This window comes from Rhinolophus hipposideros (assembly GCF_964194185.1).
Source record: "Rhinolophus hipposideros genome assembly, chromosome: 9".
Taxonomy (NCBI): Eukaryota; Metazoa; Chordata; class Mammalia; order Chiroptera; family Rhinolophidae; genus Rhinolophus; species Rhinolophus hipposideros.
The window spans coordinates 32,069,885-32,214,063 of record NC_138055.1 but is presented as its reverse complement, the minus strand read 5'-3'; positions in this window follow the sequence as shown (position 1 = coordinate 32,214,063).

The window sequence follows — 144,179 nt, the reverse complement described above, 5'->3', positions numbered from 1 at the left end:
AGAACCAGCTTTTTGTCACATTAATTTTTTCTATTGTCTTTTTGTTCTCTATTTCATTTAGTTCTGCTCTGATTTTTGTTATTTCCTTTCTTCTGCTGACCTTGGGTTTCGCTTGTTCTTCTTTTTCTAGTTTTTTAAGGTTTAACATGAGGTTGTTTATTTGGGATTTTTCTTGTTTCTTGAGATAGGCCTGTAATGATATAAATTTCCCTCTTAAAACTGCTTTCGCGGCATCCCAAAAATTTTGGTAGGATGTATTTTCATTGTCATTTGTTTCTATGTATCTTTTGAGCTCTCCTCTAATTTCTTCTTTGACCCAGTCCTTCTTTAAAAGTATGTTGTTTAATCTCCATGTATTTGTGTTTTTTCCTGCTTTCTTTTTGCAGTTGATATCCAATTTCAAAGCTTTGTGATCAGAGAATATGCTTGGTATGATTTCAATCTTCTTAAATTTGCTGAGGCTGATTTTATGTCCCAATATATGGTCTATCCTTGAGAATGTTCCATGTACACTAGAAAAGAATGTATAGTCTGATGTTTTAGGATGAAGTGCTCTATATATGTCAATGATGTCCATTTCATCTAATGTGTCATTTAGGGCTGCGATTTCGTTATTTATCTTCTGTTTGGAGGATCTATCCATAGCTGTCAATGATGTATTTAAGTCCCCTAGTATAATTGTGTTTTGGTCAATTTCTCCCTTTAGTTCTGTTAGTAGTTGCTTGGTATATTTCGGTGCTCCCTGATTGGGGGCATATATATTGATGACTGTTATGTCTTCTTGTTGTATAGTCCCCTTTACCATTATGAAATGTCCATCTTTGTCTCTTGTTATCTTTTTCACCCTGAAGTCTGTTTCATCGGAAATCATTATGGCTACACCTGATTTTTTCTGGGTACCATTTGCTTGAAGTGTCAATTTCCACCCTTTCACTTTGAGTCTATGCTTGTCCTTGTAGCTGAGATGTGTCTCTTGTAGGCAGCATATGGTTGGGTTTAGTTTTTTGATCCAATCTGCTACTCTGTGTCTCTTTATTGGTGAGTTCAGTCCATTTACATTTAGGGTGATTATTGATATGTGAGGATTTCCTGTCATTCTGTCTTTAGTTTTCTGGTAAGGCTGTGTCTCCATTGTTTCTTTGCCTTTTTGTTGTTGTCTGTTATTTCTGTGTGGTAGTATTCTATGATGTTTCCCTCTGTTTCTTCTTTTATTACAGTATATATTTCAGATTTGGATGTTTTTTGAGTGGTTACCCTTGAGTTTATGTAAAAGAAAGTTTGATATTTAGAGTATTCCAGTTTCTTCAGTCCGCTTACTTTCTCTATTCCCATATTCCAGTTCAGGCCTTTACGCTCCCCCTTTTTATGTTTTGGTTGCCACAAGTTGTCCCTGTTGATGGTGGTCTAATAGCCTCCTTTAGTATTTCTTGTAGTGCAGGTCGTGTATTAGAAAATTCCCTCAGCTTCTGGATGTCTGGAAAGGTCTTTATTCCTCCTTCATATCTAAAGGAGATCTTTGCTGGATATATTATTCTTGGCTCATGATTTCTCTCTTTCAATAGTTTGAATATTTGGTTCCATTCCCTCCTAGCTTGTAGAGTTTCTGCTGAAAAATCTGATGATAATCTAATGGGCTTTCCTTTGTAAGTTACCGTCTTCTTTTCCCTGGCTGCCTTGAGGATTCTTTCTTTATCATTGATTTTAGACAGCTTCAGTACAATGTGCCTTGGTGAAGGCCTGTTGGGATTGAGGTAATTAGGTGTTCTATTTGCTTCTTGGATTCGAGGATCCAGTTCTGTCCACAAGTTTGGGAAGTTCTCATCGACGATTTGTTTGAATATATTCTCTGTTCCCTTCCCTCTTTCTTCTCCTTCTGGTATGCCCATTATTCTTATATTGCTCTTTCTGATGGAGTCAGAAAGTTCTTGTAGAGTTCTTTCATTTCTTTTAAGTCTCAAGTCTCTTTCTTCTTCCCTCTGTGTAAATTCCAGGTTCCTATCTTCGATGTCACTGATTCTTTCCTCCATCTGGTCAACTCTACTACCTAAGCTGGATATTTTATTGTTAATTTCTTCTATTGAGTTCTTAATCTCCAGAAATTCTATTTGGTTCTTTTTCAAGATTTCAATCTCTTTTGTAAAATGCTCATGGTGTTCTTTGATTGTGTTTCTGAGTTCATTAAACTGCCTTTCTGTGTTTTCTTGCATCTCGTTCAGTTTTTTCAGAATTGCGATCTTGAATTCTCTGTCATTTAAATCACAAAGGTCCATATCTCTAAGTTCCTTTTCTGGAGACTTTTCACTTTCTTTCTGAGCTATCTTGTTGCCTTGGTTATTCATGGCAATCACTGATTTACTATTTCTCTTCCTAGACATCTACAGGAGTGTCTTCTGCAACAGGTTGATAGGTATGCGAAGAGCTTTTGGAGTTCCAAAGCTCTTTCTGCACCAGATTCAGAGCCCGTTTGTTTCAGCAGTTCTGTTTACTCCTGCAGGGATCCGCCCAGATAGGTGGGGCCAGGGGCGGGGTGAGTTGTGAGAGGTGGCCCAGAGCAATGGCGGCGACCACCACCACAGCCAGTCCTGCTTCCACAGCTCCCTCCCCTTTGCCGGAACTAGTTGAGCTGCGAATCTGTGTCTGCGGTCCACAGTTCTCAGAGCAGCAAATATTCTGTCCTTTGATCCGACACTGCTACTTTATCGCTTCTAGCACGGGGCAGGTGGGGGCGGGGCGAGCTCTGGGAGGGTAGGGAGGGGGCGGCTAGTCTCCGTGCCTAAGGCTTCCGTTCTCCGCTCGGCAGTGAGGGCTTAAACCACCGATTTCAGCCCTCTTCCCTCAGTCTTTGCTCCGAGGTCTGCCGTGAGCGAGCGTTGGGTTCAGCGGTTTTGTATGCTGCCCCCTCAGCCCTGCGGGCCGTGAGCGGAGCCCTAGCAGTCCGAGTCCTTCCCTCTCCCGCAGCGGCGGTAGTTCCGGGAGCAGCGGGCTCCGAGCACTGAGCTAGGTCTGTGTCCTGCGCCCGCCTGCGGCTCTGTCTCCGCACTTCTCCTCTCCCTCCTCCCCCGCTCGCGCGATTCACCCACCTGGAGGTGAATTCAGTAGTCGGCCTCTTCGTCTTGCCTGTCTGCTGTGCAAGGAGTCCTTTGTGGAGTTATTGTTGTCCGATTCGTTGTAAATTCCAGGGGAGCGTTACAGAGGCTCACCTCACGCCGCCATTTTTTTCAGTCTCCGCTTCTTTGTATCTTAAACCATACATCAATCATAATTATAATAAAACTATCCCACCTCCTATAATGTTACTATGAGAATTAGATGGGTATACATGTAAAGTGCTTCGTAAATTGTAACTTGCTGTACAAATGTTGTTTCTTTAAAATTACGAGCTCTTTCATGATAAGAACTATATCTTATTTATTTCTGAGCTCTAATATCCCATCTCCTCACCATAGTAGTAGGCAAGCAATGTGTGTTTATTAATAAAGTTTTAAGGAAGGATGGGGAAGGGAAGAACAAAACCTTGTCTTACGCTCTTGAACGTTATTTGACTATTTACATTTTTAAAACATTTATTAAAATTTCAGGTCTGAGTGTCAAAACTACTTTCTGTCTACAGAATCAAAGGGTAATAAAAAGTAAAAAAAACCCTGCTGCTTATTTTACACTGAGGTTGGAAGATCTATCCAGGAGTGGTAGAGAGAAGTCCCAATCAACAAGTCCTACTCAGCCTGAGGTCAGCTTTCCCCTCATGTAGAAATGGAACTGAGAAAACCCAGTGTGCAGTTTAAGTAGCAAGCTGATGTAAAGGTTTTGTTTTTTAAATAGTGTTTTTTTTCTGCATATAAAATAAAAACTGTTTATTGTAGAAAGTTTCGACTATATACAAAAGAAAAAAAATTAAAATTTCCCAGAATCTGAACATCTTTAGAGGTAGTAATTTTTTTTAACGTTTTGATGATTGTCTTTCAGTGGGCTTTTTTCATTGTAAAAATGAATGCGTGCACAAATTTGGCATCATTATATATACTATTTTGTAACCCTTAGTCTCAATAAGACTGAAGTTTCTTTTATGAAAAGATGTTTAATAGTGCCCCGACAATTAAATTAAATCAATAATATTAATTGCTAAGATGTACTGAACACTTGCTGTGTACTAAAGCTAGACATATTCTAAATACATATATAATCCTGACAATACCTCACCGTGGTTATTTTAACATGAGGAAACTGGGGCTTAGAAAATTTAACTTTGTCAGTGTCAAACAGGTAATATGTGACTTGAACCCAGGTTTTTATCACTCCAAATACCAAGAATTTAGTCAGTATCAACTACTGGATCATATACAGAAACAATACAGTTTATTTAACCAATTTTGTGTTCTTGGTCATTTAGGTGATTTTTGTTGACTGCTAATTTGATGATGTGATAAAATATGCTATGATTATCATGTTTATAGGAAAATTTATATACACAGGAGGATCATTTCTTTACATTAAATTGCTAGAAGTAAAATTGCTCAGTCAAAGGAACTGCACAATTTTAAGAAGACTTTTTTTATATTTATTGCCAAATAGCCCTCTAGAAATATTGCAACAATTTACAGTATCTAGTTTCCTAAAACCTCCTCGGCACTAAGACTAGATATTGTTTTTTCCTTCAGCTTTGGCATAAATTTTTCAAGTTGTGCCCCGGGAAGTAGTAATTCGATAGTGTTGCGGGAATAAAAGATTGTCCTTTTTGAAAATTGGGCAGACTAGATCTTGATACATCTCCATGGTATTGTATCTGAGAAATTAAATCAAGAAACAGTTTGGTGAGGACTGGAGCCGTAGAATCAGAATAGACTTTGAAAATTTACCTTAGCAAAAGTATTCCCCCCCACTTAATCATTTAATTTAAGACTTTGGAGCAAAATGGAAACTAAGAGGAAGATTTACTTTGCCTTGGCCCAAGGAGAATTTTAATGGCGAAGCATCTTCTTTGTGATACATTACATTATATACATGTACACAAACTTGATAGAAAAAGTGATTTTTCTACATCATTTTCAGTTCTGTGAATTATGGTGCTATTGTTTGCTTTTAACAAAACTTCTTCTGTCTCCAAACTTTTTTAGATACCATGTTTCCCTGAAAATAAGACCTAACCAGAAAATAAGCCCTGGCATAATTTTTCAGGATGACATCCCCTGAACATAAGCTCTAATGTGTCTTTTGGAGCAAAAATTAATATAAGACCCAGTCTTATATTCGGGGAAACACAGTATTTGAGATCAAAGGATAGAAGAACCGATGCTGGATAAAAATCAGAAGGAGGTAAAGGATGACGAAGTCAAGTAGGATGATGAACTGAGAGTCTCATAACCTAGGTTTTTGCCCTTGCTCCTTAATCCTTTAGGCAAGATTCTTAATGTCTTTAGGCTATATTGTCTACTTATAAAAGAGGTTTTGACCAAATTAGTGGTTTTCATACTGTTGTAGGCATTCTAAGAACATTTGATGAAAATGTCACTTTTAAAAGGCATTTTTTGACTATTAAAAACTTCAGTTGGTACAAACTAAGGGTGTTAAATATTCAATTTTAGCATATTTGAGACCATCCATACACCATCATATCAACCTCTTTTTTTGTGTTAACTCTGGAATAAAACTTCCTGTGTTTATATTTGATTGCCTTATAAAAGTGTCATTGAACATAGTTCTTGAAAATTCTTCAAATTTCCTGCAAATTCAGGCCCAGGTCCTCTCCTAGGAAGCTATATAAGTGAATACAGAGGCTGCCACCAAAGGAATGACAAGCCGGACCCATACACATTTGCCTGGCCTCCTTCCACTCACCACTTAATCATCAGTGGTATTGTCCTAAGTGACTTTCTACCTTTTTTCTCGAGAATATATATGGCAGCATATTTAAATGCTTATTTTTCATTTCAGATGCTTGTTATCTTTTCTTTGTGATAAAGTTGTTACATTTTGGAAGCTTTGTGATATATATATGTGTATACATTTTATATATAAATGTATACACATTTATATACATATTTACATATACATATAAATGCATGCACATATATATATATAAAATGTACACACATCTTAAGAAAGGAAAAACTATTAAAATTATAATCCTAAATATGTGCCGATAACAAAAAATGAATACAAGACATGTTTGACATCTGCAATTACAAGAGGTGCTCAAAGTGGTTACCATCAGTGTAATTTTAATAGTTTTTTCCTTTCTTAAAATGTGTATACATTTTTTGGCACCCTCTGCATGTATATATGTATGTATATATATGTTACATATACATATTATATGTAGTATATATGTATATGTGTGTGTATATATACACACACACACATGGACACAAACACACATACGTATTTTAGGTGAAGTGGAATACTTACCCCTGCAACTAGAAATAGATTACTGGTTAAAAGCAAGACATTTAAAAAGCAAATGTGCAGATGGAAATGATAATATTGATCGGGCGCACAGTTTTAGGACAGACACGCTGTATTGATTAGGAACAGAATAAAACAAGTCATTCTATAAACCACTAAATGCATCCTCAAATTTTATCACCCAAACTGACAGCAGTATGCAAATGAAAGCAATATGCAAAAACATACTCTTTAAAGTCACTATGATACAAGTTCATATTTGTTGAGCAATTTAGGGTCTCAGTGAATGCAGCTACAGAGTAAAGTGTCAGTAAAGAAATGAAAACTTAACACACTAGTTTTTAACCATTATTTATCATTGGGATTTGATTTTGTGGTAATAAAATGTGATATAAATATTGAAATTTTGCAAGATACTTTTATGTTCTATGACAAGTTACCACATCATTTTGAAATAAAGTTTTGTGAATGTGAAAATAAGAATCCTAGATTATGTCATCATTACTGTGAACTCCTCTCATCAAAAGATGGAATATATTTTCCTACTCCTTGAAGCTGAGCTTGCCTCCTTTTTGCTCTGACTACTAAAATGTTGCTGAAGTTATACTGTTCAGAGGCTAAACCTTCAAATCCTTGGAGCTCTTGCCTTTCCCTCTGGAAGTGATCATGCTATCATGTAAAGAAGACTAGCTACCGAATGAAGAGAAACGATGCAGAAAGACGGCTTAGTTAACAGCCAGCACCAAGGCCCAAGATCTACTCAAATTTGTATGAGTTAGACCATCTTAGACCTTCTGGCCCAGGCAAGTCACCTAATCAACGCATTGGCAGAAATGAACCCAGGCAAGACTAGAGGACTTGTAAAGAATAATAAGTTATCTTTTTAAGTGACTGATGTTTGTAGTGGATTGTTACACAGCAGCAGATAACTGATACAACATTGTAACAAGTATGGGAGCAGATCAGTAACTATCTGATAACACATTCTAGAGAGTATTTAAGAATGTATATTGAGCTTGTATTAGTTAAGTAGCTGAGATTATACGAATTCTTTATGATTCAACTGATGATGTTGCAAATACTGAGGATATCTCATTTTTGCTTAATTTATGGTATGTTCTGGTATGCAAATACAAAGATCTAATACTTAAGCACATCATTCGTAGAAGTCAGAAAGAAATATGGGTTAAAATCAGTTTTTCAAATAGTACTAATGTAGGAATGTCTTCAATGTAAGAGCAGTGGTAGGGGAAAAAAGCATCATAGAATTGGTGGCTCAAAGAAAAGTTGTTGCCAAAATTTACTTAATTAGTCATCATATAAGATAAGCACTAGGTATTAAGAAGATTCTAGCATCTTTGCATACATGATAGATAAAGCCATACTTATCTCAATTTTATTAAAGCTTAAATATTTGATTGCAGGATTTTCGGGATTATTTGTAATGATATGGGTTGTAAACTCTAGAACCTAAAAAGTTCATATTTGTTTAGCAATTCAAGATCCCAGCAAATTATAGCTATAAATTAAAGTGTCAGTAAAGAAATGAACAGTTCAGACTCAACATACAAAATAACATAAATCTGATTATTTTGAGAATTTAAGGAAATATCTGACAACATGGTTTTTCAGGTCTTTGGGATTTTAAAAAGGACACCATTAAACATGTCATAATTTAACAATATATGTTTGGAAATTATTTTTCCACCAAACAATGACATTCTTAAGAATCTATTCTTTGATTTTCTCCACACTGAACATTTACCAATTAAGAAGTGTTTGAAGATATTGTTACTTATTAAATATTGAAATGATGCTTTTCTTTCAAATGTCTTGAGTGGATTCCCTGAATATGGTAGCTTGTCTCTATGGGGGCAACCATCAATTCCTTCAATTTCTTGTATGCACATGCCATTCCATTCCTCTATTGAGAGGTAGAGTCCATTCCTCACTCCCCTTGAAGCTGGGCAAGATTGTTAGATCAATAGAATGTTTTGGAAACAATGTTCTGAACGTCTAAAGCTAAGTCGTAAGAACACTTGCAGCTTCTGGAAAGGCCTCTTGGAATGCTCACTCTTGGGGTCCTGAGCTGCTATGCAATAAATTTGACTGTCTTATTGCAATGACCATAAGGAGAGGCCATTGCAATGACCATATGGAGAGAGGAACACGACCAGTTGAGCCCACCTACCAGTTGTGTCCACCAAAGCATCAGATTTGTAAGTAAATTCATTTTGGTCACTCCAGACAAGCTCATGGTTCAGCGGAGTGCATTGAAGAATGCCTCCAGTTAATGCCATATGGAACAGAAGAATCAACCATCCAAATTCTGCCTGAATTCTGGACTTAAGAAATTGTGATTTTTAAAAATCACTACGTTTTATGGTTGTTTTTTAACATTGCAACAGATAATGAGAGCACTGAAGAATAATCTGAGATAACAAGATAAACTATTAGAAAGTTACTACCACCATCACCTGTTTAACTTGTGAATCAGGCAACAGAAATGGAGAAGAAAAGACAGAAATAAACCAGGTGTCATGTCTAATTTAAGACTAAAACTAATACCCATAACCTCCAATTTTTAATATCTTTGCATTCATAAAATAAATTTACTGTTTTCGCTGTTTTTTTTTTTATAATCAATGCATATTATAAATTTTAGTTAAAAATAAAATTTTGTTACTGTCACAACACTTTTGTCCCTTAAGGTCTCTAATAATATTCTACTTGGAATATTCTATCTGGGAAATCATTTCTGAACTTAAAAATGTTTGAAAAGCCACTGGACAAATATTCTTAGTGTCTTCTTCTAGTTCTAATATTTATAAAATGTGTCACAGTGGGCTTGGCGGATTTTAAGTGGATTTTGATTTGAGCCACATCTCTCTGTGTCAGGAGTATCAAAAATTTTCTTTTTGGTGTTTAGACAGGATATTTTTCTTAAAAAAGAAAACAAAGCCTCTTAAAAAATAACAGTTCCTAATAGTGGTGAAATCACTTCCATTTTATATGTTTACAGAGGTGTTATAAATCTCAGTCCACAGATCAAAGTTATGTAAGAAATGTACCCTTATTTTTCAAAAACTCAATTGAATTTCTGTTTGAAAACCCATTCCTACATCACTTAACTATGGTTAATGTGGTCAGTTTCCTTATGCTTCCATTTCCCTTTTGCTTGGGTTGCATTTAAGACCTCTAAGCCTTCAGGGCTGGAAAGGACATTTGATCACACATGCAGCGCTGAGGTACGCATTGCCCCATCCTGTCCATGTACCTCATCATGTATTCTTTATTTCTGTCTGAATGAGGCCTTCAGGTCTGGAGAGGATCTTGGCTACATTCACTCCATTTTAGGACTCTTGTGCATCACATTGCTGCTCTCATGTCATTCTGGGATTTGTAAAGCTAGGTGGAGACTGTTAACACCCTCCTTTATCAATTTTTAGGGGTCTGCTCAGAAAATAGAGTTCAAGTCTTGTTTGCTCTAAGATCCCACAAACTCATCTGAGAGTTTTGCTGTCTCAAAGAGCTTGGTTCTAGGAAAAGAGCACTGGGTCCCCAAAAAGTCTTGTGATAATCAGGAACCTAGGTGAAGGGCTCTCACTCTTTATGTTTTCTCCTAAATTGTTCCTATGTCATGAGTCCTTACTAGTTTACGGACGTTCCCCACCTGTCTTGGTTCATGGTGTCTTTAGTGTGTCAATAATTTTCTTCTAAACAAACAAATATATAAATGATAAGCAACCAAAAAAACCCAAAACACTAAAAACCTAATGGATTCATTTATTAAATAGATTCAAACAACTTTACAGTAGTACTTTGTGCACTGACAGCTCAAAAATTTAATTAGGCCACAACTATCCTGTATATTCACTGTGCTGCTTAGGGAACTGTAGGCATAGGCTGCTGAAACACAAAATCCAGGAAGATGTCCTCTTTCTCTGAGGTTACATGCTTTCCTATGCACAGGAGCTCAGAAAAGCCTACCTGTTTGGGAGCAGTGAGTGGTGGGCTTCTGGCAGGGGAATAGAACATACTGGAAAGCATACACAATAAAAACAAATGAGTTCAGTCAGAAAATCAGAACCATTATAAGTATTATTGGAATAAGGGATTTATTATAGTAAACGGAAGGAGCTTGGTGAAGGGAAGGTTTGGAACGGAGGAGTGAGAAGAGTAGTTTCTAAACAATCTGTTGTGACGAGTCAAAGACGGCAGGAAAACCCAAGAAGCCACACAGATAACAAAGCATGAGCTTATGGAGAGGTGTGTGGAAAACTTAGACCCGTGGTTCCACAGCCAAGTGTTTGGAACCTCTGTTAGTAAAGCTGGACCCTAGAGGAAAATTATGTGCAGTGACAGTGGTAAGGGAGAACTAGAAGGAGAGTTGAACAAATGGAGAAGAATTTTATTTAGAAAGATTAAGAGAGGACAGTCTTTTCAGACACCTAAGCAAATAGCTCCAAAAAAAGAAGAAAAGAAAACCCCCAAAAACTCACATTGAATTCTGGGGGCTAGAAAGATTTACAGACTGAATAACAAAACTAAGAATGCTCTTTTGAGAAGGATTACCTGTCTTGCAATAATTTGCACCTCTTTTGCTGTCATTGCCTATAGTGAAGTAGTTATTAATATCCTCAACAAGAATGATTGTCATGTCAGTTACTAAGAACGAGGGAAATCAGGAATAAATGGTGTGAGGAGATTACTGTTTCCAAGTTTGTAAATACAGGCAGAAATCTTTAAACACTCTGGTGGTCATAGTGAAGGCAGTTGGTTATCCTACTGCCACATTTCCAGACAAACTGGATTTATGTGTTCTATTTGAAGCTGTCAAAATTGTAAAAGCCAATGAGCATAGAAAGAACTTGCCATTCCATATAACTCAATTCTCACCTTAATTACATGGGGTATATTATGTATAGTATAAATATGAATTCATCTCTTTAAGTCACTTTACTGGTACAAAAAGATTGGTAATCTGGAGAGCTAATGCTATCATGAACTGTAATGATGATTTCAGAGTCTGCAGAAGATGTGCATTAGTCAACTAATGCTAGATGACAAACACTCATAAAATCTGGTGGCATAAAGCAACAAGCATTTATTTTGTGTTTACCCATTTGTGTGTCAGCTGGAGTTCAGCTGCTGCAAGCTCTGGCTAAGAGTTGGGCTTAGGTCTTCTCCATAAATATTCATTCTGGAGCCTGGGTCAGAGGGGTAATGGCTGTTCAGCAGAAATTTTTCGCATGGCATTGATTGCGAGACTGCAAGCCTAATTACATAGGCACAGTTCAAGTCTTTGCTCATGTCACGTATGTATGGTGACATATTTATTGGTCAAAGCAAATCACATGGCCAAATCCAACATCAAGGTGATACGGAAGTATATTTCTCCCATGGAAAGGGGAAGAGCGAATATTTTCTTAGCAATAATCTAATCTACCATAAGACGCTTTATTAGTTTCTGCTATCCCTAAAATTTTAAATTAAGTTTAAATTCAATTTTAAGTGATAAAAAATACCCTGGATAATAGTAGCTTAAACAATATAGAATTTTATTTTCTACGTATAAATGAAGTCCATAGAAAAGCAACCTAAAGTGGTATGGTATCCCCATAATCTGCAGGAACCCAGTGCTTTCTCCCTAGCTCTATTCCTATTTCTAGGCCACTTCCTGATCCAAGATGGCTGATCAAGCTTCAGCCATTAAGTCCATTTTCCAGACAGCAAGATGGAGAACAGGGTGAAAAAAGTTACATTCCCTCTCTTCCCAGAGGTTGGACACAATTCTTTTACTTACATCTTATTGACCAGAAATTATTTGCATAATTATGCTACCAAGGGAAGATAAAAATTTACATTTTATTCTTGGAAATCTCCAGGTGGCCATGTTTCCTGTGAAAAATGATGGGTTTTATGATGTTAATATACGTTTAGGGATGAACAGCTGTTAATATAAACAACTGGCGCTCTTTGCCACAAAATTTCAAAGAAACTGCCTTCTCAGCATTACCTAACCTTTAAATGAGATACTTAATTCCTTCTTCCAAGTTCTTACAATAAAAATATAATTGTTAATAAAGACACTATAGATATCATCGTTTAAATTAAATTTCTGAATTTTTAGTTATAGCTGGCAAGCTGCCAAAAGAAAAAGGGAGAAGGAATGAAGTTTCTGCCTTGTAAGTTTATTCTCAATAGAGGTATCTGTGTCTACCACCTTCCAGGTAGACTCTGAAAATAAATTCCATGGGCAGCCGGATGGCTCAGTTGGTTAGAGCACAAGCTCTTAACAACAAGGTTGTCAGTTCAATTCCCACATGGGATGGTGGGCTATGCCCCCTGCAACTAAGAGTGAAAATGGTCATTGAACTTGGAGCTGAACTGCACCCTCCACAACTAGATTGAAGGACAATGACTTGGAGATGGTAGGCCCTGGAGAAATACATTGTTCCCCAATATTCCACAATTAGAAACAAACGAACAAATATTTAATAAATAAATAAATAAATAAATTCCAGGGAGAACTATATTTTATATTTTTTACTGTTTCATGTTAATTCCAGTACATGGTTCTTGAGAAATTTCACAAAACACATTTCCTGTTATGAATAAATAAATTGAATTAGCCCACAGACATTGATGGATTGCTGCTCCTTTTGTCATGATTGTTAGCGTGTAATGAAGGTTATCCAAGATCTGTTCCCAATATATCTTTCTAGGGCTATCTCACACACCTTTTTGTCACGTATCTTTATAAAATTTATGACATGTTGCAAAATGTCAAGTATTATACACGACTTTCTCAAATAAAGTAGATCAGTTGTGCCTCCCAAATGTATCCTAGATCTTACATTTTTGCCAATGCTTGAGCCATCTCAATAGAGTGACCCCCGTCATGCCCACTTTAACCTTATCCATCCAAGACTTAAAACAAAAATTAACATTCTTAAAAAAGCTTCTCTAGAATACCACAATCACAAGTGACTTCTCTCTAAATCTAATATAACTGTATATGATAGTCTTCTTTTTTAATTCACAATTAATATTTGTCAAACATCTACTATGTGTCACTGTGCTAGGTTTCATTCATGGCACTTATAGTTTAGTGTGGGACATTAATATATATATTTCATATAATATATATGTGTATACATACATACATATATATATATATATATATATATATATATACCATAATCTACCTCACATTATACTTCTATTGTTCATTCTGTTAATCTTGCTTTCAGTGCTTAGAAGCACTGTAAATAATAATTGAAAAACTGTCTTATCATTGTATATCCCTTTGATGCCTAATGCTATGCCTTGCATTGTTGTGTATTCAGCAAAACACTGGATGAGTGAATATTCTTTGTTTTTCATTTATTGCCTTTCCTCTTACCCTAGGGAAGCAATTGAAAAGAAGTATGTTACCATTAAGTTAACTGCTATAGAAGAATTCATTTAAAATCGAAGCACGCAGTTTAAAACACGTACATGTATCTTCATTACCAGAGTGGTGAGGATGGAGAAGAATTTACAAGATGAAAATACCGCACTTGCCATATTAGAAATGCAAAGTGTCCGAATATAAGATTATGTGAGTTTCAGGAGACTAAGTATAATATCATGTATCCAGTGTCCAGACTTGCAAAAACCACATAGATAAAAGCAAACTCTACCTAATCTGCGTCTTCCTTCTGTGATTAAAAGACAGAAAGAGCAAACCATAAAATGATATTCAGGCATTTCTGGAAATATTTACATCCTGCCACAATCACTATATAATATGTTTGCTGGCTCAGAAGCCTTTTCCTTGTTTCTTATTTATTCAGGCTTCAGATCTGTAGAAAGGATCATAATTAGGAACCTGGTCATTTTTTTCTCCAGCTTAGATTCAATTAACCATATGTTGCAGGAAGCACACACAGTAGCTGTCAAACTTCAGCAATTACCAAAGGGAAAACCAGGTTGTGGGGTCAAAACTGTGGACTTATGAAAAGCTCTTGAAGCACAGGTGGCTCTTAATTATAGAAGATTAATCAAAATTTTATCTGGTCATTCATCAGTCATCTCATGGACCAGTTCTGGAAATAGCCTCTCGTACATGTGGGACAAAAGTGTGGAGCTTTTGGGGCAAAGGTATCAGAAAATGAGCAAATATGCAATTCTGTTTACATTCCTCCATTCTTCATCTCCACAATGAAGAAAAATCAATAGGCTTATAGAATATGGCAATTGTATTTTTAAATGAAGGCTCTCAAGAAGGTTGTTTTTTAAAACTCACAAGGGCTGATTCCAAACAAGTGATTTACTACTTGTGGAACTCTTTATGCTTAATTAGGGCTGTGCAAGGTCAACCCTGCATTGGGAAAACCCTACCATGGAAGGTCACCATTAAATTAATTTTACTTGGAAAAGGTGGAATTGAATTTAAATATTTGAAATTCAAAGCTGTGTTAGTTCAGAACTTTTCTTTTGTTACACACTGATTTGTTAGAGAAAGGGGGTTGGAAGTCCTAGGGGTAGATAACATTTTAAAAAATTGTTAAAAGAAAATGAATATTGAAACATGGTTCTTGAAGAAAAATCACATAATTAGGTAGGCTTTGTGAGGAAATCCACTGCTTTAAAAAAAAATGCACACACGCGCACACACACACACAAATCCTATCAGTTCTTTGGCTTACTTACCCATTCATGCTTTCTCCAAAACAGAAGGAACTGACTTATAATACAGACATACTCTATTTAAAATAATATTTATTCAGCAGCAGGCATGACTCCCAGGCTTATGTCTTCCTAGAAAAGGCCTATTATAAATCCCAGTAATATTCCCATGAGTTCTACATAGAGTTTTTCTTCATGGTGGGCTGGAGTATTTTATCCACTATAATTTAAACGTCTCAAATTATGTCACTGCAAGTCATTTTTTTGGGGAGTTTGCTCTAGTTTGCTCTTACTAAAATACCTTTAGTAAGAGATTTCGCTAGTATTTAACCTGGAATTTTATGATTCTATTTTTTCTGCCATAGAAATATGTCCCTTCCCCCTCGCCTTGACCTCTGAACTTCATTCCAGGAGTCACTGTGCTCTAGCATGAAAAAGGTGGCTGTCTTTTCTTCATAGAATCAGTGCCTTTTTAGCTCAATTGTACTAAGCACAGGAAAACTCCTGTTTGATTTCTTCTGCTCTAAGTTTGTGTCCTTGTCTGTAGATACTAATTTTGAGATTTTGGTCAAGGAAAACTTGAGGTTTTGTTGGGGGAGGGTGAAGGCCAGTGAAAGGGATTTTTAAATGTAAATTTTTGTTTTCTTATATCAAATAGAGATCTTTTTTTTTTAACACTGAGAAGTTAAATTTTAATCTGGTGGAATGGAAATTCAGTAAATGAATGAAACTACAAAAATATAGGTGTGAAACCTTTAAAATATATTCTCTTTGAGGTAAAACAATAATAATAATAAAAATATTGGGAAGGCATATTGCTAAAAAGTCAGGGCCTAGATTTCTGATTGCTTTAAGAACTTCTACCAAAATGCCTTAGCTTTAAGCACTTACTGATCTTAACCGGAAGTTTCTACCCTTTGCCCACCTTTCCCTATATTCCCCTGTCCCTGGCAACCACCAATCTATTTTCTGTTTCTATGAGTTTGGTTTCTTTAGAGTCCAGATGTAATTGAGATCATATAGTATTTGTTTTTATCTGACTTATTTTACTTAGTATAATGCCCTCAAGTTTCATGCATATTTATGGAAATGGCAGGATTTCCTTCTTTTTTATAGCTGAGTAATATATATGTACATATAATATATACTATATAATGTACATATATATTTTATATCTTCTTATCCATTCATCTGTTGGACAGAGACTTATGTGTTTTTATATCTTGGCATTTGTGAATAATGCTGCGATGAAACTGAGGGTGCAAGTATTAATATCTCTTTGAGACAGTGATTTTATTTCCTTCAGGTATATACTCAGAAGTGGAATTGCTGGATCATATAGTAGTTCCATTTATAATATTTTTGAGGAACACCCATATTGTTTTCCATGGTGTCTATGCCATGGTGTCTATGTCTAATTTACATTTCCCCTTTGGAATTTTTATTAATACACACATATATCATCTGTGAATAATGAAAGTTTTATTTCTTATTTCTTCATTTCCAGTGTTTTACTCCTTCTCTTTTTTTTTTTCTTTTTCTTTTTCTGTAGTAGCTGTGTTCCCTTTCTGCACTGGCTGGGACTTTCAATTCAATTTTGAATGGGTGTAGTGATAACAGACATATTTGTCTATTTTCAAGTCTCAGTAGGAAAACTTTCATCATTTCATCACCAAGCTTAATGTTTTCTGTACATTTCCTGTTGATACTTTTTTTCAAATAATTTTCTTTTCTTCCTAGTTTTCCAAGAATTTTTATTATGAATAGATGGTGAATTTTATTCTGATATATTCTCCATTTATTAAGATGGTCTTACCATTTTTCTCTCTTATACTTTTACTTTCAAGGTGAAAAATTATATTGATTTTTATATGTTAAACCACTCTTGCATTCCTGGAATAAACCCAATTTTTTAATGTTTTTTAAAATTTGATTTGTTAATGTTTTATTTAGGATTTTTCAATTTGTGTTCTGAGTGATATTGGCTTGAAATTTTTCTTTCTCATAATGTTTTATTATGTTTTGGTATCAAGGTTATGAAGCTCCATAAAAATGATGGGAAATAGTCCCTCGTTTACTGTTCTGTAGAAAAGTCTGTTTAAATGTTTGGTAGAATTCAGCAGCAAAGCCATCTGGGCCTGTCATTTTTCTCTGTGGGAATAAATTAAATTGAGAATCTAGTTTCTTTAATAGTTATAAAATAATTTTGATTTTCTATTCTTGTATTAGTTGTGATAAATTATGTTTTTGTCCATGTCATCTGCGTATTAAAGATCATTGGCATGAATTTTTTAATAATATCCTCAAGATAATTTTAATGTCTGTATGAACTAATGCAAGAGTCAGGAAACCATAGCTCTCAGGCCAAATTTGGCTCAGGGCTTATTTTTGTTTGGACCCATGAGCTACAAGTATTTTTTATATTTTAAAGGGATGATAAAAACAAAACAACAACAACAACAACACACATACAAGAATATTTGACAGAAACCTTAATTCCTGCTCTTACCTTAATATTTCCTTCATTTTTACTTTTTTGGTTTTATTTCCTATTCTCAGCTATCTTCTTGAGAGGCCAATTTTTGCAAGTATTCTATGTATATTGGAAACGTTTACGTTTATTATTTGAATCTTCTATATCTTTACTGATTTCTTGTCTCCTTATTTTATCAATTAGTGAAAGTTGTATTGAGATCTTTTTGTTTTATTGTGGATTTGAATACTTCTTGTAATTCTGACATGGTTTTGCTCTATATATTTTGAGGTTATATTATTACATGCATAAAAATTTAGAATTGTTACGTCATTCTGGTGACTGAATCTTTTATCATCATTAATTGGAATGAAGTACCTTCACTGGAGCACTAAACAAACATAAATAAGAATAATACCATTTAACTATATTGTGAGGTCCATTTAGAGAAAAGGAAAAGGAGGCTGTAAAAATAGAAGGGAACATCAAACAATTGGATATAATTAACATCTATAGACTACTTCATCTAGCAAAAAAATACATTCTTCACAAGCTCCCATGGACCATCACCAAGATCGACCACATTCTGGGCCATAAAACAAACCTTAAATAATTTAAAGAATATAAATCATACAATGTCTGCTCTCCGACCACAGTGGAATTAAACTAGAAGTTAGTAACAGAAAAGTAAGCAGAAAATCATCAAATATGTGGAGGTTAAGCAACACACTTCTAAAGAACACATAGGTCAAGGAAGAAATCTCAAGAAAAATTTAAAAGCATTTTGAACTAAAAAATGAAAATACAACGTCTCAAAATTTTGTGAAACAGTAAAAAACACTGCTTAGAAAGAAATTTATAGCATTGAATGCATATATTAAGAAAGAAGAATGATATGAATCAATCCTTGAAGCTTCTATTTTGGGTAACCAGAAAAAGATAAGCAAATTAAAAGTAAGTGGGAGAGGAGAGATTAGAGCAGAAATCAATGAAATTGAAAATAGGAAATCAATGAGAAAAAAATCAATTAAACCAAAGCTGCTTCTTTGAAAAGATCAATAAAATCAATAAGCCTATAGTCAAGCTAACCAAGAAAAAAGAGAGAACACAAATTGCTAATATTAAAAATGAAAGAGGAGATATTAATACAGACCTTACAAACATTCCAAGGATAATAAAAAAATACTATGAACAACTCTATACCCACAAATTTGATTACTTGGATTAAATAGATCAATTTCTTGAAAGAGGACAATTTGCCAAAACTCAAACAAGAATAAATAGACAATTCAAATAAGTCTGTATCTACTAAAACAATGGAATCAATAATTAATAACGTTTCAAACAGTAAGCACCAGTTCAATATGGGTTCACTGGTAAATTCTAGCAAATATTTAAGGAAGAGTTTATTTCAATTCTTTACAAAGTCTTCCAGAAGATATAAGCAGAGAGTATTTTCTGACTAATTTTATGAGGACAGCATTACCCAATTACCAAAACCAGACCAAGACATTACAAGAAAAGAAAACTATAGTATCTGCCATAAACATAAATGTAAAAATCCACAACAAAATATTAGCAAATCGAATTCAACAATGTACAAAAAGAATTATACACCATGATCAAGTGTGATTTATCCCATGTATGTAAGGCTCAGTCAAAATTCAAAACCCAATTAATGTAATCCATTACATCAACAGGCTGAATTAGAAAAAATGTATGATCTTATCACTAGGTGTAGAAAAAGCATTTGACAAAATCCAACATCCATTCATAGTAAAAATTCTCTGCAAACTAGAAATAGAAGGGAACTTTACAAAGAATATCTACAAAAACTTACAGCTGACACCTTATTTAATAATGAGAAACTTGAAGCCTTTCCAGTAAAATCAGGTACAAGGCAAGTATGTCCCCTCTCACCGTTCCTTTTCAATATTTTACTGGAAGTTTTAGTTAATGCAACAGTTCAAGAAAAGGAAATAAAAGGTATACACACTGGGAAGAAGGAAATAAAACTGTCTTTGCTCACAGATGACATGATCATCTATATAGAAAATCTGAATCACAAAAAGACTCCTGAACCTAATAAGTGATTATATAGTGTTGCAGGATAAAAGGTTAATATACACAAAAGTCGATTGTTTTCCTATATGTCAGCAATCAATAAATGGAATTTGAAATTAAAAACACAATACCATATATATTAACACCCCCAAAATAAAATAGGCATAAAGTAACGAAATATGTACAAGATCTACGAAGAAAACCACAAAATTCCGATGAATGAAATCTAAGAACTAAAGAAATGAAGTATTCCATGATCATGGATAGGAAGACTCAATATTGCCAAGATGTCAGTTCTTCCCAACTTGATCTAGAGATTCAATGCAGTCCCAAACAACATCCCAGCAAGTTATTTTGTAGATATCAACAAACTGATTCTAAAGTTTATATGCAGAGACAAAAGACCCAACATAATATTGAAGGAGAAGAACAAAGCCAGAAGAGTGACACTATCTGATTTGAAGACTTGCTTTAAAGCTACAGTGTGGTATTGGTGAGAGAATATACAAAAAGATCAATGGAGCAGAATAGAGAGCCCAGAAATAGACCCACATAAATATAGTCAACTGATCTTTGATAAAGGAGCAAAGACAATACAATGAGACAAAGATAGTCTTTTAAACAAATGGTGCTGGATCAACTGGACAGCTACATGCAAAAACAAAACAATTTAGACACAGATCTTACATCTTTCACAATAATTAACTCAAAATGGATCATAGACCTAAATGTAAAATGCAAAACTATAAAACTCCTAGAAGATGACATAGGAGAAAACCTAGATGACCTTGTGGATGCAATGCCTTTTTAGATACAACACCACAGGCATTATTCATGAAAGAAATAATTGAAAAGCTGGACTTTATCAAAATTAAAAACTTCTTCTCTATGAAGGACACTGTTAAGAGAATGAGAAGACAGATCACAGACTGGGAGAAAATACTTACAAGGCACATATCTGAAAAAGGACTGTCACTCGAAATATACAAAGAACTCTTAAAATTCAATAATAAGAAAATGAACACCCAGATTTAAAAATAGGCAAAAGGCCTAAACAGAAACATCACAAAGAAGGTGTTCAGATAGCAAGGAAGCATATGACAAGATGCTCCATATCGTGTTACTAGGAAAATGCAAATTAAAATGACAGAGGTACAATTAAGCACCTATTAGAATGGCCAAATTCCAAAATACCTACAACACCAAATGCTGGTGACAATGTGGAGCAACAGGGATTTTCATTCATTGCTAGTAGGAATGAAAAATAAGACAACCAATTTGGAAAACAGTTTGGTGGTTTCTTATAAAACTAAGCAACCCCTTACCATACGATCCATCAATCATGCTCCCTGGTATTTACCCAAAGGAGTGGGAAAGAAATATAAGTCCACATAAAACCTGCACATGGATGTTTATAGCAGCTTTGTTCATAATTGCCAAAACTTGGAAGCAACCAAGATGTCTTTCAGTAAGTGAACAGATAAATGAACTTTGGTCTACCCAGACGATGGAATTTTATTCTGCACTAAAAAGAAAAGAGCTATCATGCCATGAAAAGACATGGAGGAAACTTAAACACATATTACTAAATGAAAGAAGTCAGTCTGAAAATGCTACATCTTGTATGTTTCCGATGGAGACTGCCTCTATAAGAGGCAAATCTATGGATTCAATAAAAAGATCAATGTTTACCCGGGATTGAGGGAAGTGAAAATACTCTGTGTAATACCGTAATGAAGGATACATGACACTATACATTTGTCTAAACCCTTAGAATATACAACACCATGAGTGAAAGCTAATGTGAACTATGGACTTTGGGTGCTTATGATGTGTCAGTGTAGGTTTATCAATTGTGCCAAATGTACAACTGTGGTGGGGATGTTGATAAAGGAGGAGGCTGTGCATATGCAGGAGTACATGGGAAATCTCTGTACCTTCTCTTCAATATTTCTGTGAATATAAACTACTCTAAAAGAAAGGCTAAAAGAAAGGCTTAACTAAAAAAAAATAGGCACTTTATTTTGGTTTGCTTTAATCATCAGAAGTAGGTTTTGTATTTAAGCCATTCACAGAATTTTGAATCCAGGTTTGTTTATTTTTTTTAACCTAAATTCAAGCTGGTTGTAATCATAAGCAATAAGACTTTGATTTGTCTTTAGATATCTTTTTATACCTTTACCCAAAATAAATTATCTTAATCATTTAATTTTAAACATTCAGTTTTAGTAATTATTCTACCATCTCATTTCACTTTTCTCAAGAAACAAGGGAAGTGGATATTTTTAAACAAAAATAATTATCCTTACGTAAAAATACTCATGCTAGTTTTCCTTCTTTTTCTTCTAAACAATCACTTTTGAAATGAAAATAACTGATGGAAAAACAAAGTGAAAATCTTGCATCAGAACTGACTCAGTGCCAGAGCTATGTACATTCTAATTTTTACGTTAAAGAATGGCTGTAGTGTGATTCTGGTTTGGTGGGTTAACATAACAAGACCCATTCAGCTGTGCCAGAGTTGTGGGGTGACTTGCTGAATAACCTTAGGGTAAGCCAGCTAAAGGAGGGTATGATGGGAAGGGCAGCAGGGGAGGTGCCCTGAAGGCTTTATACGGTACACAGATGCTCACCTAATGGATAGAAAGCTGCTCTGAACTCTCACCTAACAGCCACCAAATCCACAACAACAATATCTGCAGTGATTTGTCTCAATGACAACATTTTTATTTCTCTTAATGGGACCCCCATCTTCCCAGCCTTCCATCACTTGGTACTAAGGGTTTAGAAAAAGGCAGCTTCCAGCTGGGATGGGATGCTGGTGTCCTTATCTGACAGACGAGATACCTATTATATGACCAATTCTATTCCCTTACGTGTAGTGAGGCCACAGATAAATGCTTTATCTGTTTCTGCTTTCTTTTCTGTATCTGTAATCTGAAGATAATCGAGTTATACCTCCTTCTTACACACTTTAGTGACACACTTGTGAAGATAAATTAAGGCCGAATTGCAATGTATCTGCGAAGTTTCAAGAGCTCTGGGAATAAAGGCTATGTATAAATAAAAACGTATTATGAATGCCTGAATATTAATAAAGTCTTTTATATTTTACCCTCCTGACACTCTAGAAAGTCATAACTGCTGAATATCAAACAGATCTTTTCCCCCTCCCCACCCAAACACACTTTCCAAACTGTCTAAGTTAATTCCTAGGAAATAACCATAAAGAGGATAAAATTTGTCTCTATGCTCCCAGGTTCCCCTTTTCCTTCTCAGGATGATGCATCTATGCCACCATTGCAATTGAGTCCAGGGTTTTCATGGACTTTCTACAGCCATTAAAATACCCTTTCAGCCAAGGATTTCATAAATGTTTCCATTGAGGTAAAAATGACGGACAGACCTAATGTGTTATCGTTCAGTACCTTTTAAATTTTAAAATAGTTCAGTTTTTAGCCAAATGATTTAATCTAAAAGGGGATTTTCAGATTTCAATTTGAGTACCAGGAGGAAGGTTTTTTTTTTTTTGTTTTTTTTTTTTTTTCCCTTTCTAATGGTGGTATGGGTGAGGAACGAAGGGAAATAGCAAGTTGGAGCTGTTGAAATCTTACTGCATAGATACAGGTATTAGAAAATAATCACAGTACTGAACACCTTATATATTGTCAATCATATTTATATAATATCAAATGCAACCCTAATTGAGATAGATAGTATTTGCTTCATTTTATACATGAAGAGTAGAGTAGTCCCCCCTTATCCAGGACCCCTAGTGGATTGCTGAAAGCACAGCTAGTACAGAACCCTACATATACCATGTTTTTTCACATACATACATATCTATGATAAAGTTTAATTTATAAGTTAGGCACAGTTAGAGATTAAAATCAATAACTAATAATAAATAGAACAATTATAACAATATACTATAATAAAAGTGATGTGAATGTGGTCTTTCTCTCTTTCAAAAGATCTTCTTGCACTGTATTTACCCACCTTTTCACTTAAAGGAAGCACTTTACAGCTTCCCTTTGGCATATCCAAATTGCCAGGATCACTACTCTTGCACTCGGAGGCCATTATTCAGTAAAATAAGGGTTACTTGAACATAAGCACTGTGATATCATCACAGTCGATCTGATAACCAAGATGGCTACTAAGTGACTAACCAGTGTAGAGCGTATACAGCATGGAGACTCTGACAAATGGTTAAATCACATCCTGCCTGGGATGATGCAGAAGGACAGTGTGAGATTTCATCACCTTACTAAGACTGCCCACAATTTAAAGCTTATAAATTGTTTATGTCTGGAATTTTCCATTTAACATTTTTGGACCTTGGTTGATGGTGGGTAACTGAAACCTCATATAGGGAAACTGTGGATGAGGGGGCCTACTGTACTGAAGTGTGAAGAGATTAACTCTGAGGCCACAGAATTAGAAAAGAGCTGAGCTGAGCTCAGATTGGAACTCAAGTTTGCTTGACTCCAAAGTGCTTTGCTTTAACAAAACATATTTATGTAGAACTGCCTCTATGATTAGCTTTAGACTCATTTCCTTTTGTTTCATTCTTGCACACATCTTTTGATGCTAACAGGTTTCCATGTCCCTGACTCTCTAATTCTTGTAACTAAAATAAATATGCATATATTCAGCATGTTCTTCAGAAATAATTATGTTATGGTAAAATGTCATCAATAGATATTTGGTATCTTCCAAATGCTTTTCAGTATTTCACCAAATTTACTGATGAATGTGTTTTCATTAAAAATCAGAAAAAATTAATGCTGCAATAATACACTTATGTATAACTCAGTCTGAGGGCCTTTTCTCTATTAGTAATTTCCTTGACATGTGTTCTGCATTTATCCTGAATCTCTCTTCCATAGGAGTGTATTTTTTATTTTTGTTCTCTTGTTCCTTCCTCAGTCAGTTCTCCAGTTATTTTTTGCTTGCTCTTCTTTCTCCTTAACATGTATGTTTTCTGGAGCTCTTATATAAGAATTCTGTTATGTTTTTCTTTTCCAATACTCCTTATGTATTTGCAATCTTTATGTTGGCTTTTATTTTTTTCCAACATGAACCTTGATTCAGGCATCCATTTCCCCCCTTGTTTTTCTGTATTCTTATTTTTGTCTCTCACACACATCTATACACATGTACCACATTCGGTTCAATCTCTGTTTTGCCCACAGTATGGCATAAATTAATGTCACAGTGTTCACAAACTTTGAGGGCTTTTTCCTATAATTTCTAAGAAGTTAAAGTGATAGAAGCATATATCAAAGGTAAATTCCTAATAAAATTGGTGATACATTGTGAAATTTATCAGTAAAATTAATAACTATAATTTTGCTTTGTGAGTGTACAATTTTATTTTCTTATTTATTTATTTATTTATTTATTTATTAGTTTCAGGTGTACAAGACAAGGTAATACTTAGACTTTCATCATTTATATCCCTCACACTGTGGGCCCCCCCAATTTTATTTTCTTATGTGATCTTCTGTCATCCATAGGCTTTTCTGTAGTTATTCACAGTTATTCACTCACTAGCATTTCTTGACTCAGCTCCCTGTCAACAAAAGTATTAATTGGGACCATTGATGATATGTCCTCTTGTCACATCCAGTCCTTCTACATCCAGTCATTCTGCCATTACTCTGATCATTTGGTCTTTTATTCAGTGTTCTCCCTAGCCTAGAGAAACTTAAAATTTTTTCAGGCTTCACAATATGTCAAGTTTAAAACCCCTGGTTTTATCTATTAGTATTCTTCTCACTAACTCTGTCCTAAAGAGGAGGGACAATCTCTCACATCAATAACTATTCCTTTTTCTTTTAGAAATTGCCTCCCAATTTTCCCAGAACATCTTGGAAGCATTTAAAAAAAAATATGTTTCTTTATAAGTTGTGGTCTATATCTCCATGTAGCAGAGAAAAACTCTATTGAATTTTCCTTTCACATGTACTTCCATTAAAATCAGAAATAGTTTGCAAATTATCTTGGGAGGATTCACTTTTATCTCCAGGGTATTCTATCAATTACTCTAATTATGATTAATGGAAACTGATTGCTGCTACTTTTTTTAAAAAAGGAATTTATTTCAGACTATGGGAGCAGGCATGGGGATAGATATGGTGCTTGTGTATGTAGGGATAGTAGGCTAGGAGGCCAGGCTTGGGAATAAAGAGGAGCAAAGAGAGCTTTAGACAACCAGGAATTAGAAAAGAGAGCAATTATCCCATGGCAAAAGATGCCATGGGACAAAGACAAAAAAGGTCAGCACACCTTTTTTGCTGGCACTGAAATAAAATAATCTCTACAATGTTTTCTTCATTTTTGCATCATTCACAAGATTCATAGTCCCAGGAGAGAGAACTTGGTTGGCTGAGATTGTCACAATTCTGACCCGTGGATCTACTAGAAAAAGGACCTGGGTCCCTTGACCTCCAAAGACAGACAATTCTGGGACCCTTGGCCTCCAAAGACAGACAATTCTACCATAATCACATACAAGGAAGAAGAGTAGTTTCACAAAAGAAAACCTGGGGGAGGTGAATGGATTGGGCAGACAATAAGGACCAGAATTATCCAGAAAGGAACAAGTATTTTTGGATTGAGCTGCTGATCAGTTGAAATGTCATAGGGAAGTAGAGAATAAAGACAACGTTATGAATCAGTCAAACAATATCCATACCATACTTAGTTGTCACAGAAAATAACTCTGAATAACATATACCTAAATGTAGGCAATAAGAATTTATAATAATTTACACAAACAAGTAATTTCCAAGTAGGCATAAAAGATGGTTTCTATTTCTTTCATTATATGCAGGGCTGCTGTTGAAATGTTGTGGAAAAGGAGGAGAGAAGAGAAGGAATAAATTTGAATGGAGGATAAAGACAAGAGCTGCTACACAGAAAACAGATATGGTGTGTCAGCATTCTACATATGTAATCTGCAGGTCAAGTTATTTGTAGAACCTTGGAATTGATTTTAAGCCCTTTAGGGAAGTGGCTTCCTTTTTTTCTATTTAACTTCCTTCCTCCACTCTAACAGGTAGAGTTTTCTGCATAATGGATCAAGCATTTGAACAGGCAAAGAAGCCAGATATTTTTACGATCCACTTTTCTCTTCAGCAATTGCTCTCCCTGTTTTATACATGCTGCTCATGGGTTTCAGGAGTAATAAAGATTCATTTTTCAGGAGGGAGCATCACAATTAAAAGAACTGCAAAACCATTCAGCATCCGTCATTCTTCTTGTAATTAGCAAAGAACAGGCTGAGGGCAAGATAAAGTGTATATATTTCTGACATCCTTTTGTGATTTCCTCTTTTTGCAGATGACAAGGAAGATTGGGCTGTTTTTTGTCTAATTTGACAAGCTGAATATTGTCAGGCAGATGTCTTCATTAAGTCTGTGTAGGAAGAGGGAAGAACATCAGAGGGAAGAAATAGGGAGCTTTCCTTCTGGTACTTTGGGCAGGGGTCATATATCTTGCAGGGTCATCTATGAATACAAGAGAAGTTTCTAGTATTTTGTGTGAAATGGTAATTTTTTTTTTAGGATTAAAGTCACATGTGGCAAACATTTATTCGGTTCTGACACTCCATTTTAAAGTCTTGGAGTGTGCGGTATTATGACCCACTTCAGGAAGCAATATCTAACAGTTGAGACAGTCTTTTGTGTTTAGGTATTTAGGTCCTAAAATATAGCAGAGAGGTATATGGCAGTTAGGTGAGGTTAATCAAAGGTGGGGAAGGCTGAAAATGAGCTGGAATAACACCCCCATCTACAGCAAGGCTTGATAAAAAAGGTACCTACCAGGTGAATCATTTCTGTCAGCAGTATCTATTTAATATCAATCTTGTCCATGTCAAGTTAAAGAAATAACCACCCAAATGTGAGTCCTTTTGCCATTTAGTATTTCTCATTTCCCTTCCTCTTTCTCCACTTCCGATTGGAAGATAAAATAGTCTTTCCTCTACAATTTCTTTGATTTGCTTCTTTTATATTCCTAAAAGCTTGTCGAATACCCTTTCTCAGGACTTATTCTTATGTTTGATTCATTGGTTCTTTTCAAGTTATTTCACATCCTTCACATTGATCATATTATTGTTTTTTGTTTAAATAGCAAAGAATCTCAGGCACTCCTGAGGCAGCTTTCTTTCTGTAAGCAATTAAGTTACCTCAGCAGGATGGGGTGAAAACGGTGTCACAGCACAAGAAGCTTATATTATGCTAGTTAAGTACTGGGAATGACCAGTAGTACACAATCAAAGACTGTAGACTAAACAACAGTGGTAGCTACTTTGGACGCATTTTTGCTCTATTAATTCAACAATACATTGTGATAACTACCATACATTCCTAACAATAAACTGTGGATGATTAAATTATGCCTCTCAATCATGATGATAATGTAGAAGGACACTGTAAGAGCAGCAGCTAAAAAATGCCCTGTACTATCTGAGTAACCGAAGAATCGGGGTTAAGAAAATAGTGCTGCTGGGAAGAGCCAGTTTCTTTTTTCTTTCTTCATTTCTTCTACTTTTAAAAAGTGCTGTTTCCTTCCAAAACCACTAGGGAAATGCCTACTATACCTTTTTAGCACTAGATCTGATCTTTCCCCTCCCCAGGTAGTACAAATATTGAGAAATGAAGTAAAGAAATAGCATGACACTTTGGATGTTATAATCAGAGAGTATTATCACATTTGAAATTAAATGGACCAGTAGGGGTAGAGACTAGGGAGGGAAGAAATGGACAATGAGAAGTCACTTTAAAGCAAAGCACATAAAAATTCAGAACAAAGTAAATTTAGTATAAAGGTTCTCATTTAAAATTACTTCTAATATATCAGAAAACCTTTACCAATTTACAGATGTCAAACAAAAGATTAAAGATAATGCAATTACAATATTAATACACCCAATCAATAAAAATATATTGAATGCCTATGTGACAGGTACTGTTCTAGTTGCTAGAAAGTAAAGCAGTGAACAGAGCCAATTCCTTGTTCTTCCAGAGCTTATATTCCAGTGGTGGTGAGAACATAGAGACAGTAACTAAATAAGTGCACATACAATATATTGGATGGTGAGGAGTACTATAAAGAAAAATAAGTCAGGAAGATTGAGAGGAATGGTTGTAGTGGTTAGGGGCAAACTATTTACATGGGATTATCCAAGAGAATTCTCAATGAAAAGATGGAATTTGAGCAGAGACCTGAAAGAAGTAAGGGAGTTGTCTATGTGAATATGTGGGAAAAGAGTGTCCAGAGAAAAAAAGTGCAACATTTCTGAGGAATGAGTGTACTTGGTGTGTGTGAAGAAAAACAAGGAGATCATGTGGCTGGACCTTCGTAATAAGAAGGAAAGTGGTAGGAGATCAAGTCAGGTAGATAGGTAGGTGAGTGGGTGAACAGGTCAGATTATTTAAGTACTCATAAGGGACTTAAAAGCTTTAAAAGATCATCTGTCTACTATTCTGAGAATTCTGGGGCTAGGACAGAGAAGTAGAGAGACCATTTAAGGGGTGTCTTAGTCAGTTCAAGATGCTGTAACAAAGTTTAGACTGAGTAGCTTATAAACAACAGAAACTTATTTCTCATAGTTTGGGAGCCTGGAAGTCTCAGGGGACCAGCATGTTCAGGTTCTGGTGGAGTTCTCTTCCAGGTTGCAAGGTGCTGACTGTCTCTCTGTGTCCTCAAATTGCAGAAAGACAGAGAGAGAGAGCTTTCTGGGATCCCTTTTATAAGACTACTAACCCCATGGAAGAGGATTCCAGCCTCATGGCCTAATTACCTCCCAAAGGCCCTGCCTCCAAGTACCAACCCATTGGAGGTTAGGATTTCAACATATGAATTTTGGGGGGATATAAATATTTAGTCCATTCCAGGGGGGTATTATAATAACTAAAGCTAGAAATGATGTGACTTGGACTACATTTTCTTGGAAGTGGATGGCTGTTACAAATGACACTTCTATGAACACTCATGTACAAGTCTTTGTATGGACACATGCTTATATTTCTCTTGGATAAATACCTGGGAGAGGAATGGCTGAGTCACACGGTAAGTGCACATTTAACATTTAAAAAAATGGCCAACATGGTTGGTCCATTTTGCATTTCCAACAGTAGTGTATGAGTCCTCCAGTGGCTCCACATTCTTGCTAACACTTTTTACAGTCTTTAATTTTCGCCTTGGTAATAGATATCTACTGATGTCTCATTGTGGTTTTAATTGGCATTTCCTGAATAACTTTAGTGAGTGTCTTTTCATGTGTTTATTTGTCATCCATAGTTCTTTTTTATGGAAGTTTCGGTTCAAATCATTTGCCTTTTTTAAATAATCAGATGGTTTTTCTTACTGTTGAGTTTTGAGAGTTCTTTATATAATCTGGATGCAACTCTTTTATCAAGTATGTGATTTGTAAATATTTCCTTCTAGTGTGTTGCGTGTCCTTTTATTCTCTTAACAATATCTTTTGAGGAGCTGAAGTTCTTCATTTGAAAAGAAAAAATAAAAAGAGAAGGAATACAAAAAATTGGGGACCAGTATTCAATCCAGGATTACATGTTGCTCTTAGTTGTCACATCTCTTCCATCTTATTTAATCTGGAAAAGATCTTCAGTCTGCTTTTGTTTTTCATAACTTTGACATATTAGAAGAGTACAGGTCAGTTACTTTTGTAGAGTATTTCTCATTTTGGGTTTGTCTGATGTTTCCTCCTGATTAATTTGAAGTTATGCATTTTGGGCAGCACTACCACAAAGTGATATTGTGTACTTCTCAATGCACTGTATCATAAGACACATTATTTTGATTTGTATTACTACTGATGATGTTAACTTTGATCACTTGGTTAAAGGCTGCTCCACTGTAAAGTTTTTACTTTTTTCTCTTAATCAAAAAGTATTTTTTCTCTATATTCGTGTGAATTTGTAGATTCTTATTTTTTTAATGGATTTTGATCTGTTAATACTTGTATAACTATTCTTTGCTGAAATTATGCCAAATTTGGCCAGATAAGAACATTTCCAAATAGGTTCCTGTTGTTGTTGTTGTTGCTATTGTTTATTTGTTTGACATTTTTGAACCGCTTTCTTATGGTGGCACAAAATTTTCGAGGTTTCTGTTATACAAGGTTCCTTGTACTTTCTCTGTTCCAAGCTGACATCAGCCATTTCTCTAAGGAAATTTGGTTCCTTCTAGTAGAAAATATATTTAGATATCCAAATTTAGGCGTTAGTTGTTCTCACTGCTATTGGGAAAGAGTGATTACCTCTTGGCTTTCTCCACAGACAATGCTAAGAAATATGTATGCACACACACACATACATATGCACAGACATACACATAAATCTGTTATCTTTTTTAAACCTGTTTTATAATATGCTAAATATTATATATTCAATATTTACTTACACTTTTTACTCTTTAGAATGAAGGTATAGTGTTAAAAATCTGTTTTCAAAAGTTACTTGAAGAACACTTCCTACCATCCCTCCCTCCCCCACCACAAATGTGTTTAATGTTGCTCTTTTGGAATAAAATAAGATTAATTTGTTTTAGTTTGTATTTACTTTTAGGAATAAAATATATTCACTATTATTTTATGAATCTTAAAACATTAATATGGTTCAAAAGTCAAAGTACTGAAACGATACACTTAGAGAAGTATTAATCCTCCCAACTTTTTCTATCTTGTTTCTATCTCAGAATGATTTTTTAAAAGTTTAAATCTGACAGTGCTCCCTCTTGTCTAAAACACTTTTTATCACTTATTGTCTAATATCCTAGAAAGTTTTGCATAATGTAGTCTCTGCAGAATTCCTAGCTTTATCCTGTGATACTCCTTGCTTACTGTGCTCCAATTACACAAACTTTTTCTTAGGTCCTTTGAGTGATTATGCACTTAGCTTTCTGAAGACCTTCTTATATACTATGCTTTCTACCTGCAATGCTAGTTTCCACTTTTTGACCTTGTTTATAATTCTTCAAACTCCAGAACAAAGTCAAATGCCATTTCCTCAGGGAAGTCTTCACTCTCCTCAAACCCATGACCACAAAAACCAAGTTTACAATAACTGAAATGAAGACCACATTAGAGGGACTCAACAGTAGATAGGTGAAGCAGAGGATTAAATCAGTGATTTAGAAGATAAGGTAGCAGAAAACACCCAATCAGAACAGGACAAAGAAAAAATAATCCAACATAAAATGAAGATAGTTTAAGGAGCATCTGGGACAACATCAAGCATACCAACATTTGAATCACAGGAGTACCAGAAGGAGAAGAAAAAGAGTAAGGAATTGAAAACCTATTTGAAGAAATAATGACTGAAAACTTCCCTAACCTGGTGAAGAAAATAGAAATACAGGCCCGGGCAGCACAGAGAGTCCCAAACAAGATAAACCCAAACAGGCCCACACTAAGATACATCATAATTTAAATGCCAAAGATTAAAGACAAAGAGAGAATCTTAAAAGCAGCAAGAGAAAAGCAGTTAGTTACCTTCAAGGGAGCTCCCATAAGACTGTCAGCTGATTTTTCAACAGAAACTTTGCAGACCAGAAGGGATTGGCACAAAATATTCAACATAATAAAAAGCAAGAACCTACAACCAAGATTATTCTACCCAGCAAAGCTATCATTTAGAATTGAAGGACAGATAAAGGGCTTCCCAGACAAGAAAAAGCTAAAGGAGTTCATCACTACCAAACCACAAAGAATCTTAGAGAGACTTCTTTAGATGGAAAAAAAAAAAGATCAAAAATATGAATAACAAAATGGCAACAACTACATATCTATCAACAATTATGTTAAATGGATTAAATGCTCCAATCAAAAGGTAGGGTGACTGGATGGATAAGAAAATAAGACCCTTACATATGCTACCTACAAGACACTCACTTCAGATTGAAAGACTCACACAAACTGAATGTAAAGAAATGGGAAAAAGATATTTCATGAAAATGGAAACAACAAAAAGCTGTGATAGCAATACTTATACCAGACAAAATAGACTTTAATGCAAAGACAAAGAAGAGACAAAGAAGGACCCACTTCTCGGTAATCCTACTTCTGGAATTCATTCGAAGAAACCCAAAACGCTTCTTTAATAGGATGAGTGTATCCATATGTTCATTGCAGCATTGTTTATAATGGCCAAGATTTGGAGGCAGTCCATTGATGGATGAATGGCTAAAGAGTAGGTGGTACATTTATACAATGGAATATTGCTCGGCCCTGGAAGGGAATGGGTTCTTGAAATCTGCAGCAGCATGGATGAACCTGGAGGTATTGTGCTGAGTGGAATGTCAGACAGAAAAAGACAGAAGCAGTATGATTTCCCTTATATGTGGAATCTAAAGAACAAAATAAACAAACAAACAAAATAGAAACAAAGTAATAGATACAGAGTACATTTTGATGGTTTCCAGATGGGAGGGTGTTGGGGGATGGGTGAAAAAGAGGAAGGGATTAAGAAGTACAAATTGGCTGCTACAAAGTAGTCATTGGGATGTAAAGTAACACACAGGGAATACAGTCAATAATCTAGTAATAACTATGTATAGTGCCAGGTAGGTACTAGACTAGTCAGCCGGATCACTTCTTAAATTATATAAATGTCTAACCACTGTGCTGTACACCTGAAATTAATATAAAATATTGAATATCTAAATAAATAAATAAATAAGCAAAGTGTAAAAATAATTAAAAAATAAAAGCCTGGAAACAAAAGAAAAAAAAAACACCCAGAATACTCTGGTGTATTTCAAATTGCTCCTTTTCTCCCTGCTGGAAGCATGAAGGGACTTTTCTCTGATATTCACTGTGAAGAATAGGTAGAACTCCTGGAGGAAAAACTCACAAAAGTGTGTCCCACCCACTCCCCAAGCCCCATTAATGGGTTCCCTGGAATTTGTAACTCTCAGACTTGTCCGCACTGAGACTACAGGAATTTGTCAATTATAGCTCAACATTTCTTCTGGTTCCTGTGGAGGTTTGTGGTTGTGGGTATCTGCTTTGTTAAACTGTGATTCTTTGTATCTGCCTGTTGTTTCTCCAATTTTTGGAATAGCAGTTTGCTCTGTGACCTAATTTCTCCGACAGATCTAAGAAGAATTGATTTTTGTTTAGCTTTTTATTTGTTGTCAGGACAGAGCAGCGACTTCTGAGCTGCTTACGTGTTAGAAGTCAGGAGTCTAACCATCCTGTTTTGAAAGATCAATGAGATTAGATGCTGAAGCAACTTTATTGTGAAGCTAATGTAGCTTACATTTCAATGCCCTTATTTTCATGGCTCCTTCCAAGACCCTGGGTATGGCGATAGCAATGTGTTCACATAATTGTACGATTTCGTAAAATTTGTGAACTTTTATAAATGCTTGGTTAAGACTCCTGTCTCCACTTAAACTTTCTTTTACCCTTCCTCTGATGTCAGGCATTTTAAAGATGCAGTAAATGACTAGGAGACTTCTGCTGCCCACCTGACATTGTGACATAAAGGTGTAAGGTCAGAAGTAATATTGTGATATGAAATGTGTTCTATAGTACAAGACACTGAAGTATGTGGACAGTGGAAAAGGAAAGAGATTAAAAAATAAGAAGCCAGAGGTAGTCTGTGGGAAATACTTCTAACCACCAGAAGTGTAGAACGGTAAGCAGAGCATCTACTTCTCATTATTACCTAAACAAAATGGTTGTTTTCTTCTGTCGGGAATACTTAATATGTAATGCATTGTAGATAAATGCACCACAGTTTTTCCTTTTTTGGATGACAATCACACAAAATAAAATTCATCCAATATTTCCTGTGCTTATAGGTCCTAAACTTTAGGAATATTACAAACAGTGAATAAGTCTCTTGACATACTGCATATAGCATTCTAATATGTCAGATGACTTCTTAGATTACCTGGTATATCTTATCCTTAGGAAGTTGAGCAGTTCCAGATGAAACAGTATACAAAATTGCCAAAAATGCAGATACAGACTGAAAAAATAAGTGTTCTAATGACAAAATACCTACATATATTCATCAACTTAGTTAATGTATATAACAGTAACTTGATTACATAATTATGTAGCAACAACTTAAAGGTGTATTTTAATTCCTTTTGCGCTACAATTGATTTTGTATACTTTTCAGAGAAGCTCCCCCAAAATTGAAAAAGTTTCTTAGAGAGGTTTGTCAGGCAATTAATTAAAATATTGTTGTTTTTCTGAATTGTGTGATGCTTAGTGTATCCATTTTTAAATTGTAATTTTTTGTGATTTATTTTCTTTCCAAACATACATTCACTTGTATTTCTAATTTTGTATTTGTAATTTTGTGTTATTTTTCTTAAAAAGTGCCTCTTTAAATTGAAAAACTTCACGCCCCACAAATCTTGATATTCTTTTGGTTAGATAAACTAAAAATGTTTCCATCCAATGAAAGTCAGAAAAACAGGTGTTTTTCTGTTAATCATAATGATAATTATACACACATACACATATTGCCTTTCCTCATCTATGTTCTCTAATATTTATGAGATAACCATTCAGCTTTCATTTATGTTGTATATGTTTGAGTGATAAATTCACAGAAAGTGGGCCAATGGAGAAATTTTGATCCCTCAACCCTTTAGAGATGGGTCTTCTTTTTTTTGGCAAAGGCAGGCAGCATCCAGTGAAAGACGAATCAGAGGTTTGAGCCAGTCAGAATAAGAGAGGGAGATGAGGCTAGATGAAGGACTAAATTTTCAAAAAATGTGAACATGGCTAGAATCCTATTATTGGTATTGGTATTAAAAATATGACTAGAGGGCAGCTGGTTGGCTCAGTTGGTTGAAGCGCATTGCTCATAACACTCAGGTCACCGGTTCCATTTCCACATGTGCCAGTGAGCTGAGCTCTCCACAACTAGATTGAAAACAACCCCACAACTAGATTGAAAACAACAATGACTTGACTTGGAGCTGAGCTGCACCCTGTACAACTAGATTGGAAAAAACAAAACAAAAAACAATGACTTGACTTGGAGCTGATGGGTCCTGGAAAAACACACTGTTCCCCAATATTCCCCAATAAAAATATTTTAAAAAGTATGGCTAGAACAGGTATATGAAAAGATGCTCAATGTCACTAATCATCAGAGATATGCAAATAAAAACTACAATGAGATACACTTTACTCCTGTCAGAATGGCCATCATCAATAAATCAATAAACAGTAAGTGTTGGTGAGGATGTGGAGAAAAGAGAACCCTTGTGTACTGTTGGTGATATTGTAGATTGGTGCAGCCACTATGGAAAACAGTATGGAATTTCCTCAAAAATATTAAAAATAAAACTACCTTATGACCCACAATTTCACTCCTGGGTATTTATCCAAAGAAATGCAAAACACTATTTTGACAAAATATATGCACCCCTATGTTACTACAGCGTTATTCACAACAGCCAAGAGTGGAAACAACCGAAATGCCCATGAATAAATGGTTGGATAACCAACCATTAAAAGAAAAAGATAAAGAAATAGTGTACATTTACACAATGGAGTATTACTCTACCATAAAAAAGAAATCTTACCATTTGCAGAGGATATTATGCTAAGTGAAATAAGTCGGGCTGAGAAAGACAAATACCATATGATCTCACTTATATGTGGAATCTAAAGACCAGAATAAATGAGCAAACAAAACAGAAATAGACTCATAGACACAGAGAACAAATTGAGGGTTGCTAGATGGGAGGGGGTTTAGGGGATGGATGAGAAAGACGAAGGGATTAGGAAGTACAAATTGGTAGTCACAAAATAGTCACAGGGATATGAAATACAATATGGGGATTATAATCAATAATGTTGCAAAGACTATGTAGGGTGTCAGATGGGTACTGGACTTATCGGGGGGGGGGGAATCACTTCATGGATTATATAAATGCCTAACCACTGTACTATACACCTGAAACTAATACAAAATCACATTGAATATCATATATATGTATGTATATATATATATATTGGCATGGGCTGTATAGCACAGCATAGGGAATATAGTCCATGGTGTTGTAATAGCTATGTACAATGTCAGAGAGGTAGTAGACTTGGGGAGGGAGGCTGTCACTTTGTGAGGGGTGTATTTCATCATTATGTTGTTTTGTACACCTGGAACTAATAATAAAAAAGAAAAACAATATATGGCTAGAAGATATCAAATGACTAAGAACAACGTACTGAAAACAAAATTAAAGAAAGTCACTGAGCTGGACTCTGAGAAATTATGAGAAGCAAAATCTAAGCACTTATGTAAATAAAACAAAACAAAACAAACAAAAAAGCCTCAAAGGAAATAAAAGGAGTAGAAAACAAAAGATGAACTGAATGGAGGGTGCATTGTTAGGTAGGAAGCTCTCTTGGAAATTATTTGAAAAGAACAATCGATTCCCTCCTGACCAATTTCAATATGAGAAGTCAAGGCCTCTGGTAGTTGTTTTTGTCTAGCCTCAGATTTTGGTCTTCGTTCTGCTCTGCTCACATATCTAGTGAGCAGAAATAACATTGTTCTTCCATAATTCCCACAGAGGCTTTGCCATTAGATCTCTTTGAAGCTCCTACTCGCCTTTCCTTTTGGGGCTTATTTCTGCTCAGGTGGAGCTCAGAGTTGCAATTTCCAGCTGTCAGCTTAAGTGTCTGAAGCTCTTTGATGTTTTCATCATTGCAGAAAAATTACACTAATCTACAGGTTATAAAATATGTGCTGCAAGAGTTAATGGGAGAAAGGATAAAAAAAATCCCAAATTTGTGGACAGGGTAAAAAATGGTAAAGCAGACAAGTTGATAGTATGATTGGGAACTCCAAAACAGCATAAAAAGCTATTGAATCAAAACACCTGAAGCTTCATCATTCATTATTGTCTTTTTACTATCCCTTTTATCTTTAAAAGATAACAATATTTTTTAGCAATTTTAACACCAATAGGGTTAATAATAAAATGTAAAACTAGTACGTTAAAATTGAAAATTCTGAGCTATGTTAAGAAAATAAAGGGTATTTTAGTAAAATATTCCAAAGTCTCTGCATGACATGTTACAGCTCACCACTGGAGAGCTGTAATAATATGACCCAATCTGCTGAGTGTCACGTGATACTTGTTTTGAAAATGTTTTGCATTTATTAGATGAAGGGCATGTTTAACACTTCAGATTACAATAACATGGATTTAGGTTTCAGCTTCTTTAATTCACATACATCTCACAACTTGGCAGAAACATTTTTCACCCAGGCTGCATTGGTTCTGGTCACAAGGGGAATTCAATTTTTAGAAACAGGTGTTTAAAAAAGAACCACAAATAGAGATTTAAAAAGATGTCATCTTGAAGCTTATCAATGTTTTTCAGATTTCAGCCTTAGGAAATGAGATGCTAGTAAATTTCTACGGAAGATGCTATCTCGTCTGGACTGGAAACGAAAAAACAAAACAAAAAAAGAAATGTATCCTAGAAAACTTAGGCAAAACTTTTTCTCTATATCTTTTCTTTCAGGGGTAAAGAAAGTGTAAGTGTAACCCAGGGAGTCTGGTCCTGCTCCCCGCACAAGAACGCAGGATATGGTGAGGCCAAAAAGGAACACCAACGGAGCCATGAATAGGGGGTTCACACCACTATATTCTCGCTGGTGGCTGGGTTGGAGACATGGGAAGCAGGCTCCACACGATGCACAATTTGCAGTCCACTTCTCTGCCAACCAACCAACCAACCCCCATTTGCTAGCTGCAATCCACTTTTCTGCCAGCAAACCAACCAACCAACCCCCTAGCACAGCCATGGCAATTATATTAGTGGCTAATGGCTAACCGGTAACAGTTGCTGATGGCCATCTAACCACAGTGGATGGCCATCTGATTACAGCTGATGGCCATCTAATAATAGAGCCAGCACCTTTCCATGTGAGGCCGAGAGCCTGGAAACTACTCTCTGGGACTCTGTCCCCACAGTAACTTTAGAGGATTATTTGCTGTATCCTGGTAGGATTATTGTGGGGACAAAGCCAGGAGTGCAGTTTCCAGGCTCTCGGCCTCACGTGGAAAGGTGCTGGCTCAGGTAGTAAATGGCCATCAACTGTGATTGGATGGCCATCAGCTGTAGCTAGTTGGCCGTCAGCTGTAACCAGTGAACCATTGGTCACTAACATAACTGCTGTGGCTATGCTAGCAGCAAATGGGGACTAACAAGAAGATGGTGGCTGGCAAGTGCGGATTGCAGTTAGCATGGCAGAGTGTGGGTTGCGGATTGCAGAGAAGTGGATGACAGGTTGCGGATAGTGTGGCTCCTGCTTCCTGTGTCTCCAGCCCAGCCACCAAGAATATAGTGGTATGACTCCCCTACCTATGGCTCCGTGGGTGTTCCTTTATGGCCTCACCATATCCTGCATTCTTATGTGGGGAACGGGAGCTGAGGTACTGCATGCCACACTGCATGACAATTATATTTAGTATATTGATTTAAATTTTGTTCATTTGCTTAAAGACCTCTTTCTAAAGAAAGAAAGAAAGAAAAAAAAACAACAACCCTGAATACCCAGAAATGCTTTTTAAATCTAACAGCACACCTGCTGCAGATTAAATGCCAGTAGCTCCTTGACTCATAATACTTCTTTTCACATCCCAGTATCTCTCTTCACTAAGGCGTTTCATTTTTACTACAGGAAATCCAGAGAAACATGGGAATAAGACGTGCAGGCCAGTTAAAAGCAAACAAACCTAAACAATTAAACATTTTTTAGAAAAAATTTGAGCTTGCAAAGCTTACGATACTTACCATAAAACACGGTCCTGATTCTTTTGATAACCATGTGAATCAGTGCCTCAACAGCACTGGAACTTCTGGAATTATTAGAAAAAAAAAATCTTACTTTGCTATCTCGTAAGAATAAGAAATAAGAAACCTCCCTTTTTCTAAAGGGTAGATCTAGATAGTACCTCACCACGGTAAGTTATTTATTGTAGTTTATTTTTATATTAATAATTCTGGCAGCCTCATCATAGGGGCACTGATGGAGAAGGGAGGGGAGGGACCAAGTGAGGACCTTAACCTAGGACAGAGCTCAAACCAGTGAAGGAATCAACAGCTGAGGTAGAAGCAGCTGGTAGAAAAGAGCTCTATTTGGGAAGGCAGTGATATCCTAAGAGGCCAATCCAATGTGTGGTAACCTGTAGAATTTAGGGACTGGTGAAACTAGGCAGAAATCAGAGGAAGGTTTTAGGAAAAGGCAAAGGAGGGAGGGAAAACAAGCCCCAACAACCCTGAAATGGTAGCTGGCACATGGTCCGGGCTAACACAGCGGCAGTAGGGGAGGCTGTGGCTTAGTGGCATGGGACACACAAGACACAGGACATCAAACTTAGCAGCAAGATTTTAGGCTCTGCTGCTTGGTGTCCAAGTCTAGTTCTATATGCAGTCTGCTCTGATTAGGAGTATCCCTGGAAGTCAAGTTGTTGGTGTCAGTTTGCAACTGAGAAATCTGGTGAACTTTTAAGTACACATATGTAGGCTCCCTAAATCCATTTATGTCCCATTCCAATATATTTTTCACAAAGAAGTCCAGAAGTATTTAAAAATATATTTAATAATTTTACCCTCTATTTAAATTTTATGCCTGGTGTTCCTTTTTGGCTTTAGGCTAAAACCAAACCTAAATGTGGCCTACAAATCTATGTGAGTGCACTTTCCTAATTCAGCTAGCCATTCTCCCTGTTGGTTTCTGCCCTCCAGTCACAGTTAAAAGCATATCCAGCTGTTCTGTGCCCATATTCCTACTTTACACTGCTCTACCTGAATTATCTTCCCCATTTATTTGCAGAAGCAGCAGCTTGTCCTTGAACTTGTAAGCCTAAAGTCACTTTCTCATTGAAGCAGGGACTAGGTGAGCTCCCCGTTCTAGAATCTCATGTAGTGTTTTTTCATCTTCAAAGCAGTTATCACAATAGTGATCAAATAGTTGTGTGCAATTAGTTGTCTAATATTTGTTTCCCTTGCTGACTGAAAGACTAAGACGATTCCATGCTGCGTTCCACTGTGCCTACCTATCATAAGACCCTTTGCAAAGTATGTGCTTATTAAATAGTTATGATTGGGCACATGAAATAAAGGTTGAGCATTTCATCGTCATGTCTTAAATCACAACAAAATCAGTAGTCTATTGTGCCTGCTTATATGGCCAGTCTACTCTAAGGTAGGTCCTAGTAAAGCATCATGTCGCATAATATGCCAAACAGTATAGCATAACAAAAACAACAAATTGAGAGAGTTCCTGTCAAGTTGGCAGAGTAGGTAAATACTGTGCATATATCCTCTCATGACCACATCAAAATTACAACTCAATTACAAAACAACCATCATTGAAAACACCTGAAATCTTGTTGAACCAAAGCCCTACAACTAAAGACATAGAGAAGAAGCCAACTCGAGGTTGGTAGGAGGGGTAGAGATGCAGAATGGTGTCACGCAGGGGACCCTGCTCGCTGCTCCAAGTGTCGTGTGGGGCGTCCTGCGGGGTCTCTGCTCCTGATCCCCAAATAAGAACGCAGGACATGGTAAGGCCAAAAAGGAACACCCACGGAGCCATAGATAGGGGAGTCAAACCAATATATTCTCGCTTTCGGCTGGGCTGGAGACACAGGAAGCAGGATCTACATAATCTGCCTAATAGCAGTCCGTGCTTGCCAGCCACCATCTTCTTGCTAGCCCCCATTTCTTTCTGCTAGCGTAGCCACAACCATTATATTAGTGGCCAATGGCTTACGGGTTACAGCTGACGGCCAACTAGCCACAGCTGCTGGCCATCTGATCACAGTTGATGGCCATTTACTACCCAAGCCAGCACCTTTCTATTGTGAGGCCGAGAGCCTGGAAACTGTTTTTTGGGGCTTTGTCCCCACAAATGGGTCGTCCCACACCTGCGTGTGACCATTAAAGATTGGGAGGGATGTCTCCACTGTGGAGGTCCCCACTCCTAGGAGTGAGGGGTCTCAGCCCCTCCCCAGCCCAGGGGAAAAACGTCCCCTAATTTCTGGTTGTGATAACCAGCAGAGGTTGTGCCTGAGTGAGACAGCAGGCTGCTGCAAACCCAGGTACTCCTCTTAAAAGGACCATGCATGGACTTACTCACTGATGGGATCACTGAACTCTAGCACTGGCGCAGAAGGTGAAAAGAAGTTAGGGACATATGGTGGGGAACTGAGTTGTCTGACTTTGAGACAGGGGCTGAAAGAGCAGCTTTCTTCCAGAAGAAGGAGTTGGCACAGGCCATAGTTTCTTTTTGAGCCCTCCTTCTTTCCAGTGTGCAGACGCAGGTGGCCATTATATCTGAGTCTCCATCAAGCTGGCTAATGCTGTTTGTTGTTTGCCATGCCCTGATAATTCAAGACCCCGCCCTGTCCAAATTTCAGGCACACCCAAGCCACTTACAGTGTTTTTTTTCATACAAACCAGCTGCCTTGGCTCATGCAGAGGACTTTCCTAGGGTCTCTTAAATGTTCTCAAAACCCACACAAGTAGTATCTGGCTTGAGCATATCCTCTACCTCTGGCTGAGCAGCCCTAAACCTGACGCTAGCAGCAGCTGACCTTGGTTCACTGTCTGGCCTCTTGAGGTACTTCCAAGGATGACACAGGTGGTGGCCATCTGCAGATTGCTTTGTAGCTTCTTCCTGGTAACCCAGGGTGGGGCATGGGCTGTGGCTGAACTTGACAGTGAGTTCCCTCCCAGGAGGCCCTGGGGCTGGTGCCCCCAGTGGCCAGCTTCAAAATGAGCTAAGCATCACCCAGCCACCTCCAAGGATGCCACACCCAAGGGACAGATTGGGCAGGCACTAGAGCTCTGCTGAGGCAGATACTGCTCTGTAGGGTCAGCCCCTGCCCCACAACTCCTCCACTCGTCATGACCAGTCCTCACAATGAATGAGCCTAAGGATCAAACCCTCCCATTGATGTGTAAATAGCAACCAAGTCTCTCAACTACAAGAGGAGGGCACACACAACACACACAAGGAACACATTTGGAGCGCATGGCTCAGGAACCAGGAAGACTGCACCACCGAGCCTCATAGCACACCTAATATTTAAGGCCACTCTACTGAGAATAGGAGACAGAGCAGCCCTACCTAATACATAGAAACACACACAGGGAGGCAGCCAAAATAGGGAGACAAAGAAAAGAACAGAACAAAGCTCCATAAAAAAACTAAACAAAACGGAAACAAGTAACCTACCAAATGCAGAGTTCCAAACACTAGTTATAAGGATGCTCAATGATCTCAGGGAGAACTTCAACAAAAAGACAGGAAACATAAAAATGGAGATAGAAAACATGAAAAAGAACCAGTCACAAATAAAGAATACAATAACGGAAATGAAACACATTAGAAGGAATCAACAGTAGATTAAATGAAGCAGAGGACCAAATCAGCAATTTAGAAGATAAGGTAACAGAGGGTGACTGGTTAGCTCAGTTGGTTGGAGCATGGTGCTAGTAGCACCAAGATTGCCAGTTCAATCCCTTCATGGGCCATTGTGAGCTGTACCCTCCTTTAAATAAATAAATAAATAAATAAATAAATAAACAAATAAATAAATGGTAGCAGAAAACACCCAATCAGAACAGGAATAAAAAAAGAATCCCCCAAATTGAAGATAGTTTAAGGGGCCTCTGGGACAACAAACACACCAACATTCCCGTTATAGGGGTACCAGAAGGAGAAGAGAGAGAGCAAGGTATTGAACCTATTTGAAGAAAGAATGACTGAAAACTTCCATAACCTGGTGAAGAAAATAGACATATAAGCCCAAGCAGCACAGAGAGTCCCAAACAAGATGAACCCAAATAGGCCCACACCAAGATATACCATAATTTAAATGCCAAAGAGAGAATCTTAAAAGCAGCAAGAGAAAAGCAGTTAATGACCTTCAAGGGAGCCCCCATAAGACTGTCAGCTGATTTCTCAACAGAAATTTTGCAAGCCAGAGAGGACTGGCACAGAATATTCGACGTGATGAAAAGTAAGGACCTATAAGCAAGGACCCTGCAATGCAAACTATCATTTATAATCAAAGGACAGATAAAGAGCTTCCCAGACAAGAAAAAGCTAAAGGAGTTTATCACCACCAAACCATATTACAAGGAATCTTAGAGGAATTTCTTTAAGACGAAAAAAATAAAAGATAAAAAATATGAATAATAAAATGGCAATAACTACATATCTATCAACCATTACTTTAAATGGATTAATTGCACCAATCAAAAGGTAGAGTGGCTGAATGGATAAGAAAACAAGACCCTTACATATGCTACCTACAAAAGACTCACTTCAGATTAAAAGTCACACACAGACTGAAAGTAAAAGATGGAAAAGATATGAAAATGGAAAGAAACAAACAAACAAAAACTTCGACAGCAATACTTACACCAAACAAAATAGACTTTAAAACAAAGGCTATAACAAGAGACAAATACTTCTGGGTATTTATCAAAGAAACCCAAAATGCTACTTCAAGGGGATATGCTCATTCATAAGTTCATTGCAGCATTTACAATAGGCAAGATATGAAGACAATCTGGGTGTCCCTGAATAGATGAATGGATATAGAAGAGGTGGTACATATATACTGTGGAATATTACTCAGCTGTAAAAGAGAATGAAATCTTGCCCTCTGCAACAATATGGATGGACCTAGAGAATATTGTGCTGAATATATGTCAGACAATGAACTATAAATGTCATATACTTTCACTTATAAATGGAATCTAAAGAACAAAATAAACAAAGAAATGAAACAGAAACAAACTCATAGATACAGAGAACATTTTGATGCTTGCCAAATGGGAGGGGGGTTGAGGAAAGTCAAAAAGGGGAAGGGATTAAAAATTACAAATTGATAGTTACAAAATAGTCATGGGGATGTAAAATAGTCATGGGGATGTAAATATAGGAAATATAATCAACAATATAGTAATAACTATGTATAGTGCCAGGTGGATATTAGTCAGGGGGATCACTTCATAAATTATATATGTGTGTAACCACTATGCTGTACGCCTGAAACTAATATGTAATAATATTGACTGTTAACTCTAATTGAAAAATTAAAAAAATGGGGTGAAAAATAAAGAAAAATAACAGGTTCAAAGTTCCAGATATAAAGCAAATAAGTCTTGGGGATGTAATATACAGCACAGGAGAAACTGTCAATAAGAATGTGATAGCATGGTATGGTGTCATATGGTTGCTGGACTTATCATGGTGATCACTTCTTTAGCATAGGGAATGTAATTAATAATATGGTAATAACTATGTGTAGTGCCAGGTGGATACTGTTGAATAATTATGATGTACACCTGAAACTAATATAATATTGTATGCTAGCTATATTTTAATAAAAATCTTTTTTTAAAAAATGAACCATATCTATGGCTTACTTTATTCACTACTAAATCTATTTTTCAAAATTTCCTATTTTAGAATTGGAAAAAATATTACCTATAGACTATTAAAGAGAGAGAGAGAGAAAAAAAGAGACAACAAAATACCACATCAATCTTCTGGAACTGATAAGTCAAATGAACACTCTATCTTAGTGACTTTTTCTATCTTCATCCATGAGCCTCTAAGTTTAATGCAGTTTTTCACAAAGTCACATCAATAAACCTTATTACCTTCAACAACCTAGGAGGTTTGGAATGTTACGATAGGCCCTTGTCTTACCTTCCTGTGGTAACACATTGGAGTTAAAGTGAAGCAAATGATATTACATCAATCCACCAATGGAAGAGTAAAGTGTATGCAGGGTTTCCTGACTGCTCTGCCCAAACACTGTCAAAACCTGGTAAGTGTAGTAGGAGTTGAAAATGGCTGTCCATTCAATTTCTAAAATGTCTCTTGAATCTGTTCCCTCTTCTTAAATCTGTTCATACTCCTACTACCTATCACTACCTCAAATTGGACCCTTTGTGATTCCTCCCCAAGCTATTTTCACAGTCTAACTAATGGATTTCCTGCCTTTTATGTCTCCTTTCTCTAATCTTTCCTCCCACCCTGCAGCCAGAATTAACTTTTTGAAATGTAAATATGGTCATTTAACTTCCCCAATTAAAGATCTTTTATGGCTTTCATTTACTTATATGAGCAATTTTAAAATTTATAAGTAACAGCTGAGTCCTACTTTTAAATTAAAAATATGAAAGAGATGTATAAAAGAAATAAAGTGTGGTGGGGTAAGGTGGAGGGGGATAGTAGTTTGGCCTTTTGACCCATCCTGTGCTCCCATTAGAACCTGTAGACCCATTAGATGACCTGGTTGACTTCCTAAAGGCCAGTCTTTTCAGAAAAGCATTCATGAGTCTTCAAAAATCTATCTTTTACCTTTCTAGCATAACACTTTGCTAGCCCACTCATATACCTTCTAGCCCCTAAACTTGTCATCATTCTCCAACACTCCATGCTTTTTCTTTCATTTTTGCCTTAGCATATTATTTTAGTGCTGTGTAGAAAGTCATTCTCTGCTGGTGAAAATAGGACCCAGTTTGAATGCCATCTCTTCTGGAAGGCTTATTACTCTCCCCCCAACCAGAGCTGGGCTCTCTCCATCTCCCAATATTGGCTCTGTACTTAATCCCTTCACAGCACTTAACATAATGTACTATCTGTCTCCTTACTCCATGTCAGAAACTATTTTATTCATTTTGGTGAAAATATGGCTTTCTTAACACAGTGTCTGGTTTATAATTATGTGTTTGCTGAATGCAAAATGGTTCTATCTGCTTCTCTCAGGAAGTAAAATTCCTAGGGGTGCAATATAGACAGAATCCTTGTGTTCCCACCCCCATCCCATATTCACATGTTAAGGTACTAATCCCCAGTGTGATGATATTTGGAAATGGGGCTTTGGGAGTTAATTAAATCATGGGTCTTTTGGAGGTAATTAGGTCATGATGGTGGAGCCCTCATGAATGGGATTAGTGCCCTTGTAAAAAGAGACATAAGAGAGATGATCTCTCTTTCTGCCATGTGAAGGTACAGTGTGAAAAGGTGGCTGTCTACATACCAGAAAGCGCCTCTCGCCAGATGCTGAATCTGATGGCATCTTGCTCTTGGACTTCCCAGCTTCCAGAACTGTGAAAAATAAATGTTTGTTGTTTAAGTCACCAAGTCTATAGTATTTGTCATAGAAGCCATACTGACTGAGACACATAGCTGCATACTTAAGATGCTGCTTTTCTTTTGTCCTTACTTTGAATAGACATTTCAGCAAGACATAAATATCCTTCTTATGGCCTTTGGAACAGACTTTGGATCACTAAGAAGACTGTAGGGGTACCATGGGGTCACACCTGAAGAGCTACTGGAGGAGAAAATGTAACAGAAGTGTCAAACCTTAAAATACAAGGTTTTGGAGAGAAAAATTGAGAGACCTAGACTTGTTTTTCCTCATGTGATATATAGTGATTGGATTTCTCAAAATCCAAAACCTAGATGTTCAAGAAAGGAAAAATTTTAGATTGTTTTCTAAATTCCAATTTATTATCTATTTAGAGACCCTATTCTTCATGATAGCAGTAACCATTTTAGTCAATTCCTAGCAAATTCAATCACTTCAAGTAGCCTCATGGCTCCAGAGGAGGAAGTATCTGAGCCTTGGTCAGTAGTTGTTCACATTGACATTGGCTGAGGTCATTATGTAGTCACATGTTCCTACTAATCTCTAGTTCCTACTAATCCAAGCTTTCTTATGCTGCAGCATTCTTTTGTCATGACTACAGAGTTCCTTCAAGGGTCTTCACTGTGTCAACTAACTACCTTTTGTAGGGGTTTTTGTAAATCTAAACCAGTTTGTTCTTGTACAACTTGATTTTCGTAAATGATAGCAACCACCACAAAATTGACTTACTCTCTATAAATCATGCCACAAACACAGACCTTATTACCAAAACATTTATTAGTGAGCAGACTCAAAAACATTTATGCAAACTTCATTAAGATTGATGAAGTCTCAGCTCTCTGTTCTTTTGGAGTGTTCCTTCTACCTCTTTACATGAAGTGTTTACTTGAAGCAGATGCAACAATATCCAGAGGCAGAATCCTGTGCCCTTAGAGTTGGCATCAGGCAACCAGAAGAACTCTGACTTACTGGTTGGTCACAGGTTCATTTGTAAGTCAAGTGTCAGGCATTATCCTTAAGTGTGCAGGTTATAGATAGGTCTCAATGGATTTTCAAATTCTGTTAATTAAACAGCATATCTTGAATAATTTTCACAATGAGACCCCATTTCCCACATTCATTATACAGTTGACCCTTGATCAACACAGGGTTTAGGGGTGCTGACTCTTGATGCAGTTGAAAATCTGTGTATAACTTTGACTCCTCCAGAACTTAATAGTCTACTGTCCTCAACAACATCAACAGTCAATGAACACATTTTTTATGTTATATGTATTATATACTGTATTCTTACAATACAGTAAGCTGGAGAAGAGAAAATGTTGTTAAGGAAACATAAGCATTGTTTGTTTTTTTCACATTGTTGTAAATCTCCAAAAATTTTTCCAATATGTTTGTTGAAAAAAAAACTATATATAAGTGGACCCACACAGTTCACTGCCTTGAAAAGGCAGTGATTATAAAGAACCTTGAAACATCTTAATGCCTAAGTATGGAAAACATACATAGAGGAAAAATAATTTTAAGAAACTCGATAGTAAGTATCTGGCACATAGTAGAACCTCACTAAATATTTTTTTGAATGATTGAATAGATGCAAGGATCATACCAAAAAAAAATGCTCATGTTGGTGGATATTAAAACACAGCCAAAGGCACGGCAACTTTATGCATACTAGAAACTTCTAAATGAGAAAGTTTGCTTCTGTAGAAATGATCATAGAAAGAACACTCTGCCAAAATCTGATAGTAGAATTAGAATGCTACTCCAGTGACTACCCTCATCTGTCCCAGAGTCTCAGGGTCTGAGGCATTCTGATGGGGAGAGAAAACTGCTTTGGAGACCAGGGGAAAACCCTAAAAACGGCTTTTGTCCTGCTTTGAGTGACAGAAAACAGAGGAAGGCAGAAATTGCCTATCAGGAGAAATTTAGAAACATTTATTAAATTTTGACTCCTATTTTGGAGTAAATTTATTTTTTATTTTTTATCAAGCTAATAAAGAAGTAATTCAAAAGGTCAAATAATTTAATAAGGCTTATAACAACTACAAAAGTGTCCTCTCTTACCGCCAAGGGGCAACCAATTTTAACTCTTCTTTTATTTTTATTAGTTTCAGGTACACAAGACAAAGTAATACTTAGATGTTTATCATTTATATCCGTCAAACTGTGTGAATCCTCCTCCCCCCATCCACTATCCCTCTGACATCGCACAGAGCCATTACATTTCCACTGTCTCTATTCCTAATGCTGTACTCCACTTCTTGTAAGTATACACACACACACACACACACACACACACACACACACACACACAGACATACACACACATACATATAAAATTATAGCTGGCATTCATTATTGTTCAGCTTCAGGTGTACAGTGCAGTGATCAGGCATCTACATCATCACTGAGGTGGTCTCCCGAATGGGACACGTGTCCATCGGATACCATACAAAATCTTTACAACATTATTGATTACATTCCCCAAATTAATTTTCAGAACCCCGTGGCCATCTTGTGGTTACCGACTGTTTTCTAATCCCCTCACCTCACTCCTTATCCCCACGCCCCACTCCGCTCATCTAGCAACCCTCACTTTGTCCTCTATGTCTCCAAAACTGTTTCTGATTAGTTCATTCACTCATTCTTTTCTTTAGATTCCGCATATAAGTGAAATCGTTTGGTATTTGTCTTCCTTTGTCTGACTTATTTCACTTAACATAATGTTCTCTAGGTCTATCCATGTTGTTGCAAATGGTAAGATTTCTTTCTTCTTTGTGGCTAAGTAATACTCCATTGTATAAATGTACCACAGTTTCTTAATCCAGTCATCTACCGATGGGTATTTCGGTTGTTTCCATGTCTTGGCTATTGTGTATAGTGCTGCAATAAACATAGGAGTGTATAAAGATTTTTGAATTGGACTTTTGGATTTCTCCAGATAGATACCTAGGAGTGGAATTGCTGGATCATAGCGTAGTTCCATTTTCAGATTTTTGAGATACCTCCATACTGTTTTCCATAGTGGTTGCACCAATCTGCAATCCCACCAACAGTGGACAAGGGTTCCCTTTTCTCCACATCCGCACCAGCACTTGTTGTTTGTTGATTTATTGATGATAGCCATTTTGACTGGGGTGAGGTGCTATCTCATTGTCGTTTTTATTTGCATTCTCTGATGGTTAGTGAGATCGAGCATTTCTTCATATGTCTGTTTGCCATCTGTATATCCTTTATAGAAAAATGTTTCTTCATGTCCTCTGCCCATTTTTTAATTGGGTTATTTGTTTTTTTGGAGTTGAGTTGAGTGAGTTTTTTTATAAATTTGTGATATTAACCCCTTATCAGATATATCATTGGCAAATATCTTTTCCCATTCAGTAGGATCCCTTTTTGTTTTATTGATGGTTTTCTTTGCTGTGAAAAAACTTTTTAGTTTGATGTAATCCCACATGTTTATTTTTTCTCTTACTTCCCTTGCGCGAGGGGATATATCAGTAAAAATCTTACTCCGGGTAATGTCTGTGAAGTTTCTTCCTATATATTCTTCTAGGAATTTTATGGTTTCAGATCTTACATTTAAGTCTTTAAGCCATTTTGTATTTATTTTTGTATATGGTGTAAGGAAGTGGTCCAGCTTCATTTTTTTCCATGTGTCTGTCCAGGTTTCCCAGCACCATTTATTGAATAGACTGTCTTTACCCCACCGTACATTCTTGCTTCCATTGTTGTAGATTAAATGGCCATATAGGCATGGATTTATTTCTGGACTCTCTATTCTGTTCCACTGATCTACGTGTCTGTTTTCATTCCAGTACCATGCTGTTTTGATTACTGTAGCCTTGTAGTATAATTTGATGTCAGGTATCGTTATATCTCCCACTTTGTTCTTATTTCTCAAGATTGCTGAGGCTATCCGGGGTCTTTTATGGTTCCATATAAATTTTAGGATTATATGTTTTATTTCTGTGAAAAACGTTGTTGGTAGTTTAATAGGAATTACGTTGAATATATATATTGCCTTAGGCAGTATGGATATTTTAACTATATTGATTCTTCCTATCCATGAACATGGTATGTGTTTCCATCTATTTGTATCCTCTTTCATTTCTTTCTTCAGTGTTTTATAATTTTCTGAGTACAGATCTTTTACTTCTTTGGTTAAATTTATTCCCAGGTATTTTATAGTCTTTGGAGCAATTGTAAATGGGATTGTTTTTTAAATTTCTCCTTCTGATGTTTTATTATTGGTATATACAAATGCAACTGATTTCTGAATATTAATTTTTGTATCCTGCTACTTTACTAAATTTGTTTATCAGTTCTAATAGTTTTTTGGTGGAGTCTTTAGGGTTCTCTCTATATAGTATCATGTTATCTGCATATAATGACAATTTTACTTCCTCTTATGGGAGTCTTATGGGAGTTCCCTTTTATGTAACCCTGTGTCTTTCTCTTGCTGCTTTTAGGATTCGCTCTTTGTCTTTAACCTTTGCCATTTTAACTATAATGTGTCTTGGTGTGGGCATGTTTGGGTTTATCCTGGTTGGAACTCTCTGCACTTCCTGGGCTTGTATGTTGGTTTCCTTCATCAGGTTAGGGAAGTTTTCAGACATTATTACTTCAAATATGTTCTCAATCCCTTGCTTCCTCTCTTCACCTTCTGGTATTCCTATGATGCACATGTTGTTGCACTTGATGTTATCATGGAGGTCTCTTAAACCATCTTTATTGTTTTTTATTCTTTTTTCTTTCTGTTGTTCTGTTTGGGTAATCTCTGCTAACTTGTCTTCTAAGTCGCTGATTTGATCCTCTGCTTCATCTAACCTGCTGTTAATTCCTTCAAGTGAGTTCTTTATTTCAGTAATTGTGTTCTTTAGTTCTAACTGGTTGTTCACTATGATTTCTACATCCTTCTTTATGTTGTCTCTAAGCTCCTTCAACATTCTTATCATCAGTGTTCTGAACTCTGTCTCTGATAGGTTGGTTACCTCTGTTTCATTTGGTTCCATTTCTGGAGGTTTCTTCTGTTCTTTTATTTGGGACATGTTTCTTTGTTTCCCCATTCCGGCTGACTCTCTGTGTTTGCTTCGATGTATTAGGTAGATCCCCTAGAGTTCTTAGTTCTTGCTTGGTTATCTTATGTAGTATGTGTCCTTTGTATTTGACTTGCACTACTTCATTCTTCTTCTCTGAGTGTGCTCCAAAGGTGACTCTTGTGTTGTGTATATTGTCCTGTTAAAGAAGATCTTTAATTGCTTTTCGCTTGTGAGTAGGTGGGGTTAACTCCTAGGCTGACTAGTTGTGAGACTTGGCTCTGCCCACCGCAGGGTGCAGGGTGTTCTGTTGAGTGAGAGTTGACCACTTAAATGTGGTTTGGCCTCTATGGGCTCTTGTGCCTGTAGAGAATTCCCTCTGGGTGTGTCACTTGTAGGTCAAAGCCGGTAGTACTCTGGTTTTGTCTGGAGTTGGCCTCTGGGTGTGCTGAATCTTGTGCCTCTTAAGCTGGGCCCTGGTAGGGCAATTTCAAAACAAAGCAAATCACCAAGCACTTTTAAGTGTGTTGTTGGAGAGTGGGTAGGCATTCCAGGATGTAGGAACAAAGCCTCGTGAACAAAGCCAAGCAGGCCAAGCATTTATTAATACAAAATATAGTCCCAAAATGCAGTACATAAGTGCAGGAAGAAAGTGACTGCACCAATTTTAATTCTTTTAGCTTCTCTCTCTATTTGCTGTGTTTCAAGTGCCAACAGCTCAGAACAATGGATACAAGTAGTCTCCCTTACCCTTGGTTTCACTTTGTGGGGTTTTGCTTTTCGTGGTTTCTGCTTCAGTAGGTCTGGGGTAAGGTGCTAGAATTTGCATTTCTAAACAAGTGTCAAGTGATGTTGATGTTGGTTTGGGAACCACTTTCTCCAGTAGCTTCCTGAGAAAGAGCAGTTAAGAGATAAAACTTGTGAGATTTTGCTCTTCTCACAATGTGTTTATTCTGTTATCACACCTGATTGATAATTTGAATGGGTGAGAATTCTGAGTTGAAAGTCGTTTTTTTTTTTCATAATTTTGACTGCATTGTAGCTTCCAGAGTCATCGAATAGCCAAGATCATTTTTGTTCCTGATCACTTTGTATGTTAGCTGCTTTGTCTTAGGAACTTTTTATTCCTAATATTCTGAAGTTTTTCTATAATAGGCCTTGCTATGCGAATGTGTGTTTTATTGGGCTGGGTGTTCACTGGGCTCCTAAACCCCTCTGACCTGAAAACTCACCTCCTTCAGTTCCGGGAACTTTTCTTGGTGTTTGCTCTAATTTCCTCTTACCCATTTTCTCTGTTCTCTCATTCTGGAACTTCCATCTCTTGAATGTTGAACTTTCTTGCTGATTTTCTTTTTCTCAACTTCATTTTAAATTTTTTGCTTATTGGTCGCTTCACTTCCTTTCGGACAACTTCAAGCTTTTCTTCCAACACTTTCACGGACATTTTGATTTCTGCCACATTTTAATCCAAAGAGTGCTTCTTCTTTAAGTATTCTCTTTAAAAAGCATTCTATTCTTACTTAGGATATAACAGTTTCTCCTCTCTACCTGAGGATACCATAATTTTGTTTATAACATTTTCTTTCACGTCTTGTGTTGTATGTCATCTACTTTCCATTTTTCCTGTTTTGGCCTCTACTTTCATATTAAAAGCCTTCATCATGCCCAATGAACCTTGACTATCTTTTAAAATTGAGTGGTAAGGAACTAAAAAGCTGATTGAATGCTCTGTCTGCACTGGAGGGGCTTGTCAAATGCTGGCTTCACTGTTGGATGACAAGGATGAAACCTGCCTCTTTCAATGGGGAATGTCTAGCTGTCAGCCCCTGTGGGTGTTTTTTTCACCTTGGGTTAGGAGTATCTCTAGAGAGTGATGCTCTTATCTCTTTCTTGAGGTTTATAATCAAGTCTGCCACATTTTGGGAACAAATGGGAAAAGACACTGAGGATTTTGCCATTCAGACTGGAGATTTCTCACTTAATTCTAGTTTTCATTATGGCACACATGGCCTGCCCCAACTCTGCCTATTGTCCTCAAGTCTATATTCCCTTTCACTCAGTTTTTCCAAAGAAAAACCCTCCAGTCTTCTGCTGGGGTTTGTGACAGGTAGGCACCTAGCTACAGGAAACTGGGGAGTTGATTTCGAGATTTTAATTAATTTTTATGTCAGACTTTCAAGAAATCGTCCTGCTTTCTGCCCCCATTTAAACATATCCCCTTTCCTTTCCAGGTAACTGTTTCTCTAATTGCTGAGCCCTTTTGGGATTTGTGAGAGAATTTATTTACTTGATTTCCTGTTTTCCTTTATCATTTAGCTGTCTACTTCCAGTTCTCAAAATTTTGTTGCTGTTTCTCTCTGTTGTTGTTTCTTATGTAGCCTTGTTAATTTGTATTTATACGTTTTGTTTGTGTTGGAATAGAGGCAAAGAAGTATGTCTAGGTTACCAGATTTAACCAAGAGCTAAGTAAATGCATTTCTTCAAAATAAATTGAGAAATATTTGTATCCTCACACATGAAATCTGATCAATGAACTATCTTTTGTAACTGTAATGGTTCTTAGAGTTGATGATGTAATTTATAATAAGAAAAAAAATGTGAATGGTAAATATAGGCTCTAAGAGGCAGAAGAAACTTGGTATGGAGAAAGAAAAGATACTAAAAGTGAAATATATCCTTGATTGTTACTGGTCATTTAATTGGTTGATTTTTTTTTTCTACACCACCTAGTTGTTCAAACTAAAAACTTTGATTTTATCCTTGCACTGCTCTCTTTTTCATCTTTGTATTCAATTTCATCCTAAATTTTAATTGTTTTTCTCTGTCTCCATTGCCCTGAGCTTACTCCAGACCCTATGCCACCTCACACATACCCTATATAGCCTCTGTATACACTAATAACCTCTGTGATGGTTAAATTTTTTTATATCAACTTGGCTGGGCCTCAGGGTACCCAAAAGCTTGGTCAAACATAATTTTCTGGATAATTTCGGGTGCGGGGATTGGAGGGGAGGGGAGTTGGATGAGATTAACATTTAAATGAGAGGATTTTGAGTAAAGCAGATTGTCCTCCATAATGTAGATGGGCCTCACCCAATCAGTTGAAGGCCCAAATAGAACAAAAAGACGGGCAAAGGAGTCTGAGCAAAAGACAATTCAGCAGACTGCCTTTAGATAGCAGATGCAACACTGAATGACTGGTTCTACAGCAGATCATGTTCAGATTAGAACTTCATCACTGGTTCTCCTGGTTCTCCAGCCTGTCAGTCTACCTGGCAGATTTTAGATTTGCCATGCTCCATAATTCCATGAGTCGATCCCTTATAATATGTCTTTTTATATATATGTATACACATCCTATTGGTTCTGTCTTTCTGGAGAACCCTGATAATAAGGCTTCCTTCCTTATTTTAATTTCACCCATATTCGTATCCATTCTCCAAACTGCAACACACAGTTGTCTTCTAAAACTCAAATAGGATAATTTCACTTCCCTGTTTAAAAGACCTTCAGTATCTTCCTTGTAGTTTTCAAGCTACCTTTTCAAGTTTATCATCAGGCCCTCAATGCTGAAAGTTTCCTGAACACACTGTGATTTTTACTTCTCTATCCTTTTGCATGTATGGTTTCTTTTGGGAATGTCCTTCTTCCTCTTTTCCACCTGGAAAACTGGTCTTCTTTTAAGACTCAACTTGTATGTCATTCATGTGAAGTGTTTGTCATGCAGGGTCTCTGGTCCCACTCCTGCTCTCAGCTGGTGGACACAGAATATGGCGAGGCCAACAAAGAACAACAACAGACCCATAGATAGGGGAGTCATACCACTATATTCTCGATGAGGGCTGGTCAAGACACAAAAGCAGACATCCACCAGTACCTCAACAGGGGGTCTTCCTATACCCCAGTCTTGCTGGTGGCTGGGCAAGACACAGGAAGTAGGATCCATACAATCCGCCATCCACGCTTGCTAACTGCACTTGCTAGCCGCAATCTGCCATCTGCTTCTCTGCCAACCAACCAACCGCTTGCTAACTGAAATCTGTGCTAGCCATGGCAGTTATATCAGTGGCCAATGGCTAACTGGTTACAGCTGATGGCCACCCAGCCACAGTGGATGGCCATCTGATTAGAGCTGATGGCCACCAAATAACTGAGCCAGCATCTTTCCTTGTGAGGCGGAGAGCCTGGAAATTGCTCTCTGGGACTCTGTCCTCACAGTGTTACTAATTATTTTCCTTTCTTTTTCCAACAAAATAAAGGGCTTCTTTTTTCTAGCCACACAAAGCCTCTACCACAGTATATATGGAAAGAAATGTAACCAAGAGTGATCATACTGCATTGGGATTATTTGTTTATATTTCTCTTTTGTATTAAATTCCAAGACTCTTCAAGGGAGCCTAGTACATGGTAATGCCATGAATATTTATTTAATTGATATTACTAGAATTGTACCTGAAATTCCTTCAGCATTTCTTATTTCAGCTGGAAGGTAAGTGAAAAAAGGTGAAGTGAATTCATTGCAACTGAACTTTAATTTTAGGTCTGCATATCACAGCTTTCATGGCAAAAGGATAAGACTTATAGCTTTTGGTATAATTTTTTTCCCTCTCTGTTCTCCCCCATTCATTAGATCCTGTCATTTTTCTCTTTGACTCCTGATTTAATATTCTAATTGTTTTAATGTTTTCATAGTTTCCATTGTGTGGATGCCTCAACCTTTTCATGGAAATTGATAAAATATAAATAATAAATAACCTAAGCCCAATAGCATACCGCTTATTTTCCCAAGAGACTTTACTTGTAAAACATTAATTGACTTTTTTTGTGAGACTTTAAATATTGTTAGAAAAATAAAGGACAAGAAAAATATTTAAAATAAAGGGGATGTAAATGAACTACTACCTCCTTTTGTCTTTCCCGGATCCTCTCTCTCCCCATGAGGAGACACATTCTAATGTAGAACCGGAAGTTAGAAGAAATATAATGCAAGTGCTTTCTTGAAGTTATTCCTCAATTGGCACCAGGTTTTCATAGTGAGATCCAAATTGATCTCCATCTTCAGGACTCTGAAGGTATTGATGCCTTTTTCATCCCACAGCCCTGGGCAATGGACTTTTCCCTGCTGTCTCCATTATCAGCAGCAGTGGGTGTGCGGATTGGGAGCTTGCGGTCTACCCCTTTTATCAGATTCTGATACTCAGCAGTCAGGAGAGTTTTCTTCAAGCTCATTGGAAGTTTACCTTTTAGAATATTCTTCCTGATCCTGCAAACTTTCTAGCTTCTTTGTTGACTTCCCTGATATTTGTAATTTTTTTTTCTGTCAGTTGACATTTTTTTCAAATCCAGTTAAGTTTTCAGCCTTTTATTATTTAGTTCTTAGGGTAACAGCTGTGCAAACTAGGCTTTTTCTTTGTTGCTAGTAGCAAAGCCTGAAAAAGGGAGAGAAGCTGTCAACTAGTTTATTAAGGAAGATCCTTCTTTGTTTATTTAAGAGAACCACTCCGTTTCTTTCAATGCTTGATTTTTTTTCCCCTCTTAAAATTCTTCTCTGGTTATTGGATTCAGTGAGCTTTAGAATTCTTTAATCCCACCATCTTCCTCTAAATTTCTTCAAAACTTTGTTATGAGTGATAGGTCACTTAAGGAACTGGGGTAGAGCACCTCCACAGAGTAATTCTGGTCTCTAGGGATTCTAAAACCTTTCTTTTTTTTTTTATTTTTTTAAAAAAAGTTTATTGAGGTGACAATTGTTAGTAAAGTTGCACAGAGTTCAGGGGTATAATTCTGTAATACATCATCTATGTATCACATTGTGTATTCCCCTAAGACCTGTTTTTTTGTTTATTTTATTTTCTTTTGCTAATAGATATGTGAGATAAAGCTTTTCTGTTAAGATAAGGCTGAATGGAAGCAATACAAAGCACATAACAGCAAAGTAGCAGTAACAAAGGAGATTTATTTTTATAGTTTCCAGAAAAACAAAATCAAAGCTTCCAAAAAAATATTGGAATCTGTTATTTTACATCTGTTGTGGTCAGAGTTGATAGCAACCAGGTTCTCGCCTTAACTGGTGTGTACGATATCTCTATTCAGAATCATCCCAAGAAACAATGAAAAGCGGATTCATGGCTGGAAGAATAATAATCAAAGGAAACTTGACATTTAGTATCTTTGTGATCAATTATTACTCTAAAATAAAACATGCCTTAAAAATTTTGGTTCAAGTTTTGTGTTCTTCCCCACCTGCCTCTAACATTCCTAGTAAGGAGCTGCTGGTATCATTTCACAAACTGCTTCTCTTGGTAACAGTTTTTACCTGTGAGCTGAACTTTAAGTCCTTTTTTTAGAGAAAGAAAGGCAATCAACTTAATGCAACACCTTGTACATGGTAATTTTATTGGCTGTAAGTGAAGTTGGTAAATAGTCTCAGGTTCTTTTTATTGTTATGAACTGTAGATGCTGAGAAAAAAATGTTTTGGTTGGAACTCTGTAAATCTTTTTTCTCCTGCTCAAAGAGAGACTCAGTTGGCGGAGAAACAAGCCCTGAAGATGGCTCCATGCAGAGGCTAAGCCAGAGATCAAGGTACAGAAAAAATACACAAAGTGATGGAGGTGGCAGTGATGAAGGAGGGAATATTCTGGAAGGTCAAGTGTAAGGATGCAGCTGTTTTCTACACAGGTGTCTAGCTCTCTTCTATCTCATTCTTTTAAAAAAGAAGAAAGAGAAAGAAAAGTTTATACATCAGATAAAAAATTCATGCATATTATAAAAATTTGCTAGTTTTGCTAGAATCAGACCAGTGTCATCCAGTAGTAAAAAAACTTTTCCTTTCATGCAAGTAAAGTAAAATAATTATTACCATCTAATGGGTATTTACTACATGCCGGGTACAATGTTAGCGACACTGTGTGCATTATTGAACTTTAATCTTCATCATTAGTATTAGTTGCCTTTTAGAGAGGAAAAAATGATCTCAGTGAAGTTAGGAAACTTATCCATTGGGATGCAGCTGAGCATGCACACCCCTTGGATTGAAGCACCCCTTTATATGTATTCAACAATTGAGCAATAAATCTGTCCTCACTTCATTTGAGAACCAGTTGTTTAAGAAAGCAGGCATTTTAAAGTAAGGGATACATGTAATTCTTGTTATTGGCAAACCATTCTTTCAATTTAATCATTGTTTATTGAGTGTTTATTATGCCATACTCTGTTAAAACAGGTGCTGGGGATATAGTAAACAGGAGCAGAATAGGCTGTCCCAAAATGTGCCACTTTGGCATAAGACCTATTTTGAGCTGAAAACAATCAAGGCCCCAAAGACTCAGGAAGAGCTTTTCATTTCCCCCTAATTGCCTAAAAGAATTTAGATAGAGGACCTCGTTCAGGAAGAGAACTACCATCAGAGATAATGACAAAGAGTATGGGTTAGGTATGTGGGCTGTGGGGAGCTCGGCAAGGCCTGTTTGTTCCAAGTCCTCACTGTGTTCCATTTGTTTGGAATGGCAAACATTTGTTTACCAAACATTTACTCTTCCCGTACTCCTTTGAATTGTTTTTCTTCCCTTGGAAGCCCCAGACCCTTACCTCCTTTTCCTTAGTTCAGAATGGTATATAAGCATCAAGTGCCTGACTGTCTGAGAGCCTCTCATGTCTACTCGAGGCTCCTGTAAGTACAAAATTAAATTTTTTTTTCTCCTGTTAATCTGTTTTACATCAATTTAATTATTAGACCAGCCAAAAGAACCTAGAAGGGTAGAGAAAAAATTTTCCTCCACAGCTGATCAATTGTATAGTTTTGTTATACAGACTCACAAAATTATTGCACTATGCACGTTACAAGGTGTGACAATTAAGTTCGTGAACTTGTTGCAATGGTGTTGCTAACCTTTTTTGATATCAGAGAAATTATTCATTATGCATTTGTACCAACTGGACAAACAGTTAATCAAGTTTCCTCTTTGGAAATGCTGAAAAGGCTGTGTGAAAAAATTAGATGACCTGAACTTTTCGCCAACAATTCATGGCTCTTACATCACAAATATGAACCAGCTCACATGGCACTGTCTGGGAGGGAGCTTTCAGCCAGTAAACAAATAACTGTATTAGAATTCCGTCCCTACTCACCTGATCTCGCCCCCAATAACTTCTCTCTATCAGAAAATAAAGGAAATACTGAAAGGAAGACATTTTGATGACATTCAGGACAGCAAGGTTAATATGATGACAGCTCTGATGGCCATTCCAGAAAAAGAGTTCCAGAATTGCTTTGAAGGGTGGACTAGGAGCTGGTGTTCTAAAGGAAGTACTTCGAAGGTGACTGCAGTGATATTCAGCAATGAGGTATGTGGCACTTTTTCTAGGATGAGTTCGTGAGCTTAATTGTCCAACCTTGTACACTGACAATTTACTTTGTAAAGTTACTTTTTGAACAATGTTCAAATTGTATTCTACCCATGCTGGCCTGGTGGCTCAGGCGGTTAGAGCTCCATGCTCCTAACTCCGAAGGCTTCTGGTTCGATTCCCACATGGGCCAGTGGGCTCTCAACCACAAGATTGCCGGTTCAACTCCTTGAGTCCCGCAAGGGATGGTGGGCTCCGCCCCCTGAAACTAAGATTGAACACCGCTCCTTGAGCTGAGCTGCCGTTGAGCTCCCGCATGGCTCAGTTGGTTGGAGTGCGAGCTCCAACCACAAGGTTGCCAGTTCGATTCCTCGACTCCCGCAAGGAATGGTGGGCTGTGCTCCCTGCTACTAGAAATGGCAACTGGACCTGGAGCTGAGCTGCGCCCTCCACAACTAAGAAAGAACAACAACTTGACTTGGAAAAAAGGCCTGGAAGTACACACTGTTCCCCTTCCCCAACAACAACAAAAAATCTTAAAAAAAGAAATTTTATTCTACCCAATTGTGTTTCACATCATATATTAAACCTAGGATGTTTAGGAATAATAACATCTAAGAAAGGCATTGGATATGTCTAACTCAGATTATGTCCACGTATCCACAAGATTTCCCCTTGTGGAGTGTAGTATTAGCTCATCAAAGTGAGAATGTGGGAAATTGGTTTCTTTTAACAATTAAAAGCATGTATGTTAATCATCATGATAGGAACTACTTTTGTTATGCTTCTTTATAAAGCATTTTTGAAATCAGATAAGTATTTATTTATTAGCAAATTCAGTCTAATGATAGGTAAATTTTTGTTTTGTAATGAAAAGATTTTAAGTTTAAATGAAGAGGGAAAAAATGTCATGAATTTCTTACTGTCTTGCTAGTGCCCTTTTCCATTGTTGCTACCACTATATGAAAAAGATGACCTTTTCTAGTGATGTTTTGCATCAGTAAGAAACACCAAATCTTTGGAAAGTGAGATTGTTTTTAGTATGTAAAAGATTTTTGAATTACTTCAGAGTGCAAGGACTGGAGCAAAGAGTTCTTAATTGATAATGTCCCCAGTGAGGAGCTTATCCACTTAAGCATAACATTTCAGAAGCCACTAGGAAGAGGCGGAGAAATATTTTAGACACTTTGAGTACGGAACAGGTGAAAAATGATGCCATAAAAAAAAATGATGCCATATATTTGGTTGTATGGCTCATGTCTCTTCTTGGTTCTGTTTTTAGAAAGGCAACAATGTACAATAAAGATTTTGAATAATTTCACAACATATTAAAATCGCACATAAAAAAACCAGAGGAAATGGAGGGAATTAAAATCATGAAGGCTCCTTTTTTGCTGGGATAAGTAACTTCTCCAAAATGATTTGAAAATCATTAAGAACACAACTGAGACAGTGAATTCAATGATCCAGTGAATCAAAGAGTGTACAGTGATTACTTTTAACCAATTCTTTGTTTACATTAAATTGAACAAACAGCCTTCCTAGGCAGTATTGATATTGGACTATTTCTTCACTGGAGGAACATTGACTAATCAATACCTTTTAAGCTATTAGGACTGCTTGAGGAATTTAAATAATTAAAGGACAGACCTTTGGAATTCAGAGCTGCATCACTAACAATAGACATGCATGTGGCTGTTCCTTTAGCAAAGCACACCACCCAGGTGTTACCTTTGGGAAGGACCTTTGGTGGTGCATTACAATGTTTTGCATAAAGCAATACATGCTTTGTGGTGATTAGTTTGCTCTTTTAAACACTCCCGTTAAACTTCCATATATTTTTATGTCCACATTTCCAACAATGAAGACTATTAGTGACTTAAAAGCCAATTGAATCAAATGGTAGAACATTATGTCATTTCAATGACTAAAAGCCCCAGCAATACCGCAAATATAAGCATTAGTATATATTATTTCATCAGAAATAAGTGCATGAAGTCATACTATTTCTTTCTTTCTTTTTTTTTTTATATTTCAATGCTAGGTGAATAGAAAGTTTTAAATTCATTTCAGGATCTGAAACAGAATTCTTTTCCTGTGTGACACAGAAAAGAAGAGAAAAATTGAGCTCTCGATGCTTCAGGCATTCATAGATTAATAAGGATGTGAGTACTTGCCACTATAAGGGAGTTCTGCATTTAATATTATCTCTCATATTTGAAGATGGTGCTTGACAGGTTGACCATCATGCCAAAAACACACATAAGCTTTCCTATTTTCAGGGACTAGTATTTGTATTCACTAGGGTACTACCTTGCTAAGTGGCTCTAATGTAAGGACTTCAAAATAAAATGGCTCACCACAAACTAGATCAAAGCTTATTCCTTTTTTTTTTCCTTACTAGTCCAGAGGTACGTGAGCTGACCAGGGAAAGTAGATGGCTAGTTTCTACAACATTATCCAGGGACATAGGGACACATCTTTATGTTAGATCTTCCCTTAGGGTACCTCATCACCACCATGACTATGGTCCAACCACTAGAAGACGAATGAGGAACCAGGCCAAGGAGATCCCATTTAAGGTTATGACAGTGTTGAACTTCACCTGAACCTTGTAATACTGAAAACAGCAATGGTTAAAGAAATGGCTCCACACTATTTGTGTGCTGGCAAACAGCTTACTGCAAAGAACCATTCTTACCTATGATTTAGGTAAGACCCAAGGATGTCTCTTTTGTTTATGTATGGCAATGCCAGACATAGACCCTCCATATCCCCATTCTTTGCTTCCTAAATTATCAGCTGAACTGATTTGTTCCCACTGATCAATGGGAACAAAATGCTTATTAACCATGCTTTGGTTAAGATTTTCTGCTTCCCCCAGACACAAACTGTGGCCTGTACTCAGCCTGACTCAGCACACAGCCCTTCTTAAGGGTCTCTCTCAGAAAATAGGTTGGGTTCAGGGTAAAACATTTTTTAATCTACTGTCCAACCTTGTCACTCTTTCATCCCATTCCACCATATTTGTTTTTTTTCTAGCCTTGTTTATTCCTCTCTATGGAAGAAAACTCTTTTTGCCTAATAATGCAGATATTATGGTCAATAGTTCTTCCCACATGTAATAGTCCCTCTCCTACCCTTTATAATAGTCATTTTGTGGGGACAGAACCCCAGAAAGCAGTTTCCAGGCTCTCAGCCTTGCATAGAAAGATGCTGGCTCGGGTATTAAATGGCCATCAACTGTAATCAGATGGTCATCAGGTGTGGCCTTTTGGCCATCAGCTGTAACTCGTAAGCCATTGGCCACTAATATAACTGCTGTGGCTACGCTAGCAGAAGTAATGGGGGCTAGCAAGAGCAGACTGCAGAGAGACGAATGCCACCAGTGAGAATATTGTGATATGACTCCCCTACTTATGGCTCTGTGGGTGTTCCTTTTTGGCCTCACCATGTCCTGCGTTCTTATGTGAGGAGCGGGACAAGAGACCCTGCCTGCTGCTCCGCATGACACCTTTCAAATAAAGTCCAGATTTGTTTTTAATCTGACAGATAGGAGCCAGAAGTTCCATTGGTTGGAACCTAGCTGCTACAGGGGACTGGAAAGTAAAGTGTCTAGCTCGATACCTAAACCCAGGTAAAACTCAGAGATTCTGTTACTAAAAGAAAGAAGGGGTAATGGGTATTAGGCAACAATTATCAGTATCCTCTACACTCTTCATAAAATAAGATACTATTTGTAGTACTATGCTCTCTTCTCTCAAACTAATAGTTTTGCTCAGAATAGGTCGTCCAAAATCTAGATGTCACATGCCACCTTGGTCTTCTTGTCAGACTTTCCCTGAACTACTCTGCTGTATTTCTGAAAATATGACAATATGGTCTTTCTTCTATGCAAAATGCTGGAGCTCCTCAAATTCATGTTAAGATTTCAGTGTAGAACTTAGCGTTTCTAAACTTCAGTGTTTAAAACTTAATCGAACTTTGGAAAATGTATTTTTGTGTAAAGAGATGGACTTTAGCAGGACCACTGTATATGGTCGTACAGATTGAACAACCCTACCAGGCAGTCCTGGATTTTGGAGATAGATAGATGTGATATCAGATCCTACCTCTGCTAATTACTAGCTCAGGATCCGTAAGCATGGTATATAACCTCACGAAGATTTGTTTCCTTATCAAAAAATGAGAGTACTTAAGACATACCTTACAGAGTTATTGCAAGAATTAGAGATAAAATTCATAAAATGTCGAGTATAGTGCCTGGCCTTTGGCATGTGCTCATAAATGATGCATGCCACTTTAATTATTATATAAACCATTTCTTTGAAATTCTACCATTACATCTCTACTTCCAGATGCCTCATCATTCTGTTGCTTTCCGTAGTCTGGTTCCACACCCACATCTCATCTTTCCAGGCAACATGCTATGCTGTCCTTAGCATTTTTGCTCTTTCTATTCTCTGCTATCAAAATTGCCTAATCTGGGCTTAATTACTTTAACTTACACTTTTCTGGTTTTAGATACAAAATTTCCTTAAAAAAAATTCTGGGGCTGTAAAAGATAGAATGAGTTGGATCTTTGGTTGTTTCAAACTGCATCATGCTGGGCTACTGGACATAGAAACTACCGTGTGATATTTTCTCAAGCTAATTCTATTATTTTCTGAAGTAGAATTGCATTACTCCCACTTGTTGAGAAAAGTTCCACAAAGATGTTTAAGTAGCCAGAATACATTGCCTATCTTGGTAGCCCGCATTTTGATGGAATATTGATCAACTCGTTATTGAGCTTACAGTTGACCCTTGATCAATGCAGGGATTAAGAGTGCCATCCTCTGCATGGTCAAAAATCTGCATGGTCGAAAATCCACATATAAGTTTTGACTCGGTAGTCTTCCCCTGGTATCCCTGGATTCAATCAACAGCGAATGAAAACAGCATTCCCGCAGTTGAGAATCTGCTGTTGGTAATGTGAAAATACTGTTTTCAATCCACGGTTGAATCTGCGCATGTGAAACCTGAGGATACGAAACCGGAAACCCAAGGACCGGAAGACCCCGCCAACTGTATTCACTGGAAAAAAAACCATTCGTGTATACATAGACACGGCAGTTCGAACCAGTTTTCTTCAAAGGTCAATTGTACTTATAGATTCGACTTTCTGACAGGGAAAAAGATGGAGTCACTCAGACTTTTCATGGTGTTGAGATAGTGTTTGTGGATGAACACACAAGGATTCTTATTTTAGGTATATATGGTTTGAAATTCAGATCTGCAAATCTTACTGTGTGCTTCCTTAGGTATAAATGATTAGAGGTTTTAAAGTCGTGGTTGTGGATTACTTCTTTTTCTAAGAATAACAATCTTTGAGTTTTCAGTAAATTCAGCCTTAATCATTATGCAACTAAATATTCCATACCATCTGTTGGTCCTTACAAGGGAATGAAAGTAATAAGTACATATGAATTTGAAACAAAAAAAATTCACCTTGAATAAAATGGTTGTAACTGTTATAGGAAGTCTTGAAGCTTCCACGTAAGGCAAAAACCAAATTTGACATAGGGGTGGGCTCAGTAATTTTTGTTGCATTAAATGGGCGTAAACAAGACTTCACATGTATTACTAGCATCTCAGCTTGGTGCTTAAGTTTTCCTGATGCATTTTTGCTTTTCCCTAAGTCTTACTGCAGGATTTGGGGAACACTGACGTAAATGGGAAATGTGTTGTTTTTGAGAAGGTTGCTAGAGGATAACTGAATGATTTTAGGAAAATATTAAACATTAGTATTTAAAAATTATTACTTTGCCAAATCATCTTTTGGGGAGCCCAAAGGCTGACTGGTGATCATTATGGAAGTGACTATTAACAGAAGAAATTCATGTCAACTACAGCACCTCTCTCCCCTAGTTAATACCATGGTGAAATTTGATTTTACTATTTTTATATTTTAAATCCTTTTTTCTTTCCCGTACCCCCGACACTAAGTTCAAGTTGCCATCATCTTCTGCCTGAATTATTGCAATAGCTTGTCTATGTACTTTTGTTTTTGCATTTTTTCCAAATTATCACGATAGCCAGAGTAAAGCTTTTTTAAAAAAATCAAATCATGCCACTCTCCTCTTTAATACACCTCAATGGTTTCCTACTGAGTAGAGGAAAATCCAAATTTATTCCCACGTTCTACAAGATTCTGCATTTTCTGGCTTCTGAAAATCTTTGTCTTATCTCTGCTTTTACTGAGCATGCTCCAGACTCATGGCCTTCCTTGCTGGGAATTTGCGTAGTGCTTTCTGCTCAGCTTCTGTTCTGTCTTCTCTCATTCTTCACCCAGCATTTTCTTCATCTTTCAGGTTGCATTTTAAAAATGACCTTCTCTAGGAGGCCTTTCGTGATTACCCCATCTAAAGTAAGTCTCTCTTTCTCTTGTACTTTCTATCACAGCACCTTGTCTTCTTGGTCACTATTTGTAATTATATACTGATTTGTTTATTGTGTGTGTCCCCCATCAGAGTGTAAGCTCCATAAAATGCAAACACTTTATCTGTCTTCTTCACCACTCATTACTCAACATTTAGCACATGCTGGGAACATAGTTGCTGCTAAATAAATAGTTATTGAATGCATGGAATGACCATTGATTACAATAACAAACATCTCATAGACTGTTATGTGTTAGGCACTTGACCTACCACAATCCTACAAGAAACATATGGTCGATAGTAACATCCTGGTTTATGTATGAAGAACCTGAGGTTTAGAGAGTTTAAATAGTTCAAAATTTCAAAGCCAGGACTCAAACTTAATTCAAACTTGCTGTTAACCACTGTGCTATACTGATGTCTAGCCATTTATCCTACAACATTTATTATGAATATAAAGTGAATAAGATTACTGAGAAATAAGGAGCAATAGTAGTTATGGTACTTTGTTTCAAATTTATAAACTACTTGGCATTTGAAATATATTTATGGATGAAGTTACCATATGATATTTGTAAAGCAGGCTGGAATCCAGCATAGTGCTGCAATGACTATACAGAGGGATTACAGAGTAGAGATCATTGAGAGTGCACAGTGATTGATGGGAACAGCCTCTGCCATGAAGAAATTGATAGATGTGGCTTGGAGAAGCCTCTGACTGAGCTTGTTCTGCTACCAGAGGGGAGACAACAACTATTTTAACAAAGGGCAAGACTACTTCTAGTTTGATAGGAATAGAGCTGACATCAGATTGTTTTAAAACTTTTAGACACTGTTTATTTTCCGTTAACCTTATTTCCATTTTGCTTAAGAGTTTGTGGAAGAACAGCTTAAGACCAGTGGTTGTTCCTATCCATTTAGTGACCTGAGCAGTTAGGGGCTGCAGACCGTTCTTTAGTAGGAAACTGCTGAATAGGGACGGAAGGCACCTGTACGCCTGCAGACCAGACTGTGACCTCAGGTTGAGCAGCAGTGAGCTCGGGAGCTGGAGCGGCCCTGAAATCCGTTTTTTTGAATCTACTTTTGAGGAAACTAATGGTAATGTTTACCTTATAAATGTTTGTAGCCTTTGTGGAAAAAAAATGTCCTTTCAATTCATGTGAAAATGTTCCATAGATCTATGTTGTTATGGCAATGCAATGGAGCAGCTGTGGAATAAGATTTGTGAAGGGAAAACAAAATCCAAGTCCTAATGTTCACAACCCATCTAATCAGTCTAATTTATTTCTCTTTGAAAACATGGAGGGGTTCCTGGGGTGAGGGGCAAAAATGTGAAACCACTGAGAGGTTGCTCCAGCCTTTGGATATCGATGGGGTCAAATAGCCTAACACACAATCAAATTAAAGCATGAAGATCCTTTCTCTCAGTATGAAAACAGCAACTTTAGAGGTTTTCTTTAAAAATCACAAACTAATTAAACAGCAGAAAGTTTTGCTTGACCAAAAGGTCAAGATGTTTAAATAGATCTTTTTAAATATCCACGTATCTACAAAAATCTCAGAAAAATTTTCTATTGTTTTTGTTAATTATTTAATTATTTGCTTTTAAATTCCATTTGTTACATTTAGGCTGAGAAATGCCTTGCATACACACACAGAAAACATTTCAATTAAATTTATTTTAGCAATTCCATTTAGGTGTTTATTTGTAGACAGAAATAAGACATTTCAGACACTGATTGGACTGATTAATGGTGCTCATCAGGAAGAACCAAGGGATCATAATTAAACACCAAAACTACATGGTCTGTTGGTTTTATGTCATATAAATTATGCATGAGCTTGGCATTTATATTTCATGGAAAAATTACAGTGCTGTTTCCTCAACACATTATCTACATAAAGAATATTATATGTGTGTGAAATGTAAATAGGGATTTATAGTCCCTGATGTAGTAGCACGTTTCCCTGAAAATAAGACCTAGCTGGACCATCAGCTCTAATGCATCTTTTGGAGCAAACATTAATATAAGACCCGGTATTTTATTATATTATATTATATTGTACTGGGTCTTATATTAAAATAAGACCAGGTCTTATATTAATTTTTACTCTAAAAGGCGCATTAGAGCTGATGGTGCGGCTAGGTCTTATTTTTGGGGAAACATGGTATCTTTTTTTAATAAGCAAAAATTTCAAACGAACATTCAGTAGTCTCAGCTGGAAGACACAAGAAGCTCCACCTCTGCTTTCTACTGGATGTTCTATTTAAGACAAGGGTGAAGTTATTTAAGACAAGGATGAAGCTAGGTACTATTATTTTCTGAGGAAATCTTTCCTATACTTGTGAATTTGGCAGAACACAAGGGGACACTCCAAAGTCAGGTGAACGATAGCTACTTTTTCAGTGCAATAAAGTAGAGACCTTTTGATTTTTCTGGGTAAAGGCATTGAAAATGAAACCAAATATCACTATTATTTTATGAAAACCTAGTAAGGGTATAATTATTAAAATCGAAAAACAAATGTATTTATCTTTATTAACAACTCTCTACATTGTCCTTATTTTTCTCAGCTTACCTCCAAACACTAAAATTTATGATTCACAATGTGGCACCAACCTACGGACCAGCTTTTAGAAATTGTTGCTCCATGGGTAATTAACATTTACTTCCTCGGTAGTATTTCCTCATTGTTGGCAGTTGATAACACCGGGGCATTAGCTTTATATACCTAGCCTCTGAAGATATGGGTTCTGGGCTAGCTATTAATAAAACATGAGGCTTATCTCTCAGTCTCTCCTGCTTGTCGATCAGGCTCAAGCCACAGCAGCCTTCTTTTAGCTCTTAGAATTTGCAGTTCTTCTCCTGCTTCAGAGTATCATGCTGCTATTCCTCTGTCCATACCATTCTCTCTAGTATTCTTCACCTACTTAGTACCTCCTTATAGTTTAGTCCTCAATTTAAATGTTTATCAAAGAAACCATCTCAGACCATCCATCTCAATTGGATTTCCTTGTTGGGCTTTCTCACAAAACCTGTAGCTTTCCCCTGCTGAGCTTGATACAATAAATACACTGTAAGATCCCTGGAAGTACAGTGCAGGGATATGCTTTGTATTCTCGCCACCAAATATATGCTTCTCACATAGCTGATGCTCCATAAACATTTGATGAATAATTAATAATTACAGCAATCCTCCCTTATCTGTGGTTTTGCTTTCCGAGGTTTCAGTTACTTGTGGTCAACCATGGTCTCAAATATTAATTGAAAAATTCCAGAAATAAACAATTTACAAGTTTTAAATTCCACTCTGTCCTGCCCAGGATGTGAATCATCCTTTTGTCCAGCATCTCCATGCTGTGTACGCTATCCACCCTTTAGTCACCCTTTAGTCTTGTTTATCAGGCTGATTGTCAGTATTGTAGTGCTTGTCTTCAAGTAACTTACTTAATAATGTCCCAAAGTGCAAGAATAGTGATGCTGACAATGTGGATATGTAAAAGAGAAGCCATAAAATGCTTCCTTTAAGTGACAAGGTGAGTACAGTACAAGAAAGTATTTTGAGAGATACACACCACATTCACATAACTTCTATTACTCTATATTGTTATAACTTTTCTATTTTATCATTAGTTGTTATTTTCTTACGTGTCTAATTTATAAATTAAATTTTATCATAGGTGTGTTTGTATAGGAAAAAATATAGTATATATGGGATTTGATACTATCTGAGATTTCAGGCATCCACTGGGGATCTTGGAACATATCCCCCACAGATAAGGAGGTTAACTGTATAAGAAAATGATAATTACTATTACCATTTATTGAGGGCTGACTCTGTTTCTGGTGCTTTATATGTAATCATTGTCTTTAATCTTCACAATAAACCTAGGAGGTAGTCCTTTCTATGCTTATTATATGAATGAAGAAACTAATTCACAGGTTATGGAGGTTATGATGGAGGCAGAGTTTAACCTAAATATGTCATGTTCCTGCCCATGATCTTGGCTCTATAATTCTAAGATATCCTTTTACTGAAAAACAAGAAGTTATTAGCAGACAAAATAATTTCTTATGTTTAATTTTTCAACTACCATATAAAACGTTTTTTTGATTGTTTTGGTTATCTATTGCTGCATAAAATAACACCCCGAACCCTTAGTATCTTAAAACAATCATAGTTATTTGTTAGTATTAAAGAACAACTTAGGGGGGAGGGAGGTTCACAGTGTGAGGGATATAAATGATGAACGTCTAAGTATTACCTTGTCTTGTACATCTGAAACTAATAAATTAAAAAAAAAAACAACTTATTTTTTTAATTCAAGACTTTGAAGTTGTTTGCAACTCCTGTTGCTTTTTTGCTTCTAATTAGAGCCAATTTCTGAAAATATTCCCCCACAATATTTTTTACATATTCTTATTTTTCTCTTTTCTAGTGTAAACTTTGTTGCTTCTTGAACAACAAAGTGATAGTTTCTACTTCATTTCTTTGTCTCTTTGTCTCAAGTCATGCCCTGCTTCTATTCACTTTACGTATAGTTTTCAGAATAGCCTACTTTGATCACCAATCTCTATATATTTTTTCTCTACTTGGTCTAACATGTCCTATTATTTTCTAGCCTAGCTTTTACATCTCCAGACTTATTACCGCTCACCCTCACTTCCTCCATAACCTCTTTTCTCAATTTTCATTATGATTAAGTGTCGCCTGTCTAATCCAGCAGAATGTACCTGATGGTTGCCCATTACTGTACTCCCCTTGGTAATTTTACCTCAGTGCTTTTGTCTGACATTTATACATGGAATGTTCTCCCCCGTAATTCATGTCTTTCTTTAATGATTATCTCAGAAATCACCTGTCTGAGGAAACTTAATGGATAACTATCCATACTACACTTAACCTTCTCAACAGTTATTTAGTTTACATTATTATTCCAGGCATTGTGCTAAATGATGTATATGAATTATTTAATATAATTCTCTTTCCAGTACAGTAGATGGTATTACTCATTTTTTTTAGATAAAATTTCAGTGAGGTTAAAACCTTTTGAATCTTTTATAGCTAGTGAGAGTGATCATGATTTTAAAAACTCACTTTAGACATAATTTATATAAAATAAAATGCCAATTTTAACAATACAGTTTGATGACCTTTGGTATATGTGTGTGTGTATGTATATTCCCTATAACCATCAGTGATCTGATTTCTGTCATTATAGATTAGTTATTCTAGAACTTCACATAAATAGAATCATGTAGCACATTCACTTTAGTTTTTGGCTTCTTTTGCTTAGTGTTATGGTTTTTAGATTCACTCATGTTGTGTGTGAATTAGTAGTTCTTTCCTGTTAATATTGAGTAATATTCCATTATCTGGACATATCATAACGTGTTTACCCATTTATAAGTTGATATGCTTTAGTTTCCTTTTTTTTTTTCTGGCTATTTTGAATAAAGCTTCTGTAAAAAAAATTGTAGAAGTTCTTATGTTTGCATACATTTTTCTCTTGGGATGCCTAGGAGTAGAAATGCTGGGTCATATGATAAGTATTCATTTAACTTGATTAGAAACTACCAAATTACTTTCCAAAATGCTTATACCATTTCACATTCCTACCAAAAATATATCAAAATCTCAGTTTCACATTCTTCTCGACACTTGGTATTACCAGTCTTTTTAATGTCAGCCATCATGTAGTGGGTATGTAGTGTTATCTCATTATAGTTTTATTTTTCATTTCCCTGATGACTAATGATGTAGGGAATCTTTTCATGTGCTTCTTGGTCATTTCTATATCTTCTTTTGAGAAGTTTGTTTAAATATTTGGCTATTAAAAAAAGTTAAATTGTTTCACTTAATACTGAGCTGGAAGAGTTCTTTATATATTCTGGGTACACATGCTTTGTGAAATATATAAATTATGAATATCTCCTCTTAGTCTGTCGCTTGCCTTTTCATTTTCTTAATATTTTCAAACAGCAAAAAAAAGATATAAACTTTCGTTGAAGTCTTATTTATTTATTTATTTTCTTTTTTTAGGTAGTGTTTTTGTGTCTTGCCTTTCCTAATGTCATGAAGAAATCAGGTAGGTTGTGTGTTTCAAGAAGTTTGTTGATTTTATCTAATCTAATTTTATCTAATTTATTGGCATAAGTTTTCTTAAATACATCCTTAATATAGTCAAAAACTGTGAAGGGCTGAGGTTTTACTCTTCTTGAAATTTAATAAGTTTACCTGCTACAGTTTCATGGATGTCTGCAAAAGACATATTTTTGGATGCCTGCAGAAGACTGTTGGGTCAGAGATGATGGACAAGTTATTATTCATAGCAATAGCAATAATCAGAATATTAGCATTTCTTCACCAGTTCCCCCAAACTCTAGTTACAGGGTGACATGAAGAAGGCCAGGTGACACCTGAACATGCAGTGGGTTCTATTAGAGAAAAGGAATACTAAGTTTAGGAAACCCCCAAATTTTTTAATGAGCAATAATTATACAAGCCCAAAGAGAGTCACTAACTCTTACCTTCTAAGGCGGTAGGCAAGCCTGATATCACTATCAGAATCTAAATTAGAGAGTTTGTTAATAAGCATAAATTACTATAAAATTTAATATGTTTAATAAATACTCATATATTACTTAATATTTGTCAGAAATTGAACTTGGTACTTTGCAAATATCAACTCATTTAATTTTCACGATAACCCTGCAGATAGACTTAATTAGCACTCCTATTTTACTATAAGGCAAAAGAAGTATGGAGAGTTTAAAGAACTTGCTCAAGGATATGTGGCTAGTAAGTGGCACAGCCAGATTTGAACCAAGTAGTCAAATTCCATACCTCCGTTAGACATATTTTTTGTTGGTGAAATAAGTGGTATTTAAGATTATTGACTAGAAATAATATACAGATATCTATAAATGTTGCATGACAATATTACATCATCATAATGTTATATGCTACTGTAGTCCCCATTTATCTGTGACCTGTGATCAACCAAAATCCAAAAATATTAAATGGAAAATTGCAGAAATAAACAATTCATAAGTTTTAAATTGTGCACCCTTCTGAGTAGCATGATGAAAACTCACTCTGTGCTGCTCCATCCCATTGGGGACATGAATTATTCCTTTGTCTCAAATATCCACCATGTATATGCTACCAGCCAGTTAGTCACTTAGTAGTCGTCTTGGTTATCAGATGGACTGTTGTGGTATCACAGTGCGTGGTGTTCAAGTAACTCTTATTTTACTTAATAATAGCCCCCAAACACAAGAGTAGTGATACTGGCAATTTGGAGATGCCAAAGAGAAGCTGAAAAGAGATTCAAGGGAAAAGGTGAGTATAGTACAATATGTTTTGTACTATACAAGATGTTTTGTGAGAAAGCGACCATATTCGCATAACTTTCATTACAGTATATTGTTATAATTGTTCTATTTTATTATTATTGCTGTTAAACTCTTAGAATGCCTAGTGAAACTTTATCATAAGTGTATATGTATAAGAAAAGACATAGTATATATAAGGTTTGGTACTATCTATAGTTTCAGGTATCCACTGGGGGTCTTGGAATGTATGCCTTATGGATAAGGGAGAACTACTGCAAAAGAATTAGGGAGCCCATTAGCTTGAAATTTTCTGAAGAAGCACTCAGGCCAAAGATTCTATCTGGTCCAGCATTCTATCAGTTAATGGAAGTTTCCATTGTCTGATCCAAGCAGAAGATTAGTTTGATTCTGCTGCCAAAATGTTTTCACATCTGACATTCTTTCAAGATACATGTTTGAGTGCTAAAGAATTTTACCAAACTCAATGGTTGTATGGCACTTTTAGTGCCTGCTTACTACTAAAAATTTGTATGTGACACAATATTTGGTTTGAGATTTGCTTTTATTTTAACATTCTGCCTATTATTAGGACTGTGGGTAGAGTTCTCATCTACTGTTAATTGCCAGAGATTACAGACACCCATCAAAAAGAACTAGATAATTCCAAAAAGCTTACTTGGCTAAGATCAGTTAACAATGTCAGGTTTGTCTGACTCAAAACACCAATACTTTTGTTCAGATTATGACTAGTTTATAAGTCTTCATTCTGTACTTCTTTTAGAAAAAGACAACACAATTATTTTGTTTTTTGAAAGGGTAATACAAAACCTGGCAAAAACATTTGAATTGTACAAATGGCTAGCAGTGAAGAGAAGGTATCCCACCTACCCGTCTTTCATTCCTCCTCTGCAGAGGAAACCACTGTCCTTATATATTCCTCCAGAAGTATTCTATGTGCATATTAGCATGTATTCTTGACCTATTTTTTAATTGTCCTTAATGGGTTACTTAATATCCCCAAATACATTTTGTGTTTTTAAGAGAAGACTATTTAGTTTAAAAAAATTCTTCCACACTGCTTAATGTAGTTTCTCAAAAAGAAAACTCAATAAACGCATACTGCTATTTTCTATTTGGATACGATCAATAACCAAGAGAAGAGAGAGTTGGATCAAGTTAAGGGTTAAGGGTAATGATGGTCTGGTATCCAAATATCTGAAAACTTTAGTATCTTAAGCGAAGTCACACACATAGACACACACACACACACACACACTGGAATGATTAACTTTGACTAAGGAAGACATGGATTTACACATTTATGACTGTATACCTAATATCCCCAGATTTCACTAGCTTTAGATCCAAATGAGGCCATGTTATCTGGTTAATTCCCTACCTCTAAATTTCCCCAGTTATTCCTGGGATTCACGTGTGTTCATACTATCTCTGTTATGCTATCCCATTTACATCTACTTGTTAAGAACTGTTGGCTCTAAAGTGCTTTGAGTGGCCGCTGTGAGAACACTGCTTCTCTACCCAGCATACTTTTTTACAATGCTCCCAAGGCTGCAAAATATCCAATATACCAAAAACTACTGGATTCCTTTCCATTTTTACTGTCACATTGGAGTCATGCTGTGTTATTTGCAGAAATGATAAAATGCCGTTTCCCCAGTTCTGCCTTGGACTGTTAACCTGAGCAACAATCTCATAAAGTTCCTTGTGCAAACAGCCACTTCGACCTTTTTCTGCAGCCCTTTTCTCTGTGATAGTTCAGACTAAGTCCCTGGGGCAGGCTGTAAAAATGAACTAGCTAGGATCTTTTGCATTTATTCTTCTCTGGACCCAGAAATCCACATATTAAACTATTTTTTTCTGTCCCCATTTTTTTGTTGGCTCCTACAAATGGATGCTGAACTGGATGATGCAGGGATGGCTGCTGACAACCAAACACATCCTTCTGAGCTCTGTAACATTATAGTTGGCTTATTTATTGGAAATTTAGAACATGGGTTACCAAAATAGCTGGTATAAGGCTTTACATTTCATTTGATGATATTTAGAATTCTATATTTTGGAGTAGCTTTATAACATCACCATTTTTCTTATTCTTTTCAAGTGAAGGATCTTTGAGCTCCAGATTACAAATAACTGTATTTTTGTAGTTCATATATTAAGTACTTTTCTGAAATTGATGGAGACGTAATCTGAATACTGATTTGATAGAAATGCTTCATTGATTTTACTAGAGCTGAACCAAATTCATTAATAGCCTTGATTCATTAGGAAGGCACCATTAATTCAAGGAAAATAAAATAAAGATTCAATTCTTTCATAAAGCATTACACATTAATCAGAATTTAGTTTATTCAGTTTTAAGATTACTTCTATTGCATCTATGAATCTTTTCAGAGAACACATTTGTTAGTTTACTTACCAGATATTTGTTTGTTTTAGTGATTGTGTTGAGTTTTTTGGGACTATGTGAATTGCAGGGTTTTAAAAATCTTTACCCTTTCATAGGTGAAGTGCTTACTCCTCCTGGGGTTCTGGCTTCTTCCAAACTAAGATAATAGAAAGTGGCACAATGGGAAGAGAGAGAGAAATTCTTTAGAACAATGTCTCATACCTATGCAATAAGTTGAAGATGCTTCATCTGGCTCTGGGTAGACAGAGGCATTCTCTTTGTTTCTCTGTCTATACACAAGACAACAGCCTAGAGGGGATAGAGAAGTGGAAGTAGAAAGGAGGGGCAATTGAGTAAGAAATAATGGGAGAAAGAGAGAAAGGCAGAAGGAGACAAGAAAGAGCCACTTCCTGACAGTCCTCTGAACTGGACTCTAGGGACTGGCTATGACTCCAGGGAACTGTAAAGGGCTATTTTCACCATCTCTAAGAGCTGGGTTTATCTTTGTTATTCTCTTTTTTATTTTATTTTATTTTTTTAATTTATTGGCGTGACATTTGTTAGTAAAGTTACATAGATTTCAGGTGTACAATTCTGTATTACATCATCTATAAATCCCATTGTGTGTTCACCACCCAGAGACAGTTCTCCTTCCATCACCATATATTTGATCCCTCATCTTCCACCCCCCCGTTATTCTCTTAATAAATTTATTTTTGTGCACTGTGTCTATCAGCTAAGGCAGTGCTAAGGGATCTTTGGGTCTTTATAGCTCTCAAAATCTCCATCAGGATCTCTTTAGCAGCCTAAGTGTGCTAATCATGCAAATACTACTTCAGAGTCACCCATGTTCTCCCTGCCCCCACAGGCAGATTTTTAAATCCCTTTATAGGTATTATGGAGCCTACTTCTCCCTGCCCTTCTAGCATTTAATGGCACAGCTACAGAGTTATACTGTATGAATAAAACACAATCTCTGCCATTTGGAACATACAATTGAGAAGAAAGAAATGACATTACACAAATAACTAAAATAAAATCAGACAGTAATCCTTGTTAACTACTGCTGCATGCTAGGAGCAGTGTTGAAAAAGAAGGAAGAAATTTGAAAGATATTGTGAGCTTGACTGATTTGAATTATGTGTAAAGGGGAAGGAAGCATTGAAAATACTACGGATTAATTTCCAGGGGGTGCGTTCAAGAAGGCAGTGTAGGTAGATCCTTAACTCATTTTTCACACCACAGACACACTAAAACTACAACTACATATAGAACAACTCTCTGAAAAAGACCTGAAGACTAGCAGAATAACTGCCACAACTAAGGACAAAAGAAAAGGCCAGATCGAGATGTGTAGGAGGGGCAGAGATGCGATCTTGTCAGGACCCACACCCACTTTGTGGTGACTCGAAAACAAGATGGAGATCAAAAACATGTAGTTTCTTCCTGAGGAGAGATGGGTTTGAGCCCCACATCAGAAACCCCAACCCAGGGCACCTCCACCTAGAATATGAACCCCCATAACATCTGGCTTTGAAAACCAGTGGTGCTTACATTTGGGAAGACCAAAGGGCTATAGGGAATGAAGAATGCTTTTAAAGAGCTCATGCACAGACTCACTCACTCCCAGTGGGAGAGCAGAGCCGGTAGTTTGAAAAGTGCCTGTGCCATATGTGAAGGAGATTCATTGACTAACCTTTGGGCTTGTGCTGCTGGAATCTTCTGGGAAAGGAAGCACTGGTTGTTGCCATTTTTTATTTATCTTTCTGCCTGTTAGCCAGGAGCTGGCAGGTGCCATTTTGGCACTCTCCATTTGCCTTGTTAACACTACTTGTCTCTCTCCATTGTTCCCTTGTAGCCCTCCCCTGGCCTGGCACTTCTTCACTGTGTAGCCTGCTCCACCTGATGTGGATGGTGGGCTCTGCTGGTCCCAGTGCTCTTCCACTGTGGACACCTCCCTGCCACACCTCATGGGCGGGTGCACTGTTCCTAGCTTCCCTCCACCATGATACCACTCCCACTAAAATTGGATGGTGCATGCACTCCACACGTAGGAAGCTTCTTGAACACATGGCACTGGTGGCCAGTGGGGCTTGCATTTCTGGACCCCATGGGACTGAAACAATCAGAGAGACAGTTCTTGGTAGGCTACCACACCCAGGGCACTACACAGTCAACAGACTGAAACACACTCCTAGTGACCACTCCTTTAAAACTGGGAAAGACTGCTATTTTGCCTGATACATGGAAACAAACACAGAGAGTCAAATAAAATGAGGAAATGAAGGATGATGTTTCAAATGAAAGAACAAAATAAAATTCCAGGGAAAAAACCCCCTATGAGAATGAGATAAATAATATACCTGTAAAGGGTTCAAAGTAATGGTCACAAAGTTGCTCACCATCTCAGGAGAAAATCGGATGAATACATAGAGAAATTCAACAAAAATGTAGAAAATATAAGAAAACTCTAAACAGAAGTCACAGAGCTAAAAATACAATAACTAATCTGAAAAATAAACTAAAGGGATTCAACATCAGACTGGTTGAATCAGAGGAACGCATCAGCAAACTGGAAGACAAAGCATTGAAACACACATACACACACAAATGGCGCAGCAAAAAAGAAAAAAAAAACAAATTAAAAGAAGTGAAGATGGCTTAAGGGGTATATAGGACAACATTAAGTGGAATACAATTCATGTTACAGGGGTCTCAGAAAGAGAAGAGAGTTAAAGGGACAGGAAACTTATTTGAAGAAATAATGCTTGAAAACTTTCTTAACCTGTAGAAAGTAAGAGACAGTCAAGTCCAAAAAGCCTAGAGAGTTCTAAATAAGAGGAACCCAAAGAGATCCACACCAAGACACATTTTAATTAAAATGTCAAAAGTTAAAGAGAAAAATGTTAAAAGCAGAAAGATAAAAACAACTTGTTACATACAAAGAAAACCCAATAAAGGTATAAGCAGATTTTTTCAGCAGAAACTTTGCTTGTAAGAAGGCAGTGGCATGACATATTCAAGTGCTAAAAGCAAAAAACTTTCAATCAAGAATACTCTATCCAGGCAGCAGCAACAAGACCCTGAAGTTTTGTGTCAGGTTGATCTGAAAGTTATAATAAAAATAGTGGATTTGGTGTTGGTGGGTGGGTGGGTGGGTGGGGGGGAGATTAAGAGCATCTCCATCAGGGAAATGTTGAATTGAAGGAGCAAAGGGACCTACTGGGTGGGAATATAAATGTTTGTGTCTGGAGACCAAAATTATTTTCTGTGCTAGAGGCATAGAGTTGGCGTGCTGGATATAGGTGAAACCTAAAGCTGTGATAGGATAGTGGGTGGTGTTACAAGAGAGACAGCAGAGAGGGGGTAGGACATGGAAGTTTAGCAGGTTAGGGGAGGACGAAAAGATACAAATGAAACAGAAGAACAAGGATAGCGATGTTTTACCAAAGCCAAATGAAAAAAGAGAGAAGAGGGCAGTAATCAATTGTGTGACATGTGGCCAAGAAGTTAAAAAAGTTGAGTGCTAAGTAATGTCCATTAGTCCTGATGATAAGGAGGTTAAAGATGCTGTAAGAGTGGATGGGAGAATGGAGCTAGATTGTGTTGAATTAAGAAGTGATGGGTAGAGAGGAAGTAGAAGTACTGAGTGCACATTTCAAAAGGATTGTTGCTAGAATAAATATCTTGCATGAATGAGTTTGTATTGTTTGTGTTTCAAAGATCACCAAAGGTGAGCAAGATGAGCAATTAAAAAGATTGTCAGATACTATGAAACAATAATTACTTAAAAGGTTTTCAGATGCTGTGAAACAATAATTTGTCTATCAGTAGAGCGTTGGTATCAGAATTATTTTTGTGGAGAGAGAAAGGTTAAGTCAGCTATGTAATATGTAATGTCAAGTAGTGATTGAAATATATAAAAATGTTTTTTAAATGAAGCAATGATGTCTTTATTCTGTATGCACCTTACCTGAATTGGTCTGAGATCTCAAAGATATGTGTTATACCTTCAGGGGCAAATGATTTTATAATAAAGATAAAAAGATAGTTTTGATCTCTAGTTCCTTAAACCAAAAATCATATAACTTAACCTGTTTTCCTATATTATTGTTTTAGAGAGTAAATTTCCAAGGTCTTAAATCTTATTAAGAAACAGACCTTGCTATAAATGATTTTTTTTCAAATACATTAGATTTCTGGAAACAGTTATAAACTAATGTAAACTAAACTTAATTAAAAACAGGAGAAAAGATCTTAATGGTTAGTTGCTCTTCTGTGTCTTCAAGCTGAATTGAAAATATAACTTGGTGAGATAAATCTGATTTGTCATAATTAGTTAGAATACACTTAACATAGCTCTAGGAAAAATATAAACTCATTTAAAACATAGGAATACATATCAATCTTCTGCATAGGGAATCTTGATTTTCGTGAACTAGTTTTGGTGTCTTTAAAATGCTCCTCTTGAGTCACTAATCCTGCAATCAAGAGCATGTTAAGAATTGTATAGGGCAGGACTATTTTTCTAGACAGACATTACATAGAGAGAGAACCTAGCTGGGCATAGCCTGAGAATTCTTTAAGAAAAAATTTGAAGCATGTAAGAAAGCTATGGTACTCATCTTAATCTTTTCTGCTCTCTAAGGAATAATCCAAGTACTTAATAGATATGAAAATTGTCTTTTCCCATGAATACACTATATACGACCTACAGGATTTCGAGTGACCTAAATTAGGAGACATTTGCATTGCCATATCACACATAGATGACAGATGTCTTAAAATATCGATCTATTATTTAATTATTTTTACAAGCAGGCAAGGATTGGCTTTCTCCTCCATTATAGTACATTGGGCAGGAAACAGGGCTTGCGTCCATTTTCTCTGTTAGTGCTGTGTGACCTGGCAAGACTCTTTTTTGACCATCAGTTTCCACATGTGAAAAATGAGGAAATAACATATATCACAGGATTGTTGTGAAGATTAAATGAAACGACAGATAGGTGGCTCCTGACTCAAAGATCCCCTCTTTGGTGATCTTCCATGCATTTATGTTCTTTTTCATTAAATAACTGAAAACAGAAAATTTACCTCACTTAGCAGGAGCTCTAATTAAACAGTGTTCTTTGTGCCAGTACTGGAACCTTGTTCATGGATTTCTACTCCCAGTGTTCCTCCCTGCTCCGGAGTCTGTGTTTTCTTTTTCACATTCAAAAGATACTTACCTAACTATTTGCTTGAACCATATAAAATTGCTGATATTCAACATTTTGACTTATAAAAATGACAAGTTTATATGATTCAATCTAATAAATCCCATTCAGACTATAAAGTCCAACTCATACCCCAAGTGTCCAACGTGAGACTTGAGATGGACAGCTCCCAGGACATAGTGATCTTTCCCTGCCACATTTCCTATACCATTTTTTTTGACACTTCTTGTGTATTATTTTGTACTGTTGGCAAAATCTTCATATAAATGTGCCTTTTTTTCTTAACTACTTTGTATATTCCTGAGGTTGTTCATTGTCTATTCTCCATTGTGGTACCTGGCATAATACGTTTCATATAATATTTGCTGAGTAAATTTTTTATGATGCTAATAATCATAAATAATTCATAACTATTGACCTGACTGCTCTGAGAATAAAAAATTTATACTATGCTTTCGTCTAACACTTAATCTTTTCATCCATGTATCTCACATCAAAGAAGGATATTTCTTTGGTTTTGAGGACCCTTCTATTGGTAATATATGTAATGTTGTGGTCCATGGTACATAAAAATGATGTTACTGATCACCAGTTCAGCTTGAGTCTTAGGCTGTTGTCCCATTAAATGGATTAGAGTTTCATTAATCATTATGCTCTCTCTTTAGATTCCACGTGGTTAGAGAGCTAGGGGTGTTTGGAGGTTAGCCAAGATGAGGTGGAACAAAGTTAAATTAACCAGTGCATGTGGGAGTTGATCACTTGTTTTTGGTATGATTTATAATGTACTTTAGTTAGCAGATAAACATGAGCAGTAAGCAAAAATGATATTTTTTTGTTGATATTCTAATCTCTTATTTTCAGTGAGAAACAGGGTGGAGGAATCAAGGTTGTTTTATGTCCCACAGGGCTGGATCTGGCAAAAGGATTCTGTCCTATATGGAGTTAGGTTTGATAAAACTGAGGCAATTAAGAGCTGAGCTTCAAAGTTAAAGGAAAGGGTCTCAGTGAGTCACCAAAATGAGAAGAAGCAGGCCTTAAGCCAGCCATCAATGAAATTTGAGGGGATCAATAAATCACATACCTTTCTACCCTGTGTTCAATTTTATTAGTAAACATGAATTTGAAATGTACCTTGTGCCCAAGGCCGAAGTAGTTCCTACTCTTTCTCGCAGTGAATCAGACTGATTTGGCCTATGGCAGGCAGAGCAGCTGGGAATCTGCAGGGCTGCCTTGTACCTCATGGAAGAGGGACCTGCAGCCTGGCTGACTGTAAGAGAACAAGAAGCACCCAGGAAAGGCTGCCTACTTAGAACAACTCCTCTCTCAATCTGGGCCACTACCATGTTTCTCCGAAAATAAGACCTAACCAGAAAATAAGCCCTAGTATGATTTTTCAAAATGACATCCCCTGAACATAAGCCCTAATGTGTCTTTTGGAGCAAAAATTAATGTAAGACCTGGTTTTATTTTCGGGGAAACATGGTAGATGTGTCATGTTTATTCCTATATGGAGAAGCCAATGACATATAGAGGGAAGGGAAGTTTCATTAAAATCCCATCAATATAACAGATCTTAGTTTCAAGGGTGGCAGAAATTCACAGCTAGGGAGAGAAAACGACCCCCCCCCCAAGTCCCCTCTCCGCCATCCCCAGCCCTCACCTCCCCCAGCAACTCCATAAGAATGAATTTGAAGGATTGAGGAGAGAGGTTAAATGTCAAACTGGCAAGCAATGTGGACAAATGTCAGAGAGAGAGGCTGTGCTGAAGCCAGCACTTATGATTTTCTTAAGGAATGAATGTGGATAGCTGGCCTCATAATAAGGGTCTAAGACAAAGCAGCTGTCAAGTCTATTGAATTTTCACTTTGTTGTTTCAGCATCCCTTTATGGTTAATGTCTTTAGTCTTCTGCCTCTGGCTATGATGAACTTACTGGTACAAGTCTGGCTAGCCTCACGCCATAAATAACCATGAAACTGGACAAGCTATACGTGTATGTGGTGATGCTTTTTAGGCTTGGGACAATAGGCAGTACAAAACTGTGCTCCCTGAAAGAACAGGCACTCACAAGATGAGTCCCATGATTGACCTAGATGTCTACCTGGGGAACATTTCCCAATCATAGCACAGGTGGCTGAAATTCACAGTGGTTATGCTTTGCTGAAGATATATATTAGACTTTAAGACAGCAGAAACAGTTGTAAGAGGAGGGAGAAGTTGTAGAGAGGAGGGAGCCTCACCAATCTTGGCTGAGGACTGTGCTGCATATGTGCTGGGTGAGACTACTAACAGTTTGACAGAGAGCTGAGACTTGAAGCTATTGGGTTGAGAGTAGATCAGAGATACTAGAAGTTCAGCAATGGTGGGGACATTGGAGTCCCAGCCCAGCCATAGTGAGAAATCTAGTTAACATCTCATTAATATTTGTTAAAGACCACCTAAGACACCAGAAATGCCTGTAAGGACCACATCCTAGAGTCAAGCTTACAGTACACCTGGTATAGTGAAGCCGAAGATCAAGTCATAACAAGATAGACAAAGGAGACAGAGTTTGGAAGTTGAATTTGGCCAAGTTAGAGGGGCTTGGAAAACATCTTGTGCTTTCCACAGATCTTCCCTAATGAAGCATAATACCAAGCACAGAGGTTTTTATACAAGTCTCCAGGTAATCAAGTAATTGAACTGCCTATGAAGATAAAACAGCTCTTCAAAGGAAAATAACAGAGTTCAGGCCACAATATCCACAATATCCAGGGTAAAGAAAACATTATTATAAACTTTCAAAAAACAAAAGAAAATGTAGTCCAATAATCAAGAAAAAAATTTAATATAAGCCGACTCCAAGATGGTCCATATGTTGAATTTAGTAGACTTTAAATTGACTACTATTACGAATATGTTAAAGAATAAAAGGAAAATGTTATCTTAGTAAGAGAAGATAGAAAATTTCAGCAGAGAGTTTTAAACTATAAAGATGAACCAAATAGAAATTCTAGAACTAAAACTAAATTTTCTGTGGAAAATTCACTGGATGGTCTTAATAAGCAGATTAGAGATGGTAGAAAAAAGTTTAATGTCTTCAAAATGAAAATTAATCCAAATCAGCTTTGATCTACATTTCCTCACAGACCTATGCTGAAAATTTTGCAGTCATTTTGGAGATAATTTACTCTTATTAATTGTGCTCAGTTAGTCCCCAGGGCTTATTTATCTTTTCTTCAAAATAGTTTTCATATAAAGGTTTTTCTCTCCATTTCTATTTCCACTTCCTTGGTTCAAGGATGGCAGATTACGGCTGCAGCTAACATTCCAATCTCTAATCCTTTTAATCCATTTTCCAATCGTGTAATCTTAAGCACTGCTGTAATTGCACTACTGTTCTATTTCTGACATACCGTATATCTCTGTTCTACTCTGAAATCTTTAATAGTTCTAATTTTCCTTAAATAGGGAGCCAAATTCTTCTCTTTGGAATTCAAGTCCTCTCTATATAATCATTTCCCCTGTCCTCTGGTTATTGTTTTGGTCATATTTCTATTTGTCATTGTGTAGGAAGATGACACTATTGCTGGTTACAACTATCTGACATGAGCTCTTTCACTTTCTTCCCTTCCTAACTGAACATTCCTTAAGGCTAATCTTTCTTCTACTCATTTTTCCTGTATCAGAGGAAGGAGTGGGACTCTTCCTACCTTGGTCCTCTTTTACCTCTTTTGAAATCCTATTCTATTAATCTTTTCCCCCTCCCATATTCTTTTTCTCTTGTGACTGCTTCCCTGTGCTAAAACAATAACAAAAGCTCTCACAATCTATTTCTCCTTTTTTTTTTTTTTTACTTTCAAAGTTGCTAAATTCTTTCTGTCTTTTCATGACCAGATTTACTAACACAATGATCTTGCTGACTACTTCACTTTTTTCCAATCCTATCACTTCTTAGCACTTTGTCAGATGGACTTTTTCTTTACCACTTTAGTGAAGCTACTTTCTCGATGATTACCAAAAATCTTGCTCTATCAGTCAGTATGAGCTCAATTTTAGTCACTTAAAACTGCAAAGGTTTGCCTCTCACACATGCTGTGCAAATGACCGCTGCCGAATTGTTGGTGGGCTGGGGGTGCTGCTCTGTGACATATTTACTCTGAGATCCAGGCTGATGCGACAGCTCATATTTGGAACATTTCAGGTTGCCTTAGTAGAGGAAAAGAGAATTCGATAGGGTTTTGTGCTAGCAAATTATATTTTCTGACCTGGAAAGGTGATATGTCACTTTTTCTCAAACTCATTGGCCAGAGCTAGTCATATGACTCTCTTTAACTTAAAGAGTTCAGTTTAGAAAGTACAAACCCATCACATCATGTTCTCAGAAGGAGGAAGAATGGAAAAATATTCAGTGAACTGTCAGGTTTCCTTATTATCAAATCAAATACATTTTCTTCTGTCTCTTCGTTCTCCTTTATTCTTCTGTAGCATTTGATATTATTAACTTACTCCTTCTTAAAAATAATAGCCTGCTGTATGAATCCCACTGATTATTTTGCCAATACATCACACTCATTGTATACAAACAAATTCATCATCCGAATCTGCCTTCCTGATTCCGCCTGGTTAATTCCAACCCTTTCATTTCTAATCTTTATTTCTGTTTATGATACTACCATTTTTCCTATCACAGGATTTTGAATCCATATATATCTATCTATATCTATATCTATATCTATATCTATATCTATATCTATATCTATATCTATATCTATATCTATATCTATATCTATATCTATCTATATATTTAAATTTATTGGGGTGAAAATTGTTAGTAAAATTACATAGATTTCAGGTGTACAATTCTGTATTACATCATTTATAAATCCCATTGTGTGTTCACCACCCAGAGTCAGTTCTCCGTCCATCACCATATATTTGATCCCCCTTACCCTCATCTCCCTCCCCCCACCCCCGTTACCCTCTGGTAACCACTAAACTATTGTCGGTGTCTATGAGCTTTTGTTTCTCATTTGTTTGTCTTGTTCTTTTGTTGTTTTTGGTTTATATACCACATATCAGTGAAATCATAGGGTTCTCTGCTTTTTCTATCTGACTTATTTTGCTTAGCATCATACTCTCAATCCATCCATGTTGTCACAAATGGTCCTGTTTCATCTTTTCTTACCACTGAATAGTATTCCACTGTGTATATATACCACAACTTCTTTATCCATTCATCTATCGAAGGACATTTTGGTTGTTTCCATGTCTTGGCCACCGTAAACAAAGCTGCAATGAACATTGGAGCACATGTGTCTTTATGTATAAATGATTTCAAATTCTTTGGGTAGATACCCAGGAGAGGGATTGCTGGGTCATATGGTAATTCTATTTGTAATTTTTTGAGGAACCTCCACACTGCCTTCCATAGCAGCGACACCAATCTGCATTCCCACCAACAGTGTATGAGGGTTCCTTTTTCTCCACAGCCTCTCCAACACTTGTTACTATTTGTCTTGTTGACAATAGCCATTCTAACTGGGGTGAGGTGATATCTCATTGTGGTTTTTATTTGCATTTTTCTGATGGTTAGTGATGTTGAGCATTTTTTCATATGTCTATTTGCCATTTGTATGTCCTCTTTGGTGAAATGTCTCTTCAGGTCCTCTGCCCATTTTTCAATTGGGTTGTTTGTTTTTTTGCTGTTGAGTTTCATGAGTTCTTTGTATATTTTGGATATTAGCCACTTATCGAAGGCACTGTTTGCAAAAATCTTCTCCCATTCAATTGGTTGCCTCTTTATTTTGTCGATAGTTACTTTTGCTGAGCAGAAGATTTTAAGTTTCATATAGTCCCATTTGTTTATTTTAGCTTTTACTTCCATTGCCTTTGGAGGCAAGTTCATAAAATGCTCTTTGAACCCAAGGTCCATAAGTTTAGTACCTATGTTTTCTTCTATGCAGTTTATTGTGTCAGATCTTATGCTTAAGTCTTTGATCCATTTTGAATTAATTTTTGTACATAGTGACAGATAGCAGTCCAGTTTCATTCTTTTGCACGTGCTGTCCAATTCTGCCAGCACCATTTATTGAAGAGGCTGTCTTTCCTCCATTGTATGTTTTTAGCTTCTTTGTCAAAAATTATCTGTCCATATTTATGTGGTTTTATTTCTGGGTTCTCAATTCTATTCCATTGGTCTATGTGTCTGTTTTTCTGCCAATACCATGCTGTTTTGATTATTGTAGCCCTGTAGTACAAGCTAAAGTCAGGGAGTGTGATACCTCCAGCATTGTTCTTTTTTCTTAAGATTGCTTTGGCTATTCAGGGTCTTTTGTGGTTCCAAACAAATCTAATGATTTTTTTGTTCTATTTCTTTAAAAAATGCCATTGGGATTTTGATGGGGATTGCATAAAATCTATATATTGCTTTGGGTAATATGGCCATTTTAACTATGTCGATTCTTCCAATCCATGAACACGGAATGTCTTTCCATTTCTTTGTGTCTTTTTCAATTTCTTTCAAAAATGTCTTATAGTTTTCAGCATATAAATCCTTCACATCCTTAGTTAAGTTTATTCCTAGGTATTTTATTCTTTTTGCTGCAATTGCAAAAGGAATTGTTTTTGTATTTCTTTTTCTGTGATTTCATTGTTAGTATATAGGAATGCAATGGACTTTCGTACGTTAATTTTGTAGCCAGCAACTTTACTGTATTCATTGATTGTTTCTAACAGCTTTTTGGTGGAGTCTTTAGGGTTTTCTATATATAGCATCATGTCATCTGCAAAGAGTGATAATTTAACTTCTTCATTCCCAATTTGGATACCTTTTATTTCTTTCTCTTGCCTGATTGCTCTGGCAAGGACTTCCAACACTATGTTGAAAAGCAGAGGTGATAGGGGACAGCCCTGTCGTGTTCCTGAATGTAGAGCAAAGGGCTTCAGTTTTTCACCATTAATTATGAGATTAGCTGAGGGCTTGTCATATACGTCCTTTATTATGTTAAGGTGTTCTCCTTCTATACCTATTTTATTAAGTGTTTTAATCATAAATGGATGTTGCATCTTGTCAAATGCTTTTTCTGCATCAATTGATATAATCATATGATTTTTGTCCTTTATTTTGTTTATGTGATATCACATTGATGGATTTGCGAATGTTGAACCATCCTCATGCCCGGGGATGAACCCCACTTGGTCGTAATGAATAATCTTTTTAATGCATTGTTGTACTCGATTTGCTAGAATTTTGTTTAGGATTTTTGCATCTGTATTCATCAGAGATATTGGTCTATAGTTTTCTTTTTTTGTGTTGTCCTTATCAGGTTTTGGTATCAGGATAATGTTGGCCTCATAAAATGAGTTAGGGAGTACTGTTTCTTCTTCAATTTTTTGGAAGAGTTTGAGCAGGATTGGTATTAGATCCTTTTTGAAGGTTTATTAGAATGCACTATTGAAGCCATCTGGACCTGGACTTTTGCTTTTGGGAAGGTTTTGGATGACTGATTCAATTTCGTTACTGGTGATTGGTCTGTTTAGATTTTGCAGTTCTTCATGGTTCAGCCTTGGAAGGCTATATGTTTCTAAGAACTTGTCCATTTCTTCTAGGTTATTGAATTTGGTGGCATAAGTCCTTCTTAGTATTCTTGGATGATCCTTTGTATTTCTGTGGTGTCCATGATAACTTCCCCTTTTTGATTTCTGATTTTGTTAACTAGTGTCTTTTCTCTTTTTATCTTAGTGAGTCTAGCCAAAGTTTGTCAATTTTGTTAATCTTTTCAAAACACCAGCTCTTATCTCTCCTCTAATTTCTCCTTTGCCTAGTGGTTCTTTAAAAGTATGTTGTTTAATCTCCATATATTTGTGTTTTTTTCCTGCTTTCTTTTGCAGTTGATATCCAAATTCAAAGCCTTATGCAAATACCAATATTCTTGGTATGATATCAATCTTCTTAAATTTGCTGAGGCTGATTTTATGTCTCAATATATTGTCTATCCTTGAGAATGTTCCATGTACACTAGAAAAGAATGTACAGTCTGATGTTTTAGGATGAAGTGCTCTATATATGTCAATGATATCCATTTCATCTAATGTGTCATTTAGGGCTGCTATTTCGTATTTATTTGCTGTTTGGATGATCTATCCATAGCTGTCAATGATGTATTTAAGTCCCCTAGTATAATTGTGTTTTGGTCAATTTCTCCCTTTAGTTCTGTTAATAATTGTTTGGTATAATTTGGTGCTCCCTGACGGGGGCATAAATATTGATGACTGTTATGTCTTCTTGTTGTATAGTCCCCTTTACCATTATGAAATGTCCATCTTTGTCTCTTGTTATCTTTTTCACCCTGAAGTCTGTTTCATCTGGTATCATTATGGCTACACCTGATTTTCTCTGGGTACCATTTGCTTGGAGTGTCAATTTCCACCTTTTCACTTTGAGTCTATGCTTTTCCTTGTAGCTGAGATGTGTCTCTTGGAGACAGCATATGGTTGGATTTAGTTTTTTGATCCAATCTGCTACTCTGTGCCTTTTGATTGGTGAGTTCAGTCCATTTACATTTAGGGTGATTATTGATACGTGAGGATTTCCTGTCATTCTATCTTTAGTTTTCTGGTAAGGCTGTGTCTCCATTGTTTCTTTGCCTTTTTGTTGTTGTCTATTATTTCTGTGTGGTGGTATTCTATGATATTTCCCTCTGTTCTTCTTTTATTAGAGTACATATTTCAGGTCTGGATTTTTTTGAGTGGTTACCCTTAAGATTATGTAAAAGAAAGTTTGATATTTAGAGTATTCTATTTTCTTCATCACGCTTACTTTCTCCATTCCCATATTCCAGTTCAGGCCTTTACTCTCTCCCTTTTTATATTTTGGTTGCCACAAATTGTCCCACTTGATGGTGGTCGAATAGCCTCCTTAGTATTTCTTGTAGTGCAGGTCGTGTATTAGAAAATTCCCTCAGCTTCTGGATGTCTGGCAAGGTCTTTATTCTTCCTTCATATCTAAAGGATATCTCTGCTGGATATATTACTTTTGGCTCATAATTTCTCTCTTTCAATAGTTTGAATATTTGGTTCCACTCCCTCTTGGCTTGTAGAGTTTCTGCTGAAAAATCTGATGATAATCTAATGGGCTGTCCTTTGTAGGTTACCGTCTTCTTTTCCTTGGCTTCCTTGAGGATTCTTTCTTTCTTGTTGATTTTAGACAGCTTCAGTACAATGTGCCTTGGAGAAGGCCTGTTGGGATTGAGGTAATTAGATGTTCTATTTGCTTCTTGGATTCGAAGATCCAGTTCTGTCCACAAGTTTGGGAAGTTGTCATCAACAATTTGAATATATTCTCTGTTCCCTTCTCTCTTTCTTCTCCTTCTGGTATGCCCATTATTCTTGTATTGCTCTTTCTGATGGAGTCATAAAGTTCTTGTAGAGTTCTTTCATTTCTTTTAAGTCTCAAGTCTCTTTCTTCTTCCTTCTGTGTAATTTCCAGGTTTCTATCTTCGATGTCACTGATTCTTTCCTCCATCTAGTCAACTCTACTACCTAAGCTGGTTATTTCATTCTTATTTTCTTCTATTGAGTTCTTAATCTCTAGAAATTCTATTTGGTTCTTTTTTAAAATTTCAATCTCTTTCGTAAAATGCTCATGTTGTTCTTTGATTGTGTTTCTGAGTTCATTAAACTGCCTTTCTGTGTTTTCTTGCATCTCTTTGAGGTTTTTCAGAACTGCAATCTTGAATTCTCTGTCATTTAAGTCACATATTTCCATATCTTTAAGTTCTTTTTCTGGAGACTTTTCACTTTCTTTCTGAGCTATCTTGTTGCCTCGGTTATTCCTGGCAATTACTGATTTATTATTTCTCTTCCTAGACATCTACAGGAGTGGCTTCTGCAACAGGTTGATAGGAAGAGTTCTTTCTTTTGTTTTCCAGTACTTGTTGATAGAATGTTTTATTTTCTCTCTGACTGCAGCCTGTTTTTCTCTCTCACACGGTAGTGCTATGTTTTCTCTGCACTCTTCCAGCTTCTCACACAATGGGGGTATTCCCTGGGAGATGGGCTTCTCCTCTGTTAATAGTTTGCCTTGGTCACAGGGTGCAGTGTCCGTGTGGGTATGTGGAGAGCTTCTGAAGTTCCAAAGCTCTTTCTGCACCAAATTCAGAGCCCGTATGTTTCAGCAGTTCTGTTTACTCCTGCAGGGATCCACCCAGATAGGTGGGACCAGAGGCGGGGTGAGTTGTGAGAGGTGGCCCAGAGCAATGGCTGCGACCACCACCATAGCCGGTGCTGCTTCCACCGCTCCCTCCCTTTGCCGGAACTAGTTGGGCTACAAATCTGTGTCTGTGGTCCACAGTTCTCAGAACAGCAAATATTCTGTTCTTTTGATCTGACACTGCTACTGTTCCACTTTTAGCACCGGGTAGGTGGGGGCAGAGCGAGCTCTGGGAGGGTAGGGAGGGGGCGGCTAGTCTCAGTGCCTAAGGCTTCCATTCTCTGCTCAGCAGTGAGGGCTTCAACAACCGTTTTCAGCCTTCTTCCCTCAGTCTTTTCTCCGAGGTCTCTGTCATGAGCTTTGGGTTCAGCCATGTTATTTGCTGTCCCCTCAGCCCTGTGGGGCATAAGCGGAGCCCTAGCAGTCCGAGTTCTTCCCTCTCCTGCAGCTGCGGTAGGTCCGGGATGCAGTGAGCTCGGAGCACTGAGATATGTCTGCGTTCTGTACCCGTGAGGCTCCGTCTCCGCACTTCTCCCTTCCCCCCTCCCCTGCTCGCTCGATTTGCCCACCTTTAGGTGAATTCAGTAGTGGGCCTCTTGGTCTTGCCAGTCTGCTGTGCAGGGAGTCCTTTGTGGAGTTATTGTTGTTCGATTAGTTGTAAATTCTAGGGGAGTTTTACAGAGGCTCACCTCACACCGCCATTTTGATGACGTCCAAATCCTCATATATTTTTAATTTCCCTTCCTTCAGTAATTTCTCCCCTCTGATCTATTGCCAAATCATGGTTAATTCCATTTTCCTAATATTTCCTGAATCTGTTTCTATTCTCACTGAGATCTTGGATATAAGCAATCAAGTTGAAAGCCTCATTTTGGCTGCTTTTATCTAGTTCCCCTATTTCCATACCACTAACCATTTTAGTCCCTTAGAGTTCTAATCAGGTTGTTGCTGTGTTTAAAAAAAATTCTAATAATTCCCTAATTTCTTAGAAGATAAAGTTTAAATTATTTATTTAGTATTCATGGCCCTCTATTACCTAGTTTTGACCTATCCTTTTAGAATTTTCTCTCAATTTTACCTGTAAGTTCCTGACCAAATTTTACTTTTTCCTTAAAGTCATTTTTGATCACATTAACTGAACATGAACTCTCTGTTCTTTGTAAGACCATGAAGCGATTTAAATTTCATCATGCTTATTATGTATCTCATTAGGCCTATTAATTACTTCTTGTTTATAGTGTAGTTTCTTTTTATATATCTCAATCTCAGTAGTCATGTGCCACATACCAATGTTTTCATCAAGGACAGACTGACTGCATATACAACAGTAATCCCATAAGGTTATAATGTAGCTGAAAAATTCCTATCACTTAGTGATGTTGTAGCTGTCATAACATAACACAATGCATTTCTCACAGCTATTAATATATAATAAGGATATAAAGAAAACTATTTTTGTATAGCTATGCAGTGTATATTTTAAGCTAAGTTTTGTTACCAAAGAGTTGAAAAAATTAAAAATATTAAAAGGCTTATAAACTAAAAAAGTTAGAGTAAGCTAAGGTTAATATATTATTGAAGAAAGAAAAAATATTTTTAAATAAATTTAGTGTAACCTAAATGTACAGTGTTCATAAAGTCTACAGTAGTGTAATGTACAGTAATGTCCGAGGCCTCCACATTCACTCACTACTCATTCATTACTTACCCAGAGTAGCTTCCAGTCCTGCAAACTGCATTCATAAGCGTCCTATACAGGGGTGACATTTTAAAAAATCTTTAATATTGCATTTTTACTGTATCTTTTCTATGTTTAGATATGTTTAGATAAACAAATGCTTAACATTGTCTTAAAATTACCTGCAGTATTCAATACAGTAACATGCTGTACAGGCTTGTAGTCCAGAAGCAACAGGCGGCATTATATAGGTTAGGTGTGTAGTAGGCTAGACCACCTAGGTTTGGGTAAATGCACTCTGTGATGTTGGTACAATGACAAAATTGCCTAATGGCACATTTGCCAGAATGTATCCCCCGTTGTTAAGTGACGCATGGCTGTATTAAGTTTATTTCTTTCTTAGGCTGGACATCTCCTGAAATTGGATGCCAGATTGTGAACTTTTCTACCAACCTTAAATTTTTTTCTCATCCACTACTTACCTGGCATGTTGCATTCCATACTCCTGATATATTTGTTGCTCAATGAATAACCTACCTGTTTTCCTCTTTTCTCTAAGCAATGGTGGTGACTTGCTTGGAGCTACCCACACTCTTCCTCTTAATATTCTCTTGAGCTCACTGGCATGTTTTTGTATGGCTGTCTGGGTTTAGGAGTTTAATCTGCATTTGTGGAATGGTGACTGTCTATGTGAAGTTAACTGGCTAAGAGACTGAATTCACAACCTTGGCCTCATTAACAACTTGTTCTAATCAGTTGACTTTCTGGCCCAGTGCTAGAAAATACTCACAAAGACATAAATATAGATATGTTTCAACTAGGCTCATGCTTTTCCCTATGTACTATGGCAGAGGTGAAAATTCTTTGCCCAGTGAACTTGGACAGCTGATTTAAATTCAATAGTGGAATTAATAAATGCAATTTTGAATGACTAATGAATATAATTGGGTCAGCTAGGCTAATTAAAAGCAGTGGAGCCGATTGAGCCTTTCAAGTACATAAGAAAGACAATTTTATGTGAAGTTTTGCACTTTGCCCACTTCTGAAAATTGCCAGACAACTGGTCAGTGGGTCTTTCAAAATTTTGAAGAAATGTGCTTAAATGCCAAAAAGTGTTCCCGTGTAGCACGAACCTTCTCCAAAGCTCTGACTTGCCACCTTTTTGTTGGAGCAAACTTGAAAGCAGCTGCAGCTTGGTCATGTTGGGTTGGGGCCAACCTTGAGGCCAGGAAGAGTGGCTTTAATAGTGTTCTTTGTTATACGAGTATGGTGGTGCTTTAAAGGTAACTTGCTCAGCTCAGGGCTAGGAAAGGTTCTCTATGGGAAGGATCATGGCTGACGTGTCTATAAACTCTTCCCTTGTCAATTCATAGCAAACAGTCCAAGGCAGTCAAAAGGCCAGATCACAACTTACCTTCAAAATCAGATGGTAGGAGCCCACATAAGAGACCAGGCATCTGAGGTCTTAGTTAAATGGATTTGGAAAAAAACTCTACTATTATTCATTTTCCTGCTGAATGTTTAAAACTTTGTTTATGTCATGGCTTCTTAAAAACAGCTCATTAACTAATATAGTCCAGTTTCAAATTTTAAATATTTATCATGAATACATTAATTTGGTTACTTATATGCCACTTTGTTACAGATTTAGGGTGGAATTGGGAATACATCTCTAAATTCAATACACCATTAACTTTGCTTTAGGACAATAATTGCCAATTTCCCCCTCATGTACTTGAAATACTGAGAATTGATGTATTTGAAGTAATTTGGTTCTGAATATTGGAGTTCTGAGGACAGCATCACTATCTCTGAAGTGTGAACTTATGTATTTGAGAGCCCTTTTAATAAGTCTGAGAGTTTTGTGATAAGAAAGTGTTCATTAAGACCAGGCTGTGGGGGAAAAGGTCAGTCTAGGTTATTTGGAGAAAACGGTTAAAAGGGATCATGCAGTTTTAATGAAATCAAAATAACTGGCAGAAAGTATTTTTAAAAAGGATGAAGTTTTGTTGAAAAATTTGAAATATAGCAGGGAAGATAAATGTCTCTTCTTTGTTAAAAAAGAAACAACAGGCCAAAATGGAGTCACTTTTGCTAAGCCATGGCACCAAACCAAAATTTAATAACTAATCTAATTGCAGTTTCAGCTTCTTCCAGGAATGGATGAATCTTAAATTAATCAGTCTGAAATTTCCTGATCAATACTAGTAAAGTAATCTTCATGATAAAGTCCCTGCAGGTCCCTGCCCCCTAAAAGATTTCCTGGCCTGAAATAATCCTTTGTTTTCTTTTGTTAATAGCTCCCTTGCCCCACCCTTCTTCCTATACAAACCTCCCATTTTGTAGAACCCTCCAAAAAAGAACCTTTCTAGTTGCTAGTTAGGATGCTGCCTAATTCATGAATCGCTTAATAAAACCAATGAGATCTTCAAATTTACTCAATGAATTTTGTTTTTAAACAGCTTATTTCTTATAATAGGCAGTTTAAACAATGAGGAACCATTTGATAACCACACTGCATCAAATATAATTTTTTTTTTCTTAGTTTATTTTTCATGATTCTAGAAGTAATGGATGTACAGCGCAGAAAAATGAGGTTTCTAACATAATTTCAGATAAAGTGCTTAAATAAACTTGAGGAAGATGGAATTGGACAACTGTTAATAGATTTTAATACTATATTCTTTATACTAAATGTATCAAAAGAGTATTAGGAAGAAAGCTTATGGTTTAAAGGGAAAAAATCAAAATGTGTCTACAACAGACCTTATTTCCTGAAATCTCTGTTGGCTTGTATTGTTTCAGTTTAGAAGTGGGGAATCACAACCTCATTTGTGGACACCAGCTTTCTATCTTCATGTGATTCTGACAAGAACCTTTTCTTTCTTATGTCCATTGCTCGGGACTATTCCTTCCAGGCAGAAGACAAGCAGAATTCTGCTTCTACTGCAGTATCCTCTGTTAAGACACTGCAGAGTCCTCCACTTCATGAGCACGGCAAGGTTCTCTTTCAGAAAAACCAAGCAGTCATTGCTTTCCCAGTTGGGCCTGTTGCTCAAAAACCACAACACAATATGCTTCCCTTCTGAGCTGTGCTACTTGATTGACTATTTTTTATTTTTAAATCTACCCAGTGGACTAGATGCTGTAAAGAAGAAGCAAAGCATTTTCTATCCAGTAAACACATGTAGAAATGAATAATCTACATAGCAGCAGGATATGATAAACACTATTTTCATTGAACTATAAATAATAGGAAGTCTTGGACTAGGAGTCAGGTTGAGAGTTTTAAAACTACTATGTTTTTAGGACAGGCAGGTATTTTTTTGAAGTTTTTCTCTCTGACACATAATCTAATTATGGCTTAATTGAGACTAAAAGGATTTTCAGTTATAAAAGGGTTTAGAATAAAAGGCTTTGCCAGCACAGTATTCTTCACTGAAAATAGTGAGGTCTTTGTCTTCTTAGAACTCCCTTCTAAATTGCAGTGAAACATGGCTAATACCTGTATTTGCGTGAGATGTTATAGCTCAGTGTCAGAGAGTAAGATAAAATAAGAATAATAGTTGTGTGAGTAACAAGTGCAAATGAACGAGTTTATTACCTAATGAATGTTGTTTAAGAGAATGTCAGGACTGGATTGTTTCTGTGACTTCAATGGTAATTCATCTTTGAGGCACTTTCAAGTAGTGAAACTATGACTTCTTTGTTTTGTGATCAAAACAAAACCAAAATACGCAGTTGCAATATAGTATGTAGTTAGACTTTGCTTTATCTCGTAAATGAGAGTTGCTTCTGAACATTTTCTCTTTTTCTTAAGGTAGCTTTTGTAAGTATATGGAAAATTAGAATAAAACATTTTGGTGAAGGGAATAATTTCATGAAGAAAATGTTGGTTCTGGAGTAATCCTATTAGTAAGACTTTCACATAATTAGAAACTCTTAAACTAGAGCTCAGGCTCTGCTATTGCTAAATGTCATTAAATCTATCCTAGAATATACCTTAAAAGGTTGAGCTTGGTATGGTTGATGATTTACCTTCTTCTAAATAAATGTTGAGCAAATATCATCACTTAACCTGGGAACCAAGATTGTTCAGATTCCCAGCATATATCCAGATTGTAATCAATTTCCTGCTCTTTATGTTAAAGAAGAAGTTTTTTGTTTGTTCTTTTAACCTATATAGCTGGCTTCCTGTTTATAAAAGGCCAATTTTGGAAGCCATAAATTGTATCTGGCTAAAATTTATTTGGATGAAAAACAATGTGTGTACATAATAATCTATTGTGGGACAAATATTATTGGTGTCTGATGATTAGTTCTCAAATTGATTTTTATAAATGTGGTAATAGAGAGTAACTTTAGACTGCTAAACATAAACAGGCACACAAAACAACAAAGGCAAAAACAATTAAACATCTATAAAACAGAGAGCAGCAGGTCTGAGTGTAATAGCCGCAGAGCAATGGTGTACAGCATAATTATCTGATGGTCATATTTTCCAAGTTTCTAGTGAAAAATATCTCACTTTAAAATAGCTTATACAGTCTGGCTGAGATATACTCAGATAGGAATTTCAAAAAAGGTGACACTATGCAATTCACACATTTTCTATCCTGGTGGTAAACTCTTCAATGGTTCTGCAAGGTCCACTCTGTAGGATGAAGTCCAAACCACTTCGCTTAGCCAAAAACACTCTGCATGACTTGGCCTCTGTCTTATGATTCTGGCCTCCTCTCTTTCAAGGGGGTTCTCTCAGACTTGTTTCTTTGTCTTAGCAAAATCCTATGTTTTCCTTAAGAATCATTTCAGGAATTTACTCCTCTGGGAAGTGTTCTCTTTGTCTTCTGAATACCGCAAACATGGTAGTATTCAGCCATAGTGGTTATCACTAACATTTTTGTACAGTAGCTACATTATGTTGGGCTCATAAAATACTTGATTATTTCTTCCAGAGTGTGCAAGTCAGCTAGTGAGTTAAGGTTACAACTCTACGCATGCAGTTTTCTGGTATTGCGCTCTCAGAGTGAAGATAATGGTGAAAGGATAAGTGAATAAAACAGCTCTGAAGAACTCTTGTTAAACACATAGTCCAAAGTAGATTTTGGGCAGAACAAGGCAAACTAACCATTATTTTAAGTTTCTTTTAGAGTGGTATGTTAGAAACCTCATTGATCCAGCTTTTTTTCTTTATTAATTTTGCCAGCACTTCATGAAAACTTGACTAAAGTGGTGAGAAAATTCTAGGTTATGGTTTTTTCCTAGGAACTGAGTATTTAACTTTGTGGTTTCATTTTTTTTCCTTCCACTCCTTTTGGGATCACATAGGCCTGTTTTCATAGCATTTCTTCTCAATTTTAATGTTAAATTATTTTTCTAATATTGTGGAGTTCTTAAACCCTCAATAGAGTCTATTGCTTACTTGTTCCTATTTTACCAATAAAGCTCACATAAGAAAAGATACCTGGATTACTGCTTTAATATTCATTCAATAGTTCAGGAGGCAAATATATATCCATATCACTCTCATCTGATTTTTATCTATTTAGGTATAGCCTTTGACAGCACTAAAAAACAAAACATTGATTTTTTTTCCCTCTTGGTGGACAGTGGAGGGAAGGAGCAAATGGACTTTTGAAACAAGGTCAGTCAGTGAAGACTTTCACGGGGCAAGACTTTTTCTACATGCTTTCTAAGCCTTCTCATATAATATTCTAATATTCCCTGCTAAATGGGGAGGAAGAGATCATTTGAAATTCTGTTAAAGTTGCATGGAAAGTTAATGGGGCCAAAAAGAAAAGCCACAGACTTCTTTTCTTTATGGCCTTTAACACTGTAAAAAATGACAACAATATCATATTTTATATTTATGGGGCCAGTTCTTTCCACAGCACTTTGCCTCATATTATCTGATCTTCACAGGAAGGTTAGGATAATTCATATGATTCATTTTATTAGTCAGAGTAAGACATTTTACTGGTTGTCTTTTCTCAAACAAAAATTAAAATAAAATTCTAAGGTTCAAAGATGAATAAATTTTCAAGAATAGGATTTAAGTGAGGTTCATTTTGAGTTGTCTCCAAAACAATCCTTATTTTTTCAAAACAGCTTTATCAATATATCATTCACATACCATAAAATTCACCCTTTTAAATTGTATAGCTCAGTGGTTTTCAATATATTCACAAAGTTGTGCAACTACTTCTATCTAATTTTAGAACATTGTCATCCCCCCTCAAAAAACAAAACAAAAAAACAACCCAAACAAAACATGTTTACCCATTAGCAGTCGTTTCACTTCTGGACCTTCCTATGCTGTTTGTCACTTATGCATGTGACATATATTCCTTTGGAAATACCTGTTCTGTGGGTACCCATTTCATCAAATAAGATGCTCCGAGTTCTGTAGAAAATCATATTCAAATTTTTTAGAAAGACTTTGCTATTTCAAAATTTTTTTTTGCATTTTTGAAACATCGTTTTGATATCTTGAAAAGGTATTACTTACCTTTTAATAAAACTAGATGACTGCAACCTAGATCTCAAATTTTTTTTTTCTTTTTTCTCCTTTCAGCTAAAAAGCTGTCAATCTAAAAGCCTCAGAGCCTTCTGGGGGCAATTCAGCTTTGAGGATAAACTGTTCCTTTGTTTTGGGAAAAACCTCATGACTAAGTGTCACGAAGGATGTCAGGGTGGGTCTCAGTTCCGCTCCTCATACAAGAACACAAGATATGGTGAGGCCAAAAAGGAACACCCATGGAGCCATAGGTAGGGGAATCATACCACTATAGTCTCATTGGAGGCTGGATTCACAGACGTGCAACCTGCTGTCCGCTTTTCTGCCTGCCAACCGACCCCACTTGCTAACTGCAATCGCTGTGTTAACTGCAATCTGGGCTTGCTAGCTCAGCCCCCATCTTCTTGCTAGCCCCCATTTTCTGCTAGCGTAGCCATGGCAGTTATAGTAGTGGCCAATGGCTCACTGGTTACAGCTGACGGCCAACTAGCCACAGCTGATGGCCATCCAATCACAGTTGATGGCCATTTACTACCTGAGCCAGAACCTTTCTATGTGAGGCCGAGAGCCTGGAAACTGCACTCCTGGCTCTGTCCCCACACTAAGGCTTTTAGATATGCAAATGAAAACCTTCTTTCAAAAGTTGATCTTTTCCCCCCTCACTATAAATTGAGGAAGGCCTAAAGGGGGTACAGTAACTGGAAGCAGATGTTTCATGGAGATGGTGAGAGTTCTGAATAGTCATGAAAATCGAGTATCCTTTCTGTTTTCTTTAGAGAATTTTATTTCCTTCTGAATGTAGTAGACACCTGAAAATTATTGTTTGTTTTTGTGGGCATTGAGTGTGCATTCTCACTCATGACATTGTCCCATTGTCTGAGCATTTGCCAAAGGTTAGAGGACGGACACCATTACACTAGGATGCAAATGAACATCTCAAACTGGGAAAGGGGACCCTAAAAATGGTTTGATTGAGGCTTTGAAGCTTATTATTCTGGACTGTTCTGTTAAAAGCACACAAAGAAGGTTATTAAAAATTGAACACCTTTAGACTTTAGAAAATGTGCAATGGTTTAATAATAATGGATTGTTCTGTTATAACTCTTAGGGCAAGATTAACCCCCAATGGTTTGGAGATGGTATATCCCATATAAATCACAGTGGGAAGAGGTGAATTCAGGAGCAGAGAAATAAAAATTCTTAGAGTCAAAGTAGATCAGAATCAAATTTTAGATTCCTCCTGTCTCTGAGTCAAGCCAGTAGCTTTGCTTGGACTGTGTGGTACAGAGTTTCTGAACCTCCCCTGTGGTGGAAGGTGTAAGCTGGCCACTGTTACCTAGAAGAGTCAGTAGAACCAACCAATAGGTTCTGAAGTTGAGTTTGTATTTTTAAGTTCTAGGAAGAGTGATCGCTTCCAGTAGCAGTGTGGGGACAGAGCCAGGAGTGCAGTTTCCAGGCTCTCGGCCTCACTTGAAAAGGTGCTGGGTCAGTTAGTAAATGGCTATCAGCTGTGGCTAGTTGGCTGTCAGCTGTAACCAGTGAGCCACTGGCCACTAATATAACTGCCGTGGCTGCGCTAACATGAAAATGGGGGCTAGCAAGGAGATGGCGGCTGAGCTAGCAAGCACGGATTGCAGTTAGCGTGGCGGATTTCAGCTAGCAAGTGGGGTTGGTTCGTTGACAGAGAAGCGGACAGCAGGTAGCAGATCTTGTGGCTCCTGCCTCCTGTGTCTCCAACCCAGCCTTCAGTGAGACTATAGTGGTATGACTACCCTATCTGTGGCTCCGTGGGGTTCCTTTTTGGCCTCACCATATCCTGCGTTCTTATGTAGGGAGTGGGACCAGAGACCCTGCATGCCACCTTGCATGACAAGCAGTTAAGCCACTCTTTGGTTTGTCCTTTAGTTACTCTAAATTTGTGTTAAAAATGTCAGTCTGGTTTCGAATGGTGGAGAACTGAGGACAGGACTGTCTTGTTCATAGGAAGGAGGGATGGAAATATGGCTGTCACAGGGAACAGATGTGCCCAGCAGAGGAGACTTCTCATGAAAAAAATTGGCATTTACAGGTGAACAAGATGTGGTAAGGAATTAATTTCTGAGACTGAGACTGGTGAGAGCCCAAGCTATTATGATTTGATATTAAAAGATGTGACCTTCTTTTGGTGTCCTAGGTTTATGAGGTCTATGACACATTTACTTATTCAACAAACATTTATCAAACTCCTGATATGTGCCAGCTACTGTTATGTGTTTGAGATATATCCATAAACAAAGCAGACAAAAATGGCTGAGCTTACAAAGCATACATTCTAGTGTAGGGGGACAGACAGTAGATAACTAAATTGAGTAGTATTTTGAAAGGTGATAAGTGCTATGAGAAAAATTTAGAGTAGGTGTGGGGACAGAGCCAGGAGAGCAGTTACCAGGCTCCTGGCCTCATGTGGAAAGGTGCTGGCTCGGTTATTAGATGGCCATAAGCTGGGGCTGGTTGACCATCAGCTGTTACCGATTAGCCATTAGCCACTAATATAACTGCCGTGGCTACGCTGGCAAGGCAGTTGGTTGGTTGTTGTTGGCAGAGAAGCGGACAGTGGATTGTGTATCATGTGGCTCCTGCTTCCTGTATCTCCAACCCAGCTGCCAGCGAGAACATAGTGGTTTGAGACCCCCATCCATGGCTGCTTGGGTGTTCCTTATTGGCCTCACCATATCCTGCGTTCTTATGTGGGGAGCGGGACCAGAGACCCCGCATGACAGCAGGTAAGGTAAGGGGGAAGTAAAGGGAATCCAGAATACAGGGTTTAGGACTTGTTGATTGTTGTCATTTTAAATAGGGTAGTCAAAGTTTGTCTCATTGAGATGGTGACACCTGAGAGGAAACTTGAAAGAGGTGAGGGAATCAGCCATGTGGATATTTAGAAGAGTGCTCCATGCAGAGAGAATATCCTGTGCAAAGTCCCTAAGGTGAGGGTGGTAAGCTGAATAATGCCCCCACCCCCAAATATGTTCGTGTCTTAATGCCCAGAACCTGTGAATGTTATATGACAAGAGACTTTGCAGATGTGATTACATTAAGGGTGCTGAGACGGGGAGACTATGTTATTCAAATGGACTCAATATAATCACAGCTCTCCCTGTAAGAGGGAGACAGAGGAGTCCGTGTCAGAGGAGATGTGATGGTGGATGCAGAGGTTGGAGTGATGTACTTTGAAGATGGAGGAAGGGGCTACAAGCCAAGAAATACAGGTGGCCACTAAAAGCCAAAAAAGGCAAGGAATGGACTTCTTCCTCTGAGCCTCCAGAAAGAACCAGCCCTACTGACTCCTTGGCGTTAGCCCAGTGAAACTGATTTCAGACTTCTGACCTCTAGACTGTAAAATAATACATTTGTGTTGTTAGAAGCCACTAAGTTTGTGGTCATTTGTTGAAGTGGTGATAGGAAATTGCTACAGTGTGAGTCTGCCTAAGATTGTTCAAGCAACAGAAAGGCGAGTGTGACTGGATGGATAGCAGAAGAGGTCAGAGAGATAAAAGGGGTGAAATGGCTCTACTGATTTCGACTGAGGCTTTTATGCAGAGGAATGAAGGGATCTGACTTTTAAAATAAACCGTGTGTGTGTGTGTGTGTGTGTGTGTGTGTGTGTGTGTTTTGGGAGGAGGTTGGGGAGACACAGGTGGTAGAAAGGAGAGCAGTAGGGGCCTATTTCAGTAATCAAGGAAAGACATGATGGTGGGTCAGTCAGATCAGGGAGGAAGCAGTGGAAGTGGTGAGATCTACTTTAACGATAAAGCCCGCAGTGTGTGTGTGTCCTGACAGACAGAATGTTGGCTGTGAGAGGAAGAGAAGAGTTACAGATGGCTCCAAGACATTTGGCCTGAGCAAGTGAAAGGGTAGAGTTACCAGTCAACTATATTGAGGTCTATATTAGACCACAGGTAGAATGTGGATCTAAAGTTGGAGTACGTGTTAGACATCCAAGAAGGAATATTGATTAGGCAGTCAGATATATAGGTTTGGAGTTCAGAGGATGGAGAAACAAATTTGGGAATTGTATGCAAAATAAATGCTATTTATGTTATGAAATTGGATGAGATTGCGGAGAGGGAGTTGTAGGCAGAGAAGAGAGGTAATTAAGGCCTGGAACACTTTGATGTTCAGAGGTCTGAGAGAAGAGGGACCAGTGAAAATGATGGAGAAGAGCAACGAGTGAGACAGGAGGACAAGAAAACATTTTCTTTCCCAAGTGATGACAAGCCCCTGTATTTTAAAAGGAAGACACACCATTCCAGAGCCCAAAGACGGAGGTCACTATCAGAAGACATTTCTCCATGGGTCTTTTGTTTTTGCACGTTTCGTGAGTGGAGATACTGACAGTCTTTACTCGAGGCTGTCTTTGTAAGGATATTTGTGTAGTCAACAGTCTTGGAAGATAGGAATAGTGTCTTTCTCTGGAACAGACAGCAGGTTTGTTTACTGTCCAGTGGAATTAGGACAAAGCAAAGTTCAGGCCAGTTTGCTTCCTCTCATTGTAAGAGATTGGGGATTCCTGTGCTTGGGTTTCCTCAACTCGGATGCAAACTCACCTGGGCCCCTCTGCGCCCTTGGAAGACTAGGGATGGAAGGAGACTGACACAAATAAGAAGCTCATGCTTCCTGCTCTGTGGTGAGTAATGAAGTTCTTTGTCTCTGACCCAGGAGTCTCTGGACTTCTGTCAGAAGGAAACTGTGGCAGGCTAACTTACCAGCTGGCAGCTAGGGTACATAATTCTTCAATTATTGGGTGTACTGATAATTATCCTGCCGCACACATGAAGATAACAAAACACTTAAATGTTTGCATATTGACAATTTTAAAGGATAACCTTTCTAAAATTGATCACCTACCTTCCCACTTTCTGAAAGAGGAAGGTTCTGAAATAATCTTTGATGTTTCTGGTCAGGCCATGAAGGCCTACAGAGTATGTAGAGTTGTCAGTGATGACACATGTGATTCTCAAACTGCTCTTTGCGAAAGCATCACCTGATGTGCTTGGGAATATTGTATCCTCCTACAGCCCCAAAGATTCTGATATGGGGCTTAGGACATTATCTTTTCAACAAATTCTCAGGTGATTCTAACGTAAGTGCTTTAGGACCACACTTTGAGAAACTCATAAAATGGCTCTGGGTGAACAAGGGTTTGACTTGTTTTGACTGCATTGTAATTGTTTACACTCTTCTCTTACTGTCAATTGCAAACTATTATTGTTAACAGTGTGACTACTTTTAGCTGTTTCTCAATCCTGCTCACATTTTCTATGTCCTAAGGAACAAGATAACAACACTTGTTAGAATTCTTTCTAAATGAAGTTAGAAGAAGCTTCAAGTGAAGGGCAGCGGTATTCACCTAGTGCAACATATGTCATCTTTGGTACAAAGCTTTGATAACTAGATTTGAACGATTTAGAGTCCTTTTACTTTTTGATTATCAACTATATCTTAGAGAGTCCATGTTGCCATATAAGAACTCTCTGTATAACTGAAATTACTGATTCTAATTCTCTCCCCAAAAGAATTGAAAGTAGTTTTTACCACATTTACTGATAACCAATTGAATTTATTAATAACAATCCTTTCCCCAAAAGAATTTGAAGTAGCTTTTACAATGTTAATGAAGAGATTATAAAATAGAAATAGAAAATCAAAACTATGAAAAAATGAAGAAAGCAAAATAATGCCATATGTGTTAACTTATTGCCATAATGAACTCCATACTTAACTTGTGAGATTCCTGGCAGTCAGTGCAAAAGGGGAAATACCATAAGCTACATGTTTTTTTTTTTTTATTTTTTTATTTTTTTTTTATTTAAAAGTAAAAAGCACAGGTCTTAGAAAAAATAAAAGTTGTTTTCCTGGCAGCATTTTCTAGAATAAATTTTGCTCAAGGGGCTTTTCTTTATAGGAGACATTGAGTGATAGATTTGATAATCTACCCAAGTATTTTTCAAACAGCAAATGCAAATTTCTTTTGACTGTTTCTTATAACAATGTTTCATGAAGCTTAAGGCATCATTACAGCATAACTCAGTCAAAGCAAGGCTGTGAGGTGCTGAACTCCTGTGGTCTAAGTAGGTATCATTTTGGCAATTTAATAAAGTGAGCTGTACTGTTTAATTTTATAGGAAAAAATGCTTGCAGAGAAACAGTTCACATTTATCCTCTGGAATGAATGACTGATGTAATATTTCTCAATGAGGTAACTTAATCGTGATCCAAATAATGTACCTACTGCTCTGGTCCACCCGTTTAGTTCATGTATCCAACATTACATTGCTTTTCTTACATAAATATTGGCAAATACTGTATATGGACCTGGCTGGTTATGGCTTTTGTTTTCTAGATTGTTATTATGCTCACCACATTGATTAAAAGCTGCCTACTTTTAACTCAAACCTCAAAACTTTAGGGTACTCTTGCACTATGATTATTTGTGCTTGTGCATTGTGTTTTGAACACGTCATTCATCACACAGTCCTCTGAGGCACTGCATACAAATTACCATGTTGACTATAAGACATCGTGTTAGCCAACTGTGACTAAAAATGGTGTTTAGATTCTAGCTGTCAGCATGGTTTGAAACTCCCACTTAAAGACGGAAATTGCAGCAACAGCAAAAAATCCAACATGCCTCTAAACACAGTGTTAAGGAAACAATGGCTGCCAATATCATTCAAAGCAGAACAATTTTAGAACCAGTGAGGAGAAATTTTCAGTAAGTGAAGAGACTATGTAGGCATTTGTCTTTGTAAGTATCCTGCTTAAGTTGGAAATGGACAATTGGTTACACAGAGCTTTATGTTGTCTTACATCAACATAAAATTTTCTGTTAGTTTCAGATTTTTATTGCTGTGGATAGAGATAAACTCTTCTGTACAGAGTAAACATTTTTGTTGTTAAGTTCATTTTCCTTTGTTCTTTCCTATAGTTCTCTCAATATATACCAATCAACCTCCTTCTTAGGGCATGGAGGCTTTCCTACAGGTAGAAGAGTATTTGTGTTTTCAATTGGAGGGCCAGCACAAAATATCTCTCATTTCTACTTGAGCAAGATTTTCTGTGTATTTTTTTTGTTTTTCTTTTTCTCTTTTTTTTCTTAAGTTTATTGGGGTGACAATTGTTAGTAAAGTTACATAGATTTCAGGTGTACAATTCTGTAATCTGTCATGTATACATCACATTGTGTGTTCACCACCCAGAGTCAGTTCTCCTTCCATCACCATATATTTGTTCTGTCTTATCTTGATGTGCTTTTTACTATTCACCAACAAGGAGCATAGCAACCAAGATAATTATGTAAATACTCCATGTAAAAATATTCTATTGAAACCTGTGTAATTATATAATAACATGATATAGTAAGCTATATTTTCAGACCACCTCTCAGAGAGAGATTGCAAAGCTCTTATACAGATGTGCTCTGGGACATACAGGAATCTGCAGACAAGAAGGAATTTTAAAATTGGCAGCAAGGTTGAAAACAGTTTACACTTCAGATTTCTCAATTGGTGCCTTGAATATTAAAGTGTTATAGCAATAAAAAAATTATTTTCTATTTCTTAAGAAAATTTTATATACTCCCCTACGAGTATAATGATAATCTGAATCAAATGGTTAAACGTTCTTGTCACAGATTCTTATCCTCTGTGTGAGCAGGTTAAATATTTTCCAGAATGCTTCACTGGGCATTGAAGAACCTTCTGGGGCTGCCATGGTGGGCAAAAGGGGTACTTAGAGTGGTGGTGAGCATGGCTTCCGGTGGCTAAATACGACCTCCCACGAGTCCTTGCTCATTTTTGAAATCCAAGACAATCAGGATAGAGTCCCAGTATGCCAGAAAAAGTAGAGAATCTAAGTAATTAATAAGATGAACAAATGGTTTAGTAGGTGACTCTGAGTGTTAGATAGGAACCAATATAACAGATAAAAAGCAATCTGCTTTTTTCTGTTCAGTTTTTTGAGTTTATTGATCCTATCATTAGTTTTTGGTTCATGAAGTAAGAATGTAAAGAATGAAACTGATTAAAACAAAGGCCTTATTGCAATACTAGGATAGTATAATTAGGAAGATTAATGAATCAATTTGGTTTTCCTTCCTCTGACAGCTTGTTGTTAACTTTGTTTTTGCCTATTGGCTTTGTATGAAAGTAAATAAGGGCTCTTTAAAGCCAAATTATATTTAAAAATAAGTAAAGCTACTATTTATTGAGCATTAGCATATCTTTTTAATTAGGGCAACATCATAAATTTTCTTAAAATCTTACTTTAGCAAAGTGTTCTATGTTACCTTGATTTGCTTTTCACCATTCATAAAAACTAAGAAAAAATATTAAAAATCCTACTATTGTAAAATTGAAGTACTAAGCAAAAGTGTTCATTCTACTGTGTATTCTATTATTAGTGTTAGAGTGGGCATTCTACCCTGTGCCGCATTCCAATTTTGCAGATTAACAAAAGTAAGGGTAGTGGGTTTAAGGAATTTACTCAAGGTCATGTGGTTATTAAATATATTGTGGGGATTCATACCCAGATTTGTCTAAATGCGGAATTTAAACCTAGGTTGACCTAATTCCAAGGCTTGAATTCTTTTCATGAATTTCCTAAGTAACGAGCTCACATAGCTTTAGCTTGATTGATTATATTGGAATCAGCTAAGTAGAATGACTTTCACTACAGAGTGCTTATAAAAAGAAAAGCAGTCAAAGAGACTTGCTTCATCAGAGGTGTTCAGAAGAAAACAGATTTACTCCAAAGAAAAGTTCAAAGGGTTCAAAAGTTCAAAGACCCATAGGAAGGAGGCTTTCCTTCAAAAGGAATGATTTAAGTTTAGGACAAAAGTTGCTGTAGGGCAACATTTCCTACATTTACCTTATTATAAGACTCATGCTGCTTGTTAAAAAATACAAATATTAGACCTCTCCCTTAGAGAATCTGATTCAGTAAGCTTTATGTAGTGGCACTTAGAAATCTGTATTTTAACAAAGACCTGTCCTTGTAAGGTTGTTTCACTATCAGGCAAGTTTAGAAAACATTGCTTAAAAAGGATGGATCAGTATTATGAGCTCCCAGATATTAGCCCAGATATGTATTTTAAATAGATGTTAGAAGACGAGTATAACAAAAAATCATCAAGGAAATTTTGTTTAAAGCTTCCAGAGTGTGTGAAAAAAAGAAATCAGTAAATGGGGTTCAAGTAAAATAAAAGATGGTTCACATATTATTCAGGACCTTGTCAGATGCATGTGACTGGAGATCCATTCACACTGGTTTAAACAAAAGGAATGGTTTGGGGCATGGGATTTATGGGCTAGCAAATACTGGAAAGGTCCCAGGGCTTAGATAATGTGTGGGTTCCGCTTCCCTGATTGCTGCTTCATTCTTAGTGAAGGCTGTGATTGGCCAGCGTGAGTCACCTGCCCGCCCCTGTGGTGGTGGATTATGGACCGTGATTGACAGTGACATGTACCCCATGGAGAGGAGCAGAGTTATTCAAAGGAAAGCAAGGCAATATAAGAGAAGGGCATTTTGGGCTGGGGTGAGAATGATGTAGGTCAGTACTATAATAACTTCACACTGTCATTACTATTTTCCCTTTATTTTGTGCCATATTTAAGACTTTGCATGAGTTGTAATATTAACTGCTTAAAGTATTACACATAAAATTAAGTATTATAATTAAAAATGTATACGTAACCCTGAGGTCACATTTTCCTATACATTTCCTATATGATGACACCCTGAAATCCAAGCTTGATTGACTGTGCTACTCATTTTTCCATTGCAATTGAATAGAGAGAGGACATGATTTATAGGGAAACTAACAAGCCTTTTCAGGGCTTCCCCAACTCCTAGATAATGAGTACATCATTATTTCACTTCCTTTTACAGTCAACACTTCCATAAAGGACCTGTTTGAAGTGATGCTATCTTTGGAAATTAATTTCTTTCCAAAGTTAAAAGCATCAATTTTGTTAGAGTTTGTAGGCCATGTTTTCAATAAAAATTCTGAGACTTTACTTCCTTGCCTATCCATTAACTTCCCTCCCCCCAAAAGGTTTTATTCTCAGTAGTTGCAATGATAAAGCAATAAAATAACACCGGAACACCATTTACTAAAAAGTTGCAAAGATTTTAACATATTTTTTGCTGACTCAAAAATATTGGCTATATTGGTAGCTTTTTAAATCAAAGTGTCCTTTAAGATCAAAAGAGATAATGAAAGAGAAACCCTTCATTCATTCATTCATTCATTCATTCATTCATTCAATAAATCTTAAATAAAAGAAACTATTATGTGGCACATCGCAGTAAGTACTTTTGGAGTCTTGGTGTGTGTTATTCATTATCTGGGGTAAGATTAGTGTTTGTAGAATATTAGTTCTCTAAGTCTCTGAGAAATCTATTGCGTAACATCTTTTGCTCAATAAAATTTATAGACTCGTGGGATTGTTGCCATCCCCAGAAACATGGGTTGGCACAGTAGGACGTTGGTACCTGCTCAGTTCCCTTTTGGCACTCCCTCCCTGCCTCTTGTTCCTGCTTCCTCTGATTGAGTACCTGTACACCGCATGCCCTGAGTGCTGTCCCTTTGGGGCTACAATGGGCCTTACTACTGGGTCCCTGTCCAGCTCTACTCTCTTACGCTGTGCCGTCTTCCAGAATTACCCCTTTTTACCAGTTATGATGAGTTTTAGTTGGTATGAAGATAGTATTACGGTTAGGAGTATTACGGTTAGGAACACAGTAATACTTGACTCTCTGCCAGGCTTTCAGGCATGATTTTTTTCTCCAAGTTCCCAAGGGGTATGCAAACATTGTAAAATGTAGCAAGGAAATGCTTTGCTCACTGTGCTAGGGGAGAACCTCGTCATCAAGGCTGGAATTGGTGGCTTAGGCTAAAGGACCAAGGTGCTTTTTCTTCTTCAGCCTAAACTAGAAACTGGAATCTTATTGACTTATAATAAAAGGCTCATCGAACATACTCATTAGCTCTGAGAGGATGGAGACAGAGACAGACAGAAGGCAAGAGAATTGGCGAGTATCCCTACTCTTCCAGGAGGCCCGGACCTGGCTGCCTATGGGACAGCAAATCCTTAAATGTGTCTCTAAGGTTTGTCTCTCTTCCAAGAGTACATTTTGGGGGTGATTTTGATCAATGAGTTTCTCCTAATAACTGTGCATTGTTCTGCACTGGCTTTTCTTTAAACTCTGCACAAATTGCTATTTGTAGATTAGACCCTCACTTTTGACATGCTGGTGGTAGGCATTCATCTGACACTCTTAAATAAGGCACTGGGCTATATTATAGAGAGGATGAAACCAGAAGACTGGCAATATTGTTATAATTCTCCTTTTATAATACTTGGCACCACTCGACTTTAGGCAATTCACACAAATTCTCTGAACCTCAGTTCCTTCACCTGTAATCTAAGGATATTACTGATAGCCTTAATTTTTTCATTCAGATATTTTTCTGAAGGCAAAAGAACCTTTTGCCATATCTGCCATTTCCAAAATCCCAAACCTTTTATTTAGGCTTTTGAGGACCTCAAAGTGTAAGGATTTCTTTTAGGTTTTTTTTTCATTTATTAAAAGATAGTGAAAGTAAAGGTGGAGCGATTTCTTTTTTCTTTTCTTTCTTTTTTTGTTTTTGTTTTTACAGTTGTGTAACATTCCATTGTATATTTGTACCACATCTTTATGCATTCATCATCCATCAGTGGACATTTAGGTTGCTTCTATATCTTGGCTATTGTAAAATGCTACAGTGAACATAGGGATGCATATATCTTTTCGAATTAAAATTTTGGATTTCTTCAGATGAATACCCAGAAGAGGAATTGCTAGGTCATGAGGTAGTTCTATTTTTAATTTTTTTAGGAAAGTCCATATTGTTTTCCATAGTGGCTGCACCCATCTGCAATCCCACCAACAGTGCATGAGGGTTCCCTTTTCTCTACATTCTCGCCAACACTTGTTTGTTGATTTATTGATGATGGCCATTCTGACAGGCGCGAGGTGATATCTCATTGTGGTTTTTATTTGCATTTATCTGATGATTAGTGAAGTTGAACGTCATTCATATGTCTATTGGCCATCTGTATGTCCTCTTTGAAGAAAGTTCTGTTCAGGTCCTCTGCTCATTTCTTAATCAGATTTTTTGTTTTGATGTTAAGTTGTATGAGTTCTTATATATTTTGGATATTAACCTCTTATTGGATGTATCATTGGCAAGTATCTAAATAGGTTGTCTTTTTGTTTTACCGATGGTTTCCTTTGCTGTGCAAAAGCTTTTTACTTTGATGTAGTCCAACGTGTTTATTTTTTCTTTTCTTTCCCATGCCTGAGGAGCTATATCCAAAACAATATTAGTAAGAGCAGTGTCAAAGAGTTTACTGCCTGTGTGTACTTCCATGAGTTTTATGGTTTCGGGTCTTACATCGAAGTCTCTAGGCCTCCTGGGAGAACAGATGCAAAGAGGTTGGAGGCCTGCTGGCATACCCTTCGGACCAAAGGATCGAGACATTAAAACAAGAAGGAACAGCTTATGTCTGACGGCAGTCCCTCCAGTGGCATGAGCCTGCAAAGAAGGGCCAGGAAGCTCAGTGTCAGCTTCTAGTTTCAGGACCAGAGTTTTTGAAAAACGAAGGGTTTCTAAGGAGATAAAAGACAAACACAAATGAAGTGTAGTAGAATAAATTCCTTCCTGATTGAAAATTCACCTGACATAAAATTTTATAATATATAAATGTATTTCTGAATACTTTCTTGATAACCTGAATTTGTTTAGGCATGGAGAGTTGAGAACCCCTGCTCATAAAATTGTTTAATATTTGGAGAAACAGAAGTTACAGAAGAAAAAGTTATTTCTAAGAATAAACTCTTGCATAGAAAGATCCTGATTAGCTTTTAGTGAGCAAGGGGCTGGTAACAGAGCTGAGATGGACAGCCCTGTCATGACTAATATGCTGTAACTCACAATCCCTGAGCCTCCCCATCTGTGCATACACATGGGATCCTACCGGTGGTCATGCCCATGTTTCTCTGCCTCTTGCCTTAACCTGGTCATGGATGGCTCTCTGGCACTCTGCTACTTCTCATCCAGTTATTTCTGGCCAGGTCTGGCATGTGTCTCCAGTGCGCTTACAAGCAATTCTATTGGCTAAAGGTGATGCCATGTTCTTTCCCTCTCTGGTCCTTTTGGTCATTGGCTGCTGTGGCGAGAATCGGAGAGAGTACTCCAAACATCGTCAATGAGGGGCATCCAGTGCTCCCAAAGGGCCAACTCTGCAGTCTCCAAGCAGCAAGGTTAGAAGTGGGGGGAGGCTTCTGTCCCCTGCTGTGGGTCACGTTGTTGTTACCCAGTGTTACCTGTTACCTGGCTATCAAATGCAGTGTTGGACCTCTACTCCGTGATTTGTAGAATCTCTCATTCAGCCTGGGGCCTACAGTCTATCTCTGTAAAATGACTCAGGGTGAGTCCTTGGGGCTGGGCCTGGGAATCAGATGGTGACAAGTGACAGATGCTGTATTCTTCTCCTTACCTCCCCCCTCCTCCATCTCCTTTTCCCCTTTCCCTGCATCTCTGTAAGTGCTTCCCCCCCCATGTAAATCAATTTTTGCAAATAGCTTGCCCCTTTTTTCATATGTATATGCCTTGACCAGTAAAATTCGAAACTTTGGGACTTCTGCTATGTTAATTTAATGTGTTTTATTGCTATATTCATTCATGCATGCTGTCTTTATTTAGAGTTGCCAGGTAACATACAGGATGACCAGTTATAGTTGAATTACAGATAAACAACAAATGGTTTGTAAAGTATAGGTATGTCCCAAATGTCGCATGGGACATATTTATACTAAACATTTATTTGTTGTTTATTGGAAATTCAAATATAACTGGTATTCTGTATTTTTATTTGCAAAATTGGGAACTTTAGTCAGGGAGGACTGGCTTCCAATAGGAGAATGAAGGTTATCTGAGGAACGTGGAGATATCTTGGAGATTTTCCAACAGAGGTTTGGGAATCAGAGACCCACGTGATATCACTCATGTCCCTGGTTATTGCTCAGGGCAGCTGTGACTAAGGAAACTATGAGAGAAGTACTTAGCCATTCTAATGTTAACAGTTGTATCTCCTGAGTTTAATATTCTGTGGTGAGAAATTCTGAACTAAGACTCCATGAATTTATATGACAGAAAATGCTTTTCCCTTAGAGAGATATGAAAATAGAAATAGTGCTTTAAAAATGTTGGCCTTGGAAATATTGTCTATATTGATCTGAATTGCTAATGCAAAAATATTGTGTTTTTATTTTTAAATCTATATGTCTCTGCCTTAAAATTTTCATAAATATTGCAGCAGAAATATTAGCTTTCATTATTTATGAATCTGTTGAACTTTACAAGGATTTGCTGACAGTTAAAAGATTATAATTTTAAGGATAGTTCATTTCACATCATAAATAACCTAAAAGGTCATTCAGCGTTTTACAGTAACATTCAAAGAGGGCAGATATTGAGAGTAAGTATTAGAAGTTAGAAGAGTTGACAATTACATCTAAAAGGGTCCATTGATTTTTGTTTTTAATTGGAAATAAAAAATACAAGTTCCGTCAGGGTTAATATGTGTTGAAAAGTGATTGTTTTTGTTTGTGTCTTTTCTCAAAGTCCACTATCTTGGAAGTATCTTTATTGAAGCTTATTGTTTTTGTTTGTTATATTAATTAGGGTACAGGCTGGGTTGATCTAACAAAGAAGCTCAAAATTAAAGTGGCTTAAACAAAACTGAAGCGCCCCCCACAGACACACACACCACCACCGCCACCACCACCACCACCACCCTAAATATCCTTGGAAGCTTTCCTTTTCAAACTGTAGCCTGCATGTTTGGGTCCAAGCTGGCTTTTTCTCTGAGCCAGTGGGAAGGGGCAAAAGAATCAAGAGACTATGTTCAAATGTGTTGAAAGCAAGACCTGAAAGTGACTCACATTTCTTTTGGTGGCATTCCACTGAACAAACTTAATCAAATGGTCACAACTAGCTATATGGGACACTGGGAAATATCTGAGACTATCTCAAAGTGCTATTCTCTGATTTATTTAACAGGTGTTGACAAAATAATGAGATTCTTTAAGCAAAAAAACATTATTTAAATATGTCTTTTTCTAATAAAATAATTTTATCTTGATTTACTTTCGTTTAAGGTAATAAAATTAATTTATCTTATGTAACATTATAAATAGTGTTTGTGCATTAGGATATCTTTGTAATAATTATGAACTCCATGTAGAGATATGGTTATAAAAGTGTAATTGTCACTATGTATGGAAAATAAGTTAGTATCTAGGTTTAATCCTAGATTGGGATTTTACATGCTTTTGTTTATTGGTTTTACAATTTAATGTACAACTTTTTTTTTTCAAAAGACTGGTATACTGAAAGTGGTTTTCAAATATTATGCCAACTAAAGCATTTGTTTTGACTCTCCAAAAACACTTTGAAAAACTTAATGGAAACAACTTCTCTAATGAACCACTGTTTCTTTCTATACTGCTTAATTGCATAATTTGGTTTATATCAGGGACATTCGGTTATTTGGTGACATGTAGTTTGTACTGCTGATCGTGGCTAGTATCAAGTGTTTCTGATACCTCTGGAAGCTTGATGACAATGTACTCTTCAGGCCAGTAAACAGTGCCTGCCACCCAATTGGTTAGAGTCCAGGAGGTTTAAGGAGAATTATGAACAAGGACTCATATTTCTTCTGTGCTATTTTCTCTAGCCATTTTGAAAATAAGAATCTCCTGGTCACTTAGTAAATATTTAACTTTCCAGGCTCCCACCTGGAGATTCTGATTCAGTGGTTCTAGATGGGGTTCTGGAATTCATGTGTTGTACAAGTACTCCAGGTAATTCTTATCAGAGAAGCTCGACAAACACTGCACAGTGATAGACTTCATCTACTGTGCTAAAGGGAAAAGACAGCATCCTCATTCAGGGATCCTTCGCCTCATGTGATAGGCTGGGCGGGCTACCATTCGCAACCCAGGGAGTGGCTTCTTAGGCTCTTCATCTGCCACAGAAGAGCTGAGATGACTGCAGCAGCTGTCCACTGTATGCACCCTGAGGGGCACACCTTTGTTCTTTGACAGTGAGTTGTAAGATGTCATGTATTTTCTCTCTGGTCCCAGACTCACTATCTGATGGCAACTACTCTCACCTGAGAGGAAACAGTTTCATGACTATGGTTGCGGTCCTGGCTTCTCTTCCTTACACTCCAATCCCCACGTATTTGATTCGACAGTAGTTAGCAATAATGCCTACCTGAAGACCATGGATAACCCAGTGTACCAGTGATGGCTATTTTACTTTTATAACCCTTTAATATCTAGATTTTTGGTATCCAGAATATTTTCTTTTTCTTTCTTTTTCACTCATGGAAGCAGGAAAAGTAACAGTCTATATATGTATTGAAACTCTGTAGTCTATTTCTGAGCTTGGAATAGTTCAAGCTAAAGCTAAAACCCATACTAGGATAAAAATAGCCAGGACCTTTGATAAGGAGATGTGTGAAGACTTTTTATTAGACATTTGAACTGGAAAGCTCTTCTTCTAAGATTCTGTTTCCTTGATCACCAAAAATGAGGCACTATTTAGAATCTCATTCTACACGGGTGATTACGTAAGGGTTTCCACCTTCACTCTCCAAGTTCCAGCACATCTCTGTTCCACTTATTTGTAGGTACAGTTTCACAGAGTGGGATAGCCATAGACCTCCTAGTTAATTCTAAGTGGAATTGTGCAACTGTCGCATGAATAAAAAAACTTGAGTCAATAGTGAGAAATTAAAAAAAACACCAACAAGTAATATCCTTTAGTAATGGCCTGTAGTTGCCTTGACTAGTCAGTAGGCAAGAGAATTCTTTTCTGATGTGCTGTTAGTGGCTCTAAAAGCACCTCTCTATCATTGGAATATCTGCCTGAGGCAACCGAGTTGGGGCAGTTTATGTTCAGTGTGGGCTAAGTACCAATCTGACAATGTAATGGAGCACTAAACATCAGAAGGCACAGAAAAGTCATTTGAACGAACCCCCCTTATAGTCAGTCCCTCAGCAGGCACTCATAGATGGTAAAATACTAGAAACAGCAAGTATTTTCTTATAAACTGCATAATGAACCACTATATTCCCTGTATTCATGGCCTATATCATCTTGTTCATTGTTGTATCCCTAGCTCCTAATGTATAGTTGATGCTCGATAAATATTTTTCTATAAATCAAGAAATGAATGACTATGCATTCTTGTTATACGAGAGGGTTATACGTAAAGACTGTCCATAAAGAGGTGATGAAAGGGTCCTGTTTGGAAATCTTTTTGTAGACTGTCGTGGCCCACCTTCCAGAGTACTGACAGTTATCAGTCGTGGTAATGACCATGACACCTTTTCTGGAGAAATAGTGACCATTTGATCAGTATGGAGCGGCAGTCTCGTTTCTTTGTTTTTCTTCGCCTCTCTGTCACTCCCAAAACGTGACTTTCTTCTCATTTGTATTGTGAATTAAAGGGAAAGGAGTAATAGAATCATAGGATCTTATAGCTGTCTAGTAGTCCAACCATGTTTTTTTTTATTTACCAAAATATGGATTTTATTCATATTTCCTCAGTTTTGCTCTGATGTCTTTTCTTTTGCTTTTTTAAAAAAATTATTTATTTATTGGGGTGACAATTGTTAATGAAATTACATAATTTCAGGTGTACAATTCTGTATTACATCGTCTATAAATCCCATTGTGTGTTCACCACCCAGAGTCAGTTCTCCTTCCATCACCATGTATTTGATCCCCCTTACCCTCATCTCCCTCCCCCCACCCCCCTTACCCTCTGGTAACCACTAAACTATTGTCTGTGTCTATGAGTTTTTGTTTCTCATTTGTTTGTCTTGTTTTTGGTTTATATACCACATATTAGTGAAATCATAGGGTTCTCTGCTTTTCCTGTCTGACTTATTTCGCTTAGCATTATACTCTCAAGATCCATCCATGTTGTCACAAATGTTCCTATATCATCTTTCCTTAACGCAGAATAGTATTCCATTGTGTATATATACCACAACTTCTTTATCCATTCATCTATCGAAGGACATTTTGATTGTTTCCATGTCTTGGCCACCATAAACAAAGCTGCAATGAACATTGGAGCACACGTATTTTTATGTATAAATGTTTTCAGATTTTTTGGGTAGATACCCAGGAGAGGGATTGCTGGGTCATATGGTAATTCTATTTGTAATTTTTTGAGGAACCTCCACACTGCCGTCCATAACGGTTGCACCAGTCTGCATTCCCACCAACAGTGTATGAGGGTTCCTTTTTTTCCACAGCCTCTCCAACACTTGTTACTATTTGTCTTCTTGATGATAGCCATTCTGACTGGGGTGACGTGATTTCTCATTGTGATTTTTATTTGCACTTCTCTGAACATTAGTGATGTTGAGCATTTTTTCATATGTCTATTTGCCATTTGTATGTCCTCTTTGGTGAAATGTCTCTTCAGGTCCTCTGCCCATTTTTCAATTGGGTTGTTTGTTTTGTTGTTGTTGAGTTTCATGAGTTCCTTGTATATTTTGGAGATTAGCCCCTTATCGGAGGAACTGTTTGCAAAAATCTTCTCCCATTCAGTCGGTTGCCTCTTTATTTTGTCGATGGTTTCTTTTGCTGTGCAAAAACTTTTAAGTTTCATATAGTTCCATTTGTTTATTTTAGCTTTTACTTCCATTGCCTTTGGAGTCAAATTCATAAAATGCTCTTTGAACCCAAGGTCCATAAGTTTAGTACCTATGTTTTCTTCTATGCAGTTTATTGTGTCAGGCCTTATGCTTAAGTCTTTGATCCATTTTGAATTAATTTTGGTACATGGTGACAGGTAACAGTCCAATTTCATTATTTTGCACGTGGCTATCCAATTCTCCCAGCATCATTTATTGAAGAGGCTGTCTTTCCTCCATTGTATGTTTTTAGCTTCTTTGTCAAAAATTATCTGTCCATATTTATGTGGTTTTATTTCTGGGTTCTCAATTCTATTCCATTGGTCTATGTGTCTGTTTTTCTGCCAATACCATGCTGTTTTGATTATTGTAGCCCTGTAGTACAAGCTAAAGTCAGGCAGTGTGATACCTCCAGCATTGTTCTTTTTTCTTAAGTTTGCTTTGGCTATTCGGGGTCTTTTGTGGTTCCACACAAATCTGATGATTTTTTGTTCTATGTCCTTAAAAAATGCCATTGGGATTTTGATGGGGATTGCATTAAATCTGTATATTGCTTTGGGTAATATGGCCATTTTAACTATGTTGATTCTTCCAATCCATGAGCATGGAATGTCTTTCCATTTCTTTGTGTCTTCTTCATTTTCTTTCAAAAATGTCTTATAGTTTTCAGCATATAAATCCTTCACATCCTTGGTTAAGTTTATTCCTAGGTATTTTATTCTTTTTGCTTCAATTGTAAAGGGAATTGTTTTTTGTATTTCTTTTTCTGAGATTTCATTGTTAGTATATAGGAATGCAATGGACTTTTGTACGTTAATTTTGTAGCCAGCAACTTTACTGTATTCATTGATTGTTTCTAACAGCTTTTTGGTGGAGTCTTTAGGGTTTTCTATATATAGCATCATGTCATCTGCAAAGAGTATAATTTAACTTCTTCATTCCCAATTTGGATGCCTTTTATTTCTTTCTCTTGCCTGATGGCTCTGGCAAGGACTTCTAACACTATGTTGAAAAGCAGAGGTGATAGGGGACAGCCCTGTCGTGTTCCTGAACGTAGAGCAAAGGACTTCCGTTTTCCACCATTAATTATGAGATTAGCTGAGGGCTTGTCATAGATGGCCTTTATTATGTTAAGGTATTTTCCTTCTATACCTATTTTATCAAGTGTTTCAATCATAAATGGATGTTGTATCTTGTCAAATGCTTTTTCTGCATCAATTGATATAATCATATGATTTATGTCCTTTATTTTGTTTATGTGATGTATCACATTGATGGATTTGCGAATGTTGAACCATCCTTGTGCCCCGGGGTGAACCCCACTTAGTTGTGATGAATAATCTTTTTAATGCATTGTTGTATTCGATTTGCTAAAATTTTGTTTAGGATTTTAGCATCTGTATTCATCAGAGATATTGGTCTGTAGTTTTCTTTTTTTGTGTTGTCCTTACCAGGTTTTGGTATCAGGGTAATGTTGGGCTCATAAAATGAGTTAGGGAGTACTGTTTCTTCTTCAATTTTTTGGAAGAGTTTGAGCAGGATTGGTATTAGATCCTGTTTGAGGGTTTGGTAGAATTCACTAGCGAAGCCATCTGGTCCCGGACTTTTGCTTTTGGGAAGGTTTTGGATGACTGATTCAATTTCTTTACTGGTGATCGGTCTGTTTAGATTTTCCACTTCTTCATGATTCAGCCTTGGAAGGCTATATGTTTCTAAGAACTTGTCCATTTCTTCTAGGTTATTGAATTTGGTAGCATATAGTCCTTCTTAGTATTCTTGCATGATCCTTTGTATTTCTGTGGTGTCCGTGATAACTTCCCTTTTCTCATTTCTGATTTTGTTATTAGTGTCTTCTCTCTTTTTATCTTAGTGAGTCTAGGCAAGGATTTGTCGATTTTATTAATTTTTTCAAAGAACCAGCTCTTTGTCACATTAATGTTTTCTATTGTCTTTTTGTTCTTTATTTCATTAAGCTCTGCTCTGATTTTTGTTATTTTCTTTCTTCTGCTGACCTTGGGTTTCACTTGTTCTTCTTTTTCTAGTTCTTTGAGGTGTAACGTGAGGTTATTTATTTGGGATTTTTCTTGTTTTTTGAGATAGGCCTGTAATGATATAAATTTCCCTCTTAAAACTGCTTTTGCCACATCCCAAAAATTTTGCTAGGATGTATTTTCATTATCATTTGTTTCTATATATCTTTTGATCTCTCCTCTAATTTCTTCTTTGACCCAGTCGTTCTTTAAAAGTATGTGGTTTAATCTCCATGTATTTGTGTTTTTTCCTGCTTTCTTTTCGCAGTTGATATCCAATTTCAAAGCCTTGTCATCAGAGAATATGCTTGGTATGATTTCAATCTTCTTAAATTTGCTGAGGCTGCTTTTATGCCCCAATATATGGTCTATACTTGAGAATGTTCCATGTACACTAGAAAAGAATGTACAGTCTGATATTTTAGGATGAAGTGCTCTGAATATGTCAATGATGTCCATTTCATCTAATGTGTCATTTAGGGCTGCTATTTCGTTATTTATCTTCTGTTTGGATGATCTATCCATAGCTGTCAATGATGTATTTAAGTCCCCTAGTATAATTGTGTTTTGGTCAATTTCTCCCTTTAGTTCTGTTAGTAGTTGCTTGGTATATTTTGGTGCTCCTTAATTGGGGGCATAAATATTGATGACTGTTATGTCTTCTTGTTGTATAGTCCCCTTTACCATTATGAAATGTCCATCTTTGCCTCTTGTTATCTTTTTCACCCTGAAGTCTTTTTCATCGGAAATCATTATGGCTACACCTGATTTTCTCTGGGTACCATTTGCTTGGAGTGCCAATTTCCACCCTTTCACTTTGAGTCTATGCTTGTCCTTATAGCTGAGATGTGTCTCTTGGAGACAGCATATGGTTGGATTTAGTTTTTTGATCCAATCTGCTACTCTGTGCCTTTTGATTGGTGAGTTCAGTCCATTTACATTTAGGGTGATTATTGATACGTGAGGATTTCCTGTCATTCTATCTTTAGTTTTCTGGTAAGGCTGTGTCTCCATTGTTTCTTTGCCTTTTTGTTGTTGTCTATTATTTCTGTGTGGTGGTATTCTATGATGTTTCCCTCTGTTTCTTCTTTTATTACAGTATATATTTCAATTCTGGATTTTTTTGAGTGGTTACCCTTAAGATTATGTAAAAGAAAGTTTGATATTTAGAGTATTCCATTTTCTTCATCACGCTTACTTTCTCCATTCCCATATTCCGGTTCAGGCCTTTATGCTCCCCCTTTTTATGTTTCGGTTGCCACAAATTGTCCCTGTTGATGGTGGTCGAATAGCCTCCTTTAGTATTTCTTGTAGTGCAGGTCGTGTATTAGAAAATTTCCTCAGCTTCTGTATGTCTGGAAAGGTCTTTATTCCTCCTTCATATCTAAAGGATATCTTTGCTGGATATATTATTCTTGGCTCGTGATTTCTCTCTTTCAATAGTTTGAATATTTGTTTCCACTCCCTTCTGGCTTGTAGAGTTTCTGCTGAAAAATCTGATGATAATCTAATGGGCTGTCCTTTGTAGGTTACCGTCTTCTTTTCCCTGGCTGCCTTGAGGATTCTTTCTTTGGTGTTAATTTTAGACAGCTTCAATACAATGTGCCTTGGAGAAGACCTGTTGGGATTGAGGTAATTAGGTGTTCTATTTGCTTCTTGGATTTGAGGATCCAGTTCTCTACACAAATTTGGGAAGTTCTCATTAACAATTTCTTTGAGTATATTCTCTGTTCCCTTCTCTCTTTCTTCTCCTTCTGGTATGCCCATTATTCTTATATTGCTCTTTCTGATGGAGTCAGAAAGTTCTTGTAGAGTTTTTTCATTTCTTTTAAGTCTCAAGTCTCTTTCTTCTTCCATCTGTGTAATTTCCATGTTTCTATCTTCGATGTCACTGATTCTTTCCTCCATCTGGTCAACTCTACTACCTAAGCTGGTTATTTCATTCTTAATTTCTTCTATTGAGTTCTTAATCTCCAGAAATTCCATTTGGTTCTTTTTTAAAATTTCAATCTCTTTTGTAAAATGCTCATGTTGTTCTTTGATTGTGTTTCTGAGTTCATTAAACTGCCTTTCTGTGTTTTCTTGCCTTTCTGTGTTTTCTTGCATCTCTTTGAGGTTTTTCAGAACTGCAATCTTGAATTCTCTATCACTTAAGTCACATATTTTCATATCTTTAAGTTCCTTTTCTGGAGACTTTTCACTTTCTTTCTGAGCTGTCTTGTTCCCTTGGTTATTCATGGCAAGTACTGATTTATTATTTTACTTCCTAGACATCTACAGGAGTCTGCAACAGGTTGATAGGAAGAGGTCTTTCTTTTGTTTTCCAATGCTTGTTGGAAGAATCTTTTATTTTGTCTCTGACTGCAGCCTTTTTTTTTTCCTCTCTGACACAGTAGTGCTATATTTTCTCTGCACTTTTCCAGCTTCTCACACAATGGGGGGATTCCCTGGGAGACGGGCCTCTCCTCTGTTAACAGTTCACCTGAGTCATAGGGCACCACGTCCCTGTGAGGGTGCGGAGAGCTTTTGAAATTCCAAAGCTCTTTCTGCACCAGATTCAGAGCCCGTATGTTTCAGCAGTTCTGTTTACTCCTGCAGGGATCTGCCCAGATAGGTGGGGCCAAGGGTGGGGTGAGTTGTGAGAGGTGGCCCAGAGCAATGGCGGTGACAACCACCACAGTCTGTCCTGCTTCCACAGCTCCCTCCTCTTTGCTGGAACTATTTGGGCTGCGAATGTGTTTCTGCGGTCCACAGTTCTCAGAACAGCAAAAATCCTGTCCTTTTGATCTGACACTGCTACTTTATTGCTTCTAGCACTGGGCAGGTGGGGGCGGGGTGAGCTCTGGGAGGGTAGGGAGGGGCGGCTAGTCTCAGTGCCTAAGGCTTCCGTTCTCCGCTCGGCAGTGAGGGCTTAAACCACAGTTTTCAGCCCTCTTCCCTCAGTCTTTGCTCTGAGGTCTCTGCCGGGAGCGTTGGGTTCAGCCGTGTTATATGCTGCCACCTCAGCCCTGCGGGCCGTAAGCGGAGCCCTAGCAGTCCGAGTTCTTCCCTCTCCTGCAACTGCGGTAGTTCCGGGATGCAGCGGGCTCCGAGCACTGAGCTAGGTCTGTGTCCTGCGCCCAGCGGCTCCGTCCCTGCACTTCTCCCTTCCCTCCTCCGCCCCTCGCGTGATTAGCCCACCTGGAGGTGAATTCAGTAGTCGGCCTCTTCGTCTTGCCTGTCTGCTGTGCAGGGAGTCCTTTGTGGAGTTACTGTTGTCCAATTAGTTGTAAATTCCAGGGGAGCTTTACAGAGGCTCACCTCACGCCGCCATTTTGATCCGGAGTTACCAACCATGTTTTTAATGCTGGGGAAAAGTTTACGCGCCGTCAAACTGCCCAGCTGACATTTATTTTCCTTTGGGGTCTAGAAGCACCTTCCCATCTCTTGAGGCAAATCATTCTCATCTTGTATGGCTCAGATTGTTCAATAATTTTTCTGCACATTGAGTTGGAAACTCTAAGTTCTGCCTATTATGACCATACTGAATATGTCTTTCTCTCTTCCATATGGCCACTCTTTACATATTTGCTGCCAACATTTGTAACCCCACAGGACTCTTTTAATAATAATGATAGCTGCCGTCTACAGTATGCCAGGCCCTGTGGTAAACTCTTTACAGGCATCATTTAACCTTCACAATAAACTTGCATGTGAGGTGCCACTATGATCTTCATGTCGTAGATAAAACCCTGAGGCTTAGAGAGGGTAAATATTCAGCCTAAAGTCACAGAGTTTGAAAGGTACAGAACTGAGAATTGAATGTGTTTATATGGGGGTTGGGTTTCAGGTCAACTTTACAATGAATTACCCATTATTTGTTTAAGAAGCTCAAGTTACTCGCTGTTATCGGTGGTTAAGACTGGCCTAACAAATATACTTTCTAGTCTGCATTTTGCAGCATCCAGCTTTCTCATGCATTTGGAAAACAGTGTCAGTTTTTTTTTTTTTTTTTTTTTTTTTTTTGTCTCCAGTCTCAGAGCCTTTTCCTTTTTCCCTAGATTCTTAAAGATCACCAAACATGGTTTGAACTACTTCTGACAGGAATGAACTATGTCAGAAGCAGAACAAGTAAATTCTCCCTCTGCCAGGCCACTAGGCAGTGTTTCACAGGTGACACAGACCCATGCTCTACTACCCCTCTTTCACTAAATATAAAACATACGTGTTACCCTGCAGAAAAAGGGAGAATAGTTGGCAAGAGAAGAAAAGGGATACATTTCTTTTTTGTTTTATCCTTTAGTATGAATACATTACCTTGTATTTTAGAAACAAAGTAAGACTTATGAGATAGTCTATTTTTTGAGCAGATTTTGGTGTTGTAAGTCCACTATTTGAGTATTTTACAACTCTGTGTTGACTCAGTATAGACAGATCATCCCAGCCTTTTATCAGAGAACACATAATATTCCACCTGACTGCTGTTACATAAATGAAGATAGATTTCTCACGAGCATGGGAAAGATAAGTGACTCTAGAAGTAGGGAAAGAAGAAATGTTTAGCCACAAAAGTAAAAAATCAAACACATGTACACACAGTGCAGCTACATCTTTAAAAAAGTGTGTGCTCCCAAACATATCTGTAATTTCATTTTTCCCAGGTTTTTTCCAGCCTGTTCAGAAAGGTAGCCAGAGGGTTGTATTAAGAATAATGGTATTTTCCCAGTTCTATTCCACTCAGATCCACTTGTGGTGTGTCTCGTGCATACTCAGATTCTGGTGCTCTCTGCTTTCATGTGATGTCCAATCTGTTTTCTTATTTTCTACATTGGCTGCTCTCAGTAATGTCTGATGCTGAGGTCTTGGCTGGCCACCAAGCCAAATGAGGTGCACTGGCCATGGCTACTGGCTGCCAGTGGATGACATTCAGAGAACTAGTTGATGCTACCAAAGTCACTCTGCCACTCCCTCCTGGGCTCCAATCAGGCCTAAATGGTTGAGTCTTAGCAAAAAACACAGTTTAGAGTCAAGTTTAGACACTACCACCCCATGGAGCATTATTAAACACACAATAAAAAGGCTTTTGGGATTTAGCTAACTCATTTACCAGGCTTATTTGTAAGTTGATTATGATTCTTCTGTTATTGTCCTGTAATCATTTATCTCCTTCTGATTATTGTCACTTCACCACTGTGTTAGCATGATCAGGAGGAAAATTAGAAATCCAGTTGATTTTATTAGCAAATTTTATGGAATGTTGGGGGAAGAAAAATCCTAAAAATTTAGTACTGGCTTCAGGAGATTTTAGGATTATCCTGGGCTTTGCTTCTATCTGTGCCCTTCCCATCATGCACTACCCCAGATAATTGGCAGTGTGCCCTGTATGCATAACCATGTCAGTATGGAGCAAGATGACACAACGTGAAACAACAGTTTTGGGTGATGCTGCTAGCTTGGGCTAGAATAGAGTGATAAAATCAGAGAGCTAAAAACAAATTTAAAAACAAAAAGATAAAGTTACTGAACAAAACAGAATTTAAAATTAGCTTGAAAATATAACAGAAAGAAATCCATGAGTTTAATATTCAATGTGCAGGCCCACAAAAAGTCAATTAAAGGTTTAAAATTTCAGTGGTGATCCCTATGTCACTTAGGATGTTTTCCTTACGCCCTGGTGCTGAAATAAATATTTCTAATAATAAGCCTTTACTCATAAGGTCCCTTAGGTCTACCACACTCATGAGTTAAAGTCTGTCAGTCCAGTAAAAAGAACTGTTAGAAATGTTATAATAGTTCTCCACATCTGAGAGATGCAACATAAAAGTGTATCATAGCCAGTACAATTGATATAATTATTTTCAGCTCCAAACAATTATGGACTTTCTTCTATCATGGTTTATTTTCAGCCTCCTGAGATAGTTACCTGTAATTTTATTCATTAGTTTTTTAGTCCTCCCAAAGGGGGAAAAAAAGAAGTCAAATGCCAGGGAATAGGTAAGAGGGTTCTAAATTCAGGAACTCTCTGCAGGAAACAGCACTTCATTGGGAACATGTACACAGAATTATTTCAACTCTAGTTTCTGATTCTGTTTAAAAAACAGAAAGTAATTTGATTTTATTATCTATTCCCTTCTCCAGGGGATGGAGAACTGATGACTATTTAACATAGTCGAGTCGAGGCAATGAAAGTAGAGCTGGAAGGCTCTGTCCTCTTCTCAAGGGATGTGGCTTGGCAGGCTGGGACAGTCCCGAGAGTCACTTTTGCTGTCCCCATCTCTATCCTTCTGGCTGTGTGCCAGGGCAGAAAAGGGGGCAGGAGTGGCTGTGCTAACATCTGACTTCTCAAAATTCAAATGTTAGTGACCCCAAATTTCCAAGACCCACTGTTTCTTTGCTTTCCCAGAGTGCTAGGAGAAAGGAGAGGGACACGTAGTGTCACTTGAAGTCATCCTTAGATATTCGAATAAAAAAAGGACTGAGAGAGCCTTTAGAGAAGTAGTTATGGAGTCATGTCTCAGTAAATCTGCAGCAGTAATGATTTTAAAGAGGAGTGGAGGGTAGGGGAACTTAAAAGGAGACTGATGTGGGATGGTGAGGGATGGAGAGAGTCAGGTAAGGTCAGCTCACGGGATTATGAAATGATAGGGTTGGAAAGACCTGATGAAGCATTTTCATGAGCTTTTTGTTGTAAATGAAATAACAGATTCATACAGACTATGACTTTTGCGGTTTCAGAAAAATATGATTGAATATTTACAGATAGATTTTGATGTTACGCTATAGGTGCCAGCGTTTCTCTCTAAAGTCTGGGCTACAAATAGGAATGAGTGCGGATGGGAGGATGGTGGGTTGTGTCAGCATTTCCCCATCATGGACAGTCTTTGTAAGAGTCTTGCCTCCAATCAGGGTACCATCCTGAGGCTAGATCTTGGCCAAACAGTAAGCTCTCTAACTGCTCAGAGCTTTCATTTCAGAACAGAATAAAAGGAAACTTTCTGAACTTCAATTCCAATTTGCATTAGAGGTCCACTATAGATGCATGTGGCAGGCATATTGTGGAAAGTGGAAAATGCCACCTCCTAAGCAGTAAGATAACTGCTTTTTTGCATTCTCATCCCCTAGTTACCCAGGCGAGACTGAGGATTGGGTGGTGGTAAAGGCATTAAGTATCCATCTTTTCAAAATGCCAGTTTTCTCTCGGTCCCATGATTCTTTGTGTAATTGGAAGACTTCCTAGAGCAAAGTAAAGCCGTGGTAGCAACTCAGTCATCCCTGAATTGTATTAGTCAGGCCATTACAGTTCTGTCTGTCATGCTGAGATTACAAACCTCCAGGGCATGGACCAGCTCTTCTTTTCTGGTTTACATTATATCCAACTCAAGATTGACCCTTGAGAATTCATAGATACAAAGAAAATGAATATGATTCAATATAAATGTTATCTCAACAACTATATATAAAAAATAATGGAAAGTTGGAGGAAAATTCTAGTTAAATCTGTAAGTGAAATTAAGTTTCAAACAGAAACATAAAGCACCTCCTATAGACCCCTCATTTTAAATTAGTGTGATATTCAGTAGAATACTGCTTAGCTCAATATACAGTGTGGCATTGCTTCCAGAAATTGACTAACACCTATCATTTGACACCTGTATCTAATTAGTTTTCAAAATCCGTAGCTTCCTACGTAATACTGCAGGTATCTACTCCTTCCTATTTAAAAAGTAACCAGTCATAATCATCTAGTTCTAGAATTCTAGTACCTGGCAGGTGCAGGAATTCGTAAACATCATTTAAAATTTCACAATGATTTTTGATATTATGTTGATTATATTGAATAGAACTTACAACTGTTTGTACCATTCATCCATTTATTCATTTCTATATGAAACTGGTTTTGTCTTTAAATGATATTGGAATATAAAGTCTTTCAAAAGACGTGGTACTTTTAATCATACCGGTACTAGTGGCACTTTTATCCTTCATGCTTGTTTTTCAGGTTGTGTTTGAAGCTCTGAAGAGTTTCTTGTGGCTTTAGGGACATTGGTGGGGCTCCAAAGTAACCTAGATAGCAGTGCTTGTCCTTAATCACCCTTTGCTCCTCACATTTGATTGTCTCAGTGTGTGAGTTTTTCATAAAGACCCTTAACCACTCCTTCCCCATTCTCCTTAGTTACATCTTCTCTCTCTTTTGCTTGACCCTTTTTCCTCCTGCGTCCAACTGGAGCCATTCATGAACTCGTTTGTAAATGCTTCATTAATGGCCATGCTTAGAAATGAATCTTAGTCACAGCAATTTCCCACCACTGAATTGCTAACCTTCTTCTGTCCTTGACTAGTGTGTGAATCTTGACCCATTTCTTGATGAACTTGAGACTGCATTCATCTTTGAGCACCTTGAGTACTTAGTTCCAATGAATGCCTCTCATTCAGGCAAAGCCACATATGTCAAGGTGAATATTTGTATAGTGCTAAGCACAGAGCCTGTTGTGCTATGCAATTTGTAAATGCATAAGTAACTTGTGTCCTATATAACTTGGTGTCCTGGACCAGGCTATGGTTTGCTCATAGTTCTTTTTTTACCCTTATTAAGGCCTTTGTTGTGGGCCATCATCAGAGGTATGCTGGAGCTGACTTGCACCGGCTTATAGTTGTTAAATTTTCAGAGGTTTTGTTAGCTGGCTGTTAAACACTGCCATAATTAAAAATTAAATCACACGAACTGAAAAGTAAATAATTTATGTTAAAAAACAGAGGTAATAAATACTCAGAACTCATTACTTCCTAGTGATTTTTCTACATTTCAATATTATCTGTGTCTTGAGGTTACTTAGGTACGTAGGTAGCTCACAGCTATGGGGCAGCACATGGCAATGGTTGCTTCCTTCAGTGGCTGTTTTTCTTCACTGGGCAGAAGGGAAGCTTCATGCTGTTTCATATATTTCTCTATACCAGAAATTGTCTTTCAATTCTAATAAAATCTTTTTCTTTTAAAAAATTGTTCAATATAACATACATCTATGACAAATGCATATATAATAATAACATAAATGTGTAGTTTAATAACTAGTTTATAGTAAATACCTGTGAAACCACTACTCAGGTCATGGAATGGAACATGGTCAGTACCTTCAAAACTCCTAGATGCCTTTTCCCGGAGAGAGAGAGAGCAAACCATTTTCCTTATTTAATAATCTTTATTTGCCTTTCTTCATAGTTTTACCACTTCTTCCCATATAACTTCACAACATAGTTTATTTCTAATTTAGAATTTTATATCACTGAAATCATATAGTATGTATAGGTCTGTATGTATAGGTCTTTTTTTCAATATTATTGTTATGTGCTTCAGACATGCTATCATTTTTGCTAAAAAAAATTAATGCTTGCAATTCCTGTGACACAGGCATTTGGTTAATTTTAATGAACATATTACACTAAATGGAGGAGAAATTAAACTGGGGTGGTAAAAAAGGGGGACCTTCATACATTTCAGGTGTTTTCTGGCCTCAGCTGCCCTTGGGCTCTTTCCATTTTCTGTTCTTCTGGTGAAGCCAGGCCACCAGACACAAGCCCTCAGCCATTTTCTGCAATGGCCTCACTACCCACATCTTTGCTCTCCCCTGTACTATCAGAAACAAAGTCGTCCAGAAGTACAGGCCCCATAGAAATCTTCTAAGGGCACTGCCTGGCTGGTGGCAGTTAACCATAGCCTTGGGGACCCAGGTTGGCACTTGACACTTATTTGAATGGTGCCAATATTGCTGCCAGGGCTGTTTACCTCCACCCATGTTGGAGATCCAGGCCTGCTCTGTTTGGGACATAGGTAGGATGGGAATAGCATGTTAGAATCACAGTGGATGGTTGGCAGATCAGCATGCTGATCAGTGCCAGGGTAGCTTCCATGTGGTGCCAATCTTGAACTTCTTGGGACTGGGCAGAAGGCATGGGGGGGGAATGAGGGGGGTTAGCCAGGCTTTGTAGTCGTTGAAGGTAGTCTGGGTGGAGGAGGTGGAAATTTGGGAAGCCCAGTAATCAGAAAGAAGTTCTCCTTTAACACTATAGCAGAGTTCTGGAGTCCCTCTGGTATTCCAGAGATAAACCTTTACCTTCTGAATTGAGGGAAGTTCATGATTTTCCCAGGGGAATTTCTGGGGTAGCTTTAGGGAAACTGACATACTGAGTAGCACTCAAAGGAGTTGTGGCCAATGGTTAAGGAAGTAACTTGGTACCCTGTTTCCCCCAAAATAAGACCTAGCCGGAACGTCAGCTCTAATGCATCTTTTGGAGCAAAAATTAATATAAGACCTGGTATTATATTGTATTGTATTGTATTATATTAAAGATCTAGTCTTACATTATAGTAAAATAAGACTTGGTCTTATATTAATTTTTGCTCCCAAAGTTGCATTAGAGTTGATTTTCCAGCTAGGTCTTATTTTCAGGGAAACATGGTATTTAACATTGCTACAACTGTACTGGTGTGCAGTGCCTAGATACCAGCCCTGGGTATGGGTGTGTGGTGGGGAACAGAGTCCCTGTTCTCTAAGGACTCTTACTTAATTCATCCTGCTGGCTTTCAGAAATGCAGAGATCTCTGCTACTGTGGAGCAAAAAAACCCCCAAAAACCTGAAACAAAAAAACAGAAAACAAAAACCAAACAAATCACACGCATGCACGCACACACATACAAACCCCCAAACCAACCAACCAACCAACCAACCAACCAACCAACCAACCAACCAACCAAACAAAAAACAAAGAAAATTCACTTGACTCTGGTACAATCGCTAGATAACCTTTTCTTTTTTTCCCCATTGTTCACAGAGAAACTTCTTAAATGAAAGTTCTATACCAATAGCCTTAATTTTCTTAGCATCAGCACTTTTCTTAATCCTTTTAATCTGGTGACTTTCACACAGTGAAGGAGGTGCTGAAACTAAGAATTGGCTACCTTGGAAGAGGAGCTATGGGAGAAGAAGTGGGAGTTCCCAGTAATTAAAAATATGATTGCTGAAGTAGGGAGAAATTAAGACAGAGAATCCATCCATGAGCTCCGACAAACATCTAATAGGATTCTCAAAAAGGGAGAATTGAGAATAAAGAAGAGATGTAAACTACAAAAAAAAATTTTTTTTTTCCTCAGAATCACCAAAATACATGAATGATCACATTGAAAGGAACTATGAACTACCGCGCTGGATAATAATGTTTAACATATTACACCAACTATATCCCTGATAAATTTCAGAAGATAGTGAATAAAAAAAAAAAGACTCAAGGTATTCACATGAAAAAGTGCTTACCTGTAAAGGCAAAGGAATTGCATTTATTTCAGATTCTTCATTAACAACACTAGATGCAAGAAGATAACGGTTCAATAACTTCAAGTTCTGAAGGGAAAGATTTTATTCTAGAATTCCAGACCTGGCCAAAAAGACATTTCCAGAAAAGCAAGGAATCCAAAAATTTTGTGTCTCATTAACTTCTTCTGAAAAATTTATTTGAATATATATCAAGAGAAGTGAAAATGAATCCAAGAGAAAAGAGGATATGGATCTAAGCAACATTAAAACTAATCTAATAATATGATAAAATCCTAGGGTGATCCAAATTGCAACACAAAGCTCAAGATTTTAGAAAGAATGTATTCAGAAAGAAAAATGAACATCACAAAATTTTATCAAGAAAGTGTGTCATCTAATTGATATGATAATGATTTGTTTTACCAATCACAGGAAAGAAGGACAATTATAAGCTCTGGGAAAAGAAACCTATACAAAAATAAAATAAAAATGTTGAGCAGAGTAAAATGTGAAATAGTTTTGAGTAATTGATGAATTATAAGAAAAGTAAATTTGTTTGAACTTATGTATGGAACATTTTCCTTGCACACAGCATTAGCCGAGATTTTGAGTTTGTTGGGAAGTTTCAATGTGATAACATTTGAAGGCACCCAGCAAATACCGACTAGACAGTAACTGCTCAAACATTAGTTCCTTCTTCATTATCCTTGACCCAACTCTTAGCACTTCTAACTACTTTTTGGCAAAAATTGTATTTTAAATAAGCACATAAGATTTCCCAGGTATATAAATGAGGTTTTAATCATTAAAAAAAAGTTGTTAAATTTTCCTTCAGGAAGAAATGAAAGCAGTTTGGCCAGATGTATAATCAAATGATTGTATTGGGTTGACTACAAAAGTCCAAAGCATAAATAATATTTAGGGAGAAGATCTTTCTTTCTTTCCTTCCTTCCTTCTTTCCTTCTTCCTTCCTTCCTTCCTTCCTTCCTGTGTGAGGATTGCTAATACTCTGAGTATCTTAAAGGAATAATGTTGTAACTGAAAATACACTATTAGAATGCAAGTACCTGTTTTCTCTAAAGAAAAAGCGGTGTATCATAACAGAACAAAATGATACATTTATGATTGCTTTACTCTTTTCTTTACAGCAAAGCATATATTCCCGCTGCTCTGTTGCTGTAGACATTTCAAGGAGATGGGTGTGTTTCAATAGGTTTCTGGTCCTTTCCTTAAAAGAATCAGAGTATATGAAAAATCTTAGGCAGATCATTAAAATTGTAATAATACTCCAATGTGGAAGATGAAAGAGAAGAACGCTGCCTCATGCTGGATTTATTTTTAGTGCTCAGTGGTGTGTTTTTTGTATGGTACTTGGATCAAATCATCCCAGAAGGAAAGGATCACGTTAACATTGGTGTTTGTGGTGAGATATAATATTATTTTAGTGGGCCTGTGGCTTTTGAAACGTAGATGAAAATGAATGGAGATGATCCTACGTCAAATTCCATTTATTGAAACCAGCTATTTTGGTGTGCCTGACAATTCAATGTAAACTCATCTCTCTCTCTCTCTCTCTCTCTCTCTCTCTCTCTCTCTCTCTCTCTGTCTCTCTCTCTCTCTCTCTCAACAATTTATTGCCCAATTTCAGATAGCAATCTATTGCCCGATGCATGCCAGACCACACGCAAAGTATCTGTTAGATTCGCTGGGAGACTTAGAGTCATAATTTATTTGCTTCTACATCAATAGAGCCCTAATCTCTTCTCAGAATTTTCTAAAAATGCAAAGTAAAAGAGGGCTAGCTATTCGATCCACTAATAAGAGGTAGCTCAGTTATTGATGGCTCTGTTCCTTTGCATCCATCCTGGAGCTGCTGCCCCTCCTTTTGGCTTCTGCCTTATGTTTCCAGTTCTCCCATTTCATTAGATCTTGGCAGAGTGGGATTGGAGGAACATATCAGTGGCAAAATGAAGGCAAGCAAATTTTGGTATTTTGGGAGCTTTGGGCAAATGTTGATGAGGAGGACATTTTAGAACGATTTAGAAACAGGAAATTTCATTTGATTTCATCGACCACTGGCATTATATGATTAGCTTTGAAGGTTCATGTGAAAACAGTATTTTCACAATGACCATTAAAAAATAAAATGACACCACTCAAAATATTAATTGACAGTGTTCTTTCTGCTAACTTTGATTTGGGGTGCCAACCTCAAAAATAAAACAGCCAGTTATTTTACCAGCAAAATAAGTTTATTCAGGAATAGAGAATTGCAATTTAGGACAAGCAAGCTCTGGTGAACTGTAGGCAAGTCCAAAGACACAAAGGGGAGGTTAACTTTCATTGGGTTTTAGCAGGAAATTGAGGAGGGTTGTTTTGAATAAAAGTTCATTGGAGGAGAACAAAAATTCGAGGCAGTTTCTCATTGGCTTCCATCTGTGGTTACTGCATTGTTGCAGGAGCAGGGAGGAATCTTCCTTCCTTTTTTTCTTTTTTAAAGCAGTAGATAATATTTCTATATGATAAATGCCCTATTCAGTGTATTCATGTACTTTTTTTTCTTTTTCAAATTTACTAAGGAACTAAAATTTTTCAGAATTAAAGGTTGTACAACTGGTAAAAGTTGGAATTCAAATCCAAGTCTAACACCAAAACTCACATAAGCACTTGGCTAGAGCCATCTTGTTATGTGTAATTTCCCCATTCTCCAGGCATATGTATCATCTTATCTGAGGAAACAGGAGCAACATATATGGAGGAATATATATAAACCTACTGAAGATTCCCAATTCTCTTGTAGCCTCAATTAACTATTTTTGAGGATTATACTCAATTTGGACCTTTGGAGCAGCTGACTTGTAATCCCCCTTTTATATCTCCTGTCTGATGTATGCTCAATTTGACTGATTTGTCATTCAACAGTATTTATTGATCTCCTAGTACATACTAGCCCTGTGGAAGATGTAGCTGATACAGAAAAGTTCAAGTTCAAACTATCTCTCTACCTTTTAAGGAGTTTAGAGTCTGGTTAAGTAGACATGATAATACATGTAAAAACAAGAATGACCGACATCAACACAAACATATGAACAGAATTTTGGTACCGACTCTAAGTGTTCTAAGAGGTAAATAGACAGAAATCAGTGCTGTCTGGAGTAATCAGGGAATGCTTCATGAAGAAGGCAATCTTAGAATTTCTTTGAAAGATGGTTAAGATTTGAAAGTGTAGAAAAGAACATTGAAGATGAGAACAATACGAGCAATGACACAGAGTATTTTGTGTTCAAGGAACAATGATTCAGCCTGATAGAAAAGGTATATACAGAAAGGATATAGAATAGTGGGATGAGTTGGATTGGAAAGTATGAATTCTAAGGTGAGTAGTTTGTTCTTGTTATCACAGGAAAAAATAAACTGTTGACCATTACATTTGAGTGCACGATGAAACGTTCTTTTTGAAAATCTGAATTCTCTATTTTTATTGTTGAGGCCTTGGTTAGAACTACTTTCACTGAGTTGGATTTTTATGTTACAATCACAGTTTTCAGTAACAAATCTCTTATACAAACCTGTCTTAGTAAACTTGATACTGCAGTCATTGCAGGGATGTTGTCAAATTGCCTTGTCTGCTACATCCCTCAGGGACCCTTATGTTGGGAACAAATAACTTTTCTCCCACGTTCTTGATTCCACATTGAGGAAGCTACAAAGTATAATACTCCTCATATCTTTTTGCCCCTCTTTTGCTCCTCCTTCAGGAGAAGTGAACTCATCAGATCCATAATTTTGGAAGGTGGAACTGGGCAGTGGTAGAATGGTAGCTCATTCCCTTCCTCTCCTCTTATTTTGGGAGGAGTCTGCCCACAGTGTATTCTCAACTGCCCTCTGCTTTTCTGGAAGCAGAGTGGTAAAGGGGCTTTGCCTCCATTTTGGGCTAGTGGGCAGTGACTGGTTGAGAAAGTACATCTAATTCTGGGTTCAGTATTTTAGTCCACTTGTCTGCAGATGTAAGTCACATTCTCATATGTCAATGGTAATCTCGTAATTTATCTTCATCGGTGTACTCCTTTACTTCTTTTTTCTAATTTCTCAGTTGATACAAAACCTGGGTAGGTAAGAAGGTTGTTATTTATTGAGCCTTTTCAATACTCCATCATCTTTAAAAGGCAATATTAGGTAAGAAGGTTGTTATTTATTGAGCCTTTTCAATACTCCATCATCTTTAAAAAGCAATATTCATATTTTGGACATTAAGAGCTATGAAATGTATGTCTCTCATTTCATTTTCTTCATCAGATAGTTTAAAAACAAATTTTTGCTTAATTATAACAATTGTATATGCTTTTAAACTCTACAAATCTGTTTTATCCTCCCTGATATTGTATTTTTATTCTAATTTATATTTTCTGTAGTTCTGTTTTTTAAATTCATAATGAACTATTTTGTTTTATGTGCTTTCTATACCATTTCTATACCAAATATTTCTGTGGAATTAGGCCAAGTTTAAATTATACAATACTTCATTAGGCCTGAAAGACTGGCTGTAAATAAAGTGAAGGAGAGAAGTTAATTAGAAATGATTCATAATCTCCTATAAGTGACTAAAGGAAGATGGCATCATTGTAAGATGTCACTCTCTCACAAATGGAAGGTGATAATTTTCAAAGAAACAAGGGACATCTCAGTGAAATACCCAAATGATGGAGTGCTAAAGAGGAAGATCAGGCAAATGAAAGAATGAAAACGAATTGCTAAAGAATGGATGAGGAAGAGGAAAAAGAGGAGAAGAGAGAGACAAAATACCATATTCTTTGGAGGAATTTCAACAGTCGATATAAAGAAAGAGGAAGCAGGATTAGAGAATGAAATGAAAAAGAATCCGACAGAGAAGGAGGAGGAAGCACGAGTAATGTTCCTGAAACTATGGGAAGGAGCAGGTAATGAACATGCAGATACTGCAAGTTTTGTCATCTGCAAAAGAAATTTTATGAGAATGGTAATTATAAGCCCATTACTATGCAATGATTTCCTTGAAGCATTTATTTTATCTTCCGTTAATTGATTTACCCCTTCTAGAACTATTTATACAGTGCTCAGTATAATACTATATATCCTGTGTTTTGTACATGATGAGTACTAAGTAAAGATTCAGTGGATCAATCTAGGTAGGTGGTGTGTTATGTAGGGTGGTTTTCCCCACAAGGCTCTCCCCTAAATTGGAAGGCTTACTGTGTGTGTGTGTGTGTGTGTGTGAGAGAGAGAGAGAGAGAGAGAGAGAGAGAGAGAGAGAGAGAGAGAGAGAGAGAGAGAGAGAGAGAGAGAGAGCTTGAGTATGTGAGCAGGAAGTATATTGTCAAGGTGGTCCTTCTGGCCAATTAAATAAGAAGCAACTAATTCTGTGATATCCACATTCTTACTAGGAACCACGCCCTTTCCAGTCATGTTGTACAATTTGTTTAGAGAGAGTTTCTTTGATTTCAGTCTGGAGGAAAATGCTCTTGATGCCAGTCACTTTGCAAATGTGGGACTGGAGGCAAGTGGAGAGGAGGTGCTGGCTGGGGGTGGGGGGGCTGCTCTTAGACAGTCTTTGATTTATCAACTGATTTCTGCCCCCTTCCCACTCTGATTCCCAGTTTGGAGCTTCTCTAGAGCTGGGCTGGAAAGTATATCTTCTGCTTCCACTGCAGCCTTCTCCTTTGAATGTTCTTGAATGCAGCCTGTACTTGCCTTTCAATCATCTGCACAATTTCACCTACTTTCTATTTTCTAGAAATCTTTCAAATCCTTATTCTGTTAATGTCACTTTTTCCTTTTGGGGCTGCTGTGAATTTCTCTTGTGCATAAATTATTGTTATTTTAATTGTATCTTTGTAGGAAGGGGTCATACAGGTATGTGTTCCATCTACCATCTTGAACTGGAAGTCAATTCTCAACTTATAAATAAATTGCCAAGACTTTCACTTTGTTTTTGTTTTTCTTGTGGACCTTTGAAAGATCTTTATTCCTCAAACTGTGTTTATGGTAATAAATTAATTATAATGATTAACAAATATATTTTCCCTTAAAATTCATTATTTCTAACAATCAAACAGAGCTCTGATCAGTGAAAGTAAACTGTGACAATATTAAGTTGAATAGATACAATTCTAGGCAAGGACAAGGAATTTGATATTTTCATTTTCTAACAGCTATTGTGTAGGAAAATATATTATTAATGTCAAGAGCTGATTTAGATATTACAAGTATTTATCAAATAATAGTTATGTTTTATGCAGTCTGCTAGACTCTGGGTGTATTGGTGAACAAAATAGATGCCTGCCCTCAGGGCATTCTAGAGCGCTGGGAAAGACATTAAATAACACAAGTATAAATAAAATTGTGGTAAGTCTTTTAAAGGAAAAGTGTAGGTTATTATGATGAAGAATAATAGGAGGAGCCTAATTTAATTTGGAGGATCAGGGAAAAGCCTTTCAGCAAGTGACATTTCAGAAGAAGCCTAAGATATTAGCTAGCCAGATTATCAGGGGGAGTATTAGAGGTGACAGAATAGCAGGTAAGATGCCCAGTGTGGTAGGAGTGGGCCAAGAATGGGGAGAGTGGCTCAAAATGAGTCTGGAAAGGAGGGCAGAGATCAAATCAAAATCCTGCAGAAGCTTGGATTATACCCTAAGAGCTGTTAAAAGTTTACATCCTAGGCATTGGCTTGAGTTGGTTTGTACTTTTAAAGGTTTAATGTTTTCAGCTTTGTGGAGAACAGAATGGTAAGGTACTACTATTGCAGTAGTACAGATGGGAGATGATGGTGGCTAGAAAATGGAAATCGACACTGAAAGAGGTAGATGAATTTGAGATACGTATTGTGTGTTCAATTGACAAGACTTAGTGATGGTTGTGGTAGGTTTAGCAGGGGAGTTGTCATGGATGACTTCTAGGTTTCTGATTTGGGCAACTAGTGAGATTGAAGTGCCATTTATTGAGATGGATAATAGAGAATAAATATGAGTTTGGGGGAGAAAAATTGAGTTCAGCTTCTAATTTTTACTTGGCAGAGAGTCATATCCAAGAGGAAATGTCAAGAAAACTGTTGGATGTATGAATCTGGATCTCAGAGGAGATGTTGGCTAGAGATACGAATTTGGGAATTATCATCATGTAGATGTTATTTATGCCACAAGAATGGAAGATAACACGGAAAGAGAGAGGGGAAAAAAAAAGAAATCCGAAGACTAAGTCCTGAGGACAATTCAACATTCCGAAGTTGGACAAGAAGGAGATACTGCCCTGAGAATTTGAAAAGAGCTGGAGAGGTAGAAGGAACGCTAGGTGAGTTGATGCTAAAATTTCCAAGAGAAAAGAGTATTTCACGGAGGAGTAAATGCTTCTAAAAGATCTTCTTAAAATGCTTCTAAAAGATCTTCTAAGTTCAAGGATTCACATTACCTTCTTTCTATAAAGGTTTCCAACAGAGGTGAGACCACATTTTAACACGAGGAAGAGAGATTCTGGGGGTGGAGCTGAGCTAGTGGACAGGTGGTCTTGGTATTTTGCATCACTGGCTAGTGGGAGAGCGAACAACAAAGGTATGTCTCAAGGATCTGGCTTACATAGTGCCTTCCTTGTCCCACTTCCCCACATCTTGGCATCATAATCTCAACAACTATTATGCTAACATATTACTTGAAAACCTGTTGTGAAGGCAACACCATTGGAGAATTTCTCAGAGTGTAATATCTATTTTTGTCCAACTATGATGCTCTGGACCAGTTTGAGAACTACAAATAGTTGATACAAGTAGTTTTTGGGGAAAAGAAAGTTCATTTTCAACTCAGGTTTTCTGACTAATTATATTATGTGAATCACTCAGATTTTCTTGTGGTCAAAGAAAATGAACGTTAGTTGAAAACTGAATAGCAGCTTCTATTCTTCCTCCTGCCAGTTTAACATATTTATGAAGCTATGATTACGCAGTATTGTGACAGTTTTTTTTGCATGTGGTTTTTCAGATTAGCTTTATGACCAAAGATTATATTTCTAAATGTTTTGTAGTCCTGCAAGTGTGAAAGAAAATATTAGGTAGGATCATATGAAACTATCATTTGTTTGGTAAAAAAATGGCCAAACATGGGCAGTTTCATATGGTTCAACCTAATACTTGGTATGTGACTAGCAGTTTATTTTAGAAAAGGCTCTTTGTTGTTGTTACAGTAACAACACAACAAAGTCTCTCTTAGTTACTGTGAAGTGTGGTAAGTTAACTTGCACTAAATTTAATTTTACTTTGTAGTACTAAACATAATATTTTGAATTTTTATCTCCCTATGTACTTTGTGAAGTGGTTTCAGGTAGCTCTGAGGAAGGAACTTAATCTGGAATATAATGAAAATAGTTCACATTTTACTTGTTCTCTTTTAGTCTTTTCCTTATGCTACCTAGGATGTAAATGGACATGATTTCATTGCAGCTTATCCTATGCCTCAGAACTATTTTCTGGTATGTTCTTGAGAAGTGACGAAGCAGCTCTGAAAGATTCCCTTGGCTGTCTTGAAGGATAGAAACTGTCTTTTTATTACTCTTTTCAGACCGTATTTTCTTTCGCTATTTTATGAGGCATTTCATAAGAGAGCAAATTTCCAGTGCTTAATTGTGATTTCAGTACTATAAGGTCTTTTGTTCTTGGCCAGAATCAGCTCTCCTATAGTTGAATTTATCTTTAAACTTAACTGAAGCTGAAATTGGTCTTTGGTTGTCAGGTTAGTGATTTTTAAAAATTGTGAGTAGATTTAATACTTATTAGATATTGATTTTATGTATGTATGTATACATACAAAATAGAGTTTTGTTATGCTGCAAATAAGTAAATGGTGTTCCGATTCTCAAAGTTTGAGTTATTTTTACTTGTGTGAAATGTTTTAAATTTGGAAAATTATTATTGAGAAATAAATTGAAATTGAGGTTGGAAAGGACCTAGTAGTTCTTAGTTCCTGATATAGACAAAACAATTGAAAAAAAATTTACTCAGAGTCTACAATCTATGGACCCTAAAATGATTCACACAGTTGCATTTTCTTGATATTGGGGATAACTGGAACTCACTGAAGAATTCTAGAAAACTGTGTGGAGCATGCCCCTTAGAGTTAATCCCCTTAGGTGACAGGAACTGTGGCATTTATACCCCAATTCCCTTCAGCCATGAGTTGAATGCTGCTCTTGGGGATGGTGGTGGTGGTTAATTCTCTGACACTTCTGACCTGCTATGTGTGGGACAGAGAGGCTCTGGACACCAGAGAGAGCCATTGGACAGTTGGAGGTCAGCTTCAGGCACCACAATGGTAAAGTATGAGGGCTACCGACAGCATCTGCCAGAGTCTGCCCCTTGTACTACTCAGACCCTCTATGCCCTCCCCACCCCAGAAGTCCATTCCATCCTGTCATTGATTCTTCGAGGTGGTGACGAGTCACAAGTTCTAAAGGAAAAAAAAATCAACAGGTGCCTTATAAATCCTCTGAGTTCTACATATACCTCTATCCCTATTATGTAGAAAAATTTCTAGCTCCTCATGAAAGTGAATTACTCCTGCTGGTGTAGTAACTCTACTGTCTGTTGGTCTCTTAGCATTAACGAAAAATGACTGGGAAGGTGTCATAGCTTTAGGTTTAGTGATGTCTTACTTTGTCCTTTACTGAATCTCCACTCACCCAGGTAGCAAGATCTGTAGTCCAGCTGACCTGGATCTGCTGGAGCCCAATCCTAAATATGTTGTTTCCTTTACAGGATGGATTGTGACCATGTCCACTTGAACTTATGATTTGGAGAATTAGACAATGCCCCTCTTAAGATAGGTAGCTTGGGTTGCATATCCACTTGATACACCATAGTTAGGAGTCCAGTTTCTATGAGGGCCCAGAAGCATGCTAGAAGCTACGTTTTGAAGAGTAAAGTTCTTTTTCTGCGTGAAATTCTTATGTCTTGCTTCAGGATCTGAGAGGTTAGCCCTGTGAATCTTTATAGGGCTTTCCAGAGACTCTACCATGGAATATAGTCCCATGGGATTGGTCTGGTAATATATCTCAAATGGCAAATCTGCTAGTACAGCTGCATAAACCTGTTTCAGAGGTTTCTTTTGCCCTGGGCTTCACTTGAAAATGGCAGTTCCCCAAGTCATTTGATAAATGCATAGCAGCAATATTCCCAAGTAAGATGTATTTTGTCTTCAAAATCCAAAGAAGTTTATGAAGTACTGTGCCTTTTCCTTAGCTATAGAAATGAAAGTACTGTAACTTGTCCTTTACTTTGAGGGGATGTCCTGGCATGCCCCAGACTTCTGGACCCCTAAAAATATGCCAGGCCATTGAATCTGTCTCCTGCTGTACCTGTCCTATTAGGACATCCAGGAGAATAGCTACTTCCTGCTTCCCCAAATGCAATTAGCATAATGTCAACAACATAGTGGATTAATATCCAGATGATTAAGGTCCTTTTGGATTGTACTGTTAGAAGAAGCAAGAGAATTAACATAGTCCAGGGGCAAGGCCATGAATGTGTGCTGCTGTCCCATCCAAGTAAATGCAAACTACTTCTGATAATTTGTTCCTGCAGGGAATTGAAAAGAACTCCTTCTCCAAATACATAGCTACATTCCAGAAGCTGTGTTAATTTCTTCTAGTAAAGATACCACATCTTGCACTACTGCCTTGACTAGGGCTATCATTTAGTTAACTTTGTTGCAGTGCAGTGTCATTTTCTATGATCTGTGTGCGTTTTGTAGGGACTAGACTGGTAAATTAAAGGAGGATCATGATTCTGCATCCTTTAAGACTTTGAGTGTGACATTAATCTGCCATTCCTTCCAGAATGTAGTATTACTTTGATTTACTGTCTTGCATGGGGGAAGAGGCAGATTTAGAGATTTAAAAGTTGCATTTCTTACCACTGTGGCCCTTATTCTATAAGTCAGAGAATGGTGGTGAGTGTTATGCCAGCTGCTAAATGTATCTACTATAATTATGTACTCAGCAATTGGGAAAATGACCACAAGAGGGTTCATGTCCTGTAAGAAGGACTTGGTCCAGACCTCGATTTATTGCTCTGCCTCTGTAGGGCCCCTCTTCTAACAGAGGGACTATGATGATCTTTTGAGTCTCCTAATATCTTTTTAAAAAACTATTTTATTGGGGAAGGGGAACAGGACTTTATTGGGGAACAGTGTGTACGTCCAGGACTTTTTTTCCAAGTCAAGTTGTCCTTTCAATCTTAGTTGTGGAGGGTGCCGTTCAGCTTCAAGTTGTTGTCCTTTCAGTCTTAGTTGTGTAGGGCGCAGCTCAGCTCCAGGTCCAGTTGCCATTGCTAGTTGCAGGGGGCGCAGCCCACCATCCCTTACAGGAGTCAAGGAATTGAACTGGCAACCTTGTGGTTGAGAGCCCACACTCCAACAAACTGAGCCATCCGGGAGCTCAGCGGCAGCTCAGCTCAAGGTGCTGTGTTCAATCTTAGTTGCAGGGAGCACTGCCCACCATCCCTTGCGGGACTCGAGGAATTGAACTGGCAACCTTGTGGTTGAGAGCCCACGCTTTAACCAAGTCTCCTAATATGTTAATTATGTCAGATCAGACCGTGCAACCAACTGTCCTCAAACAGTCTAGGCATTGTCTTTATTCTAATAAATAGCCATAGATCCCTTTGGAGAAGCATTGGGGAATCTGCTACTGTTTATACTTGTTATGGTATCACAGTGTCTTTCCATAGGCTCTTCTTCAATCTATGGGCATTGGGTCTGAGAACTGGATCAGGTCTAGAAACTGTCTCACTTCAAGGGACAGCGTGATCTATTAGCTGTTGCCACAGATCTTTGTGGGTCAGGGTTCTCTGGTGCCTTTTTAGCCTCGTTACTGTTATGGTTATTACATCTACCTTGCCTCTGATGATTAAGTGTTGCTACCTGACACCTGCAATTCCAGAATCCAATTATCCCCATGGTGACCAGGGAGCCCAGCTGCATAGCATAGCATAATCCCTACCATAAATTTTGGCTTACAGAGAACAGGCAACGCTGAAATTTTCAATAATGCCATGT